At 38.1% G+C, this 104,407-nt stretch overlaps 3 protein-coding genes across 4 annotated transcripts; 1 reads left to right on the top strand and 2 right to left on the bottom strand.

Moving 5' to 3' along the window:
- Positions 1–10,410: 10,410 nt before the first annotated feature.
- LOC306870285 (transgelin-3-like) lies at positions 10,411–17,571 on the top strand. Its single transcript, XM_079417458.1, has 5 exons — positions 10,411–10,785; positions 15,249–15,433; positions 15,517–15,688; positions 15,927–16,029; positions 16,873–17,571. The coding sequence occupies exons 2-5, from the start codon at positions 15,254–15,256 to the stop codon at positions 17,021–17,023; spliced, it is 606 nt and encodes a 201-aa protein (XP_079273584.1). The 5' UTR covers positions 10,411–10,785; positions 15,249–15,253; the 3' UTR covers positions 17,024–17,571.
- A 7,081-nt stretch (positions 17,572–24,652) lies between these two features.
- LOC306870274 (interleukin-13 receptor subunit alpha-2-like) lies at positions 24,653–41,169 on the bottom strand. 2 transcript variants are annotated; one of them, XR_013784242.1, is made up of 11 exons: positions 41,023–41,169; positions 39,468–39,597; positions 36,955–37,106; positions 36,134–36,287; positions 35,000–35,120; positions 34,155–34,339; positions 33,859–34,010; positions 26,969–27,122; positions 26,616–26,733; positions 26,310–26,497; positions 24,653–25,791 (listed from the first exon to the last, which is right to left on the bottom strand). XR_013784242.1 is itself a non-coding variant. In XM_079417444.1 (10 exons), the coding sequence occupies exons 2-10, from the start codon at positions 39,571–39,573 to the stop codon at positions 26,398–26,400; spliced, it is 1,242 nt and encodes a 413-aa protein (XP_079273570.1). In that variant the 5' UTR covers positions 39,574–39,597; positions 41,023–41,169; the 3' UTR covers positions 24,654–26,397. The 2 variants fall into 2 exon arrangements, 1 of the variants encoding a protein (XP_079273570.1); XM_079417444.1 differs by having other exon boundaries at positions 24,654–26,497.
- A 1,419-nt stretch (positions 41,170–42,588) lies between these two features.
- On the bottom strand, positions 42,589–103,708 carry LOC306870342 (leucine-rich repeat and calponin homology domain-containing protein 2-like). The gene is made up of 22 exons (XM_079417563.1): positions 103,452–103,708; positions 88,320–88,464; positions 87,281–87,407; positions 87,084–87,189; positions 86,784–86,920; positions 85,537–85,667; positions 83,975–84,062; positions 83,516–83,612; positions 82,434–82,534; positions 82,226–82,290; positions 71,515–71,619; positions 70,102–70,170; positions 69,333–69,392; positions 66,964–67,012; positions 66,202–66,237; positions 64,754–64,894; positions 58,510–58,563; positions 56,114–56,177; positions 54,279–54,391; positions 47,084–47,221; positions 46,824–46,901; positions 42,589–46,252 (listed from the first exon to the last, which is right to left on the bottom strand). The coding sequence occupies exons 1-22, from the start codon at positions 103,696–103,698 to the stop codon at positions 46,133–46,135; spliced, it is 2,271 nt and encodes a 756-aa protein (XP_079273689.1). The 5' UTR covers positions 103,699–103,708; the 3' UTR covers positions 42,589–46,132.
- Positions 103,709–104,407: the final 699 nt, after the last annotated feature.

Below are 104,407 nucleotides of genomic sequence, written 5' to 3'. Positions count from 1 at the left end.
AGAAGTCATTTGTACTGGTTTGAAACAACATGAAGGTGAGTAAACGACCGGATTTAGTTTTTAGTGCTTAATTCTTACTCTCTGCTGGGGTTAATATTTTGCTGGCTAAATGAGCTTTATTGTGCGCTATTTGAGCTTCTTGGTTTTGTTGCACTGAGATCTCTATCAGACTGTAAACACTGTACTGAATTGACACAAATAAAGTCAAATAAAGAAACGCCATGTGAGAATACTTTACTTGAATTACAGCACACATTATTGTGACTTTTTGCATCTTCTCTGGCTGTTGTATTGTATTGTAGACAGAGGTGTGGTGTGTTTCTTTGAATAGCTGTTCTGGGACAATCAATAAGAAAAAGAGATCCTTTGCTGGGAAAGCACATCTGATTGCTCAGAAAAGATAGCAGCTTTAAATTCTTGCGTTTAGTTTCATCATATTTCATGGCATTGATGCATGTCATTGTGTGGCGGTATAGTGCAAAGCCCAGTGGGGTTTTGTGTTTCAGTGAATCTGAGGGTCACAGGAGCTGATTTCCCTTTGTCATTTCCCATTTTCCTTGTTGTAGGTTTTTTTTATTTTATTTTATTAATATTGCTGATTTACACCTCCTCTTCACAAACACAAATCTGATTCTCCCTCCTTGAAAATAGGAGAAGGAGTGCTGCCAGGATATAAAGCTGAATCTAACACAGACTCCAGTTTTCACTCACTTCCACTGAGACTCAAAAGGCAGAAACAAGCCGTGAAACATGAAAGGTGAGAAAATAATCTCTGCTTCTGTAAATAAATATTTATTATGATAGCAAAAGTCTAACAGACCGACTTGACAGATCATTGCACCTGTTAAAAGACGTTGCTTGCTTTAATTATTAAAGTTTTGAATAATATTTATGTTGGTTAGTTTATTTTATATAAAATATTATTTATTTTTATTTGTTTATATGCATTTCACTACAATTAATTTATTACAAGTCTAGTCTATTTGAAACTCACACATGCTTCAGAATGAGATTAATAAGAATTACAATAAAATGAACAAAAGCTTCAAAAGGGTTTTGCCAATTTTTTTTGTACAGATTTTAAACAAGAATAAAATGTATTAAATAATCAATTGTAATTTTTTTAATATTTAGAATATTTACCATCTAATATTATTGTGTGTGTGTGTGTGTGTATATATATATATAATATATATATATAATTATGTTAGATATTAGCTTGCCCTGATGAAATCTGCAAAGTTTTTTTCAGATTTTGTAAGAAAAATCTGTGGAATCCTACAGAATGTATTTAAACCTATAGCAAAATGTGTTTAATAGAGCTGAGATTACTGCACACTTATTGGTAGCCGAAAGAACAATTAAATTACAAAAATAAACAAAGGGGGAATCTGCAGACAGAATGAGCGATTTCTATACATTTGGTCACATTGTTCTGTTTTCATGAGCCATAAAGCGTGGCCTAAACCAAGCTCAGACTCAGTGCTGTACAGACTATATAATGGTATCATGAAAGTTATGACAGAATATGATTACCCTCTAAACATTTTAATCAGGAAAAGGTTTTGTGCTGTTCTGTGTGTTGCCGCTGGTGCTGGGCCAGGAAAGGACCTTCAGATGGGACGGACCAGGAGAAACCCTTGCTACAGATCCCATCAACCGTAAGTCTTTGAAAATCTCCCAGAAAATTGTAATACCATGGAAATTTACAGAAATATGAAATACACCAAAATTGAAAGCTAAATATCATGTGTGACTATCTTTATTGCTCTCTCACTAGCGTGCCTGACTGACCAGAGCTCATGTGGTTGTTGTGTGATGCAGAAGAAAAAATGGGAGTTAGAGCAACATTTAAACTCCAGTATGAATTCATTGGAGGATTTGCTGGCCAAAGCACAAAACACACTGAGAAATATCAGAGGTAGGCTAAACACATTAGGGATGTAATGATACACCCTTAGATGGTTGAAAATCAATACAAATATGTGACAATTCAAATCAGTTGAGATGTTGAACAAATCGCAGTACAGTTGGGGATAGGAGTTTATATGAATGTGTCTCTGAGGGGAACTGACTGTATTTAGAAAAGTTAAGATGTTATTTTCTTTTCATCATGCCTCCATATAATGCATATTAAAGTAGTGTTCATAAGCACAGCACTGTTTTGTTTACAGCAGCAAACAAGGAAACGCTATTGCTGCCGTCCCATTAACGCCACCTGCTGTCAGAGAGTGAATTTTTGTTCTCATTCAGCTCATCTGTTGTTTCTGTTTCGTTTAGATATGTTTTATGTAGTATAGTTTCATAAAACTAAAGTCAGCCATTTTGTTTGTGCTTCAGATTTTGAAATTATACAAATCTAATTTAGATTAAAAATGGCTCATGCTGCATGTATGCAGCATCTTTGTTTGGATTGTGATTAAAATAGAGTGATTGCCTCTAATTTTAAATGGAAAGAGCACAGGCAAAGCCTTAATTTTTATGAAGAGATTTCTTTTATTTGTGTCATTTATTTATTTGATTTGGGGTTTGACATCCCTAAAACACAAACAGTAAAATCCTGAGTGTTAAATTAACACTGCTCGGAGCATATATGGTCCCACTCCAAAAGAGTGTTAAAGTAACACTGAAGCAGTGTTAAAGTTAATGAGATAATTATGTGATAAATTAAGTGCTGATTGAGCATTAGCGATGAACAGCTGCTGTTAAACTAAACAGCCCAACTAAACACTTATCTCCATAACGGTGTGTGAATGTGTGAAGTTGGTGATGTTGTTTGTGGAGATGATTAGTCATTCTCTGCTGAAATCTTGAGAGATTTAATATCTTTTATCTCAGTTGATTTCATCTAAGGCTGTGACTGAAGTCAGTTGTAGTTCTTGTGTTTCTCTTTTCTTCAGTGATTCTGCTTGTTAACAGCAGCTGTTCATGATGCTCAATCAGATCTTTATTAATCACATAATTATCTCGTTAACTTTAACACTGCTTCAGTGTTACTTTAACGCTCTTTTAGAGTGGGACCTTATATGCTCCTAGCAGTGTTAATTAAGCACTCAGATTTTACTGTGCACAGTATGAGAAGCGTTCGTTTCCTAGCACTTAAAAACTAAACAGGCAAAATAAAACAAAAATGAAATACAGTTTTAAAACTATAAAGAAAAAAAAACATTATGTTGGCTAGAAATAACTGCTGGTCTTATTTATTTTGTGTCATAACTTTGCATATGCATTTCACACATTTTTTGTCATTCTTTAGACAGTCGAGTGGCATTTTCTGTGGGTCTAAGCGACAGGAGACGTTGCATTGGTCCATTGAGGACAGCGACAAATATGGTCTATCAAAGCATCTTCATTAACATTGGAGAGGCCTATAACTCATCCACTGGTGTGTTCACGGTTCCACGGTCAGGCGTGTATAACCTGGCATTTACTGTGTTCAGTGATGCAGGCTCACCAGGCGCATCGCTGGCTGTCTGTGCCAGTATCAGGAGGAATGGCGTGGCTGTAGCTGCACTTAGGGAGATTTATGAACAAGACCAGGAGGATCAGTCCACTGCCGTCCTGCTTATGCAGCTCAGCGCAGGGGACCACATTACAATCAGTCTCCAGGCTGGCTGCTGGATCTGTGATGATCAGAATCACTATAACACATTTAGTGGTTTTCTGCTGTATGCTACAGAGTAAAGCACACACACACACACACACACACACACTTTAAAAGCAATATTAGAGAGTGAGGAGCTCTTATAGATGCAGAGGTTTTCATACAAATATAATAAATTCTAAACCTAAATATCACACAAACCTGTCGATTTTCCCAGATCTGAAGCAAAACTTAATTTGTTAAATGCATAAGCATTTAAATCAGTGAAGACCAATTGAAATGAAGTTGGTTTTCAACAGGTTTTACTATACTTTGTTTTTAAATGCTTGACACTGAACCATATAAACAGACCTAGACACACACATGGATTGTAAGAAAATAGAATGTTGCGAAAGGCACAGATGTTGAACTAACATTAAAAAAATGTTGACATGAAAAACAAAATTGTGTGGCCTTTTAACTTCTTCTCTTTTAGATTTTCATCCCTATATAAAATATTTTGTTATGCCCATCCTCTCTTTAATAATTGTAAACTAAATAAAAAAATGTCTACTATATTATATTATAAACACTTACAAATATGTTGGATGTTTATAATTTTAGTATCATGGTTTATAATTGTAGTATCATACGAAGCATAATTGAAGCAAAATAGTCCGACATCAACACACACACATACACACACACACACACACACTTGTTTCACTATCCTTGTGGGGACTCTCATAAGCGTAATGCTTTTTCTATTGTACAGACCGTATATTCTATTGCCCTGCACCAACCCTACACTTAAACTTAGCCCTCACAGGAGACTGTTTGCATTTTTAGATTTTCAAAAAACTTCATTCTGTGTGATTTATAAGCTTGTTTACCCGTGGGGACCTCAATTTAGGTCCTCACCGTGACACAAGGCCCCATGAGTCTTTGTGTATTCAGGTTTAAGTCCCCACCGGTATATAAAAACAAAAACACACACACATATATATACTCAGTGTTATTTAGTAGTATTTTTGTATTATTTATATAGCATTATAGTATTTAATATTTTTAATTAGCTTTTATTTTTATATAGTCTGTATTTTAATTTAGTTTAATTTAAGTTTTAGTCATTTTATTTTTTTCACTTTTATTATTATTATTTTTATAATATCTCTGCTGTAGCTTAAATTTTTTAAGTTTTAGTAATTTTAGCTTTATTTCAAGTAGCTGCCAAGGCAAGATTTTGTCAAGTTTGTCAATGGTTTTGTCAAACCATTTTGAATAACAACAATAACAATGGCAACACTGATCTAATGTTCAGTTTTTATATATATATATATAATTAAAAACGTTTTGGTTAAAAAAAGAAAATAATAATTCAATATCTAATAATATGGAATTAATATTACACATCTGTTGTTGCTTCCATGCATCAGAGGGTTAAACACATTAATAAAAAAATATATAATGTTTTTTAAAATAATATGTTATATTTAGAGTAAATAAATTAAGAAATGCACTAATAATATTTTTAAGAACAAATGTTAAATGTAGTAATTTGGTGTAGGATGCATATACCAAATATGCATATCCTCTCTATAACATACACACGAATGCATAAAACTGCACACAATCAATTTGTGTGTGACTCATTCAAGTATCTTCACGGCTCTTTGTGCGGACATCTTCTCCTTCAAACAAAGGATCTGAAGGATGGTGTTTGTACCAGCGGGTGGCACTAGTGAGGTCAATAGGGGGGATGCAGAAGACAGCGCCACACACAGAGTATCCTGTTCAGACTCTCAGAGCTGGAGAGCAGGTTTACGCACAGCTCATGTCTGGCAGAGAAATCTGTGGGGGACATATGGGGCTGAAACATCTTTAGCGGATACTTATTTTATCCTACTGAAAGCTAAAACAGCTCCACGGAGCTGCATATGCATTCAAACATACACAAACACTCAGACAGTGATGTTATCTTTATGTTCAATAGAATAAACAATTGGTTGAGAAGTCATTGCTATGGTCTCTGTTTAAGACATACAGACCTCTCTTCACTCATAGACATACTTTTACACAAATACACACAAAGTTGTTTCAGTTTTTCACACAGCTGCAGGCTTATGTAAAGAAATTCACCACTTTTTTTGCTAAATTACTGACCTCAAACTACACAGTAGTGTAGTAAAACCATAATTTGTGTGGGAATGTGTAAGTGAGAGAGTGGGGAACCCCACCCAGAGCCACTGTTATCTTGTCTCACATCAGACCAGTGGATGACACACACCCCTGTAAGGACTCGGCCACTGATCAAGCGCAACAAGACAACAAGCTCAGCTTAGACCTCACTTCATAGTCAGTGTTACATGATTTCCAACATTGTTCACTTCACACACTGTAAAGTTCCAAGTGTGACAACCACATGCATTTAAAAACAATACAAAAACAGTAGTCTAAATACATTTAATATAAAGGCACAAACACAATAGCTTAATCACAAAAAAATACTGTAATTATATTGCATTACACCAGGGATACTCAAATCTGGCTCACGAGATCCACTTTCCTGCAGAGTTTAGCTCTAACCCTAATCAAACACACCCGAGCATGCTAATCTATGTCTTCAGGATCATTAGAAAATCACAGGTAGGTGAGTTTGTTCAGGGTTGGAGATAAACTCTGCAGGAAAGTGGATCTCGCGAGCCAGATTTGAGGATCACTGCATTACTCCTTTTTAATACATTTAATACAGTACATTAGTAATATTATAGAATTCCATATGAATATCCAACATTTCTGCCACAATACCATAGTGCGGTTAGTGTTACTACAGTAAATCCATGGTAAATTATGGCGATTTGTAGATTGAAAAGCCTCCTGACTGTATCTTTGTGCACAGTGTTAATGGTAACACTTTATTTTAAGGTGTCATAATACAGAGTAGTTACCTAATTAAGTACTTAGTAGTAGCCGTTGTACTTACAGGAAACAAAATGTACTTATCATGTAACTAAGTTATGGAACAGCCTGTAATTACAGTTTGTAATTATGTAGATGTAATAGGCAGCTACTGTTACACATATGTAACAAACCGAGTCTGTTGCAACTCTACTTGTACACTTAAGTACAATCTTGAAACACTTTATTTTAAGTAGCTTATGCCTGTGTAATATTTTGTCATTTTAATGTAATTAGAAAGGTATTACATGTATTTAAGCTGTGTACTGGTGGGTTAAATCAAACTAAGGTGCAGCTGGATAAGGTGTACAGTACAGATACACATGAAGTACACTTAAGTACAATCTTGATGCACTTTATTTTAAGTAGCTTATGCCTGTATAATATTCTGTAATTTTAATGTAATTAGAAAGGTATTACATGTATTTAAGCTGTGTACTGGTGGGTTACATCAAACTAAGGTGCAGCTGGATAAGGTGTACAGTATAGATACACATGAAGTACACTTAAGTACAATCTTGAATGAATGAATGATGTGTTTATATAGCGCTTTATTGTGTATTGCTGTACACCCAAAGCGCTTTACAATCATGTGGGGGGGGGGGGGGGGGGGGGGGGTCTCTCCTCAACCACCACCAGTGTGCAGCATCCACTTGGATGATACGACGGCAGCCACACTACAATGGCGCCAGTGCGCTCACCACACACCAGCTCCAGCTACAGGTGGAGAGGAGAGAGAGTCATAGAGCCAATCAAGTGTATGGGGATTATTAGGAGGCCATGATAGACAAGGGCCAGTGGAGGGAATTTGGCCAGGACACCGGTGTTACACCCCTACTCTTTACGAGAAGTGCCAGGAGATTTTTAATGACCACAGACAGTCAGGACCTCGGTTTAACGTCTCATCTGAAAGACGATGCTTTTTGACAGTATAGTGTCCCCGTCACTATACCGGGGCGTTAGAAACTTGACCCCCTACTGGCCTCACTAGCACCTCTTCCAACAGCAACCTAGTTTTCACCGAAGGTCTCCCATCCAGGTACTGACCAGGCTCAACCCTGCTTAACTTCAGTGGGCAACCAGTCTTGGGCTGCAGGGTGATATGGGTGTATCTTGATACACTTTATTTTAAGTAACTTATGCCTGTGTAATATTCTGTCATTTTAATGTAATTTTAAGTAGTTTATGCCTGTGTACTTACATTTGTAATTACGTTGTATAATGTCTGCAACACATGTAACAATCTTTTGGTTTCACAAGTTGTTGTGTAACAGACTCGGCCTGTTACATATGTGTAACAGTAGCTGCCTATTACATCTATATAATTACAAACTGTAATTACAGGCTGTTCCAAACTTAGTTACATGGTAAGTACATTTTATTGCATGTACGTACAACGACTACTACTAAGTACTTAACTAGGTAATTACTCTGTATTATGGACAACTTAAAATAAAGTGTTACCATGTTGATTTGTCAACGCTGTTTCATCTGGTTTTTAAGTCACAGAGTCATTTGCGTTCTTAGCTGAATTCAAGTACTTTACGCTGGATCTTACTGGATCCTTTATCGAAGAAAATTATATTGCTATAATTATTGTTATCATTTTATCGCCCAGTCCTATGTGTGTAACAAAACTTAAAGGGTTAGTTCACCCAAAAATGAAAATTAGCCTGTGTTTTACTCACCCTCAAAGCATCCTAAGTGTATATGACTTTCTTCTTTCTTTCAGACGAATCCAATCGGAGTTATATTAAAAATTGTCCTGGCTATTCCAAGCGTTATCATTGCAGTCAGTGGGTGTTTCTGTTGAACAGTCCACAAGACTTCAAACAAAGCGTGCACATCCATAATAAAACATGCCTCACACAGCCTTTGAATAAAGGCCTCCTGTAGCGAATCCATTTTTGTAAGAAAAATATTCATATTTAAAAAGTAGCTAATAAACACTTCTCTCTCACCTCATCTAACTGTCATAAGCGGAAGCCGCTCCAGCGTAGGACGTCGGCGTAGCGTGATTAGTGACGAATGCGTAGAGAGAGCAAAACAAAACGCCAGGCTCGAATTAGAAGTTCAAACCAAAGATTTGTAAAGAAAAATGACGGAGGATTTCGATATAAGCCAAGAGGAGACTGGTTTTATTTTGCTAAAGTAAGGAAACTTTGCTTCCTTTGCTCCTTTAAACAAACTTGCAATATAGCATAGCTCAGAGGCGCGTGCGACAAATACGTCCTACGTCATCTGCCGGAATGGCTTCCACGTACGACAGATACCGGAAGTGAGAGAAAAGACTTTATTACATTTGAAATATGGATATTTTGGGTAGCACTTTATTTTACAGTCCTGTTCCTCATATACATACTATGTACTTATTAATGTTATTACAATAATTAGGTAATAACTAGGTACTAACCCTGAATCTACCCTTTAACCTAACCCTACCCCATTTAGTTACCTTATATTACCAGTACATTCTTAGGTAAGTACACTTTAAGTACACTCTAAGTATATGTAAGTAAGTACACATACTGTAAAATAAAGTGTAACTAATATTTTTCTTACAAAAATGCATCGATTCCCTACAGGAGGCCTTTATTCATGCCCCGGAGCCGTATGAGGCACGTTTTATTATGGAAGCGCACTTTATTTGACGACTGTTGAACAGAAACACCCACCCACTGCAATGATAACGCTTGGAATAGCCAGGACAGTTTTTAATATAACTCCGCGACTGGATTCGTCCGAAAGAAGAAAGTCATATACACCTAGGATGCCTCGAGGGTGAGTAAAACATAGACTAATTTTCATTTTTGGGTGAACTAACCCTTTAACTCTCGAAATTGCAATGACTGAAGATTGTTGTAACCGTAGCAATGTTAATTCAGTTTTAGAATGCGGTTCTCACTCCTGTAAATTCCTGAACTGTATGTATACAAGAATCTGAAATCCCAGGAACCCCCGATTTAAAAATACTTGCTTTTCTCAGTAAAATATTTAGAAATATACTTGAAATATATAGAATATTTTCAATATTTTATCAGTCCAAACCCCCCCTGCATGGAAAATTCTGGACTTATTAGGACTTTTCGCACTGCACTTAACCTTGCTTTGGCAGACTTGTACAATGCAGTGAAAAAATGCTAGAATGGTACAGCTAGACACTTAGCCAAAGACAGCCAATCACATTCCTCTTATTCATGTACTTTGTAGTCAGAGAAACAGCGAAACATATAAACAGATTTTTTTTTTTTTTAAATGTCAAATGGTGACAGAAAATGTGTTTATTGGAGTGAAGAAGAGACTGTTTAATTCTTGCAAAATCAGTTATTAAGTCTGGGTAAACTTTGAGCAGTGTGAAACATAAAGCAAGACAACACAAGATTCTGTTAACCCAAAGTTAGGATGAAGCAGCGCTAACTACATCAAATGTGAAAAGCTGTTTCAAATAAATATGATATATTATATTCAAAACACAGCACACTAAACTTGAGAAAATATTTTTGCATAGGAAACAAGTAAACCTAATGTATAACACACTGTACAGAGGATAGACAAGTAAAAGCAAGGGAAGTGACTCAGTTCTGTGTTACTACGGAAGCAGTTCAGTGATGTCATGGCATGTCAGTAATGGTATGCATATCTGTCTGATATTCTCTCTTTCTCTGACTTTTGCTACATTTATGGTCCCAGATTCCCTGGCCCTTGTTTAATTTTTCATTCGGCTGTCATGTGTCTTCTCTGTGACTTCCTGTTTTATCAAAGCTTCTAACCAGCAGCCCCATAGAAAATGCCAAGATATGCTCTCATTCATGGCCATTTCATTCCTCTCGCCCTCTTCCCGCTCCTCTGGGCGGAGTGGAGGAGAAGGCATGTGAAGAAATTCCTCGCTCTGTCCAGACCGCTTCTTTTCCCTCTCCCAAATAAGGACGCACATTGCAATACAGGAAAATGAGAGAGGAAGGGAGGGGCAGAAAATGGATTCTGAAAAAACATCATGACCTTTTATGGATGCGGTTACCTCCTCTTTTGCCTTTCTTGCCCTGTCCTTCACTCCCTCTTTCTCATGCTTGGTCTCACTCTTGGTGAAGTAATTTCCATGAGGGTGGCACTCCTTGAGCTTGGACTTTGAACTCTGTCATAAAGGGGAAGATACTCTCTTTCACATAGACACACAGCATTGTGTACATCACAGAATACGCATTTTCATATCAAGACTACTGAGCAGGGTTTCTACACATAAACTGGTAAGTACTGTACATATAAAACTATGTATTGCCAAGTTAAAATGATTTTGTACATAAATATGTAATATGCACCAAGACCAAGAGAGGACAGCGAGCTAGTAAGAAAGAATGACAGATTGAGAAAACGTTTGAGCATTTAGAGATGTGATTTAGTGGCACTAACTGACTACAGCAGCGAATGACATCTGAACGAAGAAGAAATCTCATAATTGTAGTTCATTCTTCAGAACACTGTTGAATGCCTCTGCCTGTTTTTACGTGTCCTGTCTATAAAGTGTTTTTATTGGCAATAGCTAATGATGTTGCAAGTTTGTTCTTCTCCATGTCATATCTGTCTCTGTCTCACACACACACACACACACACACACACACACATTCTAAAACTGCATACTCCAAAACCGAATAATATTCTAGCTGCATGACGCACATATTTTTCCCCTTCAAATGAAGGTTGTTCTTTATTCTCTCTCTCTCTCTCTCTCTCTCTCTCTCTCTCATGAGATTTAAGTGAGAGTATCAGATCTCTGTAAAAATGCTTTTGGTTCTTAACTGAAACCAGTTAGTCTAAAAGCCCCTGGCTTCCTGTGTTTGAAGACTGAGTGTTAGTGGTTAAAGCTCAGTTGACAATATGATTTTTGGGTTTGACAAACCATAACAAGTTTGAATATGGCATAAAGTCATTCTTAATTATTTGTCTCTCCATTTACCATCTCTAAAGTGTTTGTTTGCTTACATACCACATCTCATTTTTATAAGATATTATAGCTGAAGAGAGAGTCTTAGTGTAGCATGATATTGAGCCTGAAGCCAAACAGCAGAAATTGTTACGCAATTTGAGATATGAGGACATTTATGAGAGAGTTTTGTAACTCAGTATGATTGCATCAGAGACTCAAGGTGTGCTCATATGTTTGTGTGTGTATTTGTATATGGACCAAAAGGTGGAGATTTACTGGGAAATGAATAATTACATTAATCAGAACAGACACAGACACACATACACACACACACTCCTCACCTCCTCAACAAACATGGGCAGGGCAGGATGTAACATGTCTTGCATATATTGCCCATAGTGGTGATGTGTGAGTTTAGTGATTTACAGGGACAAGGAAACATGTGCATGAAAGGTTTCAAAGCTGTGGAATCTGAATGCACTAAATTGGACACAAGAAGAGGAAACAGCAAGAAAATAGGAAGAAAGTGTGTATGTTTTAAGTGTTTGGAGTCACAAACAGGCCACAGTTTTCTTTAGATGACTGAGGTTGGACTTTGACAAATTTATCTTTGAGTTTTACCTTGTCTCTCAAATTCTATCTCTATAAGTTTGCCTATACTGTTGTGTTTGCATTTTAGTTCTCAGTGTGGTGCCTGAAACAGTAATGAATTCAAATGAAGGCCTGATAAATCCAATATGGCCTAACAGCAGTTTGAAATGTGATAAGAACATGCTGACACAAAAGCATGTTTCAGCATTTCTGACACTCAGTGGTCATCAGTTTCTGATTACCATCTGAGATGTCTTTGTGTCTTTGCCGGTTCAGAGGTTGTGTGCTGTTGTTAGAGATTGAGGCTGCTTGGTTAAAGACTACACACTACAGTAAATGCAGTGTATTACCAGAATGCATCCATTATTTGCATCGAAACTTTGCATTACTGTCGAGAAAGGGATTTGCATGATAGTCATCACAGTTAGATACTCCTTACTTAGCTAAATCCTCTGACTACACAGATTCAGGCTTTTTAACAGTAAAACCAAACCTGCCTGAACAGATCATGCAAAATAGCATGGCAGCTTAAATACACAAAAAGCACATCTGGCACATTGGTCCAGTCATATACAGGTGCTGGTCATAAAATTAGAATATCATGAAAAAGTTGATTTATTTCAGTAATACCATTCAAAAGGTGAAACTTGTATATTAGATTAATTCATTACACACAGACTGATATATTTCAAATGTTTATTTCCTTTCATTTTGATGATTATAACTGACAACTAATGAAAGTCCCAAATTCAGTATCTCAGAAAATTAGAATATTGTGAAAATGTTCAATATTGAAGACACCTGGTGCCACACTCTAATCAGCTAATTAACTCAAAACACCTGCAAAAGCCTTTCAATGGTCTCTCAGTCTAGTTCTGTAGGCTACACAATCATGGGGAAGACTGCTGACTTGACAGATGTACAAAAGACGACCATTGACACCTTACACAAGGAGGGCAAGACACAAAAGGTCATTGCTAAAGAGGCTGGCTGTTCACAGAGCTCTGTGTCCAAGCACATTAATAGAGGGGCGAAGGGAAGGACAAGATGTGGTAGAAAAAATTGTACAAGCAATAGGGATAACCGCACCCTGGAGAGGATTGTGAAACAAAACCCATTCAAAAATGTGGGGGAGATTCACAAAGAGTGGTCTGCAGCTGGAGTCAGTGCTTCAAGAACCACCACGCACAGACGTATGCAAGACATGGGTTTCAGCTGTCGCATTCCTTGTGTCAAGCCACTCTTGAACAAGAGACAGCGTCAGAAGCGTCTTGAATGGACTGCTACTGAGTGGTCCAAAGTTATGTTCTCTGATGAAAGTAAATTTTGCATTTCCTTTGGAAATCAAGGTCCCAGAGTCTGGAGGAAGAGAGGAGAGGCACATAATCCACGTTGCTTGAGGTCCAGTGTAAAGTTTCCACAGTCATTGATGGTTTGGGGTGCCATGTCATCTGCTGGTGTTGGTCCATTGTGTGTTCTGAGGTCCAAGGTCAACGCAGCCGTCTACCAGGAAGTTTTAGAGCACTTCATGCTTCCTGCTGCTGACCAACTTTATGGAGATGCAGATTTCATTTTTCAACAGGACTTGGCACCTGCACACACTGCCAAAGCTACCAGTACCTGGTTTAAGGACCATGGTATCCCTGTTCTTGATTGGCCAGCAAACTCGCCTGACCTTAACCCCATAGAAAACCTATGGAGTATTGTGAAGAGGAAGATGCAATACGCCAGACCCAACAATTCAGAAGAGCTGAAGGCCACTATCAGAGCAACATGGGCTCTCATAATACCTGAGCAGTGCCACAGACTGATCAACTCCATGCCACGCCGCATTGCTGCAGTAATCCAGGCCAAAGGAGCCCCAACTAAATATTGAGTGCTGTACATGCTCATACTTTTCATGTTCATACTTTTCAGTTGGCCAACATTTCTAAAAATCATTTTTTTTGCATTAGTCTTAATTGATATTCTAATTTTCTGAGATACTGAATTTGGGACTTTCATTAGTTGTCAGTTATAATCATCAAAATGAAAGGAAATAAACATTTGAAATATATCAGTCTGTGTGTAATGAATGAATCTAATATACAAGTTTCACTTTTTGAATGGTATTACTGAAATAACTCAACTTTTTCATGATATTCAAATTTTTTGACCAGCACCTGTATAACAGAACTGGAAAAACTGAAACTAAACTCAAATGCTTAAAAAAAAATCTAAAATTAAATAAAATAAAAATGGAGCTCAAATTAATTTTAGTTCATGTTTTTTTTTTTATCCTCCTGCATTAAACATGAAAATGTCACTCATTAGATAATACTAGGAATAACACAAGATGTCCTTGAGAAATTGAATGCCAGTATTTAAATGATATCAGTGAACACAATGACTTTGGCAGCACAACAATTCTAAAACTAAAATTTAATTAAACTATAAAACATTAAAAAAGCACTATAAAACTAATCTAAAACTATGGGGAAACTAATGAAAACTAAAATATGTTAAAGAGCACCTATTATGCCAATTTTTACAAGATGTAATATAAGTCTCAGGTGTCCCCCTTAAAAATATGTCTCAGTTTCAGCTCAAATGATCCCACAGATCATTTTTATATCATTTTGAAAATGCTGATTTTGGGTGGAAGCATGAACACGCTGTTTTCGTGCATGTATCTTTAAATGCAAATGAGCTGCTGCTACCCGCCCCTTTTCCAGAATAGGACTGTTACAGCTCAAACCTCAGATAATCTGCTAAAAAATATATTTTGATTATCATGTCTGTTGCGCTGAAATCATGCGTTTTAAAGCCATACCAGTTTAAACTTCTGTGCACAGAAAGCAGCTGTCATTCAGCATGTTATTACTAAACTAAGTTCTCTTTCATGCCTTATTGCGCTTAAACAGTCAAATACAATCCATGGTGGATTGGACGGGGTCTCTGCTAATACTGCAGGGTCCGTCAAAAGTCGAGGTCAGGACTTGTAAAATGTGACTTCACATTTTACGAATAATGCGAACGGCTTGTTCTGAGACAGTGCTTATGATTTATGGGGATTAAAAAAAGGAGAGGGTGGATTTTTATTATTATAGGGTGGTTGTGTGCACACTGCCGACACACATTTGTTTAAACAACATGTAAAAGTGAATTTTGTAGGTACCCTTTAAAATGGTTTTCTTTGTGTATATCTTTTCTCAGGCAAAATGGCAAATAAAGGTCCAGCCTATGGTCTGAGTCGTGAGGTGCAGAGTAAGATTGACAAGAAGTATGATCCAGAGCTGGAGGATCGGCTGGTGCAGTGGATCATAGCTCAGTGTGGGGATTCTGCAGGAAAACCTCAACCTGGAAAACAAGGCTTCCAGCAATGGCTGAAAGACGGATGTGTAAGTCTCCACTTCCATCTTTGTAACATCATCACAATCCTCTAACCTTTTCATTCATCTCTTTTTCTATTCTCTCATTGTAGGTTTTATGTACGCTGATTAACAGTCTCGCTAAGGATTCAAAGCCTGTGAAAAAGATCCAAAGTTCTCCAATGGCTTTTAAACAGATGGAGCAGATCTCTCAGTTCCTTGGTGCTGCTGAACGCTATGGGGTCACCAAGTCTGACATGTTTCAAACAATTGACCTGTGGGAGGGTGAGAGCCTGTTTCCACCTCATGTGATCTTAGAGTATTTACATAGTTCATGGAAAATTATTAACTCTCTTGCCTTGATTCATCTTGTGCCATTAAAAACAGAACTGGCATATAACAATGTTATTTTAGCAGTTTTATATGCTGTTACAGAATTTATTAATATTTTGAATCACTTTTTATTTTTTATAAAAGGCACCATGTATTGATCTCTATGTGATCTATATGTTTGTGTGTGTAGGTAAGGACCTTGCCGCTGTGCAAATGACACTGATGTCTTTAGGGAGTCTTGCTGTTACTAAGGATGATGGCTGTTACCGCGGAGACCCCAGTTGGTTCCACAAGTGAGTGTGGTTGTAGTTTCTTCTTCCTGTTCGCATAATGAACCCGGCTGCCATAGCGACCAAAAAACAAAAACAAGCCCCTGTAATGGCTGATTTGCAGTTGTGGCTTATTGTCATAGCAACATGATTACAAACACTTTTTGGCCATATTTAATGTGTCCAGCATGGAATCAGCAAACACAGATAAGTGTGTGTCTCATAGAAATATGTTATTATCATTACAAAAGAAGAGAGAGACAGTTATAAACAAATGTGCAGTTCTTTTGGTGGTGAAAAAGAACGTTGCTTGAAAAAAGTGCACAGCTGTTCAAAAGTTTGGGGTCTGTAAGATTTTTTTTAAGAAGTCTCTTCTCACCAAGGCTGTATTAATTTGATCAAAATACAGTAAAATCATTAATAATGTGAGATATTATTACAATTTAAAACAACTGTTATCAATTATAATTAAATGTAATTTATTCCTGCGATTTCAAAGCTTCAATACTCCAGTCTTCAGTGTCACATGATCCTTCAGAAAACATTATAATATGCTGATTTGCTGCTGAAGAAAGATTTCTTACTATTATTCATGTTGGAAACAGTTACTTATTATTTTTGTGGAAATTGTGATACATTTTATTTCTCAGGATTCTTTGATGATTAAGAATTATAAAAAAAAAAAAAACAGCATTTATTTGAAATGGAAATCTTTTGTAACATTATTAACGTCTGTACTTTTGAACAATTGAATACATTTTGTTGAATAAATGTTATAATTTCTTAAAAACAAAACAAATGACCATCCCCACACATTTAATCAGTAGAATATGTTTACTGAATGATTTATTCTCATCTCGACATCAGGAAATCCCAGGAGAACAAGAGGGACTTCACTGACGAGCAGCTGAAAGAAGGTCAGAGTGTAATCGGCCTACAGATGGGCACTAACAAAGGGGCATCGCAGGCGGGCATGACTGGTTATGGTCGACCTCGGCAGATCTTTAACAACCAATAAAGGCCTTACGATCCGTGATCTGTCCTTCTTGGCCCATCAGCATCAGCAGACCAGATGTAGTCTCGCTTAAACCTTCGGCAATCCCCAGCTGGACAATAACAATGCATAGAACACACACTGCTTAAACCAGAGTTTACAAATTCATTGTGTCATTTCGAAATAAAGCTGCTCTAGACCTTTGCTTCAGAAACCAACTATTCCCTACACATGAGCTGATACCCTATACATTCCATTACATTTCCATTAGTCTGCCGTAAATTCCATTAGGGTGCAGACGGACATACATTCCATTATTCTATTATATACATTCCAGAGAAAGGCGTTCTGCTGCACTCCATGGGAACAAAATGCCTATAAGGTGAATTCGGCCTTGCACAGTCAGGTGTTGTCTTGTCTTGTGTTTCTGTGGATCTGATTTGTATGCTTCATTTCCTGATCTAAAATTAATATGAGTCTTTACATCAATGTTTTATACATTGTATATGAGTGACTAATAATTGATTTTGCTAATAAAATTCAGTAAAATTTTGAAATCTCAGTTGTGCTCCAGCCTTTGCTTAGTTTTTCTGCCACCGAGAGTTATGTAACAATGCTGGCAGTTACAGATGCCAGATACCAGCTTTTCTCTCACCCTTCTGACCCCAACATATTTCTCAAGTCATATCTTTATTCAGTGTGTGCTTTCTGCTTTTGATGACAAATATTAGGGTTTAGTTGTGAAAGAAAGAAAACAGAATTGAGAAGAAGAAAAAGAGAGGCAGATCTTCTATGTGAGCAATGTCACGAAATGCCACAGCAATTGCAAAATGCTTTAAAACATGAGGGAAATTGGAGGTGGCGCTTGAGGGTGGGGTTTAGCTTTTTTCCTACCATCATTATTTTTCTCTCACTCAGTCCAGAGCAACAACAGCAACAATCTATGCGCAAAATAAATTAAGGCATGGACATGGCCTGTAATTTTGATCTCATCCTGACTAACACAGTACCAGTAAAATGTTTAGACACACAGACTCTAAAGCTACTCTAATTCTTCATTAGACTTTTCCCCACATTTTAGAACAAGTCTATTAATGAAACTATAAAAATTACATTATGGAAAACAGGAATTTTCACAAATGTAATTTTCCTTAAATTGAAGTTTTAGGTTTTTAAGGAAATTCTTATATAGGCCCAAATTATATTTGTATAATTAAATTATACCTTCAGACTAAGGTTTTTTTTTTCTTCCTTTCTAATAAATTTTTTAATTATGAGCAAATGTTCAGTTAAGTGTGTCCAAAACATTTGACTGGTATGGTATATTAGCACACTCAAATACAGACATGTACACACACACATACTGTACATATTCATGTTGATCACTGTATCACTCATTGGCATGCCTCCTAAAACAAAGCCAGAACACACTCATAAAGCACAACACTCTCTAAATTAAGGTTGGAATAAAAGGGAAATTTACCCTGTTTTTTAAATGCATGTTATTGATCTTATTATGAGCAATTCATCCATGCATATGGTCATTTTTTGATGCCATAACTTAATCTTTTGATGAACTTCTCTCTGGTGTTGTATGCCTGGGTGTACATCACAAAACAGAAGAAAATATATTTCACTGCTTCCATTACAATGTAACCTTAAACTAACATCCATATAAACAAAAGTTTGAAATGAGTAGTCCTGAATAAGTACATCGTGTCACATTATGAACCTGAGTATTCAGACACGGTGGATTTATTTTTTAGTTTTAGTTTTTTTATTATTAGGTTGGTGCTGGAAAAGTGTTTGCAAGCAAAAACGACACTGTATTGGAATGCCGTTGTAATCATTGCAAAAATAATACACAAGAAAAACACTGCAAACTCTATAACTCCTACATCTATTACTGACGTCCTCGTCCTCCCCTTCCTTCCTTTTCTACATCCTGCCTTCACACTTCCTGGTCTGTTCATTACATGATTTAACATATATCTCTAGTGGCTGAGCAAATAACCAGAATTACATATTAGAAATTCCAATGGCACTCATGTTAAAACAACAACAACAACAACTGCCAGAACAAGCTACAGCCTAGAAAGAAACGTGAATAACAGGAAAATACAATGCTTATTATTTTTGTGGTTTTGAAGCTTAATCAACCATAACAAAAGCATTTTTCATGCAACGACTTATGAGTTATGATCACTGTGAAAATGTGGTTAGGATGTGAAGCAATGAACATGGACACATTATCTGTCCTGTGCTGCCCCCTGCTGACAGCAACATTCCCAACACCTAAACTAGCCTCAGAAATTTGACCAATAAGAATAACAGGTCCAAGGAGCTCTCTGCATGGTTTGTATAATTAGTCACCAACGGAGGGTGCTGTATCCCTGAACATCAATAAAGAGTAAACATTTCTTTGTACTACCATTAAATCATCAACTACACGCTTACTGGGCTTGTGACATTTGTATACGACTGTCGATTATTTATCTTAATATTGTAGCTAATCGTGATTGTAAATGGCAATTAGTATCATTTACATTAAAATACTTAATGTGTGAATCTGCATATTATGTAGTGCAGAATACACGTATTCAGTGAATCAATAAGTGTATTCAAATTTTAAATAAATTATGCACAGTGCTAGCAGAATATACACTTTACTGCCAAAAGTATGCAATCCTCGGTCAAATCCCCCTTTTAAAGAATGGTTTTGCTATTTCAGTCATTCAGACAGCATAGATTAGATGTATCCTTCGCACCGTTGAGATAAAAAAAATAATAATAATAAAGATGGCGTCGGAAATTTGTGTTTGGTAGTTAGTTTGTGTGTAAATGTATATTCTGATTAACCTTTTGCACGTTTGATGTTATTTCTAGCGAGAAATTAGTATTAAAGTAATTAAATATTAGTTTAGTTTTCACCAGAACTTGTTCTATTTTGTTGTAGATCATTAAACCGTTACGCTGCCTCAGAAGCCTGTCCGAAATCAGTTTTGTGAGGCAGCAAAAAACTTCGTGCAAAAACGCTGCCTGCAAAGGCATTGCCTCGTGAGGCAGCAAGTCAGCTGCCTTAAGTTTTCGGATGCAGCCCTAATAGGTGTGTTCGACTTCCTCGCCGTACAGACCGATCGGCGGCTGAGTTGAAGCAGTGCATGCCGGTTCGAAAATTTGAACCGACGCCACCTCACTGTCACTTGTGGCATCAAAGTACCGCGAGAGCTTTTCGAGAGCAGCCGGCTGACTCAGCTGGCGCAGTTTCTCCAGAGGACTGCAGGAGTGCTGATGAGACAGTTGTTTCATGATTGGCTGAATTCACCACGTGACAACAATGACCTGTGTTTCTAACATCTTCAAATCCAATACTGCAGGGCTGTCCAAACTCGGTCCTGCAGGGCCGGTGTCCTGCAGAGTTTAGCTCCAACTTGCCTCAACACACCTGCATGGAAGTTTCTAGTATGCTTAGTAAGAGCTTGATTAGCTGCTTCAGGGGTGTATTCCAGAAAGCATAGCTAACTTACCTTCAGTTAAACCCTGAACTTAGGGTTGATTAACCCCAAACCTTGCTTACTCGAGGTATGTGGTTCCAAAAACGCGTCTGGGAGTAAGTTCATTCAACACAGAGTATGTTCCTGGTTAAGACTCAAGACATTCTCAACAGAGCAACGAATCGACGAGTCACTATGGAAACGGACGCTAAGAAAAAGCGCACCATGCTGTTTCTTTCTTCTTCTTTTATTCAAGGGTCGTTTACATGCTTAGTGCATATCGCCACCTAATTGATGGTTGTGTAATCATTTTTTTCCCCCGTTTAATCCTTGAGAATATGACTTATATTTTTAGTTTGATGCTAATTATATATTAAGTCATATCAGATATGTATTTTTATTATAGAAAATACCAGTCCACGTGTGAGATGATAATATAAAATGTAATAAGTATATATAATATAATAAATTAAACATTACCTTGTCATAGTGTTTTATAATTTATACAGATAACTATTATATATGCCAATAAAATAACCATATTAGAATAATATATTACCTTATTTATTACCTTATATTTATATATATAAAGGCTATATTATATAATCTAATATTATATAATGTTGTGCGTTATCTGTCAGGCCCACTGAAGGCTGCTCAGTGTCACGCGTGCACTGATAGCACTGCAGTGAACTAACCCTGCCTGGAACATAACCTGCTCCGGAGCAGGTTATCTTCAGAGAGCAAGTTACTATGGTTACTTACATACCCTAAAAGTAACCTCCGATTTTGGAACCGAAAGCCAAGTTTATCCGCTCGCTTATCCTCAAACTTACCCGGGTATGTCACATAACCTGCTTTCTGGAATACACCCCAGGTGTGTTTAATTAGGGTTGGAGCTAAACTCTGCAGGACACCGGCCCTCCGGGACCGAGTTTGGACAGCCCTGCAATACTGCTCACATATATTATTTTACTTCGAAAAAAATCACATTCATTTAGTCCATATCACTAAAAATGGACTAAAGCTAAGCCAAACTTTGAACATTTTATAAAAGGGATTAAACAATATGGTACTACATTCGATACAATTAAGAACAAAAAAGCAAGAAAACATATGAAGCTTTTTGTTACTTTAAATTGTTGTAATTTTACCCCTGGAAGGAATTGTTTCACTTTACATATTCTTATGAATGTTTATTTGTTTTTGTACTTGTTGTGAGTTGTATATGCTTGTACAAACCCTTGTATAATTTATGCATAATAGCTAATAATAAAAAATACTGCTCACAAATCTGTTTTTAGAACAGTAAAAGCTTTTTACTGTATAGTCGCAATGTTATATTGAGTCACATTTAATAATAATAAAAACACTGATAAAAGCAAATACCCCTACTTTATTGGTATTTAAATAGTATATGTTTATGTTGAACTTTATTCTTGAACAGATGGCGCTGTATTAAGCAGTATATAAAAAGTGTTTCTGTTGCTCATGAAAACATTTCTGAAGCGTCTGTGCATTTGACAAATATTGCATGTCATTCACTTCTATCTATGATAATCTATAGGTGCGTTCGACTTGAAGCACGGCTACAGACGGCGATCAACGAGAGTAGCCGCTTGCAGTCAGGGGCAGAGTTGAAAACGGATGTGTCAAGCTGGACACTTTCTGCTCCCGTTGGTGACACTCACGTGGTGTTTGCTTACTCTATCAAAGATGAAGTGAATAAAATGCAATATTTGTCAAATACACAGACGTTTCAGAAACGTTTTCATGAGCAACAGAAAAACTTTTTATATACTGCTTAATATATATATATATATATAGCGCTAATATAAGTAATAAATAAGGTAATATATTATTCTAATATGGTTATTTTATTTATTTTATTGGCATATATAACAGTTATCTGTATAAATTATAAAACACTATGACAAGGTAATGTTTAATTTATTATATTATATATACTTATTAAATTGTATATTATCATCTCACACATGGATTGGCATTTTCTATAATGTATTTCTATAATAAAAATACATATCTGATATGACTTAATATATAATTAGCATCAAACTAAAAATATAAATCATATTCTCAAGGATGATTGGATGAAGATGAAGGATGAAGATTAAACGGGAAAAAAATGATTACACAACCATCAATTAGGTGGCGATATGCACTAAGCATGTAAACGAACAAAAGAAGAAGAAAGAAACAGCATGGTGCTCTTTTCCTTAGCGTCCGTTTCCATAGGGACTCGTCGATTCGTCGCTCTGTTGAGATTGTCTTGAGTCTTAACCAGGAACATACTCAGAGTTGAATGAACTTACTCCCGGACGCGTTTTTGGAACCACATACCTCGAGTAAGCAAGGTTTGGGGTTAATCAACCCAAAGTTCAGGGTTTAGCTGAAGGTAAGTTAACCGTGCTTTCTGGAATACACCCCTGATGCTTCCACGTGTAACCTAACACAATCATCAGACAAACACAGCATCAAAACGGAATAACATTATGGAATAAAATGTCTACCAATGAAGAGGTAAATGCTGTTTATTTATTTATTTGTTTAATGAAACTTAACCGCATTAAGTGTTTAAAAAAAGAATGCATGAAGCTAGAATAAAATGTTTTCGTTTACAAGCAGATACTCTGTTCTTTCTTTTGATGTTGTGTACGTTCAGTTATTCATATATGTATATATAACAAAATATATACAAATTCATACCTAAATAGGGACATAGTAGTATACTTAAAGTATGATGTAAAGTTCACGTAAAGAAAATTACGAGTATACTTTCAGTATAAAACTACTAAACTAGTAGTTTACTGAGACTAAATTTCAAAGTTTACTAAAAATGCTACTACAAGTATTTACTATTACAAGTAGTGACTATAAGTTCACATTTAGTATAGTTGCAGTCCAAGCTGAAAAATTTGATGTAAACTAGTGGTGTACTCAGATTAATACTGTTATACTTTAAGTATACTAAAAAGTATACTTTTATATACCAGAAAGTGGGCCAGTTTAGTCCCAAGGAGTACTGAAATAGTACACTTACAAGTATATTACTAGTACACTTGTATTTGTATAATTACTACATAAAGTATACTTAAATAAAGTTCAAGTATATTTTTAAGTATACTTAATAAAATAATCTTGAAGTATACTACTTTTTGGTAAGGGGAGGTCAACGGCAGGCCTTGCTTCTACTATGAATGCAGTTATTGATTCAAAGTACGGCATTGTGGTGGTGCAAGTTAGCTTTAGCAAGTTCACATATTTTTGGTCAGCTTGTGGCATGTCGCTGTAATGGTGGAAAAGAAACTTTCATCTGAAGCTTCCTTACAGAGACAGCTTCTGAATTCTCTTGGGTCATTGGGGTCATTTGGAGAATGACTTTTTGGGGTTACTGGAAGAGGAGATGCACCTTAACAGTTTTGCTTGTAGAATTTACAATTGTGTTTGATAGTGGTAGATAGTTATGGATATTCTTTAATTTATTGAACAACTCTCAGAGTTTGATTGTGTGACTCTTGGGAGATGCCATAGACAATGGCATCACTGAGGTTTTTCACAAGCTGTGTGTCTTGCAGTGTTTGGGATATGGCATTCTGGAAGTACCTCCACTACAGGATATTGCAGGTGCATGTATCATCTTCAGCAATCTAGTCTGCATTAATTTTTTATTATTGAGCTCATGAATCAAATTATACGTGGTGAGTGTAATGTGGTATTCACATTGGATGGCTCACCTTTGTCTCATTTTGAGTGACAGTTTCACTGATGTTTTTGTCTTTCTGATGAATGGCACCTGTGTGTCACTGTCATGCTTGCTGGTGGTCAAGGTTGATGTGCAGCTTTCCTTGGAAATGACTATTCCACTATTCCAGTGAATACTACCGTATTATCAAAATTGATATTGTGAAATTGTTGAATAGAGGATAACAGTATCTTTATCTGTTCAAGTCAACTTGGTGTTTCAATGAGGAGGGTGTGCTTTACTACTTCACTGCTGTCAGTCAATTTAAATTCCATCCTTCAAGTAAATATGACTGTTAACTACGGTACAAACACAAACCTTTAGTTATCTTAAGTTCCAGGCAGGCTTCTGCAGGAACCTGCCTTACAAGATGAATTCAATGACCATATACTTGCTTAGGTTATAGTAACACAAATGGACTATTGTCCAAGATTTATTTATTTATACAAATGTACAATTTCAAAATTTTTAAACATTTGATACAAAATTACGATGAATTTGGGACAATTAGATCAATATCAATAAGTGGCCCAACTTGAATTCAACAATGGAAATAACAGAGTTATTTATCTACACAGTAAAAAAAAAAAATTTTTTAATTGTATATAAAACAATTTTTATAAGAAAATACTACTTCAGTCTTTTCATGTTTAATTCATTGTTCCAAAATGTTCATTCATTTTAATTTTTTTCAATTTCCTATTTTTGTATTTTTTTTTTGAATACCACAGATCACAAATGGTGCAAATGAAATGGGCAAGAATGAAAATACCTAATTCAATCAATGAATTAGCCATGCTCAAATAAAGATCTGCTACACACTGGACAGCAAACAATAGACTTTTTGACATGACACAAAAAGCGCAAAACACAAAATAAGATATTTTCAAGAAACGTTCATCTTTTTTGTCCATATATGAAAGTAATCAGGGTCCAATACAATATCACTGAATGAAAAAAAAAATCTAACCAAACAAAACAAAACACTGAGACATTATACTGTCATTTTCTGTTGTTTCACAGAAGAAATAGACATATGGGTTTGTATTGACATTAGGGTGAGTAAATGCTGACAGAATTTTCACTTTTGGAAAAACTATCCCTTTAATAACTTCTTATTTCTAGGCAAGTTGAGTCAAGTAAGCAGGGTGCGGATACCACACTAAGATCTATCAATATTACATCTCTGGCTTGATGACATGTGAATGTATAGTATTGTCAAAACAATAATGCTTGCTGAATGAGCGATACTTCTACGAATAAAGTGACTCAATGTTTCTCGGAGGTAATGCAGTGCGTCATTTGTACAATATTGCGTGATGACCCACCCAAACATCACCATTCGAGTCACTATACATACTCACCAGGCCTTGTCAGCAAAGGAAGTGATGATGATTAACAGGAAGGGCTTTGATGTTCTGATTAGGAATTGAACAAGAATGGAAATATGTTCTGTAACTGCATATCTGTGTACACTGTAGTGGTGGGTTGTGGGTGTTTTACAGACTTCTTGTTGATTGTATCTGTTGTAAAAACTTACACAAACAGAATATAAATTCAAGAAAATTAGATTTTAATAATGTATATAAAAGTTTGCACTTTTTTCCAAAGTGTATGAATACTCTTTACTCCTGATTTCTTCATTATGTAATCAGGAGTAAAATAAACTCAAATACTGAAAGAGCTATACATCAAAATGAAACAGCAAAAAAGCTGACAGGAAAATAAAACTGACAAGATCACTGGCATTTGAAAAATCATTGTCTAAACTGGCAAGATCATTGGAATTTGAAAAACCCTTAGCTAAAATATCAAGATGATTGGCATTTGAAAAATCTTTGGCAAGATCATTGGCATTTGAAAAATCTTTTAGTAACTTTAAGTAACACATGATATGTGCATAAACACATGACATAGTAATATAGTAGTGTCTTGGAAACCAAAGTGGTTCATACATTTGGGTCAGTGCTGTGGTTCATTTAGGTCTCCACATACCTATTCCACAAGACTACTGGTTCTATCAGCTATCACTTTAAGGGTATTGAAGTCTTACTTCTCATGTTTGATTCTCTGAGTAGTGTGCTTTTACTGCAGTCTAGAACTGCTAAACGGTCATTCAGCATAGCAGGTCATAGGGAGCATCACTTGCATATGGGGCTTAGGATAGTGGGTATGGTTTTGTTGACCTTCTCCTTGTATAAAGTATAGAGGGCATCCTTTTTATTAATCTTTTTTATGCAACTGTGGGAATAGAAATGAGTTTTAGAGTCAATGTAAAATACAATGAAGAATGAACCTATCAAAGAATCTGTAAGTGCATCTGTCTATTTATGAATAAATCTTTTGGCCATATACTTACATCTTCTTTAATATCCATAATGAAAGACAGAGGATGATGACTCCAGCAATGCCAATGACCATCAGGCCCACCAGACTGAGATATGTCCATTTTGGGATGTATTGAGTTTCTTTATCTTCTGATGGTGACAGGTGGAAAAGAAATGAATGATCAAACTAACATTAGTAGTTTAAAATGGAAAGGACTATTTACAATCTACGGATCATCTTTGGATGTGTTAACCATAAATATTTTCAAGAGCTAAAAAAAGCACATTAAAAACAACCGCTATCTTTGAATCTTCATAAAAATGTCAATTATAGAAGTTTCACAAAATCAGAATGACAGAACACTCTTAAATCAATAGGTCTAACCTGTACACTTTGTTTGGCTCCAGTCACTCCAAAATCCTCCGTCAGCGCAGTACATGTTCACCTTTGACCTGATTCGAAAGCAGGTTTTTTGACTTTCCACCTCTCTCGGGACATCATAAGATGTGTCCTCTAAATTCTGAAGAACCATCTTTTCCTGAAGGGGAAAAAAGACCTCATGGATGATATTGACAGACTGGATTTTTGGCTCTTTTTTGTTGTTTGTATTGGCACACTAGCTAAATCAAACCTTGGTTTGACAGCGCATGCCAAGATTCAGAATGAAATGCAAGTGAATGACAGTTATTCATATCGAAAAGTGTTGCTTACAAATTACTGGATGTTACAAAGCTATAAAATTACTTTGAGAGTCTTGTCATCAGTGCTCTTCAGTCCCTCTCCTGAAGGCATTTCTGATGTTTCCCTTATCTAATATGTCAGATACTTATCAGCCCATGAGTACTCTATAATCTGAACTGCATGTTTCAAATGTGAGACACCTGAAATATGTAGCAACAACCACAAAATAATGCTGAGAATAATGCTTATTTTTACTGTGGTTTATTATTATTATTTTTTTTTACTATTTATTAGGGATGCGCAATATTGAATTTTTGCCGATATCCTCTATGTCGATATTTTTAAGTCTGCTGTTAAGTCTGCTAAAGCTGCATACTTTTCCAATCTAATTGAAATCAATCACTCTAAATCTAATGTTTTGTTTTCAATTATTCAATCTGTTGCAAATCCTTCTGTTAACTCCTTACCTGATGCCTCTGATGCTCTCTGTGAAAGCTTCTTGAGATATTTCAGTGATAAAATTACTAACTTGAGACTTGAGTGTCTGCCCCACTTTATCTGTCTCTCCTACCCTGTCATCTGCCTCTGCCTTTTGGGTTGCTTTCATCCCTATCAATTTCCAGTCATTGAAGGATGTGATTGATAAGCTCAAACCGTCATTTTGTTCTAACGATATTATTCACCCAAGATTCTTAAAATTAATCATTGACTTAATTGGACCTGGTTTGGTGTCTCTTATCAATAAGTGTCTCCAAACTGGCTCTGTCCCTGCCAATCTTAAAGTGGCTACGGTCACTCCCCTGCTCAAGAAGCCTTCACTGGATTCTTTTGTTCTAAATTTTTTTTAGGCCTATCTCTGTTTTACCATTCATTTCTAAGGTTTTGGAGAAAATTGTGCTGGATCAACGTCAGCATTTTCTGACAAGTAATTGTATTTATGAGATTTTTCAATCTGGTTTTAAGTCTGTCCACAGCACTGAGTCTGCCCTTTTGAAAGTGCTAAACAATATTTATATCACCACTGACTCTGGAGACTCTGTGGTTCTCATTCTTTTAGATTTATCGGCCGCTTTTGATACTGTAGACCACTCCACACTAGTATCCAGACTAGAGTCCTGGGTGGGTTTAAAAGCTAACATTCTAAATTGGTTTCAGTCATACCTGTCGGACAGAAAGTTTATAGTGAAGCTGGGTAATTTTACCTCTTCCCCTACACCTCTATCCTGTGGCCTTGCGCAAGGTTATCTTATCTCTTTCTCTATTTTCTCTCTACATGCTACCTCTGGGCTCTATTCTACGTAAACATGGTATGTAATTTAATTTCTACGCAGACGATGCTCAAATCTATCTACCAATCAAAAGAGAATACCTTTCTTCTGCAATATTTAGAGGAGGTTAAATCATGGCTCGCCCAAAATTTTCTCTTCCTAAATGAAGACAAGACCGAAGTAATTGTTTTTGGTTCTAATGAGAATTCTCAGTATATACGCCCCGATTTGGACTGTTTATCTGTTTTTAGATCACTTCAGGTGCGAAACCTAGGTGTTCTTGTCGACCAGCATTTAAAATTCGATAAACATATCTCTTCCGTTATCGATTCCAGTTTCTATCAACTTCATCTACTGTCTAAAATCAGAGACTTTCTCACTCCAAAAACTCTAGAAATGGCTGTTCATGCGTTTGTCACATCTCGGCTAGATTACTGCAATTCTTTATATTGCGGGGTGGTGATGGCGCAGTGGATAAGACACATGCCTTTGGTGTGAGAGACCCGGGTTCGAATCCACTGTGAGACATATCCCTGAGCAAGACACTTAACCCCTAGTTGTTCCAGAGGCGTGCATATATAGCAATTGTAAGTCGCTTTGGATAAAAGCGTCAGCTAAATGAATAAATGTAAATGTAAATGATAACTAAATCGCAAATTGCACGTCTTCAGCAAGTCCAAAACGCTGCGGCCAGACTTCTTCTGAAGCGCCGCAAACATGAACACATCATTCCTATTCTCAGATCTCTTCACTGGCTGCCGGTTCATCAGAGAATAGACTTCAAAATTCTACTCTCTGTGTATAAATCTTTACATAACTTAGCTTCTGTCTACCTCTCTGAACTCCTTCATTTATACACTCCATCTATAAGCCTAAGATCTTGTGACCAGGCTTTGTTGGTAGTTCCACATGTTAGAGTTAAGCGTAGAGGGGAGCGTGCATTTGCGGTAGCAGGGCCACGACTTTGGAATACCCTGCCTTTAGAGATTAGAATGGCCCCTTCCCTGTCTGTTTTTAAGTCCCTGCTAAAAACCTACTTGTTTTCCTGGGTGTATTGATTGCTGTTTTACTGTAATTTCAAAATGGGTTGTTCTTTTTATCTGGATTGTTTTCTGTGTATGTTTCTATATTTTTCTCTCCTGTAAAGCACTTTGGCCGAGTGGCTGTTGTAAATGTGCTGTACAAATAAAATGAACTTGAACTTGAAATCAAAACTTACTCATTATTTTATGACATCAATTACTGCTTTATTTAATCAGAAACACGGTCTAAATGTTATTTATGTAGGCTATTTTACTTTTAATTTAATTAGAAGTAGGCCAGCAGCACCCCCTACAGCAGGCTTTCTCAACCCTGGTCCTCGAGGGCCACTGTCCTGCAAATTTTAGCTCCAACCCTAATCAAACACACCTGAACCAGCTAATTAAACTGTTCAGGATTACTAGTAAACTACAGGCAGGTGAGTTTGATCAAGGTTGGAGCAAAACTCTGCAGGACAGTTGCCCTCCAGGACCAGAGTTGAGAACCCCTGCCATACAGATTAAAACTCTTCACCCAGGTGCGTTAGGACCTGGGGGAGGCTGTCGCTGCCGCTGCGATCACTGTTTATCACACACCAAATTTTTTACATGTTTTCAACAGTCAATCTAATCCTCATTCAGACAAAACTTTGCTTCAAGAACGAGCCTCACTGCTGACGGGATCTAATCACTAGCACACCCTTATGGGATTAACTTTGTGCCAATTAAAATGAATGTAATTTTTCAAGAAACGTATGAAAATATAAACTGAAACGGAATAAAATGTCTTTGACATTTTTGACTTCGTTTTTAATACACTGCATGTTTTGCGACTGTTTTATATTGGGTAAAGTTAAAAGGATCTGGAGAGGAACAACCTGCTATAAAGGTGTTAAATGATTGTTGGGAGTATGCACAACAAAGAAAATGTAAAGGATTTGGTTGGAGGAATATGGACTAAACACTGTATGGAGTAATGTTCCTCCATGGATACTCCCAGTGCCCAAGGTAAACTTTCATCTTATAGAACAGAAGAGAGCATGGGCTGAAAGGAATGAGGATAATATTGGATATTTGGTTAATAATTGATTATTATAATAATGAATTATTATAATTACATGACAATTTTTACTGACGGATCTAAAAACTCAGGAAGTGAGCATGTAAGAGCAGGAGTGCATACAAAGCATACAAAGGAGAGCATACAAAGAGCTGGAACTGATTTACAGTTTTGTTGGGTTCCTGCTCATGTTGGTGTAGAGGGTAATGAGAAGGCAGATGAGATTGCAAAGAGAGTGCTGAATTTAAATGAGAATGAAATTATGAAAATTCCATTTGGAAAAGGTGAGGCCAAATCATTCATCAAAAAGGCTGTGAGGGATTTATGGCAGAAGAAGTGGGACACAGATAATAAAGGGAGACACTATTATAACATACAAAAATCAATCACGGTGGAAACATTTAAAGGGAAGTGTAGAAAAGAGGGTGATTCTTGCAAGGTTAAGACTCGGACACACAGGACACAAGTCAACTTTGTATTTAATGACAAAATGCGTTTCTGATAAATGTGACGGTTGTAATGTACCAGAAAATGTTGAGCATGTCATTTTCTGTAATAAATATAGTGCAGAGAGGATAATTTTACGTGGCAAGATGTATGGATTAAAACGTGGATGGAATTTGGAAGGGATTTTAGGAAGGAATTAGAAAATGAGGGATTGTTGTAAGGCTTTATTTCTTATTCTAAGAAATACAGGACAGGATTGTTCTACTGCTATACTACATTGGTGAGATGATTTCTTAGGAATAGCACAGCGAATGATATCATCATTATCATCAATCATCGTCGTTATCAGGATAGTCACGGTAAGTTGTCTTGATTTAGCCCAATCATTTCTGGACCTGGTTATCAACATACAGTTATAGCCTTCTATTAGATCATATTTTCGATCAATTAGTTCATATTTCCCCCCAGCACATAGCGTAATGTACAGTACTAAATGTACTGTATCTGACAATGACCGATGCTATTTTACAAGTGCACTGTCAATCACTGTGCTGTCATCTTTTGCAATGTAATGCCTTTTTAACCATGCTTTTTCTGTGTCCAGATTTGACTAATAATAATAAAAAATTGTCACTTCAGATGAACATTTTGGGGGGGGGGACAAACAAACTTTGACAAAAAGTAGTCTTTAATAATGCCTAAATATGTATCCAAATGCAAAACCTAATACATACAGATAATTATGACTGAAATCAGTTTCCAGCAACAAGGATATACACAGTCATGGATATATAGGGCTATACTGGTTACACAACGGTATTACAGATGATAAATGGTGCATAATTTTGATGTAATTATTACTAAGTTAAAATTACTAATACATATCAATTTAAATAATTATATTGTGTATTTATTTGTTTGAAATATTATATATAAGCAGTTTGTATTGTTAGACTATAACACATCTTTCTCAATTTCCAGGGAGCGGAGCAACTTTTCCATAAACAAACTTCTGATGCTGACCCAGAGGATGCAGTGGTAGTACCAGAGATACATTGCCCTCATCAGACAAGAATCTTATTTTGTTCAGACACATCACCTTTGAATAACTGGGATCTTGATCTTCAGACACCTGATATTATGCAAATATTTTAATTTCTTTGGAGCTCTAGATTAAAACAAGCACAGTTCACACGTACACAAGAGGTTTCACTTTATTCTTATTAGTCTATGCTGATCTTGAATTAGCATACCAACAGCATATGATTGTTAAAGGGATAATTCACCCAAAAATAAAACTTCTCATCTTTTACTCATCCTCATGCTATCCCAAATGCATATTACTTTCTTTCTACTGGACAGGTAAACACAAATTAAGATTTTTAGGCAAATAATCCATCTCTGTGAGTCCTAAAGATGCTTTAAAAACCACACACAGTGACTGCGACAGTAATCCATCTGACCTTAGAGTGACTTGTGTTATGTGGATTCTCAGAGATGGATTATTTTCTTAAAAATCTTTGTGTTTATGTCATGAAAGAAAGTCATAAACATCTGGAATGGCATAAATGTGAGTAAATAATAATAGAATTTTCATGACTATCTCCATGAAGACTGAGATTGCCCTCCACTACATAACATACTCATTCACTGGTTTGTAACTTTGTTTATTCTCTCTTTAAATGTTAGATGATAATATTAACTTAATAAAATAACTAAACAAAATTATCAGCATGATAAAAACAATTGGCAGCAAGAACATTCTTTTGTGTGGAATATGTAATGAAATGAGCTTGATTGTCAGGTTGGAGTGAGACTTTCTTGACGTCTGAATATATATAATAATAATAATTCATTACATTTATATAGCGCTTTTCTGCTTCTCTAAGCACTCAAAGCGCTCTACATTACATCTCCTCGTCCACCACCAGTGTATCACACATATATATGATAGTATCTTTCAAATGTAACAGTTCAACCTAATTAGACCCTACAATGCAAAAGAATCATGAGCAATAAACAAATATCCTACGAGAACACTGGACATTATACAATATTTCCAGTATTATATACAGTACTTTAACAATTAAACCTCCATGATCTTCTGTTTCTCTCGCGCTCCTAAAAGCTTATGTTGACAGAGTAGTAGCAACAGATAAATACAGATTGAATTCAAAAACAAAACTCCTAACATTATATCATTAAAATGTAATTGGAAGCCGCTAAGAGATGCTCACATCCACACTGGGGACGCAACACGGACGTCTTCACTTCGAGGTCAAGAAGCTGTCAATCAAAACTCAGTAGCCAATGAGAACACACCGCTACTAGCCCCGCCCCCACAAGAGATTTGTGCCAGAATTGCGAACGAAAACCTTAGAAGCGTATTTGTAAGTACAGATCAACGTATGAAAGAGGAGAAAACAGTCGCAAAACATGCAGTGTATTAAAAACAAAGTCAAATTTAGCATGCAATTATTTATTTTTTCAGTTTCAAAGACATTTTATTCCGTTTCAGTTTATATTTTCATACGTTTCTTGACAAATTACATTCATTTTAATTGGCACAAAGTTAATCCCATACACCCTGAGCACATGTGAGTTAACCCATTCCTCTTATCGGCAAGACATATCGGCATATTTTTTCATATCAGGCCAATGCCGATATTTAACCTTAAAGCCATTACTGGCCGATTCTGAAATCAGTCCACTAATATCGTGCATCCCTACTATTTATTGATGATTTTAATCATCTAACTGCACTGGATAGAAGAAAGAAAAACAGAACAATTAAAATACCTGCTTTTCTTTGCCATTTTCCATCCTAGTGCTGCTCTCCACCTCATATTCCAAGCAGTGTTCTGGCACCTGACCACTAGGTGGTGACCAATCTAACTTCAGCTCTCCATCAATCTCTGAGACATGCACAGAGGAGACCACTGCTGGTTTAACTGCAAGAGAAAGAAAATGAGAAGAAAATTAGGAATATGTTTTGTACTTGCGAGTCAGACCATATGTCCATAATTAGCATATTTTGCAGTTTCTAGACTCATTGTGAAGTTTGTTCTGTCAGGTATAAAGCGGTCTGTAGTTACCATGGTTTTGGACCTCAATAGAGAAGTAGGCCATTTTTAGACTTCCTGCTGGAGAGGATCCATTTACACATAAATTAAACTTAGAGAACTCCAAGAGGGATTCTCGAGGAAACCGGCATCCCCTTCGACCCTCAGATAATATGATGTATTCTGGACATTCCTTTGTTTCATCCATTTCCCTGTGCCTGGAAGAACAGATATACATTTAATCATCAAGCTGAGTCTTTAAGTGCACTTATTTTATTATTCAAAATGTGGAATATCAACATAAAACTGATTTATTTGTTTCTATGTGCATCATTAGATATCATCAGAGATCATTAGAAAGAAAATTACACATGCGATTGACCTTAGAGAGAAATTATATCTATATTTAAAGTATGAATAGATATTTGGGTTTTAAATCGTATTTTATCATCAAATTGAAGATTCTGTTGACCTGCTACATAAATTTACAGAAAGAACTAGAAACTTGCTCGTTCCAGCTAAGCAGTCCTGTCTTGACCCGTAGTGCAGTGGAATGCAGTGATAGGATCCTAGTGTTTCAACCATAACCACCAACCAAACTGGCTTATGTTAAACTTTGCCAAAAACAAATGTACTCTATAATCTAGTAAGCATAGCGTTTCTTTTTCCATGGAACAGATAAAACAGCGGAAGCTTTGGCATTTGAACAATGAACTCTAAAAGGTTACCCAGTACATTCAAGTAAAATGACTTGTGCTTCAACCTGTTCTCTGCTCCCCCTGAGGCACAGACAGTGAAAAAGCCCTTAATGCATCTGTGAAAGTGTGTGGAATGTTTTAATGGTGTTTGTAATCAGCATTTCACATGGACGTGCTCACCAGTAATAGAGGTAGTACTGTGAATTTGGAGGTTGGACGGGTCCTGACTCCCAGGTGCATTCCATGTACTCCTTCCCATAGTAGACACAGTGAAAATCTCTTATTCGTGATCCTGCCATACCTGAGACAGGTGATAACATGTTTATTTTAACAGGTGATAACAATTGTTACATTAAATGGCAATAATCCTCAAGTTCAAACAATTAAATGTGTAGTTATTATCATATTTACGGTAACATGTAATCCAACAGACAGTTAGGTCTATAATGAGGCCTAGTCATGATCCTCATTTCATCATTTCAAATGAGGATCATGAATAGGCCTCATTATAGGCCTAACTGTCTGTTGGATTACATGTTACCTTAAATATGATAATAACTGATCATTTTATAGAAAGTCTCAATCTAACTCATGCAACAGTTGGTCCACTCCTCAAAATCACTTTCCTTGAAAACAGGACATTAATATTATGAAAAGGTTTGTGTAATATGCTCCAGGTGGTTGTGTTTAAACTAGCATGTTCCTATTTTTTATGTTCCTTTTGGAATTTCGCTTATGCAATATAATTTAGATTGACAAGGCTGGAAACAGATAAGTGGAAAATATTCACTTATAGTATGCCAGTGCATGTGGTTACATTTTTGTGTAATTACTTATATTGAAATAATCAATTTATAAGTCTAAATGTCCAGAGAATTGTCCCTTTGCAGGAAATTTGATTGACAGGCAACCTGATCAATCATAACGCCGAATCTGCCATTTTTGTCCGACAAACCAGACCAAAGCCACTACAAGGCATGTCTGCAACATTTAGCCAAAAAAGCATAACGGCTAATGCTAATGCTTACGCTCTGGCAGTATGTGGGAAAGGAGACCAGAGGCCGTTTTGTTTGAATGGATGTCAGTGGAGGAGAGGCTTCACAGCGCTGAATAAACAGCTTTTTAGAGGAAACGGCTTGTAATTTAATGAATCGACAGCTTACTAATCTTCAACACGTTTTACACTTTTGAGTTGAACTATTTTTAGAATAAATTAGGGCCTCAGTTAAATTCCTTGCCATCACAATTGACTATGTATCGTTGATCTTTGCTCTTGCTCGCTTCAGTGGGGTGGAATAGGTTTTGAATCTTTACCTGTAGGTTCAGGTGTGTAGACCCACTCTTTCTCCTCCCCTTGGACCTCTGTCCCACTGGTACAGGCACACTTCAGCACAGTGAGTATTCTGACCTTGACTGGTTTCTCAAGATCAAACTGAGCAGCATAAGTCAGCTTGACAGTTCGAACACTCTGTACAACACAAAAAGAGGGAAATTTTGAGTCATAAATCACTACGTTTGCAAGAATAATGGTATAATATCAGTATACATAAGGCATGAAAAGCTGCTTACGTTCTGAAGATGTTTTAGAACCAATATGTCTCTCTGAATACTAAGTAAATACTAAGCAGGGAGTTGTCATCTCTGATATAATGAACCCCAGATTTTGGCTCTGACTGAGGAGTTTCAGACTGAATCATAAGGAGTTCCATGTAACACTTTACATCTGGAACATCTTTAGTTTACTAAGTGGTTGTGTAGGACATTTATTGAACAGAGACAAATGCATATTTACTGACTTGGCTCTGAACCATCTTTTTTCTTTTTTTTGATAGTGTATAACAAGTACAAAACATCAGAAAGAAACATGCATTTGGCTGATAATGAATCACAAAATGGTGAAATACTACAGCAGATTTATCCAGCAAGAATGAACATAGCTTTAGTAATGTGGTGCCAGAACAATTTCAGAGAAATTACCACAAAATTAAGTTAGAATTCTTCATAGCATAGTTATTTCAAAACATTTCTGAGTGTGGCATGCATGAAGTAAAAAATACATTAACATGCTTATGCGCTGAAAGGAAAACAAATAAGACTGTGTATGGTGTATTCTGTGAGTTCTCGAGGATTCTTACCCTCCATCGTTCCTCATAGGTGTCATAGTATCTGAGTTGGTATCGTACTGTGCAGCCTGTAAGGTTCTGAAGGCCAGCTGGCTGAGTCCAGTGGATACTGAGGTAACCCAGGAAGCCAGGGTCTGTTATAGCAATATTGGCAGGTGGATCCACTGTGGGGGGAAAAACACTATATGTCTATGAACAATGTTGACTGCACTAACAAGTCTTGGCTTGAAGACAGACCAAGTACCTGCAACAAATATCCAATTGGAATTCTAAACTCCATCTAATCTCATGAGTCAAACTGTTTTTGTGTGTATGTGGACAACAGCGGTGAAATCCAGTGAACTCAGCCAAATTATTAGTGATCTGTGACACAAAGTCATGCTAAAGCCTCCCTGTCTGGTCATTAAGTTAAGCCAGGGGTCAGCAATCTGTGGCTCTTTCATCCCTCTGCGGCGGCTCCCTAGCTGCACTTTTTCTCGGTCAAGTGTGTTAAAATAGAGGTTTTCAAGGGCCAATGTGAATAAATCTAGATTTCTAGAACACTTTAGAAATCTAGAACACTCTCATGCGCTGTATGTTTCATTCATACTCGAAGCCTGAGGGCGCTCTCGCGCAGAAAGTCCAAAACGGACTTATATGAGAAGTAACAAGTAATAGTAACTTTTGACAGGCCGCTATAAAAGGGTATAGAAGTGAGTGCGTTTACATGTTTACATGCATCCTCTTAATACGATTATGATGAGATTTTGGCAATATTGCGATTAAACTTTACCTCATGTAAACGCAATACTTCAATCTAAATAATGCGATTAAGCTCATAATCGCAGCAGGCATAATCGTATAAACATAGATGACGTACGCCGATTTTAATAGAAATATACAGGCAGTATTGCCGTTCTGACCAAAGTGCGCATGCGCTCGTAATGAATGACGTGACATGCACCTGTAATAATACGGAGATTAGAAACGATGGAGGGGTAGAAAGCATTGACTTTCTGGGGGAAACACAACTCGCTACCATAGTCTCTGTCCTTACCCTCATCCAGAAACGACAAGTAGAACGCAAACACATAAATTAACAAATTAAATTAATGTTCACCTTTTATTTAGCCTTCATACAAACAAGAAATGTGAAATCACTGTCAAATAAACATCTCAGACTCATCTTAGCCTGAAAAATAAGCTTTTTATAACACTATTTGAGCAAAAGAAACAACATATGACAGTTTTTGTCAGATTGACCTTAATAGTTAGTTTAGTGAACAGTTTTGGAGAATTTGATGTTTCCCCATTCAAAGAGATAGGAGCTGCACTTGGATGCCCGAGAGGCGTTTCAAAGATGGCCGCCGAGTGACATGACTTGCCTCAAAGGGACTTTGGCATCATTCTCCAGTCACGTGATCCTTCAGAAATCATTACAATATTCTGATTTGCTGCGCAAAAAAAAATTATTGTTATGTTGTAAACAGCGGAGTAGAATTTTGTCAGGTTTCTTTGATGAATAGAAAGTTAAGAAAACCGCATTAATTTCTATACAGCATAAAAACTGTACTGACTCCAAGTGATTGGTTCGGAAAACAAAACAAAAATTGAGCAACAACAAAAACGTTTGTGGAGACGGGCTTATTATTGAAAATGCAATCTGGTTCTCTGCCAGTAGGAGGCGCTTTGAGAGCGGTAGAACTAGCGGTTTCCCCAGTAATGAACGCTACTTTTATCATATAAAATGAAAATGCCATCAAAATTATTCTGAAGACAGTTGGTTCCCTTCGGAGATACATTCATATGAATCACCGTGCCGCGTTTTGATTTTGAAACGTGCAGTGCTCATGTTTATTCAACTAAGTCAAACGCCACAAATAAATCAAAGAAAAATTATTATTGTCCAGCCCTAAATTATTGTCCAGCCCTAAATACAACCATACAAAACTGTTTTGCATTAGACGTAAATAAATTAAAACAGCGGGGAGTAACACACTCTTTCTGAGTCCATCATTTGTGCTGTTCCAGTGAATAATGGCAGTAAAAAAATTAACCACAATTCTTAGAGAATAATAAGAAAAATGGAAATTGCATGTAAACGGGAGTAAGAGCTTTGCTCTTGACATGTAAACATCATAATGCGATTAAGGCCTTATTATTCGTGCGCATGTAAACATATGATCATTTATTAATCTAACTAACTGTTCAGTCATTTTTACTACAATTTCTCATGTTGATAAACAACCTAACTAAAGTTTTTTTTTAAAAATGAGGCTACAAAAAGACCAGGTAGAGAAAGGGTTATAAGACATAAAACAAATAATAATGAAAATAAACTATTAGTAAAAGATTGTTTATAGCACTTTCAAAGCTGGTTCATTATACAGAACCTTTTAAAGAGGGTTATATTCAGCCGTGGCTATTAGAGCTTATACATTAAAGTCATGTTTGACTCTCTTTGCACCCTACAGAATGAGCAGAAGTCTGGAATTGTGCCATTTTTTTTTTTTTATCATTTAAGTGGAATCAGCCCGGAAGCTTACCCGCAACTCCACAGGCCGTGACCTCTGACGTAGAGACAGGCTCCTGAGTCAGCAAAAGCAAAGCTAATGCAGAGAGCCATGCATGAAACTTATTCAGCAGCAACATGTTCTTCTGAAGGATTATCAGTGTCTAGAAAGGAATAAAACATTAAACATTCACATCAGTTGTCTCTCTCTACACTTTTTTTTTTGCTACCTTAAGGGTGATGTAATGTGGCAATGATATACAATCATGATAAGTCAACCACGCTGTTGCCAATCTTTTTTACTTGTGTGGTTGGAAAATAAATAACTGCTCTCACACATTAAACGCTCACGCATAAGGTGTGGCTCCTTTATTTCCCTAGATCGGTTTGTTATAGCCTGTTTTGTATCATGTCAGCTCTTTGGCATCTTGACCTTAAAACAGCAGTTCTGCATCACTGTTTATTTCATTAGTTCTTTGCCTTAAAAAGACAGTTCATCCAAAAACGAATATGCTGTCATTATTTACTAAGAAAAATGAAAGAAGGTATTTTGGAAAATTTTGGTTACTGAACATTTGTGTCTATTAACTTCCATAGATGGACAGAAAAAATAAATATTTCAAATTAACATTTTTAATGTTGCATGTAAGAAAGAAATTTATACAGGTTTGGAACAACATTAGGGTGAATAAATGATTCAGTGAACAATGCCCTTAACACATAATCAAATCTGATTTTATATACATATTACAAATAGAAGGGAAAGCGAATGATAAATTCAGCATAAAAAGGAACATATGCAGAGTTCAAAAGCCACTGAGTGCCGTCTGAAGTTTTCTTCTAAAATGATCATTTTTATCAGGCTCCTATGTTTAGGTTCAGTAATTTTACTCTAATGGCAATGCATAGGTCCTTTTCTATGCAATTCAAGTGAAATAACTGAACATAAATATAGGAGCCTGATAAAAATGCTCATTTTAGAAGAAAATTTCATATGGTACTTAGAGGCTTTTGCATCTGAACTCTTTAAATGTTGATTTATTTTTTTCAGAATCTAATGTTACATCAACAGAATATATTTTTATTTTTAATATAATAATACAAATACCCAAATATTACATTTTCATTATATTTAAAATGTTTAAGACATTAAATCTTTATACAGAAAATTATTTAGATATTCATTATCAAGATGTTCACATTTATATATATATATATATATATATATATATATGTATGTATATTATATAATGACCAAAGTTTCTTCATAGTATGTTCAGTTATTTGTATTGTTTTTAGGAGCTCTTGTTTTGAATATATTATATATACATTATAACATATTTTCCTTATTGTGCTATAATAAAACTGTTATTGTTATAAACTATTCACAAATGTTCATAAATGGTGATATCTGCACACACAAAAACAACTACACAGAATCATAGAGTGGATTCAGTTAATGCCACTCAGTTAACCTTAATTCAACCTATTAAAGAAGATCTGAAGATGTGATGAGACAAAATATCCACATATGATGAAGAGATAACGCTACTACAGCAAAAAAGAACAGAGTAGACAAGTATACTCACTGTCACTGTTCTCTAATAGAAAGATCCTGATGGTATGAGCCCATGTAGTTGCCTTTGGATGGTCTGAATGAACTTGGTTTAACGTTCTCGGATTTTGTTGGATACAGCACCCTCTTGTGTGTGTGTGTGTGTGTGTGTTGTGTGTGTGTGTGTGTGTGTGTGTGTGTGAGAGAGAGAGAGAGAGAGAGAGAGAGACTGCCTACCTAGTATATAGTAACAATATTTTTTCTGTAGGTGACAGCATACACGTCGCACTGCCAAGTTAATGAATTCCATTGAAAGTTTTAATTAAAATACTTGTGGTTTTGTCATTTTGGTGTGAACTGAAAATGTTTGTTTTTATACATCAGGCGTGTTATTCCAGCGTTCTGTCTGTGCGTGTGTGTGTGTGTGTGTGTGTGTGTCATGCTCTGTGAATCAGTTAAGCTAAGGGTTTACTTTGGTTTATTCTGTTTATTCACTTTCCCCGTACGTGCTGAAATACAGCCAATTCTTTACAAATTACAAGTCTGTTTGCAAGAGGAATGTTTATGTTGAATATGCGCTGTGAGTCCTTCAGCTCCCACAAGTTTTTTATAAACATTTCAGTTTTCAGCTTAAAATAGCCTATTCCCCCCGGGTTTTATGCTGATGGAAAACATGCTTGTTTGCAATTACCTTTTTGATGAGAAATTAATCAGATCATCAGTTGCACAGCTTATAAAATGTGTATATATAGAAGCAATAGAAGACAGCAAGTTTATACACGCTCAGAAATAAAGGTACAAAAGCTGTCACTGGGGCAGTACCTTTTCAAAAGGTACGCTTTTGTACCTACTGGGTTCTAATGTGTACACTTTAAGTACAAATATGTGCCTTTAAGGTACCAAAATCCACTCTTTAGGTACAAACATGTACCTTTTGATAAGGTACCGCCCCAGTGACAACTTTTGTACCTTTATTTCTTAGAGTGTAGCGTTTATCAACGGATGATAGATCATGAAACATGCGTCTCTATTTTGCTCTTCTTTCATTAATACAAAATAATACACGGTATATGTAGCAGTACACATGTAGAATGATCTCAAATATCTGATGGCATAAATTCAACAATAAGTTAGCTTGCAGTAACAAACTTTCTCAAGACTGTTGAAGTAAATGGGTTCATATCCCATAAACACGTCTCTCTCATAAATACAAATTGTATTGGACAAGGATTTGAATGACTCATTCAAGTTATTCTGCTACACTGATTTGACCTCAAAATAAGGAGAGCTGCAAACAAGTTAATAGTGTCTGCTAATTTTTTGTTCACAAGTAACTTGAGAGAGCACAACCCATCCTTCCTGACTCCCGGTCTTGGAGGATTCTCTGGAAAAGAGGCAACAGCTTTCCCTGGAAATGGGTTTATAGTACATATAGCAGATGTCGAGTGGTCACATCTCATACCACACATCTTTGCTTGATCATTTTAAGCACTGGTAATTATAGTTTGACACTTAGAGAGTGTCTGTATTTTCTCTTCCTGTCCTGAAGAATCATGTTCTTGCAGTGAAGCACAAAGCAAATTACCAGGACACAACAAAACACTGTAAAAGGTCAGTTTATTCCAGTATTTTTTAAATGTTTTGTCTGGTTTCCTTTTTAAGGAAACATTCTAATGTGTTGAAACATAGATTATGTACATGAATAATGGTATGATCCAGACATGCATTCCAGTTGTCATACAAAAACATCTATACATACAGTACGCACTGCGTAGGAGGCATCCACTGTCTATTACTTTTTAATCATCACATCTTTTTACAAACTGAACAGTTTCTCATCAACATGAATAAGAATCAGAGCTGACGAGTGATTTTTTCAAAGCTTTGCCAAGATTGAGATTGATGGGGAAAGAAAAACAAACAAACATGAGAATGGCTTTCATTAAAATAGCATACTCTCAATGGCCAGTGTGAATGTGCAAACTTGGTATGAGTGGTCTGCTTGTTTCCTACTTTGCAATAAGTGTCATGAAACCTGTTTCAGCATTTCATCGGTCAATTCGAGTCATATGACAATGATTATCTCTATTCAGTCACTGTTGCATACCGAGTACTATAGCGTATTAATAAAACCGTAGCATGCAGTATGCAGTCTATATCTTTATGTAGCAGGTGACCTACTTCAGGAGTTCTGCAAGTGAAGACAGTGTATGAGTGACAGATGGCTAATTGGGAAATGGTGTCAAATATTGAAGCAAAACAGATAAAAACAGCTAAATTAGAAGGTGTGACTGAGTGAAACTAAAACATTTTGTTAACAGGACCTGTAACCTGTAGAAAACCTTTTTCATTCTTGGCTGAGATTGTGTCAAGGAGGCAATAAGCCTGAGGAACTACTGTCAGCAATCCATCCATCACAAAGCTCTGGCACTGAACCAGATGTAGGCTATCTGCTATGCAGTGTAGAGCATGATAGGGGAGTTAGATGTTACTCATCACTGTAAATCTGGGTCCTAAAACTCCTTTCGAAAGAAAAGTTGTCAACAGCTGCTTCTGCTGCCAGTTGAGCATACTGTGACTTTTTCAAAGGCATAAATCAATAAATGACATTTTCTCTTCAAAACACTATGAGGCAGTCTAACTTTCAAGTGTTGGACAGCCACAACTGCAATAAGAGAGACAAAAATACATGTGTTTTTCACAGGAATACATGGTGAACAAGCACATATAGTAAGTGTTCGACCTACAGTACTTACATGCACACCATAAAGTGGCTTAGGACATAACAGCATTCACTTTTACAGTACATGCACCTTCCACTTGTGCGGAATGGAGCAAGCATTTTCAACTCATTCCTATGGAAGTAAAGCTTCACACTCACCCGGTGAATTGTGGGATTGACAGAAAGTGTTGAGAGTGGCAGAGAGCATCAAAAAGGTTTTCTGTGCAAATATCAAGCGGCGATTAAATTGTTCATGCACTGAAATTTATCAACTTACAACATTCATTACTGTTTTATGGCATTTGTCTGCTAAAACTTTTTGTCTGAAAGACGCTTCATCAGCTGAACAGTCAATATGTTGTTAAATGTGTGCCAAAGACTGACAGAAGAGAAGAATGGTTGAATGAAGTCATTATTTTTGTTTTCTTTGTGCGCAAAAAGTATTCTCGTAGCTTCATAAAATTGGTTGAATGGTTGAACCACTGATGCCACATGGACTATTTTAACAATATCCTTACTACCTTTCTGGGTCTTGAACGTGGTTCCTGTGTATGCAGGGACAGAAAGCTCTCGAATTTCATCAAAAATATCTTGATTTGTGTTCTGAAGATAAACAGAGGTCTTACGGGTTTGGAACGACATGAGGGTGAGTAATTAATGACAGAATTTTCATTCTTGGGTGAATTATTCCTTCAAACAACAGCACAACCCATTGAATTCACGGAACTTCTATACCTCACACCCTTGCTTTCCTTCCTGTTAAAAATTAAATATGGAGTTATCCTGACTAGAATCTAATAAAGTAAAGTAAATGTGTGGAAAAGCAGTTGCTGATGCACATGCACATTTGATGCACTAAACAGGACATGTAAATGTGAACACTGATTTCGCACCTGATCTTCTAAAAATAACTTCCTCACAATAACCGGATTTCTGGTGTGCATGTAAACAAAGTGTCATTCAGAAATTGACTGCAAGCAAATTCCAAAGCTACAATCCGTTAATATGGCTTCCCCAATTTCAATGTTTGGAAATTAATATATAACACAAGAATTTCTGAACAGTATTGCTGATTTTTGGACAATACAGTTAATGTATTTCAGAGGTTGATGAAGTAAATAGAACTCAAAGAAATAAATAAAACATACAAAAGTACATAAAGGTAAATAAATAAATTCCCTGATAAAACAAATGCAAACTATTTGTACATGTTTTTACATTTCTATAAACCTTCTCAGTTTACTGTGGTGAATGAACTGCTTTCACATCAATCCTTTACTTAACATAATTAAATTTTACAAATATCAAATACTCTTCTGATTTGTTTTTCCAAGAAAGAGTCTTTAGCTGATTATGAATTTAACCAAACAATCAAATGCCCATCTTTACTTAATGGACTGTACTTACTCTGTAATTATAACTAGGTTTTGCAAATGTTTTTAATTGACCTATTTTTAGTGCTGAAACTTTACGTACATGCCCAGACCTGCACAACAAACTAAATTTTAGCACAATTTTAACACGCGTAAAATTTTATGATGTTGTGATTTCCTGGCACATGTAGGCTGTGAGAACTAAAGCACTAAAATACAGCCTGTGAGAAAAACTGTCAAGAAAAACAAGCATTTAGCAATACCAGCATGTGCGTAAAAGAACACTAAAAAGCCTGTCTTGTGTGGGCACATGAGCAGTGTCTACACTGTTAAAACAGTCCAGGAATGCAGAAAGATATGATTACTTTCTAATGCACTGCCAGTGACTCAGCTGACTGCAATACATCAACATTTATGCCAACACCTTTGTCTGTCCTTTCCAGAAGTCCTCGGTGCTGGTCTGGTTATTACATGCACGTCAATACTGTTTCTGCCCCACTTATTTCTTCAAAGAGACAGGAAACAACAGTCAGAATGTAACAAGATGCTTGGCAGCTCTTAGTGACTTCATACAGGAGAGTGACATTGATATACTGCAACATCTACACTCTGGTCCAGAATCAGCCAGATAGCTGCAGGCTTTTCTCCTGTCCTCGCCCACTGGGGGCTCACCGGTCCAAGAGAAGAGCGAACATGAGACAGATGAGAAGGAGATACAAATGATAGGAGACAGAGGTGTCCAGCATTGAGAGGGGAGAGACGAGTTGTGGAATAGAAACAGGTATTTCCCCTCAGAATGAAATGTGTGGCTTTAAGAATTACAGTTTCCCTCATATAAGGCACAATATTGGAGCTTTAAAATGTCTAGACCCCACCATAGAGGCTTATAAGAGGTAGGGGGAACCCAGCCTGTTCACCACAGTTGTAAAGGTTGAAGGGTCATGACCTCCCCATAGTAGGTCAAAGATCAGCATTGAGAGTGAGGAGTGAGGATGAGGTGGTAAGGTAGGGTAAAGGGATGCTAGTGGACGTCCCATGATCCAGCGATGCTACATGGTAGACAGTTGGTTGGGTTTTGATGATGGAAGTTCCAGCAGTGCCTGTACAGTGACACCAACCTTTACCAGACCTCGCTCCTCCAGGATGTGATGCGGCAAACACAACTTGTCCTGTTCATAAACACAAGTAAATGTAAGCATAAATATAGATCAATGGCAGATATTATAAATCTATAATACCCCGTTAAAAAAGATCATTAAAAGATGGTAAAACAAACATAAAACTGTCATTACAGCATTATAATACACTACTGTTCAAACGCTTGGAGTCGGTAATATTTTTGAAAGAAGTCTCTTATGCTCACCAAGGCTGTATTTATTTGATAAAAATACAGGAAAAACAGCAATATTAGCAGCCATTACTCCACCACTGATATCACATGAACTATTTTATCAATGTCCTTACTAACTTTCTGGGCCATAACATTTTTCAGTTGCGTTGCTGTCTATGCAGGGTCAGAAAGCTCACGGATTTAATCAAAAATATGTTGATCTGTGTTCCGAAGATGAATGAAGGTCTTACAGGTTTAGAATGACATGAGGGTGAGTAATTAATGACACAATTTTCATTTTTGTGTGAACTACTCCTTTAAGAAAAAGCTAGATGATTTTATTGAAAAATATGAATTTTATACTGATTCATCGTCATGCATTTGTATAAGGAAGAAACACTCGATCCTACCTGTGGCACTCCAAGCTTTTTACATGCATCCAAGAAATTCTCAACATTCCGCCGACACTTGGCCATACTCAGCTTTGGCTGTTAGAGGGATTGTGGACATAAAGTGTAACACCAATCAGAACCACAAAACAACATTCAATGTATGTGCTAGTTTTGAATGCTGAATATTTACTAATGAATGTCACTTAAAGTGCAGAAAATATGATTTGATTTAAAAGGATATCCAAAGACGTCTGTATGAAATATTAAATGAAACTTACCACAGCAGGGGATGGTACATGAATGCTAGCTACGGAACGAGGACGAATGTGATTAGCCAGATGGCATAAAACAACACCATCCATCAAAGCAGCACCCACATCATCTGGCAACAAAACCTTTAGCCTAGACTCGAGGTTCTGCGAACACACACAAACACTCTGTTTATATCATTTGATACCAAATAAAAGACAGTTATGTCACATGAACCAAGAATCATCCATTTGCTAACTGTCGAGAGACAATCACCCGGTGTTATAATGAGAGGGCAGGACGACAGAATCACAAGTGAAGGTAGGTTTAATGATCAACAGTGGTAATGGTATCAGGTAAGTGAATGACAGAATCTGGGGTCGCTGAACGAACAGGCTGATGATCTAGGTTTTCCTTCTTGCAGGAGAAGAGAGGGATGAGGAAGCTGTGACAGACACACACCGCAGACTTGGGGTTTATCCGGAAACGATCTCGGAACAGATGTCACTGGAGCTGGGTCTGGAGATTGCCTAGGAGCGAGGAGAACAGGTAAGCAATCAACAGGTAAGTTTCTTAGGTAGGTACTGCACTATGACTGAGCGTAGTGAGTTAGTCCTCTTCGTACAAACGAGACTGGACGACTGGTGTTGGGCGGTGTGTGTCTTTATGCTGCGTGGGTAATGAGAAGGGAATGAGTGGCAGGTGTGCGTGATCAGTATTCTGGTGAGGGTGAGCGCTGTGATTGGGTAGCAGAACCTGGCAGATCTGTAACATTACCCCCCTCTCCACGGCCCGCTCCCGAGGGCCGAAAACCCCGACGCCGTGGCGGTCTACCTCTTCCCCTAGGGGCAGGGCGATCTGGGTGGTTAGAGTGGAATTCTTCGAGTAGCACTGGATCCAGCACATCATCCCTGGGGATCCAGGACCTCTCCTCAGGACCATATCCTTCCCAGTCTATGAGGTACTCTAACCTGCCGCCTCGGCGTCGGGAGTTCAAGATCTCCTTGATCTGATAGACCGTTCCATCCTCCAATACCAGCGGGAGAGGGGGTTCTTCCTCGGGACCAGGTTCTGCAGGGGGAGAAACAGGAGGGTGAAACGGTTTTAGCAGTGACACATGGAAGACGGGGTGAATTCTATACTGTGAGGGGAGCTGGAGCTGGTAAGTGACTGGATTGATTTGTCTGATTATGGGAAAGGGACCAACAAATCTGGGACTGAGTTTCTTGCAGGGTAGACGTAACCTGATGTCCCTAGTTGACAGCCAGACCTTCTGCCCTGGATGATACACGGGAGCCTTGGAGCGGCGGAGGTCGGCTGTCAACTTACGTCTACTCACTGCGCGCTGGAGGTGATGATGCGCGTTGTCCCAGACCCTCTCGCTCTCCCGGAACCAGTGATCCACGGCAGGTAAGTCTGAAGGTTCGCCTGACCAGGGAAACATGGGAGGTTGGAAACCAAGTATGCACTGAAATGGGGTTATACCTGTAGTAGGTTGGCGCAGGGAATTCTGGGCATACTCAGCCCAACCGATGAACTGGTTCCAGGAGTTCTGGTGGCCATGGCAGAAGGTTCGGAGGAACCGGGCTACTTCCTGGATCTTCCTCTCCGTCTGCCCGTTCGTCTGTGGATGGTAACCGGAAGACAGACTGATGGTCACACCCAGGAGCTTGAAGAACGTTCTCCAAACACGGGACACGAACTGTGGGCCTCTGTCTGAGACTATATCCTCCGGGATCCCAAAATATCTGAACACATGATTAAACATTAGTTCTGCCGTTTCCATGGCTGTCGGAAGGGCCTTAAGTGGGAGTAATCGGCAAGCCTTAGAGAACCGGTCTACAATCACCAAGATACAGGTGTTCCCGTCCGATGGTGGTAAGTCCGTGACAAAGTCCACTCCTAGGTGTGACCACGGTCGATTGGGAACGGGCAGAGGAAGTAGCTTACCGGCTGGCAGATGTCGGGGAGATTTGGACATGGCACATTCCTTACATCCCTGGACGAATCTACTCACATCCTTGGCCATGTTGGGCCACCAGAAGCGCTCTCGTAGCAGCGAGAGGGTGTTGTTGGTCCCTGGGTGACCAGTGCCAAGGGAAGAGTGAACTGACTGAATGATCTGTGAGCGTTGGTTTCTGGGAACAAATTGTGTACCTGGGGGGCAGCCCGGCGGAATGTTGGAGGAGACATTGGAGGAGGTGAAGCTAGGAGAGGTCCACTGGATGGGGCAGACAAAAAGAGATTCTGGGAGGACTGATTCTGGAACTTCATCGTATTCTTCATGGGATTCGAATTGTCGGGAAAGAGCGTCTGCCGCTGTATTCTTGGAACCGGGTCTATAGGAAATGGAAAAGTTGAAACGGGTGAGAAACAGAGCCCATCTGGCTTGCCGGGGGTTTAATCTTTTGGCTTCTCTGAGATATTGGAGGTTCTTATGATCGGTGAGGACTAGGAACGGATGTTGGGCTCCCTCCAACCAATGTCTCCACTCCTCCAAAGCGAGCTTGATGGCTAGAAGTTCTCGGTTGCCAACATCATAGTTCCTCTCCGCCGGGCTGAGTTTACGGGAGAAGAAGGCACATGGATGGAGTCGTGGTGGCGTCCCCTGTCTCTGGGACAATATGGCACCCACTCCTGACGTGGAGGCATCGACTTCAACAACAAACTGTTTCTCTGGGTCTGGATGTACGAGGATGGGAGCTCGGGCGAAAGCATCCTTCAATTCTTGGAATGCCTTGGTAGCGGCTACTGTCCAGGAGAGGGATTTGGGTTTTCCCTTCAACAGGTTGGTTAGGGGACTGGCTATGGAACTGTAATTGTGAATAAACCGGCGATAGAAATTGGCGAAGCCTAGAAAGCGTTGAAGTCTCTTTACCGTGTCAGGAGTGGGCCATTCTCGGATTGCCGTAACCTTCCCCTCGTCCATCTGAATACCACCGTGGCTGATGTTATAGCCGAGGAATTGTACCGAGGGTCGATGGAACAGACACTTCTCCGCTTTAAGGAACAGGTTGAACTTCCTCAGGCGTTGTAGGACCTCCGCAACGTGGCGACGATGTTCGGCCATACTCCGGGAGTAAATCAGAATATCATCAATGTACACTAGTACAAACTTATGGAGAAACTCCCGGAGCACCTCGTGCATGAAATCTTGGAATACGGAGGGGGCGTTGACGAGCCCATAGGGCATAACAAGATATTCATAGTGCCCTGTGGGCGTGACGAAGGCGGTCTTCCATTCGTCCCCCTCACGTATTCTGACAAGATTGTAGGCGCTGCGGAGGTCTAACTTAGTGAACACGGTGGCACCTCGCAGATGTTCCAGAGCAGCTGGGACGAGGGGAAGCGGATATCTGAACTTGACAGTGATTCGGTTCAAGGCTCGGTAATCAATGCAAGGTCTGAGTCCTCCATCCTTCTTGGCGACAAAGAAGAAACTGGAGGAGGAAGGAGAGGTGGAAGGGCGAATGTATCCCTGCTTTAAGGCTTCCTCGATGTACTCCTCCATGGCCTTCTGCTCTGGGATGGATAGAGGATATATCTTACCACGAGGCACTGGTTCACCCGGAAGGAGGTCAATGGCGCAATCCCAAGGTCGGTGAGGTGGTAACTGTGCGGCTTTCTGGGGACAGAAGACATCTTTGAATTCATCATAATCAGAAGGAATTTCGGTGGATAGTTTCTCTGGGGGACTCTCTACGGAGGTGGTAAGTAACTTCAGGATCTCTGCGGCAGGTCTTGTTGGTCTAGGGATATGTGGGAAACACTCGGGAAAGCATGACTCACCCCACTTAAGGATCTCGCCCGTTTTCCATGAAAGGATGGGATTGTGTTGAACTAACCAGGGTCGCCCTAAGATGATGTCCGTAGTAGCATCTTCGAGCACTAATAACCTGATATACTCTACATGGAGTAAGCCTAACTTAAGGCATACGGGAGTAGACCATCTGTTCACTAACTTACGGCTTACCGCCTTGCCCGTCACCGATTGGATCTGGTAGTTCCTTGGGGTGATGGAGGTTGTGAGGCCGAGTTGTCTACAGAGATTGCCCGAAATGAAGTTCCCCGCCGACCCGGAGTCGAGGAGGGCAACGACTGGAATGGAGAAAGTGGTACCCATAAGAAGTGCCTCAGTGGTTAAAGGCTTGAGATTAGGGATCTCGGAATTCAAGGCACTCACCAAAAGGCGAGTTGGTCTTACTGGGCAGGTGACTCGGAGGTGCCCCTTCTCTCCACAGTACAGGCAGAGTCCTTGGGCATATCGGCGTGTCCTTTCTTGGGAGGAGAGACGAGAATTATCAACATTCATCGGTTCAGGGATGGATTCTGGTGGGTTCGGTATGACAGGGAGATAGGAGCTATGACCCGGGTTGAATTCAGACAGACACGTCTTCATGCGTGTGGCACATCGGATGGAGTGTTGAATTAAGCCCTCCAACCCCAGGGCATCATCAAAGGCGGCAAGTTGTAGACGGAGGTGAGGTGCCAAACCTTGCCGGTAGGCGGTTAACAGGGCTCGCTCGTTCCATCCGCTGGCCGCGGCTAGGGTTCTGAACTGTAGGGAGTAATCTTGGATATCGTTCTTGCCTTGGCGTAACTGATAAAGTTGATCGCAGACAGAGGAATCATAAGCAGGTTTACCGAACACATCTCTGAAGTGTTGGACGAAGGCTTGGGAGGATTGGGTAACACTGCCTCCTTGTGTCCATATGGTGCTAGCCCACTGCAGCGCTTTACCCTGGAGATGCTGGATAATGAACGCAATCTTGGCCTTCTCAGTGGAAAACAAGTGGGGCTGCATCTCAAACGCCAGGTCGCATTGTAGCAGGAAACCATTGCAATCTTCCGCCGAACCAGCGTAGGGCGCTGGTCGGACTGTCGAGTGGTTCGTGGGCAGCGAAGAAGAGATTGCGGAAGTACCTGGGCTGGGAGAGACCGCTGCTGGAGTGAGTGTTTGTTTTAAGATGTCAACCAGGTCCTGGAATGCGTCTGGATTGCTCATGTTGTTGATCGTTGATGTAAGGGTCCAGTCTTCTGTTATAATGAGAGGGCAGGACGACAGAATCACAAGTGAAGGTAGGTTTAATGATCAACAGTGGTAATGGTATCAGGTAAGTGAATGACAGAATCTGGGGTCGCTGAACGAACAGGCTGATGATCTAGGTTTTCCTTCTTGCAGGAGAAGAGAGGGATGAGGAAGCTGTGACAGACACACACCGCAGACTTGGGGTTTATCCGGAAACGATCTCGGAACAGATGTCACTGGAGCTGGGTCTGGAGATTGCCTAGGAGCGAGGAGAACAGGTAAGTAATCAACAGGTAAGTTTCTTAGGTAGGTACTGCACTATGACTGAGCGTAGTGAGTTAGTCCTCTTCGTACAAACGAGACTGGACGACTGGTGTTGGGCGGTGTGTGTCTTTATGCTGCGTGGGTAATGAGAAGGGAATGAGTGGCAGGTGTGCGTGATCAGTATTCTGGTGAGGGTGAGCGCTGTGATTGGGTAGCAGAACCTGGCAGATCTGTAACACCCGGCTATCACATGGGTGGCCCTTCAGCACCAAGGAGAGCACAGAGCTGAGGTGGAGGTTATGAAATTGAACATGATTGGAAATCATTAGCAATGACAAGCAAGCACTCAGCATCAGTGAATCTCGCACTCACTTCTTAGATTGGGAAAAAAAATTATAGGTGCCCTATAGATGCAGTTTATTTTTTTAATTTATTTTTTTACTTTTGAGCTGCCTAATGCCTACATAGGGAGCTAACGTCTAAGGCAGCATCCTAACTGAAGTGGAACCCTATACAGTAAGTAACAGAACTGAAAGCTCTACATAGGCAGCAACTCAAATCAGGGCTCTCAAGTGTCACGCATTGAGCGTGACAGTCACTCATTTCGGTCTATTGTCACGCACTCCCGCCACACATTGTATTTCTCACGCAGAAAAAACTATTTATAATATATTTAATATACCGCAGCGCCCAACATTTCTCTGGCCGCGCCGCTCTCGCTATGGAACCGGCAGGATTCAAGCGCGTCTCCCCTGGAGTTCTTAGTCGAGCCTGCCACTTATCAGCCAATCAAAAAAAAAGAAATAGGCTACACAATAGCCAATCAGAAAATAGCACTATTGTATCTGGGTAAGATTTAACGCAACAACCAATGAAAAAGCATCACTTTGAGCACAAAGTAAGTAATGATCTCCTGTTACAGCAAATTCACAACTTGTTTGACACAAACAATATTATGACAACTTGACTGCTGTTAGAGAATGTTTCCCAGATAATTAACATCAGTTTTTCATGAGTGTCTGTTACTTAGCCAACAGTTTTACAGCCTGTTCACTGACAACATCTGCTCAGAACAAGTAGTCTAGGCCTAGTCATATTTTCGTTATCACACGATGACTGACATATTGTCACATTATAAATATATCTCTCTCCAATAGGCTTAATAATTTTATTAGCACTAAATTAATTCAAGTGTATTGCATAGTTGATGTTATAAACTTTTAAAATCATGTCATATTTTATAATTATATCCTGGCCATGGATGCATTAATCATTGCATCTCGGATAAAAGGCAACTAAGCATCCTTTCATTCACCCTGAGAGGAAAGCCCCCCAAAAAGGGCAGGTTACGAGGGGGGGGGGGGGGGGTGAGATGTCACTCTTGCCTGTCTTCAAAACTTGAGAGCCCTGTCAAATGGTGTGCCATATAAGTAGCATTCCTCATGCGAAGCGTACATGTGAAGTGGTTTCAATCTATATATAGTGACTTCAACACCTAATCTTCATTCCTTTCCTCAGAAATGAACAGGAAACGTTTGTTCCTGCCCTGTCTGATAACACAGTACTATTTATTGTCTGAAATATATGTTCCCTTTCTGACATCATGACTCAACAAGTAGAAATAACATTGTTGATAAAAGCTCCCAGTGACAAGTAGAAACATAAAGCAACTAATACAGAAAACTGTTGAAAGAAAGCAAGAATGCACTGTTATGACATGTGGACTCTGACAACATTAACAATAAATTTAAAAATAACTTTTACCAATATAAACCTCTGGGCTAAAATGATCAGGGTCTGACATACGAGAAACAGAACTTGTTTATCTATGTGTTTAATAAGCTTCAATCGGCTTACCCTAGAGATATGAATCAATCATTTTTCCTTATACTTTGTCAAACATGCCAGATGGGTTACAGTGGAATTCTGACCTGCTGCAAGAGTCTGATCTGTTCCATCTCCTCCCTGAGGTGCTCCATCTTTCTCCTCATGGTGAAGCTTGGGTCTGTGGAGCTAAAGTCTTGACGATTTCCACGGCAGAATGCTGAGTAGTAGACACATAGTCAACATTATTATCATGTTCCTCTTCATTGCAAGCTTTCCCTTACAACTAACCTGCCTGATGTTTGAGTCTGGTAAATTGTTGAATTTTTACACTGTTTAATTGTGGTCACTAAGGCCCAGATTTACAAACAGCTTAACTGTCTTTTGGCATGCAGTGAAGAATTAGAAGGTCAGAATTGTGAGATAAAAAGTCGCAATAACCTTTTTTTATTATTATTCAGTGGCGGAAACGGACTTCCATAACATTTATAGGAGTTTCCCTTTCAGACACAAAATTTATGGGAGGAGAGTATTAAAATGATTCACTCAATGCAATTTACAAACGTTTGCGCTCATCAAATTACTGGTATTTGCACCATTATTTAATACGCCCCAAAAAGCATGTCTTAAAGTAGGCTGTAAATTGCTCTACTCTTGGTAGATTGTGCTGGTCATTATGGAAATGTTCTGGCTGTATCTGTGTTCTTTCATGTGCGCATTGTCAGTAAATCATGTGCAGAATTTTCCCCTCCCATCGGCGCTTTTATGGAATTGTGCTCTAATGCTGATTTTCCCTGTTTAGTAAATCTGGCACTAAGTGTCTTCTTTCCCCTTTACATTTTAACAGAATTAAGGCCAGATTGCACCAGCACAAACTGTCTTTTGTTGTTAAAATATTACTTTCAGGATTTACTAAAAACACGCAGTTAGCGCTGAAAAGGCATTGACACAGTTATTTTTTGTGTCTGACCTTATTGAATATGCATTTGTAGGAGTCTCCCTTTCAGAAGTAAAATGTATGGGAGGAGATTATTAAAATGAATCGCACAACGTGATTTACTATGAATGCCAGAAGAACACACATCCGAATCCAAACATCCATACGCTAATTTGTGGAGTTTCTTCGAGCACTTTGGCACTTATACTGAAATAAGTGCTTGGTTAATTGCATTGGTCATTATTGAAATGAGACGTTGTGTCGGTGTTCTTTAATTTGTGCGTTGTCAGTAAATCAGCCACAGAAATTTCCACGCCCATAGGCGCTGTTTTGGAATTGCGATCTCATACTAATTTGCCCTGTTAAGTAAATCTGGCCCTACGTTTTGAGGTCTCCCATGGTGGTCCTTCAAAGATAAACAATAATTCTGAATGATTAATTATGAAATTTAATTTAGAGTAGCTCCATAATCAATTTTTTTTAATCAATTTGTTGTTGCCACCCTAGTTAAAATATGCATTAACACACTCTCGTGTGAAATAACTTCAGATACAGACTTTACCCTCTGTTTTCAGGCTTTTTTTTTGTTCGGGCCAGAACTATTTACTGGATGAAATTGCATTAGACTTACATGGCCATTAAAATGTCAAAACAATGAGTCTTCTCATTTCCCTTCCTTTTTCAGAGTACTTGGTACAATGATTGGTACATGTATGTCTTATTGTTATGTGGCCCTATTTACATGAACAACAAACACAGAGAAGCATGTTTTGTCTTGCTGACATCCTTCTGCTGATAATTAAACATTTTAAAACTATAATTGGCATAAGTGATAAAACGGGAAGCATTTTTGAGACTGATAACATTGCAAAACGTGGTTTAACTATTGTGTTCAGCAAAATTCTTATTGTATTTCTGTGAGACAGGAAGTACAGGCCTTCCTTGTGCTTTCCACGGAACTGCAGCATCATGAGAAAATAATATAATAAAGGGATAACACTTTACCTGATCTGGGTTTCAGGCCAAAGACAGTCAGAGTTGTGGTAAAATCACTAGATCGCATTCCCTCCTATAACAACACAAATTTGGAAACATCACAAACAATTCTGAAACAGTGCTGGATTTGGTAATGGATTCAGTTTCTTCTGACTGAGATGGCCTGTTTTACACAGACGTTTCTCTCTTTCATGAACTTTGTCAATATAGTATTGTACTTCTACAGAATGAGACAGGGCTACAAAAAACAGTCTATCAAAGAGCAGATTTGTATAACTAGAAAAATACACAGACATTTCTGTGGAAATCTTTGATAAAGGATTAAATAAATACTTGATGAAATACATGAAAAGAGTGGTAACGAAAGTGGTTAAAGGGTTAGTTCACCCAAAAATGAAAATTCTGTCATTAATTACTCACCCTTGTGTCGTTTGAAACCAGTGAGACCTCCGTTCATCTTCGGAACACAAAGTAAGATATTTTTGATGAAATCTGAGAGCTCTTAGACCCTCCATAGACAGCAAGGGTCCTTACACAATCAAGGTCCAGAAACGTAGCAAGGAGATAAGTAAAATAATCCACATGATATCAGGGGTTCAACCGTAATTTTATGAAGCTATGAGAATACTTTTTGTATGCAAAGAAAACAAAAATAACGACTTTATTCTACAGTTTGTCTCCTCTATGTCAGCGTAGCGCCATTTTGGAGAATATCCGCTGGACGGAAACTGCGTACGCTCTTCTGTGTCAGCCGCACCATGTGGATATGTTTTCTACGTATATTTACACTTTGATTTGAATGAAAACAGTGCATCCGGTATGCAGCTAACATAGAAGAGCATACGTAGTTTCCGTCCAGCAGATATTCTCCAAAATGGCGCTAGGGTGACGTGGAGGAGACGAATTTGAATAAAGCTGTTTTTGTTTTTTCTTTTGCACACAAAAAGTATTCTCGTAGCTTCGTAAAATTACGGTTGAACCACTGATGTCACACGGACTATTTTACCGATCTCCTTGCCATGTTTCTGGACCTTGATCGTGTAAGGACCCTTTCTGTCTATGGAGGGTCTGAGAGCTCTCAGATTTCATCAAAAATATTTTAATTTTGTGTTCCGAAGATGAACGGAGGTCTTACGGGTTTGGAACAACATGAGGGTGAGTAATTAATGACAGAATGTTCATTTTTGGGTGAACTATCCCTTTAAGAAATATGAAAATGGTTAAACTATATATGCCTATGTTGCAACTGGTCATAGGGGGTAGCTAAAACTATGATCTAGGAGTCTACAAGAAGTGAACAAAGGGAGTGCTTAGAAGAGAAGTGAGTTTAACCAATCAAATTGAGGAAAACATGCAACCTTGCTATTTTTATGCCTTTCTTAACACATAATTGTCCATTTTTTTATTTACACATATACAGTAGAAGGTTCTTCTACATTGAAAACATACTGCATGATCGTGATTTAAGAATCCCCTCGACATGCTCCTTAACGTGTCATCAGCATACATAATCAAGGAGTATGTTCTGAACAACTCGTGTCTTTTCACCGATCACAAGAGCGATACTGCTGTTGAAACTGCATTGATCCAAGTATTAGAAATTAAGTTTTTTTTAGCAATGTGCCTGAGTGACTAAAATATAAAGTTTTTGTTTGTTCTTCATAATTTGCAATGGACTGTTTTGTGAATTATTCTAAATATGTTGCCAATTTTTTTTTTTTTGCCAAGTATTCTGTCATCGGATGCAATAAGTACATTCATTTTTAATCTTACAGTGTTTAAACATTAAACCAGCATTTAACGCCATAAAGATACCAAGAGCATCATTGTTTAAGCATTGCTAATAAAATCAGTAAATACCTGCATACATGCAGTGTCTTTAGTAATACAACAGTACTTTTAAAACTATATGCCAAAAATTAAGCAAATAAGAAAGCAAAAGCAATTACCACACTAAATGGACTGTTCTAATTGCTGTAGTGTCTCAGGATGTGACTTGGGCTCAAACATAAACAGCCTATCACAGCACTAGCCATCTCAAGTATCAAAACACACAACATGCTGTAAAGGACTATGTGCAATATGGTACAATGAAATTATTACTTTAGTTTCTGCAAGAGGTAACATCCCTTCAAATTTAGTGTTTTTCACAGAAAGTGAAAATGAGGATGGAAATTATATTTTTAACAAATATTGGACCTGCAAAAAACTGTTTTGTTTTTGTTTAAAAAAAAAATTATTAACTGACCTTAGGAAATATTATACAGAACTAAAACTGCATTTCATGATCCCTTTAATTGTGGAGTTGCTCTACTGTGGTGACTTGACTCTCAGCTGGCCTCTAATAAATATTCATGCAAGGAGAAACTTGCCGATCTTGGCACAGTGACGGCACAAATTCTCACCTCACAATCATTGTCGTTGCCACTGGAGTTTCTTCGAGCACTTTGGCACTTATGCTGAAATGGGAGACACAGGGAGGCAGAGAATTACGGATATACATCACGTTAGCAGCTTTTAACATCAGAAATACATTTCTAGAGTCAATAGTCTAGAGCAGTGGTTCTCAACCAAATCCCCACCCAACAGTAAAAGGATAAGAGGAAAAAGTTCCCCTGCCAAAACATTCACTGATTGTCTGACGCACGTGCTGACTCTATCACCACTTTAAATCTGGCTGGAACTAGTCTAGTACCTTTAGCAAGATAACCACACATTCATGAGCAGAAGTGTATAATTTGCTTCAGTTGATTGTCAGTTTTATTTGAAATAATCAGTACTTATAACTTTTGTACTGCCAGAAATTCTGATCACAAAATTAATATTCCTTTCAACCAATTCTTCAGAGTTTTCTGTTCAACCATTTGTGGGGAATGCCACAACAAATATTGCACTGTAAATATTGTTGGGGAATTACAGTTAAAACCTATGGACCAGGTATGATGAACAAAGACCAGGCGATTAATTAAAGAAATTTACTGAAGAAATAGTTTGCAGTTTCATCCGCAGAAGTCAGCTTTAACACTCGCAATGGAGTTTGTAGGCCGACCTGCTTTACAATTCAAAATCCTCAACAATTATACCCTAACAGAGGTTGCTAATTGCGTCAATGCATAAGTCATCAAAATTCTGATTGGTTCTAAAATCCTAGATAAACTTTCCACATATGGACGCAAGCTTGAAGCATATCATTGATGACTATTTTAGTGACAAGTGATCAGAGGTCCGACGCAATACGTCTCTCCAAAGTTGCATATCTGATACGCTGGACATCGGCAGTGGAACGTTTGTCCTGGGACTGTCTGAGCTTCTCCCTGTACAGACAGATACTAACACACATACGCAGAGAAACACTTATCTTACTTCAAGGTTGCCTCAGCCCTAAACCTTATCGGGCATGGTTACACATACACAATGAGAGCAGCTTTTTAGAGAGTAAAAAGGCAGACTAAAGCCATATTCAACTTATTCTCTTAACATGCATAAATGTAACTTGTTACGGAAGCAGACTTCACACACAGCTTATCAAAAATAGGTAAGGTTTATTTATAGATGAGCAGTGGATGGAGATCGCAACGGTGAGTATATACTGCAGAGACTTTTGGATGAAGAGATGAGTGAATCACTAGACTGTGTTGTCTTTGACAGGAGCTCGTGGATAACGGGAGAACCACACACCTCACTCTGGGCAGTACAGCTCCACAGATGAAGAACCAGGATCCAGGACACGGATGTACACAACACTCGGAGAGAACACAAAAGGTAAGTACACAGGCAGGTAGGTAACAGGTAGGTCGCTGAGATGGCATACAGGAGTCCACTTCGTATAAACGAGACCGGACGTCTGAGTGTATTGAGATGTGTGGCTTTATGGTGTGCCTTGATGAGGTGCAGATTACGTGCAGGTGTGCTCATTAGAACTCAGGTGAAGGTGCTCGCTGTGATTGGCTGGTCTGAGAGCCTGGTCGATCTGTGACATTACCCCCCTCTCCACGGCCCGCTCCAGAGGGCCGAAAGCCCAGACGTCGTGGTGGTCTCCCCCTTCCTCTGGGAGCTGGACAATTTGGATGAGTCGAATGGAATTCCTCCAGTAAAGTTGGGTCTAAGATGTCATCTCTGGGGACCCATGATCTCTCCTCTGGATCATAATCCTCCCAGTCCACTAAGTACTCCAAGCGACCACCACGGCTCTGGGAGTCCAGGATTTCCTTCACCTTATATATAGCTCCATCCTCCAGTATTAGCGGGAGAGGGGGTTCCTCACTTGGACCAGGCTCTGTGGAGGGAGAAACAGGAGAGTGATAGGGTTTCAGGAGTGAGACATGAAAGGTAGAATTAATCCAGTAATGTGGGGGTAACTGTAACTGAAAGGTGACCGGGTTGACTTGTCTCAGTATGGTGAAGGGACCAACATATCTGGGACTTAGCTTTTTGAGGGGCATGCGCAACTTGATGTCCCTCGTTGACAGCCAGACCTTCTGTTGCGGTTGATATTGTGGAGCTTCGGACCTGCGAAGGTCTGCTGTCATTTTGCGCCTGCGCACTGCTCGCTGGAGCTGATGGTGAGCATCGTCCCAGACCCTCTCGCTCTATCGGAACCAGTAGTCGACCGCAGGCACTTCCAATGGCTCCCCTGACCAAGAGAATAGCGGTGGCTGGTAGCCGAGTACGCACTGGAAGGGAGTGAATCCAGTCGAAGCTTGATGTAAGGAGTTCTGGGCGTACTCGGCCCAGCCAATGAACTGGTTCCAAGAGTCCTGGTGGCTGTGGCAGAAGGTTTGCAGGAAGCGGCTGATCTCCTGGATCTTCCTCTCCGTCTGCCCGTTGGTCTGGGGATGGTATCCTGCAGACAGACTAACGGTCACATCTAGGAGTTTAAAAAAACCTCTCCATACTCTGGAAATGAATTGTGGACCTCGATCCGACATGATGTCTTCGGGGATACCGAAGTATCTGAAGACATAATTGAATAACAGTTCCGCCGTTTCCAGGGCGGTGGGAAGACCTCTAAGGGGCAGGAGTCGACATGACTTGGAGAATCGGTCCACAATTACCAAGATACAAGTGTTCCCTTCTGATGCAGGCAGGTTGGTAATGAAGTCTACTCCTAGATGTGACCATGGATGGTTGGGAACGGGCAGCGGGAGGAGTTTGCCTGCTGGTAAGTGGCGAGGGCTCTGGGACATGGCGCAATCCGCGCAACCCTGGATGAACCTTCTCACATCCCTGGCCATGCTGGGCCACCAGTATCGATCTTTCAGCAGCAAGAGGGTGCTGTTGGTCCCTGGGTGGCCAGTGCCCAGAGAATCGTAAGGGAGCGGGTGATTGAAGTGCGTTGTAATCTAGGAATATACTGTTTACCAGGTGGGCAGCCCGGCAGAGTGGCTGTGGAGGCATTGGCAGGAGTATCTGGTTCTGGACTACATTGAATGGGGCAGGCTAAGATCTTGTCTGGGATGATTGACTCAGGTTCTTCGTCGATTTCTTCAGTAGCATGGATACAGGACAGGGCGTCTGCCCTTGTATTTCTGGATCCAGGACGATATGTGATCGAAAAGTTAAAACGGGTAAAGAAGAGTGCCCAACGGGCCTGGCGGGGATTGAGTCGTTTGGCATCTCTTAAATACTGCAAGTTCTTATGGTCAGTAAGAACGGAGAAATGATGTTGGGCACCTTCCAGCCAATGTCTCCATTCCTCGAGGGCGAGCTTGATAGCCAGGAGTTCCCGATTGCCGATGTCATAATTTTTCTCCGCCGGGCTGAATTTCTTGGAGAAGAAGGCACATGGATGGAGTTTGGCTGGATTCCCCTGCTGCGGCTCCTACAATGAAGAGTCTCTGGGGGTCTGGATGCACGAGGATAGGAGTGTGGGTGAAGGCTTCCTTCAACTTCTCAAAGGCCTCCGTGGCAGCTGGTGTCCAGGACAGAGACTTGGGCTTATTTCGCAGTAGGTTAGTGAGGGGACTGGTTATGGCACTGTAACCTTGGATAAACCTTCTATAGAAGTTGGCAAAGCCTAAGTATCTTTGGAGTTCCTTGATGATGGAGGGCACCGGCCAGGTCCGGATTGCATCCACCTTCCCCTCGTCCATTCGGATACCACCACTGTCGATGACGTAGCCTAAGAACTGTACTGAGGGTTGATGGAATGAGCATTTCTCGGCTTTGAGGAACAGATGGAACTCCTTCAGTTGCTTTAAGACCTCCGCAACGTGGTGACGATGTTCGGCCAATCTCCGGGAGTAAATGGGGATGTCATCGATGTAAACTAGGACGAACCTGTGTAGAAACTCCCAGAGCACCTCATGCATAAAATCCTGGAACACGGAGGGGGCGTTGACAAGGCCATACGAAGGCTGTCTTCCACTCGCATATCCGGATGAGGTTGTATGTACTGCGGAGGTCTAGCTTCGTGAATATGGTGGCACCATGAAGATGTTCCAGGGCCGCTGGGACGAGAGGAAGGGGGTAGCGAAACTTAACTGTTATTTTATTAAGAGCCCGGTAGTCGATGCAAGGCCGCAAGCCTCCGTCCTTCTTGGCCACGAAGAAAAAACTCGAAGCAGCAGGGGAGGTGGAATGGATGTAACCTTGCTTAAGAGCCTCACTGATATACTCCTCCATGGCCTTCTGTTCTGGAAGAGACGGGGTAAATTCTACCCTTTGGCACAGGCTCACCTGGCAGGAGATCAATCACACAGTCCCATGGCCGATGAGGAGGTAATTTGGAGGCCTTCTTCAGGCTGAATACGTCTCTGAAGGGGGCATAACATGATGGAATATCTACTGATTGCTTCTTGACTGGACTTTCTATGGATGTGGAGTTTACTGGGATCTTCAGAATAGCTCGATTGAGTGGTTGCGGGATTCTGGGAAAGCAGTCTGGAAAACAGTGAATGCCCCACTTCAGGACCTCCCCGGTGCGCCGATAGATGTGGGGTTCATGTTGTATGAACCAGGGGCGCCCGAGGACGATGTCAGTGTGCGCTCCCTCCAGAACCAATAGGGTGATGCTCTCTTCGTGCAATTGACCAAACCTTATGTGAACGGGATCAGCGCTATATCGGACTGTAGTTCGTCCTATGGGCTTTACAGTTATCGAGTGGATCTGGTAGATGGTTTGGTTGGCAACGGTCGAGAGATTGAGTTGGCGGCAGAGGTTCCCGGAGATGAAGATGCCAGCGGAACCGGAATCAAGAAGGGCTTGCACTGGAATGGAGACGTTAGAGGCAGTAAGCATGACTTCAGCTGTGAGTGGCTTCATATTCTGATTGATGGGCTGGTCGATCTGTGACATAACTTTGATTAATAATTATTCAAGAAATATTATAATTAATATTATTATGAAGGCCATTATAGATCTGCCATCCACTCTTGCAGTATTTAATAACAAGTATTTAATAATAATAATAATAATAGTAATAATAATAATAAAAATGGATATGGACTGTATATGGATATGGAGTGTTTCAGAAACATATAGTACTTTGTTCACACACACACACACACACACACACACACACACAAATAAAATAATAAATAATTTGCTTGCTTACAAAAAGACAAAGGACAGAAAAAACTGTGATACATTTACCTGGATTTCATTTGACTCAAAAGTGACAAGAATACACAAACACAGCCCCCACTTAAACAAATAACAAACAAACACTGATACATGATTTACTGAACACACTGTGTAAACAGTTACTGTGCAGAATGGGAAAAGTCCTTTGTGAACACTGCATTTAATAATATTAATTTTGGCAGAAACATCCTCCACCAATGTTTCCTGTAACTGTGGACCAGACAAGCCTTCAGGTCAGGAGTTTTGAACAATTGTTTTTCACCAAACTCTTTCAGCTAGCTAAAATATAAGATGTCTTTCTGCTGTGAATGGCTCTCTTGAGGTTGTGCCAAAGCACCTCAGTCAAACTGAGGTTAGAATGGGCCATTCCAGATTGCATAATTTCGTGTCATGCTGTTGTTATTCCACTTCTGTGCTTTAAGTCATTGTCTTTTCCAATACTACTGCAACCTATCCCAATAAACTTCTGTTTATCTGTCATGACATAAAGCTGTCCAGGCCCTGAGGCAGCCCAAAACCTACTTTATGGCTGGAATGTGGCTTTGATGTTGGTGCGCTGTCTTTTCACTCCACATGTGGTGTTGTGTGTTTTAAGAGCTTTAATTTCATCTGTTTACATAGTGTTTAATGCACCACAGACATGTCAACAGAGATGTTAACATTCTCCAGGGGTTTCTGTGAATCAAGTGGCACTCAAAACTTTTGTAATAGCACATTATAGGGCCCAGAGTAACACTTTGAATCTTGTCTCAGTGACAAGAATCCATGTTTTTGTTGAAGTCACTAGCCTAAGGATTCACAGACTGAAGTATATTAAGGAATCAGTCTGGGGCTGCGGTATCTGAGGCTGTAGACAAAATATCAGGGAGTATAACACAAGTTGCTCTGTGACATACACAAACTATCTCAAGTGGCATAAAGTAGTTTCACATTTGTGTGTGTGTGTGTGTGTGTGTGTGTCTTTGACAAAACTAGTGAGAGAGAGGGATACGTAAGTATACACGAGCAAACAAAATATGTGAGCGTGAGAAAAACCAAGAACATGTGCGTGCTTGGGTGTGTACCTTTAGATAGTCTTTTCTCAGGTACTTGTTTCTTCTCCGATCCTCATTCTGGTTGAGCACAGGAGGAACCTCCGGCCATCTTGGCTCTGAGTCACTGCTTTCTGATTTCAAACTTCCATCAAACGAGCAAGATGAAGAAGGCTGAGGGACAAATCACAACATGATGATGAATAACAAGGCTCAAAATGATTTCATGGGGCCCTAAATTAAAATCTAGCTATTCTGTGGAGTTGTAAAAAAAACAAGTTAGGCATACATCCATTCTCATGGTCTCATGTGGAAAGCATTTCCCTCCACATTAATGGTAAATGAACATTGTGATAAATATTGATATCGTATGATATGAAAAAAATATTGTGATAATACTTTTGGCTATACTGCCCAGCCCTAAGATGAGTTTTTGTTGAAACAGGGAGAAAATACACACACACACATGTTGGTTTTGTGGTTTATGGGGACTCTCCATAGGCGTAATGGTTTTTATACTGAACAAACTGTGTGTGCTATTGCCCTACACCAACCCTACACCTAAACTTAGCCCTCACAGGAGACTTTGTGCATTTTTAGATTTTCAAAAAACACCGTTTAGTATGTTTTTAAAGCCTTTTGAATTATGGGGATATAGGCAGTGTTCTCAACCACCTTCATATTGTAATACCTCTGTCATACCCATGTCATTATACAAATTTGTGTCCTCATAAACCACATAAACATGCGCACACACACACACACACACACACACATACACACAAATGAAAAATGTACTGAAAACTACAAACCAATTAGCAATGATTTGTTTTCCAGCCCAAGTGTGCTTATGAATTAATGGAGTTACATTTTAGTTGTATAATTTTTACCTTGCAATGAATAAAAATGTTGTGGGAAAAAAAAACGTAATGAAAAATATACACTACCATTCAAATGTGAGGTTGATAATATATTTAAAAAAAAAAAATCTTTTAAAAAAAGGCTGCATTTATTTGATAAAATACAGTAAAAACAGCTGATTAAATATATTCCTGTAAATTTTGGAGTAAAAATGGTGTAATGCACCCATTACTCGAGTCTTGAGGGTCAAATGATCCTTCAGACATCATTCTAATATGATGATTTGGTGCTGAAGGAATATTACTATTATATACTATAACCGTTATATATTATTATTATTAAAGTTGAAAACAGCTGTACTGTTTAATATTTTTGAAGCTATCATGATTCTATCTTTATTGTCACTTTTAATCAATTTAATGCATCTTTGCAAAATAAAAATATTAATTTCTTTCCAAAAAATCCTATTGACCCAAACTTTTGAAGAGTGGTATTTCAAGTATTGGTTGAGCTGGTGAAAATTGTTTTGTAAAAATACTACTACAACATTGGACTTTAGAAGCTTTACTGTAAGAATAGAAATGAATGAGGAGGAGAACTGTGATGAACTGAAGAGTGACCTCAGAGAAAGCTGCATCTTCATCAGTGAGATCAGTCTGCTTAAAAAAAATATACACACACAAAAAACAAAAACACAGAATGAGGGAGAATCGAATGGAATTCAAAAACACAATAATAAAGCAGAGCCAGATGAAATCTGTAAAACATCTCCACCCACCCACATGGTTCTAAATATCTTCTTTTGTGTTCCGCTGAAGAAAATCAATTTATACAGGTTTGGAACAACTTGAGGGTGAGTAAATGATGATTGAAATGATCATTTTTGATTTTGGGTGAACTAAAGTAGCGTTTGTATCACACAAGGGAAAGTTTCTTTCCTGTTGTGAAGTATATCCATAGTTGCTGGAGGGAAGAGGTTATTTTCCCTCACGTTAGTGAACACGTCATCGGAGACATGTCATTGCAAGGGTGAGGGCACACGAGTTTTAAAAAAAAATTATGATTTATGATGCAAGTTCAACTTCTGGGTGCAGACTTCATGATGCGTAAACTAGAATTAGACAGTAGTCAACACACTGATAAACGGATGAAAGAATAGTTTAAAATAGAAAAGAATAGAAAAGTTTTACACTGACAGTAAAAGTCTGCCATCAGTGCTGTTGCAATAATTGAACTGTTATTAATTCACAGTATATTTCCAATATAAAGTCAGCCTGCATTTCTTATCAGGTGTGGCAAAATGAGGGGATACATACATTATTGCATACGATGCAGGCATGTTTATGACTTTGTGTGTAACTGTGAATGACACATAATGGTACCTGTCCACTTAAGGCAGAGGCTGAGCTGCTTCCTTCATCTAGTGATGCACTGTAAAAAAAAGCAGAAACATGCACACATGAACCTTAAAAACATACAAATGGGGGCCTACGGGTGCCTGCACTAAGACAATAACCTGTGCTTATGTGTACAGGTATGGGCATGTGTGTACATGCTCAAGTGTATAAGGCCCGATATGTTGTCAGTTTGTTAATCTCACTGTGCAGAATGAAAGTGATGCGAGGCTCTATGAATGCATTCAAGTGCTCACGCATGAAGACCTATAGTTGACAGATCGTAATTCCAGCGGGCTAATGGTCTACATTGACCTTAAAAGGTTTTCTGTGGCATAAATTTTTTTGCCAGTAAGAGGCATGTCTGGAGCTGTAACACTAAAAGTGAGATTGCTTTCAACAGACAATGGTAGGCATGTCACTGATAAAAAGTGCCTTGCAGTATCTGTCATTTTCAACACTTCAAAGTTTGATCAAATCATATGACTTCACCAAACTATGTACACAAAGATCATTATCAAATACTGCATTCCCAAAATCAAACTCACAGACTTTTACAGACTTCAGTGTAACATGAATCCTTCAGAAATCTGTATATTCTGATTTGGTATATTCTGATACAACTGCTGGAAGTATTGAGTGGTACAGTGAGATGGTAATGAATAACCCCTTGCAGACCAAGGGCAAAAGACATATTTACTTTAAATAAACATCTCATCTCTTCCTCTGTCTGATCTCGTTTAATTTCTTGGCATTTCAGTTAGCAATTATGTGAATTTTCTGTATTTGAGAAAATAAAGAAATTGCTGACTAAAGTTATTCTGGTTTGCACTGGTGAGACGTGATTTTCTTGATTAGCTTACTGAGTCCACGGTCAAATTCTAGACCGGAGGTGAAGTGAGTTTACAATGAGAATGTGCTAGAAAATTATTAGTTGCACCAGAACTGGTGAATTAGTTTTGTAGAAACAGTTTGGCACATTATGAGCAATAATGCCCTGGTGCACTAGTTCAGTCATAGTGTGTATCTCTAAAGGCTGTGACACTCCGAGCTGCCAGTCAGCCATCTGCCAGTGCCGGGCAATCGTTGAGCATCTGTCAGCTCAGTTTTTGCAGTGTATTCCACACCATCAGCAAGAGTCTGAACCTGTCTGTGGCTTCTTGGCCGATTGAGCATGTTGAATCAGCATCGGTTTGGTGTGTCATGGCCTTAATGCAGACCTCAAGATTAAGAGTGTAGTTCTGAATAAAACCAAAAATCTGAGACTTTAACAAAGTTATTCCAAGAATCACATCTGAAAATATATTGTAGTTACAAATGACAGAAGACATACACAATAATGCCACAAGTTTGGGGGAAAAAAAGGTATTTCCAGGTATATACAGTATATACCCGTCTCTACTTGTCCATCTGTCAAAGTATAAACATTCTCCACTCTGTCATCTCCTCCCAGTCTTTTTATTTGATCAAAAAAGGGTGTTTCCACAATCAACAAAGATATCTCAGAGATTAAATCCCTGAGCATTCTCCACCCTACAAATGCTCACTGTTTAAGTAACCTAATGCATGTCAATGTTCAATGTTAACAAATTCCATGTTATTGTAAAGTGTTTCAGTATGCAGCATGTTGACATCAGTTTAACTAACAGTATGTTTTTTACAGCATTTATCTTATTTATTTGCATTCAACCTAATGTTCATTTCTACCTCATTTCTTAATTTTTTAAACATTAAAGTTTAGTTGATGCATTATAAACTAACATTAAGTAGCAGTGAAAAAAATAGCATTCATGAATATCAATAAATGTTGTTCACCGATAGTTTATGTTACCCAGGGGTTTCTGGGCCCTGTTGCTCTTGTGTGCACACTACACGACAGATCGATGTCAGGGGGTCACACACAACACAACTTTTCAATAAGAAGAATTGCCAACAACCCTGCCTTGTCCATAAACTACATTACAACCAAACTCTCTCAAGAATTGATATGGGGAATAAAGTAAGAAAGACCAAGTGAGAGACATGAGAGACTGGATTTGTTCCTGTCAAAAATGGTAGTCCATAAAAAGCTTGCAATCCAAGGTGTCTGTACACTGATTTCCAGTGAAAAAAAAGAAGAATATGAAGGAGATGACTATGACTCCTCCACCTGAACTTTCCCTTGCCGTGTACATCTCATTTCCAGTCAAAACACATTTCACACGGTAAGACTGTGGATTGTTACGGCATTTAACATACATTAAGCAATTGTCTGTTAGGGAATACATAACGTAATGTTGTTGGTCATTATTAATTAAAGTAGACTACTATAAGAAATAAGAATGTGCATGGAGGTGTTTGTGTGTGCATCATAATACCTTCTAACAGTCTGAGATGGGGTTCTTTGTTTGGTGCTACTCCCTGAGTGGCTGAGGAACCTGAAAGATCGGAAAATCCATTATGTCTTTGAATGAAGTCTCTGTTTGACATGCATAAGTGGTGCATGGAAAAACATCTTAAATCGGTGCATGGAAAAAACAAAAAAACTAAACCTGAAACCATATTCACAGGTGACAAAAACAGATTTTAGGGAATGCACCTCGGTGTGAAATGTCAGATTGAATTTTTAAATATGAAACATTATAGACACATATATGCACAATGAGTCAGTGCTAAACGTGGGATTTGAAAAACAAATTGAATTTGTGTGCGGCGATTTGCTAGGTTAGAGACACTTCTGAGCATTCTGAAGTCATGATGTGTACCCAATGACCTGTAAAGCAACTTGGTTTAGGATTCAAAACAATCTTTCAAAACAGTTTTTTTTACAAAACAAATTCAAACGAAAGGTGTCCATTTGCACATCTACAATTTTGGCCAAAAGGACATGCATAAATATTTCAAATTACTTTCTCGCATGCAGCACACTGTTATCAGCATTTCATTTTGAAAACTGATATTGCAACACGCTTGAACACTTGACTTCTTGACATCATTAAGTCTGGACATGCACATACTTGCTAATACACAACACGCACATAAACGCACATGACCAGATGTTCTGGATGTGTGCTATACACCCTCTTCTAATGAAACATCCATCATTTGAGACAAACACACACATACAATCACACACATCTCTCCTACCTGTGAGCTCTCCCCGCGGCTCTTCTACGGTGTATTAGACTCTCTGCCCTACAAATTAGGGATCGCCTCCTGAGAGTCAAATGATGAAAAGTGATGAAGAAGGAGATGAAAGGAGAAAGAGGAGGAGGAATATGGTGATTCATTTGTTAGTAAGCAGAGAGGGTCTGATCCCATTACTTCCAAACAACTGACAGCCGTTCTCTCATTCAGTGGCAGCAGACTGCATGGATGAACGATGTATCGAAAAGGAACTGACAAAACTTGCATTAATTCGTGAATCTCTCATAAATGTAAATTCAAATGAAAGACAGCAGAGTCAGCTGAGGTATCAGGATAAGGCCCAAGTGAAAGAAAGACTCAGAAAAAGAGAGTGCAGGGGAGAGGAGCAGCGTATATAAAATATATATTTATATTATATAGGGCAGTCAATTTACTGTGCTAATACAACTGAAAAAATTCTGATAAAACTTAAAGCATACAAACTTACAATACTAGCTACCGGGCCTTGAAGGAAAATGGGGCTTAAAATTTAAATGCGGTCATCATTTACTCAACCTCATGTCATTTCAAACCCATAAGACTATGGTTAATGTTCCTACTGAGGTTGCTTGAACTAACTGAGCTTTGATGCTCATACAAACTGTACAATTTCCCATGAATTAATAACCTGTTCCCGTTCCTTCTCTTGCGGGTCATCCATTGCAACATTTCACCTGATTCTTATGTTTCTTATGAATCTGCTTGACAAATATTCAGGCTACTTTCCCAACTGAAGTGGTTTTAAAGCTACTGTTACTATATGTAATTTTTTTGGGCCTTCAGACATCCTAAAATGCTTATCTGTAGATTAGGGAAATCTATCTTAATTTTGGGACCTCTGTTTTAAAATATTTATGAAAACATGCATACAAGCCTGACTCACAGGTTTCATTAAAAATATCTTAATTTGTGTTTGGAAAAACATGAGAGTGAGTAAATGATTTGAGAATTTTCACTTTTGGGTACCCCAAATTTCACTTCAAGCCCCAAATGTTATTTGTAAAGCCCTGGATGTTTTTTGTTACCTTCTCTCTCTATTTTTTATGTCAGGTAATGTTTTTTTATAAGTAAAACCATTCAGAGCTACAATTGGAATGCACAAAATCTTCTGTAAACTAGTGTATTATATAAAGCATATAGCATTCCATGTAATCAATGTGGATTGACTCAAATAGCCAATCCAGAACAGCCCCATTATATATATAAAACCACTTTTTCTTACACGTAGTCAATTCAAAGACATGAATGATTTTTTTAATCGATTGACAGCCCTAATATTAAAAAGAAGGCAGGGAGTTTGATGGAGATACTGTGTGCATGTTTGATGGGCTCTGAATGTTGCATGACCATGTGTGATTTATCATGAAAGATCACCTGTTCTGTTGCTCTTGTTGTAGCAGCTGTACTGCGATTTTCCTCAGATCCAACACTTCCTTTAAGTCATCCTCATCTTCTTCAGCTAACTGCTCTTTCTCGGAGCTGAAGTTGACAAGAGAGGGAGACAAAAATGAAGGAGACAAAGGGATGTTGTTGCTGAATTCTGAAACACGACTTAAGGTCATTGCACACGGAGTCCAAAATTTTTGCACGTTAAAAATAAATACGACCTCATGTTGTCAATCACGTTTACACACTGCCTCAGAAACTTTCGTCCGTCATAAAAAAAATTGTGGACCAATATTAGATTTACTTATTTCTTGCAGTCTTGTAGTGGCTGCCTTTAGTTTTAGCATGATACAGGACCTTAATGAAGCCTCTGAGCAGATATCGCACATGCATTTTAAAAGAGCTGTAAACACTGGTATAAGACAAACACTTGAGAAAGTTTTCTGAGTCATTGGATGGTGCAATAGTCTATTCACCATCAACCTACAATCTATTCAATAGCTGCTCCAATTCATTCCAAAGGTCTTTGACTGGGTTCACATCTGTGCTTTGTGCAGGCCAATAAACCATTTTGTACTGTATAATGATTCTGGAACAGGAGAGGACCCTCCAAAAACTGCTGCAAAAAAGCTGAATACACACAAAGTCCTTGTATGACAAGATTTGTTTTCACTGCAATTACTTGAATAGCCAAACATGGCAATTAGAATGAGGGAGTTCTCTCTTCTCCATGTGTTATTTTAGCATGGCCTTGGCAGCAGAGCATGTTTGGCCATCTGTACACCACTATAACTTTACAGCCATTGAGGCACATCAAAAGCCATCTCATTTCAACTGTGCAAGTCTCAATGTGTTTTAGCTGGAAGTTAGACTAAAGGGTAGAATACATTACATAAATTTTGCCCAGATTTTCTTCAGAATACATAGAGTATGAGGTCAGATAATGTGTGATCCACAATCATTTATTGCATGATGCCAGTTCTTCTCTGTCACCATTTAAGTTTGCAAGTGTGTGATCTGTTCAGATTTTTTAATTCCATAGTGTATTCCAGCCTAAACAAAGGTTTTATAAAATAAACAAAAACTGCCATGATTTTAAACATGATTTAAAGAATGTCTTTTTCCTATAGCAATATAGGAAATGTGTATCAAGAGCACTCTTAACAGTGTACAATCAAAACAGTGATTCAAATGCCACAAACCAAAACTTTGAACTCCAAAACAGAGCCCCATCCACCTCTATGGCAACTGCTTTGAACATAATTTCAAATGGTATTTGCTCTCTGACAATAAATGTTGAAAGGAAATTAAAGCATTTTAGAGCAATTTGGCAATGGTGGTACTACTCCGAGATGTAAGATGTAAATGCTTTCAGAATTTCAGAATTTTATAAAAAGTCTTACAAATTTTGTATACTAATAAGAAAAAAAGGATTTTTGGGGAAGAAAAGTAAATTTATTGACTGGGAATCTGTCCCAAAAAAACATTGTTTGACTCCACCCCTTTCTTTTTACCATACAAGGAATTCTTCTCTTCAGGAACCGAAAGTACTCAAGCGGATACACTATTGGAACACAGAAAAATTGGAATGTATGGCTACTAACTCGGAATTTAACTAATGATTCAAGCAATTGTTTGTTTCTTTTGTTTGGATACTACAGAACCTGGGAATTCTCTGGAAGAAATTACAACTCGGCAACCTTAAAAGGCACAAGATATAAAACTCCTACGAACCTTCAATCTGCGAACAAACTTGCTTTTTTTTGTGCTTTTTTTTTACATTTAGCATGACTCACTACAAAAAATGGCTCCACCCATTATATTAGGAATCTGGGATCTTCCCATAATATTGGATGTAAATTAGATCTTCCGGCTCATCCTACAATCTGGAATAGCAACAGTGTTTTACATGCAATGGTGTTTACATACATCTACATTTGAATATAACTCAAGAGTGGAGGAAGCCTTGTAGCACTGGAAAAAAATAGTTGTTTCTGTTTGGTGCTTAATTCAATGCAAGGAAACTTTCTGTTAATATGATCCTACTCATGTTAACACTTATGGAGCACCAAGGTAAAGTAAATCAAACATATAAAGCATTACTTACGGCAATGAAAGGACATTAGTGTATCATTTGTGGTAAAATATCAAAACAATTATTCATAGATAAAACGCTGTTGGCACTGGCACAGCCCTGTACTTCAAGGCTTCTTCAGTGAACTGGTGCCAAAACAAGTTTTTAGAGAGGGAAGTGTGCACTGTGCATCATGACATATAGATGTAGCCGCAAAGTCACTTTGTTTACTGTATTTATATTTTAGTAAAAGCATGCCATTCTTTTGCAAACTTTTCCCCCTAGTTTTTTTATTTCGACACTTATACAAAACAATGTGTATATGATTACTGCTTACCTATGATCAAATTAATAAATAAATAAGAAATGCATTTAATGTGACACATATAAATATAAATAAATACATAAATAAATAAAGGTGCTTTCACACTTGGTCTGAACCAGAGTTTGACTGCTCTCACTGCCCCCCGCTGGTTTGTGTTCATAATGTGTTTCGTTGGTTCTGGATCACGGTACATATATGTCATCAAAATGGCAGGTGTTTACCCCATTGATAGGTAATGACTGTACAGAAGATGACAGAATGAATGGATGTTTGCGTGCTTCGTTTTTGTACTTCAGATTTAGAAAATTTTTGATTCTTTTCCAAAGCACCAACACAGAACGGCACATGCATTTCTGCACGCAGAAAAGACATATAAATTCTCTATGCTGCAACACATCAGTCACACTGATCAGAGAAGTGAGTGAGTAAATGCATAAAAACACACTTTGACCAATTCATACGTCATCAATAGTGGTTCACTTCTGTGATTTCTTACAATTGCCTTAACATCAGAATCGAACCGTACAGGAGTTTGCATGAACCACACCCCAGACCACCCTTTTGGGTACAGTTTGCAGGTGCGCACCCGAGTTCAGAAAAAAACATATCAGTGTTCACATTAAAAAAAACTCACATTCGAAATGAACCGAGCTGTGATGTCAAACGAACCCGGGTATGCACCAAAAGTGCTAGTGTGAAAGCCCCCTAAATTAATAAGCAAGCAAGCAAGCAAACCTTCACTCCCTGACTCTATGTGTAACATTGCAAGCCTGTATCTAACTGAGATCTGGATGGATGGTTTTTGGGTGAGGCGTGCCAAAAGGCTTTGGTTTCGTTTTTCTGTGGTTTTGAAATCAATTCATTAGAACACAAGGGAATTTTATGGTACATAATATTGCATCACTTCTTTGGAATACCAAGATAAAAACAGCCCAGGCTCGTATCACAGGTGTCACAGTGTCACTGCTACACCATATGTAAAAACCAAAACAAATAAAAACACATGAATTAAAAAAGCTGTCAATGTGCAAATATGAAGATAGTATTCATACCGCACTGACACTTGATATGATTAGAAATAAAAATGTATAAACATTTTAAAAAATTACCATTGTCCATTTTATTCTGATTGGCACTAAATAAACATGCATGCCCATTTCAGGTTCATAAATAAAAATGTAGTTTTTATTAGACACTAAAATGTAAAGCTCCATCTACACTATTAAGTCCGCTCTTATACGATACCACAATTCCTCTGCATTTCTTGGTTTTGCCCCAAAAACAGCATTTTTGATGTCACCCCACAAGTTTTCTATTGGATTAAGGTCTGGAGATTGGGCTGGCCAGTCCATAACGTTAATCTTGTTGGTCTGGAACCAAGATGCTGCTCGCTTACTGGTGTGTTTGGGGTCGTTGTCTTGTTGAAACACCCATTTCAAGGGCATTTCCTCTTCAGCATAAGGCAACATAATCTCTTTAAGTATACTCAAACTGATCCATGATCCCTGGAATGCGATAAATAGGCCCAACACGTAGTATGAGAAACATCCCCATATCATCATGCTTGCGCCAACATGCTTCACTGCCTTTACAGTGAACTGTGACTTGAATTCAGTGTTTGGGGGTCATATAACAAACTTTCTGTGGCCCCTAGACCCAAAAAGAACAATCTTGCTTCACGAGTCCACAAAATGTTGCACCATTTCTCTTTAGGCCAGTCAGTGTGTTCTTTGGCAAATTGCAACCTCTTCATTTTTTCATCAATGTGACTTTGCGGGGGCTTCTTGCCGATAGCTTGGTTTCACAAAGGCGTCTTCTAATTGTTACAGTATTCACAGGTAACTTTAGACTTTCTTTGATCACTTTGGCGTTTCTTCGATCCATTCGAACAATGTCTGGAACGACCCATTTTACTCAGATTTTCAGAGAGAAATGTACAGTACAACATTTGCAGGGTTTAAAGTTCTCCGGCACCGTGCCGGATCTCCGGCGTGCAGCGATTGGCTGCAGAAAAAAATAATCCAACATTTTAAAAAAACAACAACAAAACTTGTTGATCTCACTTTCAAGTCAAATAGTTCGCCTGCCAATAGTATGAGAGGAGCACAGCTTTCGCTCTCAGCCAAACTAACATTACTAGCCAATCAGAACTTTTTTGCTCTTATAAATACAACGAGACGCGCATAGAGTCACAGCCCTGATGAATGGAGTTAAGCGCGACAAAAAGCTGCGAGGCGCGGTGGTCAAAGATGTCCATCTAGTGCATATTTACATAGAAAAGCTAATTAAAAAGCAGCGGAGCTTTGTAAACAGCTCAGAGTAATCATGTCATCTCCATAAGAACGATATGATTGCCAGAACAAATTTACCGGGATTTTTGAAAAGGTTCACACGTGATCTTTTAATGGTAATTTACCGGTGAAGACTATGTGTGAAAGGGGCTAAACTCTTCCTCTGCATATTCCGTGAATATGAATTGCTTAACGTTCATCTGGGAAAACATCGTGCATTATCTTACTAGATTTGTAACGTAAATCATTTATAAACCATTGCCAACACGGGAGAATAACCTATAATCAACCTAATTCTAAATATGCCATTTATTGTACATCGCGATTTCAAAATAAAAGTTTCTGAGTTTGCATGTTGCCAACAGGCCATTGGCGCCCTCTGCAGGTATTTGTTATAATACATAATGTACTTCAATTGGTTAGGTTCATATATAGAGGCATATACATTATGTATTTTAAAAGTGTTGTTCAATAAAACCATGTAATTACTTGGTTTTGAGATTTTATTTGAGGCAATAATTACTGCCTCATCGTTGGTTTATATATAAATAGTCATACTAAAGCCTCGTTTTTCACTTAGGTCTATTTGTGTTACTAAAAAATATCAGATTACTCAATTGTCAAAATAATCAGTAGATTACTTGATTACAATAATCATTAGTTACAGCCCTAGATTAGTTAAAATATTTCAAAATACAACTGCATTGTTTTACTTTTGTAATTAAAAGACAAATATTTTGTCATTGAAAATTTCTTAATAATAGTATCAAAATATTGTCTTGTTCTAGTGAACCAAGTATCGGTATTTTGTCTCATCTCATGAGATAAGTGTATTGTCACACCCCTAGTGTCGATAAGTGGTGATATAGCTCATAATTTTCCAAGTGTATGATATAGCTTACGCTCTTCAGGTCAACCATATTCATGAAAAAAAAAAAAAATCAGTTTGGAAAATCAGGAACCCCCCAAAATCCCCCCACCCCTGAAAAAAAATTCAGGCTCAGGATTTTTACTGTAGGTATACATACACACACATACATACAGGTCCTTCTCAAAAAATTAGCATAATGTGATAAAGTTCATTATTTTCTGTAATGTACTGATAAACATTAGACTTTCATATATTTTAGATTCATTACAACACAACTGAAGTAGTTCAAGCCTTTTATTGTTTTAATATTGATGATTTTGGCAAACAGCTCATGAAAACCCAAAATTCCTATCTCAAAAAAATTGCATATTTCATCCGACCAATAAAAGAATGGCCATTATGTTCATTTATGCACTCAATACTTGGTCGGGAATCCTTTTGCAGAAATGACTGCTTCAATGCGGCGTGGCATGGAGGCAATCAGCCTGTGGCACTGCTGAGGTGTTATGGAGGCCCAGGATACTTCGATAGCGGCCTTAAGCTCATCCAGAGTGTTGGGTCTTGCGTCTCTCAACTTTCTCTTCACAATATCCCACAGATTCTCTATGGGGTTCAGGTCAGGAGAGTTGGCAGGCCAATTGAGCACAGTAATACCATGGTCAGTAAACCATTTACCAGTGGTTTTGGCACTGTGAGCAGGTGCCAGGTCATGCTGAAAAATTAAATCTTCATCTCCATAAAGCTTTTCAGCAGATGGAAGCATGAAGTGCTCCAAAATCTCCTGATAGCTAGCTGCATTGACCCTGCCCTTGATAAAACACAGTGGACCAACACCAGCAGCTGACATGGCACCCCAGACCATCACTGACTGTGGGTACTTGACACTGGACTTCAGGCATTTTGGCATTTCCCTCTCCCCAGTCTTCCTCCAGACTCTGGCACCTTGATTTCCGAATGACATGCAAAATTTGCTTTCATCCGAAAAAAGTACTTTGGACCACTGAGCAACAGTCCAGTGCTGCTTCTCTGTAGCCCAGGTCAGGCGCTTCTGCCGCTGTTTCTGGTTCAAAAGTGGCTTGACCTGGGGAATGCGGCACCTGTAGCCCATTTCCTGCACACGCCTGTACACGGTGGCTCTGGATGTTTCTACTCCAGACTCAGTCCACTGCTTCCGCAGGTCCCCCAAGGTCTGGAATCGGTCCTTCTCCACAATCTTCCTCAGGGTCCGGTCACCTCTTCTCGTTGTGCTGCGTTTTCTGCCACACTTTTTCCTTCCCACAGACTTCCCACTGAGGTGCCTTGATACAGCACTCTGGGAACAGCCTATTCGTTCAGAAATTTCTTTCTGTGTCTTACCCTCTTGCTTGAGGGTGTCAATGATGGCCTTCTGGACAGCAGTCAGGTCGGCAGTCTTACCCATGATTGCGGTTTTGAGTAATGAACCAGGCTGGGAGTTTTTAAAAGCCTCAGGAATCTTTTGCAGGTGTTTAGAGTTAATTAGTTGATTCAGATGATTAGGTTAATAGCTCGTTTAGAGAACCTTTTCATGATATGCTAATTTTTTGAGATAGGAATTTTGGGTTTTCATGAGCTGTATGCCAAAATCATCAATATTAAAACAATAAAAGGCTTGAACTACTTCAGTTGTGTTGTAATGAATCTAAAATATATGAAAGTCTAATGTTTATCAGTACATTACAGAAAATAATGAACTTTATCACAATATGCTAATTTTTTGAGAAGGACCTGTACAGTCATGGCCAAAAATATCGGCACCCTTGGTAAATATGATCAAAGGAGGCTGTGAAAAAAATCTGCAATGTTAATCCTTTGTTAAGAGGACGTGTGTCTATATCGTCCTCCTTGGAGAGTCTTTAGCCACTCAAACTCTCCTCCTCACTGTTCATTAGGAGTCCTAATGCACAGTGAGGAGGAGAGTTTGAGTGGCTAAAGACTCTCCAAGGACCAAAGCTGGAGAATTGCAGAAAATAGTTGAGTCTCGGGGTCAGAAAACCTTAAAAATAATTGTCAAACAGCACCTACATCACCACATGTTGTTTGGGAGGGTTTCAAGAAAAATTCTTCTCACTCATCCAAAAACAAACTCCAGCATATTCAGTTATCAGACACGACTGTAACTTCAAATGGGACTGGCTTCTATGGTCAGATGAAACTAAAAAATGAGCTTTTTAGCAGCAAACACTCAAGATGGGTTTGGTGAACACAGGGATAAAAAGTACCCCATGTGTACAATGAAATATACTGCTGTATTTTTGATGTTGTGGGCCTATATTTCTTCTGGAGGTCCTGGACGTCTTGTTTAGACACATGGCATCATGGATTCTATCAAATACCAACAGATAAAAAAATCAATAAGTGACTGACTCTGTTGGAAATCTTATAATGGGCCATGTTTGGATCTTCCAACTGTATAATAATCCAAACACAAACCTCAAAAACAACACAAAAATAGGTCACTGGGCACAAAACCAAGTTTCTGCTATGGCCATTCCAGTCCTCTGACCTGAACCCTGTAAAAAATGAGTGAGGTGAACTGAAGAGAAGAAGCACTGTCATGGAGCTGTGAATCTGAAGGATCTGGAGTGATTCTGGATGAAGGAATGGTCTCTGATCTCTTGTCAGGTGTTCTCTAACCTCATCAGGTATTACATGAGAAAATTTAGAGCTGTTAAACTGGCAAATGGAGGTTTCAAAAAGTATTGAATAAAACGGTGCCGCTAATTATGGCCAATGTGTATTAGAGAAAAACACTTATTTCATAATGATATTTCCTATCATTTTAAAATCTTATTCTCCAATGAAAGGTTAGATTTTTGTGAATTTTTTTAAAATAAAAGATCAAAAGGATTAACAATGCAGATTAATTTTCACAGCTTTCTTTGATCATATTTACCAAGGGTGCCAATATTTTTGGCCATGACTGTGCGTGTGTGTGTGTGTGTGTGTGTATATATATATATATATATATATATATATATATGTATGTATATATGTATGCACATATACATATATATATGTATATATATATGTATGTATATGTGTGTGTGTGTGTGTGTGTGTGTGTGTGTTTGATTGCAAAGCATCAAAACTACTATTTTAATGAAAAATGTACTTTTACTGATGTTAGTACCGAATAATGACATTTTGACAACACAAAAACCCTTATTACAATGTCTTGTCATAGCGCATTGCATAATTAGAGACACGGTAGTGGTTTGTTGGCTATGAAAGACATGGTGATGCAAGACAGAAAAAAAAATGTGGCACACCTATTCTAAGTAATCTTAAAAAAAATAAAAATTCTAACAATAAAAAAGGAAAAAATTAGTCACTTGCTTTGACAAAACATGCATGTTTGTCTCTTTTCCTCTCCCTCCCTTTCTGGGATAAACCGCAAGACTGAGGGTTTTACAGGTCAAAAATGTAAGCAAAATACAGCAAACAAAATGCTAAACCACAATGAAATTTAGACTTTTGTGTTTGTCTAAGCAGCCATTCACAAAGAACACATTTCTGCATTCAATTGCACTGCTTTTCCACTGTTTTATAGATGCTAAAGGGACATATTTTGTGTCTTTTGACATGTCATTTTATAAACGCAGTGCTCAAACTTGAAGTGTAGCTTTTAAAAAATGCATCTCTAGAAGACGTCCCACTTTGTAGTTTTCCACTGTCCTGCATCTCACATTTTGTAAACACAAAATTGCATTCTGTGTGAATGCCCCCCAAATGTCTAAGAGCACTACACTACAGCTGCTTGTTACAGACTTTGTTTGGAACACAGTGCTAATATAAAATCCATGAGCATTTTGAAAGTTTAAATAGTTTTCATGTCTTCTTAATCCATTCATTGTGGTTATTTGTCTTTTTGCTCCTTAAGAGGCTTCATCCATTGTATGTCCATGTGTCACCCCAAACATTTTCCCTTTTTGTCAGCAGCTTGGATCTTTGGATTATTAGCGTGCAACCACAGTATGGCTATAAGATGTTAGAATATTAATTATGCTTACACACTACCTTTCAAATGCTTGGGGTGTTAGAAAGAAATAACCGTTTTATTATGCAATGATGAAAAGTGGCAGTAAAACTTTTACATGGTTACAAAAGATTTCTGTTTATAATGTTGCTTTTATGAACTTTGTTCATTAAAGAATCCTGAAAAAAAGTATTATGGTTTTCACAAAAATATTAAGCAGGACAAGTATTTGACATGGATAATAGTAAGAAATATTACTTGAGCACCAAATCAAAATATTGCAAAAAATTCTGAAGGATCATGTGACGCTGAAGACTAGAATAATGGCTTCCGGAAATCACAGGAATAAATAACATTTTAAAATATCCTAAAATAACTGTTTTCTATTTTAATAATATTTCACAACATTACTGCTTTGCTGTATTTTTATAGAATAAATGCAGCCTTGGTGAGTATAAGGGACTTTTTCCCAACCCCAAACTTTTGAGTGGTTGTGTACTTCTGCATAAAGGCAATTATTTAATACTAAAAGAGGCCTCTCAATTACAGTTCATTTAATTTTCATTATAATCCAAAATAACAAAGGGTATTTTTAAAGGTATATTTTTCAGACCCTCCTTTGTAAATAATTTAGTAAAACATCAATTATATGACAGCAAAACAAACAATGTATTGACATGTAAATTTACTTTTTGTCATTTCTATGCAATGCTACACTCACCTGCCACAATAAAGCAATGCCTACAGTTACTTTTTTTAAATCTGCAATTAAAAATTACAATGGAATTCTTTAATTTGAATAATTAATTTGTGCATCATGCAATTAATACAAGTAATTTCTATTTGATTTACAGCATGTTGCACCAATTACAAATCTCCCCTGCCTACATTTGTTGGTGGTAATGGCAGCTGGAGACTCTGAGGGTTGTAATTCTAGGCAACTTTACATCAGGAGCAGAACTGAATGGGTAATTGACCATGAAAACACGCACTTAAGTTCTAAGAAGAGAAATTCTGGGTGAGGGATTTGTTTTTATAGGCGGGAAGTGTTAATGATAACGGAAGCAGGAATTTGACTTTGAACAACAAATACGGGAATGTTAGCTGCATAACATCTCCCACAAACACCAGACAGACTTACCCTGACTCCTCTTTCCAATTCTCTTTGTCTTTGCTTTGGTGTGTTTTCAGAACCCGCTCCAGCTCCTTAAGACAAGAGAGGGGAAGCTCTTTCACAGTCTGTGGTTTAGTGAGTGCTTTTACGTATACATGTACAGTCTTTGTTTGACAGGTAAGGATTAATGAAGCATTTACAAATGGGTCTGTGTGAAGGTTTATACATTCGGTACCTTTATACATGACACATAGGGTGCATTTTGCTGTAGATCTCCTTCAGACAGAGTGGCCTCTTCATCTGGATTTGGGTCAATAAAGTCATATGGGTCCTGATCTGCACATAATTGAGATGAGAAAACTAAGGTGACACTTTCTTTTTGTTGAATTATGTTATATTTATCAACTAAACACACTGGTGATATGACATGCTACACTTCACACAAACACAAAGAAGCCTTATTTGTTATTTTTTGTGAGATTACTAGGGCATGTGATTTGCATATAAGTATGTTTTGATTGTGATAAAGTTGTGCTGTCAATTTTAAGTCACAATTATGCAACAATTACAGAAATACATGACGTGCCAAACCTCTCTGAAAAAAATACCCAGCTTTGCGGGTCTGGGCAATTTCCTGATTTCTTTGAACTGTTAAATTAATAACTGACAATTACTGTCTTTCATAGCACTATTTATGACAAAGAGAACAGGAAATTGTGTGCAGGTATATTAGGTGTCTGATAACTGTGGATAGAAGTTCATGGATTAGTAAGGCTTTGTAGAGACAGATGACAAAAATCTGTTCTGTATCTAATTTAGTTGCTTGTTTGTCACCTGAAAGATACACATAAAATCGACAAACAAAAACCTAACCTGTGGTAAATATGTGGTTTGTAATATGCAGATTAAAATGAGATTTTTGAAAATGAGTTTAAAGTAATTTAGGATTTGGTGTGTAGGTTTCATCTGAATTCACTCGATCTTAAAATTCTATCTGATACACACATTACTGTGCATACATTAAGATTTGATAATGTTTTTGAAAGAAGCTACCACTTATTTTGGTTAACATGAACAGTGAGTGAAGGGGCCAGTGGATGCAGACACAATCTATGCATTAATGTCTAAATACATTTCTATCATGACAACTCTCCAAAAAGTTTTATCACGACAATGGATATGCTAATGTATTTGTACTAGGACTAAGCAAGCAGAGGTAAGATTTTTACATCCTCGGTTAAACAGGAAGTAGTGCTTAGTCAATATTTATATGACTAATAAAACATAGCTATAATATCACTAATGCTGAAAGCACACCTTTGTTTGAGTCCAGCTTTGTGAGAAGTATGTGTGTGTCAGCCCGTGCCGTCTCAGACACTTGAGAGTGGAGACTCATGGTGTCATCATCAGATGGCTGAGGAACAAGAGAGACAGAGCAGGAGAGGGAGAAAAGTCAGACGAAAAAAGAAAGAAAAATCACATTTTTCAGTGAGAGACACCCTCTGGCAAACTGTCAAAGGGATTTATTTAGTAACTGCTATTTGTGTTACTCCCACATAATAGAACTCATCAATTATCCTGCCAGATCATTTTTCTTAACATCCAGGTCAGGCCAAGCTGCACAAATGGGCCCTACCCACCTAAATATGAGCTCCCCACCCCAATTTCTTGTTTGGTTGCCTAGTAGAATTGTCAAAAAAAAAAATTCCCCATTGTATCAAGTGAAAAACAGCCTGTTTGAGTATGTATGACTAATGTCCGTATATGTGCGTTTACCTCTGTAGTCGACAGTCTTTTGTCACCGTTGTCACTGCCAATACCTGAGTCAGGGCCATGGTTTTTACTGGGATAGAAATCTTCCATACTAAACAAACAAACATGCATGTAAACAAAGACACAATAGACAAACTGAAATGAAGCAATATCACATTTGGAAGATTCAAAACTTTTATACAACAGACAACAGGCAATTATGTAAATAAGAAAAAATCAAGGAGTGTCCTGAAGACCCTATTCTGAGTGAAACGACTTTCTTTTTGCACACTGAGATTATGCAATTTTTTATTAATCCAAAAAAGACACACATACCAAATTATTACAGAAAAGAACACATTTTGAACAGAACATGTCCCTTTAAAGTAATGTAAAATTGGGGTTTCGTTCTGACTTGAAAAATTGCTCTTCTTAAGTCTCAAGGGCAAACAGGAGGCCAAAATACCAAATACCCAAATGGATTGGCGAAGAGGACAACTTTCAGTTAAATAGTATACATTGTCTAGCCAATTATGTACAATGTAAGTGGTATATTATTTATCTCTAAAATGTCAGTTATAACATTTTCTGTGAAAACCCTAAATAAAGATGCTAAAGGATTGGGATCAATTACTGTGCTAAAAACGTCAAAGAAGCAGCACCATTGTGCGTTTATCTATTGCTGAATAGATTTTGAGTAACTTAATTCAATTAATATTAATATTAATTTATTGAGTAACATTTTAAACACAATTTGTACATTTTTGTTCCAATAAAAAATTGTTCCAAACAATGTCATAGCAGTCTTGCCATGCATCTTCAAGCAACACACAGCAGAGGTGTTTGATTCCTGAACGAATTAGTGTTTCTGAACAAATCCTTTAAATGATTAATTCAATGATTCACTCACGAGGACAGTGTGTGAGTCAGTGCTTTTGAACAAATCGGTTGAATGAATAATTCTCTATGACTCACTCTAATGTTTCTTTCCTGAACGAGTCAGTGTTTTTTCACTAATTGGTTGGTTGAACACAAAGAAAGTCAGCTGTTGCCACTTGCCACCAACTGGCATATCAATGTGACCTGCAGAAGGAGTCACTGTAAAATCCTTAGCAGTCAAACACAGACAAGAGGAGTGAAAGAAACGGTGCTGATGGTCTGTATTTTAGCGCTCCTGACCAATCAGAGTCGAAGACTGAAAGTAACTGTTGTATTCAAGAGATTTGATTCCTGTCTGTGTCAGCATCCCATATAATCCCCTTGTTTGCGTTAAAAAGATTGTGTGCAAATAACTGTGGGCAAAAAAAAAAACCTTAATAACCCTAAACAAACTTGATAGCACTTAGCGCAGATACTATTAAGAAAAACTGCAGAAATACAAAGAGCCGAAACAACCCACAAACAGTAGATTAAAAATACATGTTTTATGTGACTCATTTGTGCAGCAGGAAACTGATCACTTACAAACAGGTGTTGACAATATGATTCATGGGGCTCTGAAACTTCAGTTACTCATAGTTGTTAAAATATAAGTGTGCTTACTAAAGTGGCACAGACATGAGGAGGAAAGGCAAGACTGTAGGTACCTGTCTGTCAGCTGCTGAGGCAAGCAGCGTTTTCCCAGAGAAGGCAGGTCAAGTGTGTCTGGTTTTTTATCCAGGCGACATGCCTGCAGGTTTAAATACTTAAAGATGTGGATCTTTCCCTTTAGGCAGATCTGAAATTAATAAAAAAAAAAAATCTTAAAACAGACAAGATGGGACAACACAAAACAGCAGAGAAATGTCTACAGACAACTTATATACACAGACACACTAATGTTTAGACTTTTCTAAAGAAATTAATGCTTTTCAGCAAGGATGCATTAAATTGATTAAAAGTGACAGGACTGCGTTGTTCTAGTCACAGTGTTATCAAAGCACAATGGTCTAACCGTGCATATTTAATCTCATCAGAGCGTGTTGTCCTTACGGTTAAAGAAACAACAGCTCAGTTGGTTATTTTTCCTTCCTCCTTTTCATTTTAGTTCATTGTTTTTGCTAAACAATGACATAAGATACTGATCAAGATGGGGGTTTTTTTCCGGGTTTTTTTCGGTTGATAACTAAACATAAGGTCTTGCTGCGACACGCAGATTTGAAGGACAGCCAGTCCAGAAATGATCTACAGTATGTGTAGTTTTCCTGGGAAATTTCTTGGCAATACCCCCAGAGAGAAAGTATGTGCATGTACAGGTAGACACCACTCAAGTGACTTTATTTTTTAAAGAAAACATTTTACATTTTTATCTTATTAGTATCTTTATTTTTGAAACACAAACTGAACAGATTCCTTTTCACATTAATTTCTTAATTTTCAAACAATAAATCATCAAGCTTTTTAGCAGGAGATTTTTTGGCACTTTGAAACCACAGCACATTTATTTATTTAATTAAATCACAGCCTTTGTGATTAATTAATCACACTAAGCCATACTATGATATTGATATAAATTAATCTTCCAAATAAATGATAAATGACACAAACAGGGCAACACTGATATGTAATACTGTTTCCCAGTCAAAGCTTCAAAGACCACAGTTGTTATATGGCTTTTTTTTAGGCTATAGGTATAGGTTAGGCTATACTTGGCTCACATTAGGTGAGATAGGAACAAAGAAAGAAAACTATCATCATTGTTGCATGAATATGCTTGATACTTTATGGATTTCACCCTGTCAGCCACTGGATGGCGCCAATAGAAAAGAAATAAACAACAGACAGTAAGAATAATCTATGGCTTCAGCTCTATAAATGTGAAGAGATAGACAGTAACAGAAGAGTACAGACACACCTGAGCAGGAGGAGACTGCATGGGGTTGTTGTCAAGAACGATGTGCTGTAACTGCTTAAGTTTGTGGTAAGATATGGGAATCTCAGTGATTTTATTACAGGAGAAATCCAACCTAATCAATGGCAGATCCGACAACTCTGTGAGAAAGAAAGAAAGATATAATGAGAATTTATTTTCTAACTCATAGCATTAACATAACTAGAATACACAGTAAATGTGGCTAATTTCAGTGTATATCCAGTGAAGATTTAATAGTTTTATGCTTTTGCTGACACATCTGTCTTGTGTATGTTTCTGTACCATCTGGTAACACTTGTAGATAGTTTCTTCGTATGTTGAGTTCACGTAACGCAAGGAGTTTCCCCATTTGAGTAGGAAGCACCTGGATCTCATTACAGCTGATGTCCTAAACAGAGAAAACACACATACTGTACATAAACAACAGAAACACACACACGTTATATACAATAATCACACATTTATTTCCACACACTGACCAGTTCCATGAGGTTTTTGGCCTTTCCGATCTCCTCAGGAATAGACAAAAGTTTATTGTTGCTGACCACCAGCACTTTCAGAGGAAGATTGAAGAGAAACTTGGGGAGAACGGACAGCTGATTTCGACTGAAAACACAAGGATTGGCTTTACTAAATATACATTTCAACATCTATCGCTTTCACTAATTATAGAACCCACAGAAAAACTGAAATCAATTACAGTTGCTGGATGATAGAAACTACCATTCAAAGGTATTATTTGGTCAAAAATACAATAAAAACAGTAATATTGTGAAATATCATTACAATATAGTAAAATAACTGTTTTCTATTTGAATTTATTTATTCCTGTGATGACAAAGCTGTATCATCAGCAGCCATTACTCCAGTCTTTAGTGTCACATGACCCTTCAGAAATCTAATTCTAATGCTGATTTGCTGTTCAAGAAACATTTCTTACTACTATCAATGCTGAAAACAGTTGTGCTGCTTAAAATTTTGGTGGAAACTATGATCCATTTTTCAGGATTATTTGATTAATAGGAAGTTCCAAAAAAAAAAAAAAAACAGCATTTATTAAATACAAATATTTTATAATATTATATCATGTATTTGTCACTTTTGATCAATTTAATGCATCCTTGCTGAATAAAAGTAGTGATTATGTAAAAATAAATAAACATAATTCTGCTGAAAATTCATCGAAAGAATAAATGACATTTTAAAACATATAGAAAATAGAAAACAGTAACTTTGAATTGTATTAATATGTCATAATATTATTGTATTTATTGTATTTTGGATCAAATAAAACTAATAGTGTATTCTTCACCAAATTGTCAGTGTTCAATCAGGGTTTACAACTACTGCATTAGGAGTCGATTCCAATGAATTTCCGTGGGTCTGCGATATATTTAAATACAGTTTCATTCAAAAGACACAATTTTTATTGATGCCAAGGTAGTCTAAGAAACAGATCAATTATAATGAGATGTTAACATGAGTTAACAGACAATGATATCATAGTGTGGCTGTTACCTGATGTTCAGGTAGGTTAGCATCTGTAGGTTGATAATGGCCTCTGGAACCACCTTTATGCAGTTGTGGTAAAGGTTTAATGACTCCAGCGGCGCAAACATACAAACTTCTGGAGGGATCTCACAAAAACGGTTTTTCGACAAGTCTGCGCAGAAAAAAGATCAATCGGATAAGTCAGTTCAACACACCAGATGAGATTAACAAAGATATACACAGAGACAGACTTTTACAAACTAATAATGCATGCTAGTGTACCAACATCCAAGCAAAAAGTTTGACGCCCCTGTTACTACTGTCTACAAGAGAATAAATAATTGATTTATTGGATAATTAACTGGTTGATTAATTTGATCTATAAGAAGAGTTTCACCTTATCAGACATTTGACAAAGCAGCGGTGTAACACACACATACACACACACAGACACACACACACACAGAACACAAGAGAGAAAGAGTGAATGGGGGAGAATTATTGATTTGTCAAGGCAGTACATATAATTCAGATGCAGTGAGAGGAGCTCTGTCACTAGCTTTGCTCATGTGACAGCTAACAATAAAACAGCTGAGATTGATAACAGAGAAATTACATGAATACACAGGGAATGTGACCCCAGCACTTTTAATTAAAAACATTGTCAATAAATAAATATCAGTAAAATGAGCATATGTTGTGTTTTACATCGAGCAATACTAATAAATAAATGCAGTAATAAATACTAGTATATAAATGCAACTACACAACAGTTAGTTCTGGTCCTTGAATCTGATTTGCCGAGCTGATACCTACAGCACTGGGAGGTTTCTTTGTTTGTGTCACTGAACTGGACTATGTTTGCAAGTTTAAGACAGGCTGTCAGTTTGGGGTTTTTCCAGAGCCTCTTTCTGCCGACGTTATTATGCCAGTAGGTGGCATCAAGTGACTTGAATCATTCTCCACTGATTTGTTCAAAACCATTGATTCCAATGGTTCCAGTTCCATTCAGAAACCAATGTGTGTTACTCCGCCAATTACCAGCAAATAACTTCAGTTTTATCTAACACTTTTACTCAAGTCTCAGCCAATGAGATTTGAGCAGAGAAATACACACACAAACACAGCTGTCATTGCCACAAGCTTTGCTGCCTAGCAACTATTACAGACTAAAGCAGTGTTGCCTGGCAACTGTTACCAACCCAAACTGTGCTGACTCCACCTCAGACATTCCTCTTGAACAACCTTCAGTTGGCTGATAAGAGAGCGGAGTACGCTCATGTTAGTTCAGCAGCCGGGCTTCAATACTGCATGTCAACAACAAGGTCGTACATTAGAGAACACTCAAACATTTAGAACGATCAGTATTTTACAGTATATCTGTTTTGTATAATTTTCAGATGCTCATGACGATAAGACAACGGCAGTGTCAGACAAATTTAAAATGTTATGTTGGTCCAGTCGGGTCCAAGGAGTGGTGATGTTTTAGCTGATCAGCATGGGCCGGTTAGCTGTAACCACATCTAGCTGTCAAATTTTAAATTAAACATTATAAAATAGGGGCTTTTAAAACATGTTAAATGAAAAATCATTTTGAGATACTTTACAAAATAATATGACTTGGTGACTAAGAACACTACTTTAAAACTGTCACAACTTGCTGGCTTCTTAAAGAGATTAAAAATGAAACTTAATGAAAATTCTATCAATTTGTGTCATTACAGCCTAAACTTGTATGACTTTCTTCTGTGGAACATAAAAATTATTTTATGCATTGATTTTTTTTTGTCTGTACAATGGAAGTCAATGGTCCAAAACTGTTTGGTTACCAACATTCTGTAAATATCTTCTTTTGCATTTCACAGAAGAAATAACATCATACAGGTTTGGAACAGCATAAGGGTCCATTTCCGTTTTTGGATGAACTAGGCCTATCCCTTAAAGCACAGAGGCACACATCTGTCGGTTTCTGTGTGAGGACTTTATAGTTTACAGCTTTCTATAATGTCTCTCAGAACCTGAGGACAGAGACCCAATCAACTGAACTGGAAAAGAGCTGAGCAAACACATTACACACACACACACACACACACACACACACGCAGTAAGAGAGAGACTGTATGAGCAAATGAGTGTGTGTTATTGTCTTCGACAGACTGACGCACAGACAGAGAGACAGTGATTGAGTGAGGAGAAACTTAAAGAGCGAGACAGCATGACTGTGAGGAACTGTGTGTGTGTGTGTACACATGACTGTGGACAGAGAGAGGAGGAGTGTGAGAGAGGAAGTGATAGAGGGATGAACTGATGGGAATTCTTTGAGACAGCGACATTTCTAATATCAGCTCAGCATCTCCAGTAGTAGTGTGTGTGTGAGACAAAAGTGAAAGAGACCTGACTGAAGGGAAAAGATTTTCATCTTTTTTTGATATTGTCTCTATATACATTATCAGATACTGATTTGATAGCTATCAGCTATGACCATTTTGTTTGTTCTTTTCGTCTCTCCTTTCTTTTTGTGATCTACCCCTTTTATACTCAAACAATACTTAGACTGAGGCACAGCTGTTTAGCAGAAGGGACCACACTCCCACTGCACATGCACACACGCACTTAAATGAGAAATCAATGTGCTTTTAATGCATGGACTTAAGGCCAATGGAGATGACACGGCCTATCAGCAGGCTTCCTTAATGTCTTCATGAGAGGGGTAGGGCTCATGTTTCTGACACACACACACACACACACACATACATACATACAGCAAACTCAGTGCCCCATGTGTTTCATGAATATGATAATGGGCTGCATCAGTATATTTTATCTGTCTTTATGTGCTCTCTAAAACAACAGATTCTTAAAGACGTTCAATGAAAACACATAAATGATAGGTTGTGTTTGATGGCTGCTGCTGCTAATGAATTTCCTTAGTGAGATTGAACAAACTTGTTAAAAAAAACAGAAATATTACATTAAATTCATAGAGATCTGAAGTTTAAACAATGTTGGCAGACATCAAGTTTGAGTTTAAAAAAGTAACATTGTCAATCCTCAAATCGTTCCAAACCCATAAATCATTCAACACAAATGAAGATATTTTTTAATATTCTCTTATCATTTTGTCCATCCAGTGAAAGTCTATATAATCAATATTTTCAAGCATCAGTGTAAGTTTTAATGTGCGTGCGAGGTCAATCCTCATTGGTCTTTGAGCTTCAAATAAGCTTCCGTTTGCCATATCTTATGTTCTCAATGTATATATTGATCAGTGTTTATATGTGAATAAAATCATAATTTAAAATGTTTATCATATAAAGCTATTGTGTCTCTACAGAAAACTTGGATTAAACCACTTGATTCATATGGATTACTTGCACTATGTCTTTATGAACTGTTTAAAGCTTTAAAATGTACTCTCAATTGATGAACAAAATGATGAGATATTATTAAATATTTCTTTGTTAATGTTACAAAGATGAACAAACGTTTTATGGATTTGGAATTGACAGGTGAGTAAAATTACAAGATATTATTTTTTGGGGTGAATTATGCTTTTGGAGCTGTAGTGTTTAATTTCTGCACACCACTTGCAGCATCAAGCAGAATTGCAGAAAACATTATTTAGACAAAGCGGTCATAGACTCAGTATTGCTGTGTAGGGATGGCCAGGATGCTTAAACAATCAAGTAATGTTTTGTTAGCACCACTGAGTCACAATGTTTACACGTTTTAGAGAAATCAACCTACGAATGGTTTATTAGCTGTGAATCCAGAGAATCAAAGCAACTTTAACACAATATAACACATGCTTAGAACCCATCCTCACACAACCTTGCTTCAGCAACAGTCTCAGCACGTTTACAGTGAGGTGTTCATTTTAATTGACCCACCATCCTTCGATTACCATGGAAACCAGCAATAGATACTCAAAGAGTGAGTGGAGAGCTTTGGTGGTTTGTTAACACATCCGCACAACTTAAACACCATACACATAGCCACACTAATATGCATTCCCTCTTCCCTCTCACAAACATTATATTACACTATACTGTAATGTCTAAGAGAAGAAGTGATAAATGAGATTTGGCTAAATTAACACCTTTTATACAACATGCATTAATCGTTGACGGGTTATGTGACACTGAAGAGTGAAGACTGAAGCAATGTCAAATTCAGCTTTGCAATCACAGGAATAAGTTAATTTTGATCAAATAATGCAGCCTTGGTGAGCATTAGTGTCTAACTGGTAAGTGTGTGGGGATATCAGCACACATGCATCCCATTCACACATATACTGGTGACCAATAGTGCTGTTTTTCAGCAGGGTAGAGAACATTCAATTTTTATATAGTACAAGTGTAAAAAAGAGACTACAGTAAAAGAAGTTACAACAAATCTTTCTCTGCATGTACTCATCTGATTTTCTTTCTCTGGACTGGACTTCTTAAATCTCTCTGTCTCTCTCTCCCTTAACCACTCTCTGTCCTCAGTTTGAACATAATTGGATAGATTGACTATTATATAACATTCATTCAGCGCAACTAAAAGGAGTTCTGATATAGACACAGAAAGAGAAAGAGAGACTGACAAGAATCTCAATGAAGAGAGTCAAGTGAAAGCATTTAATTGTATAATGTTTCATTCTCTACCAAGGACTTTACAGAGAAACATGTCACATGACGCTGTATTTCCCCTTAGACACATACAACATACTTTTGTGTGTTCTTTTTTTTTTTAGGCCACAAAAATCCTTTACACAGGACCACTATCGTCACTATTGACAATTAGCATACAGTTTGGATTGGTGGTATGGTTCTGTTCTGGCAAGAACAGTGCTAAAGAGCAGTCATAAGTTACCCCCCAGGGTAAACAGAACAGAACCAACATAAATGTATTGCGTATATAATTTATGTTCATAATTTAATGTAAACATTTTAGAAAATAGTCTGATTGAAAGGGGAATCAGAAGGCCGAATCCTGACTGGATCACAAGTGCTGTAGGTGTCGTTTCCCTATAGGCAGACGTGGATCAGCTGACACGAGCTTGACTAACGTGAACTAATGCTACGCTTGATATTTAGTCATTTCACATCCAGTATGACTCTTTCTGTTTACTTAAAATTCAACACTAGTAGTTACACATCATTTAGTAGAAACAGAAAGATGTGTGTGTTTGGAGACATTTTTATTTACCAATTAGTTGTTTCTGGTCATCAGTGACACACTGGCACCCTTTAGGACAAGAATGACACTCTCTGGACCTGACTGTGGATTTGAATAAACTAACTGACTTAATAGATTTAAACTCATCGTAGCTATATGATAATAAAATAAACAGGTGAAAGGCACTAAACCTGTTTATTTTATTATCATATAGTTACAATGAGTTTAAATCAATGGAAGAGAACATGATTTTTACATCTTTTGTCACTGATGCCCAAAAAAACACTCATGCGTTCTGGCTTTAATTCATCTGTCGCTTAGCTAGCAGAAGCTTGCCAAATTAGCAGATGGCAACATAAACAGGTTCGGTGGCATGCCCTCATCCCTAAAAACCATGAAAAGAATATACAGCTCAGACTATGAGTTCAGACAAATTTGCAACAAGAATAAAAATGGTTTGTGACAACAATTATGTCAGGTTACAATTTCGTTTACTTCAGTGATTGACTATATTTATTCAGCTGATAATAATATATACAGTGGTGTGAAAAAGTGTTGGCCCCCTTCCTGTTTTTTTTGCATGTTTGTCACATTTTAATATTTCAGATCATCAAACAAATTTAAATATCAATCAAAGATAACACAAGTAAACACAACATGCAGTTTTTAAATGAAGTTTTTTATTATGAAGGGAAAACAAAATCCAAACCCACATGGCCCTGTGTGAAAAAGTGTTTTCTTTTATTATAAAATTATCTTTTCCAATCCAATTAATAGACACTCCACTCACACTTTTTGAACTACCACTAAACTTCTACTACTAAACTTTATATATGTAGCTTAAAACACCACACCTCAGCGAATGGTGTGTATCAAAACAACATGAAACTAACTCAAGTGATGAAATTGGATCACTTGTAAAAACAGAGCAGTCAGTACAGTGTATCTACACACATAAAACATCAGCAATATTCCAGGAGACTTTCTCATAAACCAAATTAAAGTAGGTGTCAGTGTGGGAAAAAAAGACGAAAAAATGGGAAATTATTCCTCTGCTCATGCTTATCATGACATATTACCTAGATGGTAAACATAAGAGGAGCATGAAAGGTATAAACAATGTTTTATGTATTCATGCATATTCTGTAATCTGCATCCAAAACCCCTGACTCAGTCACTCATTCACTATATACCAATAGTGACAATTTACCGAACTTGCTTAAAAAAAAAAAAAAATTCAAGTCATACATTTTTGGTTTTAATATTTTTTAATTGTGTGGTAATCGTTTTATAAAAACCAATAAAGGTACGAGTGGCCGTGCTGTATCGTGAATAAATCGTGCCTAACAACGCCCTTCAGCCGTGATTTATTCAGATACAGCACGGCCTCTCGTACCCTTATAGCTTACATTGGTTCTATTGTATTTTGTTGCGGCACGGCACGCTCGCGTCCGGTGTAGACACGGTGTTAGATTAAAACTACAAGTTCCATTGGGTTTGGAAAATTCTTCTTCACCTGTCTCTGAAAATGTCCGGATTTTGAAATCATCCAGCAGATGCTCATTTTAACAGGCGTTTATTCAACTAGGTTATTCAACTAGGTAATTACAGCACATTGAAAAATATACATAACCGGAAGAATCGATACACTGCTTCGACGAGCCATTTTTGGAGTTTGATTAAAATTAAATAAATGCTTTGTTTATAACGAGGAGGACTGTTTATGAAACTTATAGGGTGTTTTCAAGGTACAAAGACCTCTTAAGGCAAATTTGATTTCTCATGTCATGACCATTTTAAGATTATAAAAAGCTTAGGTCTAGAGCTCAGAATGATTGTTTAATTAAGCTATCAGAGACTTCAGAAAATGAGAAGAGCTGACTCATACTTCATCAGTTTCACATCATTTTAAACCCTGAATTAGCCTAATGTTAGTTTTAGATGTATTTCTCATGTCAAATGTTTAACTGCTTCATCACTCTTTAATTATCTGTCTGTTAGTTTATTAATATTTGAATCCATATGTCTTTTTTTCTTAGTGCTGCAAAGCATCACTATACAGTGACGTGCTACCCGAACTACAAAGACCATGATGTTGAGCACCAGGGTTTGAAGTTGACACCTTACAGATGGGACCAGCATGTCAGATCATGTGTAATTACCTCAGTCTCTGTGTGTGTGTGTTAATGTGTGTGCTCATCTGTGAAGGGCAGAGAGGTCTCCTGCCTACAGCTGAGGCCTGCCTGTCACAAGATCTCAAGACTAGAGCGTGCATCACAGGAGGACATGCAAGGAACTCAAACAACACCAGCGAAATTAAGTTACGTAGTTCATCTCAAAATCTAATAACGCTTATAGAATAGGGCCAGCACTTGCCTTTGAACATTGTTTTTAGTAAATTTTCTGATTTAAATGTCACAATGTTGACATTATCTAATTAGATAATCTGAACTACTGACCAGCCTAGGCCAACAGGAAAAAATTGTAATGTTGAATTGTGCCTATTCCCTTTAGTGTGTACAGCCATCAAATGTGTATTGTGTAATAAAATCTATATGGGGTAGAATGGATGATGGATTCTATAAATAAATTAAGATCTGCATCATTGCATGCGTTACATTTCCCCCCAAAACTTATGCAATGCATTTTTTTTAACGCCAAACAATTCCACAGCAAAAGTCATTCATTCAGGCACAATTACAAGTTATTAAAAAGTATGAATTTAGTTCCTGGAAACACTTTCCATCTGTCTCACGTCAAAAAAAAAAAACTCCATTTAAGCTTTCCACACTGACCTCTGTTTGCAAAACATAACCTTAGTGTTGTGGACACAATCTAAGTTCTCAAAATATTCACTGTGCAATGAAACTTCATGAGTCATCGTCACCTTCTACTGAAATATCAGAAGTGCTCATGTGTTTGACCATTCAAGAGCTGAGATGGTTTCTTTAAAATAAAGCACTCTTTTTCTGTTGATTTTAATAGCTACTGATCTCATGAGAACTTGCTTTCAGAGGTAGAAGAGCATACAGTGTTCCTGGTTACTCTAAAGAGTGAGAAATTAAGGATAAATTTACTAATTGAACTGCCATAAGTATAAAAAGCCCTGAAACTTCCTGTTACTTGTATACAAATATGGACCCTTGGTGACATGAGTTATATGACATATTTGATTTAGCAGGATTAATTTAGAAAACCAGTCAACACTACTGTGATGAAGTTTACAGCATCACTACACAACCTTCTTTCCTATTTGCACACATAAATATAATAGACCTTAGGCAGGGTAGCGCTATGTTTAATCTTTGACAGCAATGAAAATGAGGCTGTGATAGAAATACAGTGTGTTTAATGGACTGTACTGATGTTTACCAACTGACGAAACATCTTTCCAAAAATAAAAAGACTGAAACTGTCCCTTACAGCAATTTTTTTCATTTGGTGGATCGTGCTGCCTCAAGATTTCTAATAACCCAGACATTACAGTAACCAGAGGACAGTCTCAGAGGCATTTCGCCACGCAGTAGCCGAGACAGATTCTTCGTATCGCATTACATTTTACTGATATTTAATTTGATATCGTATATAAAAACCTTAAATGTCCAGTTTGCTTCTTGCTGTTTTGTGCTCACAAAAATTATCTGCATTAATGGTTAGATTAATTGAACTGTACAGTCCAAATATACAGTTTCAAATACAGCTGTTGAGTAAATGACACCAAATTCAGCACCTTCCTCTGACTGCTGTATTTCATTATTTCCTCTTTTTAGAAAGTCTGGGAAATTAGATTTCTCTCTTGGAGCAAAAGTGAACAACACTACATCAACATCTCCAATGGTCTCCTATTTTACCCTCATATTCCAGCTGCACAGTTTAGCCTGCCATTCCTTACTTCCACATTTTAAATTCAGAAATGCGAAAATGGTTCATTAACCTTTAATCTTATGACCACTTCCTCTAAAGCACTATGATTTCATGAGCCCAAGGGTTCTGCCTAGAGACAGAGAGGATTCTGTGTCTGTCAATAGAGCACAAGACATTAAATGTATACTTAAGACAGCATCTAAAGTAATGCAAGACCCAACATTAAAATTCAGTCATCAATGAATTCCTTCTGTGGAACTCAAAAGAAGATATTTTGAGAAACGTTTCAGTGTTTTTATGCCTATAGAAAGCAAGTCGAACGTACTTCGAAATAATGCATACTGGTTTTGAACAACATGAGGGCTGTAAATGATGACAGAATTTCTGGATCACATATAAAATCACCACCCAACCCAACAGGCCTTTCCACACTGAGCGCGAAAAAGCAAAACAAATATCGGACGCGATGATTTCTATGGATGCTTCCACATATTATGAAATATTATTATTATGTAATATGAAATACATATTATTTGCACACTGAAAATGCGATTTTTTTAACAGCGTGTTCACACCAGACGCGACTTGCGCGAATAAATCGCGCTATTCGCGCGTAGTTGGACGCTTGAACATTTTGAGTTTACTCGCTTCATTCGCGCGTGAAATTTGCTTCACAACAGACGCGAGTTCGCGTCATGGGAGGGGCTTCTGCCAGGCGGCTCCAGTCTCGTTGCGAAATGACTGACATGGATTTTGTTGAGAGTAGTTGCACTTTATGTGCTATGGAAACACGTCCAGTGTTTCAGCCGAGAATGTAGTTGTTTAAAACTCAAATCTGCGGTTTATTTACAAAAACAGCGCCTATTTTAAGATGTGCTTCGCCGATTTCGGAGCCGTGAGCTCCGGTTAGCGTGGCTTGAATATCCGCCAAAGTTCAGATTTTTCAACTTGCGCGATTCGCGCGTCAAACACCCAAAAACGCTCAATTCGCGCCGAGTTATTCGCGCCGCAGGATGTCTATTCGCGTCTTTGCATTGACTTAACATGTAAATCACTCACGCTTAGCGCTTCTTTCGCGTCTAGTGTGAACGCACCATGATGAATCTTTTCAGTTTCGCAAAGCGAAAACACAGGCCGTCCAATAAGATTTGAGCTAGGATCACGTGACCGGAGCAGCTGCTATTGCACAAAAGGGGAGATGGTCCTCACTGCAGAACACAAGATCCAGGGGGCGTGGTTGGATCTAGATCCAACTCCTCCCATTTTACATATAGCTACCTAAACATACCCGTCTCCACCCCCCCTGATCCCTAAACGCACCCATCCCCACCCCTAACCCTACCATCTCCACCCCCTAGATGTGGATCCAACCCAGTCCCCTGGATCTTTGTTCTGCAGTGAGGGAAAACCAGTGTAAACAAACTGCGAAGAAGAGAATCCCAGATAAGAGAAGAGAGTGGATGCTGAGTTCTTGTTATTGTTGGTATTTGAGAACAGATTTCTCACATGTTCTTTATACAGAATAACATTTCTATTAATTCTCCCCTGAATTATGTGATACAGCAGAGGACCGTCCGTTTTCTTCCATGTGCGCGAGTGTTATGAGTCAGAGCGCGTTCACTCTAGTCTAGATTTTCCCTATTAAAAAAAAATCAAGTGAAACATTTTTTCTGCGCATGAAATATAAAAGCAAATAGACATGATTATTACGATATATTTTCTGTATGTGTTTTGTATGTAGCTCATGGTATTTTTATAGCCCCCTCAGATTTTTGAGCCAAGTGGATTTTGAATGCAGCTTCCAAAAGACAAAAAAATAGCCAATTAATATTTTCTTTAATACAATGACACCGGCGTGATTAAATCGTTCAGCGCGTCATATCATCAGCTGCTAAATTCAAATCTGCATTCGCTGGCTGGCGCTGAGCCAGATACAGAGCATTATAACCAATCACACACAATGCTGTTGAACTTATGAAGCTAATGACCAATCAGAGGCGTTCAGATGAATCATCGCTAAAATTCCGGTGTTTTCTTCACTCGATCGCTGAGTGAATACCTCTTTCTGGCGAATTCTCTCGTAAGACACAACTAAGTGCAAATGTGTGTACGAATATGTAAGTAAGATATTAATTTCATAGTGTAAACAGCTTCAGTGATTTCATAATGAAACGTTCTTTGCTCTCTTTCTGTACAATGAAAGTGTTATGATTAGTAGCCTTGTTTTTATTCTCATTAACTTTCAATGTTAAATTCACATTAGCCTAAATATAAAGTCAGTCATATTAAAATATGTTATTTTGTATGTGACACCCATATCTGTTAATGTAGTAAACAGACAAGTTTTTATGCATAGTTACATTATTAGGTTACTTTGACCATCGCCCACTAGATCAACTAACATAATCTATAAAGGTGAGAATCAAGATATTTCATGATATAGTTAATGCGTTTAGGAATGTTTCAAATAAAAAAGGAATTTTTTTTTAATAAAACATAAGTGCTGTTGTGGCTGGTGTGTGTCACATGATGACCCCACCACCCCCCAACTCGTGCCCCCTCAAAAATAATGAGTGCATGACGCCCCTGGGTGCCATAGAATGGAAAACTGTATTTAACTTGGCATAGTTGAATAATAAGAGTTCTGTGCATGGAAATGACATACCGTGAGCCTCAAACACCATTGCTTACTCCTTCTTATGTAAATCTTGTGAATAAAAAAGACCACTGAAAAATAAGCGAATCAGAACATAACACCGACTGTGATGTAACAGTCGGGTTCACTAATAGTTACTACCCCAACATTTGCATATATCCGCCCATGTAATTCGATTTTTTAAAAACTTGACTCTTCTGTAGTTGCATTGTGTACTAAGACTGACGGAAAATGAAAAGTTGCGATTTTCTGGGCCGATATGGCTAGGAACTATACTCTCATTCCGGCGTAATAATCAAGGAACTTTGCTGCTGTACCATGGGTGCAGCAGGTACAATGATATTACGCAGCGCCTGAAAGTAGTTCCTAGCTAGGTAACTAGTTATGATATAGCTGGGGACTACCTTCAGGTGCTGTGTAATATCATCATTGCACAACTTTTCATTTTCCGTCAGTCTTAGTACATGATTTAACTATAGAAGAGTCAAGTTTTAAACAGGAAAAATATAGAAACTCTTCGGTCATTTTTGAGCGCGATGCTAATGGTCTAATCAGATTCAATGATCTATGCTAAGCTACGCTAAAAGTGCTACCACCAGACCCGGAGATCGGCTGAATGGATTCAAAAATGGTAAAACTCTTTTTTTTAGGTTTAACTCTTAGGAAGTTGGAAAATGAGCTATTTTCAAAAAAAGTGGAGTGTTCCTTTAAGCTATGTTTTCCATGAACATCTGGGCTGACTCTGAGCAGCATTTTCAGTTATAATTTCCAGTACAAACTTTCCCATTTGACACTCACGTGCAGGAATCTGTATCAACTTATGTTTGGTCTCAAATCTAAAAAAAGAACTGTGATTAACATCACATGGTACAACATCCTTGACAACTTTCTCTCACTGGTATAGGTGAAATATTGTACCTTTAAGCCAAAATAACACTTAGCTGTTAAAATGGCTATGACGGCATAAGACATACATCTGCATCAGCTTTTAATATAGGGATCCTAAAAGCAACACCTCGTGTGCTCAGCAGATACATGCATATTTCATACACATGCATGACCACAAACTGCCTTAATGCAAGTCATTTTCATGAAAGACAGCTTTGCACTTGAATATTCTATAGTGCATATACAGCTAGATAAAAATCTGCTGCACTGACATTAAGAGAAAAAAATCAATATTTATTAACATTCATCATTTTATCTTCCTTCTTTTGTTTCCATTAATATCATTGAAATAAAATGTAATTTGTACTTTACATCTATATATGTAAAGATAATGCATGAGATAATAAAATACAGTCAAATATCAATATATTGCTATTCTTTTTTTCCACAAGATTGCATCAGTACTTACTTTACATTTTAATAAATAACATTTCCTAAACAAGTTCAATTAATGAAGAAGCAGGTCATCTAAATAAGTCTAAACACTGAAACCTTGTATGTAGCACAATAAACACACTATTTGTCAGTATTGTTAACTGCATAAGAGGGATTGAAACTGATCCAATTACAATGTACTGAATTGGGACATATGGATCGTGCTGTGTATCATATTTTGAAGTAGGAACTTTTACCCAGTCCTAAAACATTTATAAATTTTTATCCAAAGACAATTTACAGAAATGGAATCCAGTTTATCAATGAAGACACATTATGATGACAATGCTATACACAGCAAATCACTGACTCTAGTTGTTAACTCATATCATAAACAATAAAAACTGAAAAATGGAGGAGAAAAAGAAAGCAAGAAAGACAAAGAGAGGAAATTGTTCAACTTTGTCACAGTTTAACTTAAGAGACTTGGGGCTGTCTTCGTACCCCAGTGTTGAGTTTGTGGCCAAACACAGCCAATAATAGCAAGGACTGCCAAGTGGGTCACTTGAGCCACGGGAACAGACACACACCACATACATGCGTACCATACCAGAGTCTAGTCAAACTGTCAAACACACACAAAATCTAACACGTACACAAGCAATCTCATTCTCACAAATGCGAACACAGTTTGCATGAGGGTTCTCTTCTCTTAATGCAGAAACACAGTCATACATCTCCAGTTGAGTCAGCGACAAAGTCACTTCCTCTTAAGGGTGACTGTCTGGTGAACAGTAAACTATTTCCTCTTTCATATACATGTACACATACACACAAACAAAAGCTTGCACGAGCAGCCTTATAATATCAACAAATGCCATCTGCATGCCAACAACCCTGACAGAAACAGCGATACCAGTGAACGTCCAGCGTTATCTACAACAACCACAGGCTTCTTTCAGAAAACAAGCCATCTGAGAGAATCCTGATATAAACAAAGGAGCCTTCACACAGCTAAAATAGTTGTAAGATATGCCAAATATACACAAAAGACCTATTCACCACTAGTGTAACTCAAGTTGAATGGGAGTGTAGACATGATGCTGTGTGTGAGGTGTGCATGAATGAATGGATTAGTGTCCCTCCTCCCACTGTCTGCTTCACATCTGAATGGCTGTTTGCTGCTGCAAGACTACCATTACGGACCACTGATACTTCCGAAAGAGATGCAGCCATTTAACCTGACCACAGCTCCAGAAACAACTGAAATGTAGCAAATCCACTTTATACTTCAGTATTTATAATAGTGCAGCCCACTTGTACAAACTGATTTGCCAGACCAACTATTATTTAGACAAATACTAGCTTTTAATACTTTTACATATATCTAATTTGCAATACTAAATATTAGTAAAATGCGTGTTTGTTTTATATCCAGGGCTGCTTGCACACTGACTTCCATTGAGAGGATGAAGAAAGGCGCGTGATAGATTAGAGACCAACGGCAGCATCTTTTGTCTGGCACGTACAGCCACTATCTCCATTTATCGTCCGTTTAAAAATGCTTTTCATCATCGTTTAACACCCTATCCACTACATAAACTGTTCCCATAATGATAAATGAAACGTCAAATATAAAGGGAGCATTCTAGTTTTGTTGCGCGCTCGCAGTATACAGTAAGGTGCAATGTGGTTTCTACGGGTTTGCATGTTAAAACCTGCCGAATTACTGGAGCAAAGGTTAATGAAGATTGTCTCCTGTCGTTTCAGCTGAAGTGCTCTCTTCAGTTTTCTTCATATATGAAATATGATTTGGAAAAGTGAGATGTGAAACCAAAACATCCTGGCATGCCAGTGCCTTTTAGACTTTAGTATTTCTAATGGCATCTATATATGGGTTTGTCACACCACGCTGGATATGATTAACACGAGAGATAAAGCGTGATACTAACGGTTTTCCCTCGTACAGGCACCATGTGCACTGGCTATTGTAGCCAACACACAAACACTGACTGACACACCGCGCAAATGCACCAAAAGGGCACCCACGCGCTTCGCTTTATGTGTCTTTTTGTTGTCCTCTCAAACTAGGAATCGCGAGAAGCGGGTCAGTGGAGCGCGCTGGGAGATTAGCCCACATCTGAGGGACCCACCTGCTTGTGTAGTATCGGTCAGATCGTAGTTGAGTCCCGGATAGTCGCGCAGTTTTCTTCCGCTGATGTTGAGCATCCCGGAGCAGACGGCATCTTCCAGCGCTCGCTCCAGACTGCGGGCGGTGTGAATCGGGTGTTGCTGCTGCTGCTGCATCACGCCTGGGTTCCAGTGCGCGACATTAGGATAATGCTGGCTTTGGAGAGCCGCCGCAGGTCCTACAGCTCCCTGACTCGCCTCCATTTTCATAAGTGAAATTATTCTTACAATAATAATAGGGGGCTGCCTGGCGTGCAGCGCATGCGCAAACGACGCAGACGGAGGTGGGGTGGGGATGGGGTACTACTGGAAAGGGGCGGGGGATTGGCTCAGCTTGAATGGCAGGTATACTGTAAACCAAGACAATTAATTTATGTTTTGCCTTTTTATTTTAAATAGGTCAACCACTGTGATGTTATTTGTGTGAAGCGCGAAGAATGGATAGAATGGACAGCTATTTAGTCATACTTGAGGCGTTTTTTATCAAATGTTTAAGGTGACTGTTGAATGATATGAGATAGAGGGAAGGTTTCATGACATTCCTTTTAGGGCGTGTCTTATCTTCTTTCATGTGGTGCCCGGCGGGTGTTCAGTTGTGGTTGGTGTGGCACAGAAAAACGGGTCATGTGCCCTGAGCTCAGAGGCGAATCCTGGCGGATGAATGCGGAAAATACTCGCCATTTATAATAATAATCCTCGTCAATAAAACAAGGGCACGGGACGGTGAAGAGTTCATGCCCTTCCTTCAAAATAAAATGTTGGGCGTCTTAAAAAGCATAAACACTAGGAAGCTGTAATTATAAATATTAGGTATATTATATTATATATATACATAGTTATGTTTGAGTTATAAATGCATGAAAAAATATGTCTGCTAAAATATAATCTACTGTTTATTAAAAGCTTTTCAGAATAAATA

Source organism: Barbus barbus, assembly GCF_936440315.1.
Source record: "Barbus barbus genome assembly, chromosome: 5".
In the NCBI taxonomy this organism is placed as follows: Eukaryota; Metazoa; Chordata; class Actinopteri; order Cypriniformes; family Cyprinidae; genus Barbus; species Barbus barbus.
The sequence above is the reverse complement of the archived record's forward strand: the minus strand, read 5'-3'. Positions and strand labels throughout refer to the sequence as shown.

Coding starts and splice junctions, on each gene's coding strand:
- LOC306870274 (XM_079417444.1), bottom strand. CDS start 39,573: ATGTTGCTGCTGAATAAGTTTCATGCATGGCTCTCTGCATTAGCTTTG. Junction 34,011..34,154: donor TATTGAGGTCCAAAACCATG/GTAACTACAGAC, acceptor TTTCTCTTGCAG/TTAAACCAGCAGTGGTCTCC. Junction 27,123..33,858: donor AAAATGGCAAAGAAAAGCAG/GTATTTTAATTG, acceptor TTTCCCCTTCAG/GAAAAGATGGTTCTTCAGAA.
- LOC306870342 (XM_079417563.1), bottom strand. CDS start 103,698: ATGAAAATGGAGGCGAGTCAGGGAGCTGTAGGACCTGCGGCGGCTCTC. Junction 83,613..83,974: donor AAAGACTGTCGACTACAGAG/GTAAACGCACAT, acceptor CTTGTTCCTCAG/CCATCTGATGATGACACCAT. Junction 47,222..54,278: donor AGATCAGACTCTTGCAGCAG/GTCAGAATTCCA, acceptor GTGTGTTCGCAG/AACCTCGAGTCTAGGCTAAA.
- LOC306870285 (XM_079417458.1), top strand. CDS start 15,254: ATGGCAAATAAAGGTCCAGCCTATGGTCTGAGTCGTGAGGTGCAGAGT. Junction 15,689..15,926: donor AACAATTGACCTGTGGGAGG/GTGAGAGCCTGT, acceptor TTGTGTGTGTAG/GTAAGGACCTTGCCGCTGTG. Junction 16,030..16,872: donor GACCCCAGTTGGTTCCACAA/GTGAGTGTGGTT, acceptor TCTCGACATCAG/GAAATCCCAGGAGAACAAGA.